Source organism: Hetaerina americana, unplaced genomic scaffold (assembly GCF_022747635.1).
Source record: "Hetaerina americana unplaced genomic scaffold, ioHetAmer1.1.p SCAF_7, whole genome shotgun sequence".
NCBI lineage: Eukaryota > Metazoa > Arthropoda > Insecta > Odonata > Calopterygidae > Hetaerina > Hetaerina americana.
This window is the reverse complement of record NW_027287316.1, coordinates 77980833-78125011: the sequence shown is the minus strand read 5'-3', so window position 1 is coordinate 78125011 and position 144179 is coordinate 77980833. Positions and strand designations below refer to the sequence as shown.

At 38.1% G+C, this 144179-nt stretch overlaps 4 protein-coding genes and 7 non-coding genes across 14 annotated transcripts; 9 read left to right on the top strand and 2 right to left on the bottom strand.

Moving 5' to 3' along the window:
* Nucleotides 1–10071: 10071 nt before the first annotated feature.
* Nucleotides 10072–10143, top strand: TRNAG-UCC (transfer RNA glycine (anticodon UCC)). The gene has a single exon. It is a non-coding gene; the product is annotated as a tRNA-Gly (tRNA).
* Nucleotides 10144–15422: 5279 nt separating this feature from the next.
* On the top strand, nt 15423–15494 carry TRNAG-UCC (transfer RNA glycine (anticodon UCC)). The gene has a single exon. It is a non-coding gene; the product is annotated as a tRNA-Gly (tRNA).
* A 3688-nt stretch (nt 15495–19182) lies between these two features.
* On the top strand, nt 19183–19254 carry TRNAV-UAC (transfer RNA valine (anticodon UAC)). Its single transcript has one exon. It is a non-coding gene; the product is annotated as a tRNA-Val (tRNA).
* Nucleotides 19255–47189: 27935 nt separating this feature from the next.
* TRNAG-UCC (transfer RNA glycine (anticodon UCC)) lies at nt 47190–47261 on the top strand. Its single transcript has one exon. It is a non-coding gene; the product is annotated as a tRNA-Gly (tRNA).
* Nucleotides 47262–51030: 3769 nt separating this feature from the next.
* TRNAV-UAC (transfer RNA valine (anticodon UAC)) lies at nt 51031–51102 on the top strand. Its single transcript has one exon. It is a non-coding gene; the product is annotated as a tRNA-Val (tRNA).
* Nucleotides 51103–58132: 7030 nt separating this feature from the next.
* On the top strand, nt 58133–58204 carry TRNAG-UCC (transfer RNA glycine (anticodon UCC)). Its single transcript has one exon. It is a non-coding gene; the product is annotated as a tRNA-Gly (tRNA).
* Nucleotides 58205–61840: 3636 nt separating this feature from the next.
* On the top strand, nt 61841–61912 carry TRNAG-UCC (transfer RNA glycine (anticodon UCC)). Its single transcript has one exon. It is a non-coding gene; the product is annotated as a tRNA-Gly (tRNA).
* A 10940-nt stretch (nt 61913–72852) lies between these two features.
* Nucleotides 72853–74946, bottom strand: Polr2D (RNA polymerase II subunit D). Of its 2 annotated transcripts, none has more exons than XM_071595305.1 (5): nt 74929–74946; nt 74155–74249; nt 73717–73897; nt 73443–73538; nt 72853–73127 (listed from the first exon to the last, which is right to left on the bottom strand). In XM_071595305.1, the coding sequence occupies exons 2-5, from the start codon at nt 74213–74215 to the stop codon at nt 73049–73051; spliced, it is 417 nt and encodes a 138-aa protein (XP_071451406.1). In that variant the 5' UTR covers nt 74216–74249; nt 74929–74946; the 3' UTR covers nt 72853–73048. The 2 variants fall into 2 exon arrangements, with proteins under 2 accessions (XP_071451406.1, XP_071451405.1); XM_071595304.1 differs by lacking the exon at nt 74929–74946 and adding an exon at nt 74419–74505.
* A 7866-nt stretch (nt 74947–82812) lies between these two features.
* Opa1 (Opa1 mitochondrial dynamin like GTPase) lies at nt 82813–119493 on the bottom strand. Of its 3 annotated transcripts, XM_071594888.1 has the most exons (23): nt 119386–119493; nt 119199–119297; nt 118785–119076; nt 118521–118656; nt 114968–115096; nt 114107–114148; nt 105931–106017; nt 104183–104340; nt 102136–102299; nt 99559–99697; nt 99340–99465; nt 97044–97179; nt 96822–96916; nt 96540–96685; nt 95498–95662; nt 92310–92497; nt 89681–89895; nt 87540–87659; nt 87251–87388; nt 86951–87154; nt 83761–83860; nt 83562–83672; nt 82813–83309 (listed from the first exon to the last, which is right to left on the bottom strand). In XM_071594888.1, the coding sequence occupies exons 2-23, from the start codon at nt 119225–119227 to the stop codon at nt 83242–83244; spliced, it is 2988 nt and encodes a 995-aa protein (XP_071450989.1). In that variant the 5' UTR covers nt 119228–119297; nt 119386–119493; the 3' UTR covers nt 82813–83241. The 3 variants fall into 3 exon arrangements, with proteins under 3 accessions (XP_071450989.1, XP_071450988.1, XP_071450990.1); XM_071594887.1 differs by having other exon boundaries at nt 119199–119420; XM_071594889.1 differs by lacking the exon at nt 105931–106017 and having other exon boundaries at nt 119199–119420.
* A 20-nt stretch (nt 119494–119513) lies between these two features.
* LOC139696221 (uncharacterized) lies at nt 119514–125850 on the top strand. The gene is made up of 6 exons (XM_071594890.1): nt 119514–119744; nt 119848–119962; nt 120079–120252; nt 120355–120502; nt 120653–120843; nt 124953–125850. Exons 3-6 carry the CDS (start codon nt 120082–120084, stop codon nt 125193–125195), a joined length of 753 nt encoding a protein of 250 aa, XP_071450991.1. The 5' UTR covers nt 119514–119744; nt 119848–119962; nt 120079–120081; the 3' UTR covers nt 125196–125850.
* A 1692-nt stretch (nt 125851–127542) lies between these two features.
* LOC139696939 (serine/threonine-protein kinase Pink1, mitochondrial-like) lies at nt 127543–143836 on the top strand. Its single transcript, XM_071595834.1, has 9 exons — nt 127543–128128; nt 128218–128362; nt 129218–129443; nt 129704–129883; nt 135661–135783; nt 137094–137265; nt 138544–138789; nt 140324–140416; nt 142844–143836. The coding sequence occupies exons 1-9, from the start codon at nt 127730–127732 to the stop codon at nt 143126–143128; spliced, it is 1869 nt and encodes a 622-aa protein (XP_071451935.1). The 5' UTR covers nt 127543–127729; the 3' UTR covers nt 143129–143836.
* Nucleotides 143837–144179: the final 343 nt, after the last annotated feature.

Here is a 144179-nt window from a genome sequence, read left to right as displayed (position 1 = left end):
TTTTTCCCCTCCTTCCGCATGGTTCCGATCGGGTAAATCTCTTCCTGGTTCTGTCTGGCCAATGGACATGAAGCGACGGACCTTGGTGAAGTGTGTTTCTGGAGAATCACTGAGACGGCTCCAGTTGTGACAAGAAATGAAAAGCGATTAAACTCCCTTGGCGACCCCTTTCGTCACTTTGCCGCTCGGTTCGTGCCGAGTTCCCGTGACTTGCCTCGCCCGTCGCTAATCTCGAAGAGGTTCTCCGCCCGAGATGCATGAACGCCATGCAGCATCGCCATACATCTCCTCATCACCATCATAGTCGATTATCTTCCAGAGAGTGGACTGCAAGCCCTCAAATCTTCCCTATTCACTTTTTACTCCGGCGCTCGCCACTGATAACTTCAAAATGGTCTTCCGTTCACAATTCCTCTTCACTGATCTTACACACTCGTGACTATTTTTTCCTATGCTCTTCCTCGTAATGTTAAGTTTTGGGGCGGGCACACAGAATAACTATCCCTAAGCCTTACCTAACACGACGTAACGTAACACCCTGCACTGCAGAAAAACATTCAGTTCCGTATCTTCTCTGCCTCCCTTCTTTCAGCTCAATCCTTTTCCTCCGCTTATTCCTTTGCCTCGCGTTCTCCCCTCGATCACGATCTTCAAAATCCATCGCGAGTCAAAATTCACTGGCTCCAATTTTCTTGTCCCCTTTTGATTTCTCCCACCACTTGTGTATACTTAATTTATATGTACATGTTATGCATGTATATATGGATGTACATATATGTATATATATATATATATATATATATATATATATACATATATATAAAATATCTTCGAAATGGAACGCTCTTCGGCGACACACAAATATATAAAAACACAGATGTAGATTTTTAGAATATAGAGACACAAAGAAAGGACACTCACAATTTGTTATTTTACGTTTCGACAGCACGGCTGTCGTCTTCAGAATGGCGTTCTCGGGGAAGAGCGGAGAGGATGTGCGGGGGAGAGGTGGGGGAAGGAGAGGTAAAGGGACCAATAGGAAATGAACAAGGGGGTGGGGGGGATATGTAGGCAGCCAATTGATGCATTCAGTGGGCTTGGTTCAGCCCGGGCGGTTTGAATGATTGGGCCACCCAGATATGCGCCATCTCGCGGGTACTCACCTCTATTATACTCGCAGATTTGGGAAGGATTTCAATCACCGAAACAGAGAAGCAGTCGTCAAAAGATTGGTTGTGGGAAGCGGTGTGAGTAGGGATGGGATAATTAAGAAAGGTGGGAGATTTGGTGGAATATCGGTGGTTATTCATGCGGAGGGAAAGTGCGGTCGTGCATTCGCCCACGTAGAAGGCAGGGCAGAAGTTACAGGAGAGGCGATATATAATATTTTTTGAGGTACAGGTGGCGAGTGGTTGGGAGTTGGTACTGAGTGAGGGGGAGGGTTTTAAAAGATGACAGCATTTGCAGCGTGGGCGGTTGCATGGTGCGGATAGGGGCGGGGGAGAGACGGGGGTACTTGAAGTTGGATTTGTGGACTTAAAGATGTCTCGCAGGTTCGACGGGCGTTTAAACGAAACAATAAGCAACAATATCTTCATTTCGACAGCTACCATCCTCCTCACACAAAGCGCTCCATCCCATTCTCACTCTCTATCCGTGGCTTCCGTCTCTGCAACAACACCCCCTTCCAACAGAAATACTTGGACCAGCTGCATGAATCCCTCAGAAAATGTGGGTACCCTGAAAAACTGCTAAACAGTAAAATCCTCAAACCGTCAACCCAATACACTCCCCTCCCCAAACCAAACCGCCCAAAATGCCCTAATCTTATCACCACTTTCTTCCCCGGAACACACAAAATTAAACATCTAATCCGTGACCTCTTCCCAATTATCAATAACACTCAGTCCACATCACTTTTATTCCCACACTGTCCCTCTGTTTCGTTTAAACGAGACGGAAGCCACGGATAGAGTCGAAACGTAAAATAACAAATTGTGAGTGTCCTTTCTTTGTGTCTCTATATTCTAAAAATCTACATCTGTGTTTATATATATATATATATATATATATATATATATATATATATATATAATATTTAATAAAAAATATAAAATTTATATATATATATATATAAATTTTATTTTTTTGTCGATGTGTAAATCTGTGCATAATGTATGACTTGCTATATGTAAATGTAATATCTATATTTTGTGCATGTAATTATAAATTGTATGGCTAATATAATATGTATACGACGATGGGTTGAATAGAAGAAGAGACCACTTGGACTCAATTTTACCCATATAAAGACCTCTACCTATCTACCTGACAGGCGCCTCTCCCCTAGCTTAGCAAGTCCCCGTTTGTTTTTCTTTCAGTCCACTTCTCCTTTTCCATCCTCCACGTCGACATTTCAAAAGTTTCAAATAAACCTATTATCACCTTGTCTCAATTACCAAGTTTCGGAGCCTTGCAAAAGTCAATTCTGCTTCAAGGTTCCCATTGGTCTATTCTTAACACCCGAACCCCTCCTGATGTTAAAATCTCGTCAGCTCTCTCTTCATAAAAACTTATTTGCCCAGCGTGAATACTTGAAATCGTTGCACTGTGCTTTGATCATCTCACTCCAAAACACATCCCAGACTATTGAACTCCTCTACCTGTTCTAGTTTATGCCCTCCAGTTCTAGTGTTCCACTTAGTCTTTCTTGGGTTCAGCAATGAGGGTAGCTCTTGGCTGACAGACTAAATTAAGTTTGATCATCGGCAAATCTTTCTGATATAAGGAGCACCTCGCCTACTTTCACTTTCCTGCCTTAGTTCCTACCCCGTCCCCTCATACCATTTTCCATATCATTTTCTTCGCGTCCACAAAGAAAAGCGCGCGTGATAACGGTCCCCGCCCTGTTTCACCGCCCTATCGATCACCGCCGCTCCAGTCTCTCCATCCTCCACACGCACCTGAGGTATCCGAGGCCTATTTCCCTTACAAATGCACAAAGTTTCAAGGTGTGAGCCCAATCAATCCAATCTTTTCCTTGTTTTGCTCCACATCACATTTACCTCCTCTGCTCTTCTATATAATTAATTTCTTATTCAATCTGTCAATATATTTTTCAGAATCCTCCTCCAACCTTCGGTTTTCGAAAATTCCCCTCTGGTCCGCTCTTCCGGTGTCCACTCATCCTATCATTAGAGTGCTTTGCACCAGGGCTTTAAAGTAATGTTTCCTTGTACGCAAACATATCTCCTTTGAGCATAGCAGTCGCACGTGTCTTCGTCTAATTGCGCTTTCTTATAGTACAAATACAATGTTACAATGTTACAATAATTGAACCTGCACTGTTGGCAATCACAAACAGTTTGTAATTACAGTTGACAATGGTTATAACGCTCCTACACAAAATTAAGCGCGTGAACTTTGTATTCATGATTTGATATTAATCGGTACCGGTATGGCATTATTGTAAGGGACAGTGCAATTTATTTTGCTATTTAATCAAAAATTCAATCAACAATTTAACCAAAAGCTTATCTTGGTAGTGTTCTCAACCAAAATGGTAAAAGCATTCGGGACATAAGCAGAATAATTTAGTTGGGCAAAGAAGATAACACTAGGAGGGAATTGATGAGAGGAACGCAGGGTAGGAAGGTTAAGAAACGGCTCGTCCTATCCTTAATATGGAGCGTGGTTTTGGACGGCGGGGACACATGGTCATTAAAGCAGGATATAGGCATAGATCGGAGGCTTTTGAAATGTGCGTTTGGAGAAGGATGGAAAAGGTAAAACGGAAAAAAAGGAAAACAAGCGAGGAAGTGCTAGGTATGGTGGGCGAGGAGAGGGATTGTTGGGAGAAATTATTAGGGGGCATAAAAAATAGATGAAGGGTGTATTGACTAAGAATGGAATGTTGAGGATTGTGATAGAGTGGAGAATGTTAGGCAAACGAGGAAAGGGAAGGAACAGGATAGGTATGTTGGAAGGGATGAAAGGAGGAAACAAATTGAAAAGGAACTTATGGTTTTAGGTTGTATTTTTGGATGGGAAAGGGATGAAAGGTATTTTTGTACAACTGTTCATGCAGTTTCTGCCCAAAAACTCCTTAACCGGCTGAACACTAAAATAATATTAATAATTCAATCAGGGTTATCGTTGAAAACGCCACGAGTAGGTGGTCATTCCGCACTGAAGGGCTGCTGGGAATTTAGTACGAGGGTTAACTGAAAACTAATGCACACGCGCTTGTAGACCACAAACAAAATGACCTTCAGAAGCACTCCTGGTGGCATGTGGAAATAACATTCCCCCTAAACACGCATTCGCAGGTTTGAGGTCTTTACATCCATCCAGTGTATTTTGAGAAATGGAGGAAGGAGACATGTTCTAGTGCTATGTCAACGCGGATGTATGATCTATGGATGTAACGACCTCAAACCTGTGCATGCGTATTGAGGGGGGATGTTACTTCCACATACCACCAGGAGTGCTTCTGAAGGTCGACATTTTGTTTGTGGTATACAAGAAGCATGTGTGCATTAGTTTTCAGCTTTCCCTCTTAATTTGACACAGAGATTACAGAAGAGCGGAAGAGTTGAGCGTAGCCATTTATCTCAGCTCCGGCTGGAACTGAAACCGGAGGCGCTGGGCCCGGAGCACACCCGTGGGGTGACAGAAGTATCATTTCCAATTCCAAAAGACCAGCACCGCGTGAGGAGGTCAAGACGCGAAATGACCGTAAACAAGAGTATCCTGCCGGTACCACATTCATCCGCCTGTCATCTGTATCCCTTTCGCGCAAGAAATTCGTCTTATAAGAGCGGGTCTTATAAGATTGTAGATATATTCAAATATGCATTCAAACTTGTTCTGATCGTTCGACTCCGGCAGTAAACTATATGTACTTCGGGCCGCTTCGGTTCTTTTGCTGAAATCATATTCGGAGTAATTCCATTGCACTACGTCATAGGAACGGGCGAGTTGGGAAAACAATGCCATGCCCTTCGGTTGCGTGTCATCGCAAAGGTTTTGTTTTTTTTGAAGTATTAATTCATTCATATTAAACGGCTCAAAGACGTCACCGCTGTATTTCCAAACGTGTGGTAGTACGTCAACTTTAAAATATTCGTCTGGGAATTCGGGTCGCCTGTTTATAATCATCCCTTCGCCGTGATTCTTATTCAGCGATCGTGGCCATGATGTCGGTCGAAAGTCATGTTTGCGGTCTTTACAAACGTGCGGTGGATTGCGACATCACCACCGGGAACCCACAGCTACAGGGAATCTTTGACTTTGAATGCTTCCGAGTGACTATTTTGTGCGGTGAAACGCTTCTATGGTGTAAATTTAATGAAGAACATATTAGCTATTAGATATAAGTATTATAATATTAATAAATAATGATAATGGTTTACCAGTTCCAAAGAAACTGCGGGAGATGTCGCAACAGTAACTTTTAACGGAGTCATCCGCTAATGTGCATTTCAATGCAACAATTTCAGAGTGTAAAAATCATTCGCCTTGACTGGGATTCGAACCCAGATCCCTCAATTTCCGGTCGAGTTCTTTAGCCACTTAAGCTACCGAGGCGTCCTCTTAAACTCTGAAATTTTGGGGCTTTTTTTAAAGGAACAAGATGTTGTGACGAAATACCGTACATACAATGTCACAGGCATTCGTAGTCGTGCGCGAGGCGCCACAGTTCACGAGGTTAAAGCCAACTTTAAACACTTATGGTGTTTTCCCTTTGACAAATTCCAAAGAAACTACGGGAGATGCCGCAACAGGAACTTTTAACGGAGTCATCCGCTTATGTGCATTTCAATGCAACAATTTCAGAGTGTATATGGTTTACCAGTATACACCTCCCATTCTCGTATGATATAAGTTGTGTATCTGCTCTTTGTGTTGGACGTAATTAAATGTTTATCTATACATTCAATGGCAGAATGATTAGGTGGATAATGTGTGTTGCATTTTTGGAAAAAAGCCAATGATTAAACAATCAGGCATGTTTTATACATTTGACCACAAAGATTTTTGTGGGAATAATTTAAGAATTTTTAACTAGAGTCCTTCGTCAACACAAACCCGCTGCAGAAAAAGTTTTCATCGGCATCTACATAATACCCCGCATGCCGCTGCAAGGACGCGTGGCCCTTGCGGCGGTCTGGGGCCAAGGACAAGGGGAGTGTTAGGTGTTAGGTTACCCGTAATTAAAAATAAAACCGCATGCAACACCCATAAATTCATGCCAATCTACGCAGACAAAATTGTATATAGTCATGCAAAAAACTTAACGTCTCACACACATGCAAATACATATATTATCATTTTTGATGAAGTTCTCTCGGGTCTTCCACCGGGTCAGGGGTTCCATATTGGCTGACGTATCCCGACCCGTGCATCATCCCTGAGGACGATGCACGAGTCGGGCATCGAAACGTCGGTCACTATGGAACCCTTCACCCGGTGAAAGATCCGAGAAAACTTCATCAAGCAGATACGCCGGGAAAGCACCAGATCTTACTTCACATATACAGGTTCGCACCCAAAAGTGGTAAGACTGATATTCTCTGGCCCGAACGGAGCGGTGGAGGGGGGTCTGCCTGGCAGGGTAAGGTGGAGGGGGCTCTTAGCAACAGACCAACTCCAACCTCAGTCGTCTGCGGGCTGTCGTTGAGTGAGGACACCGTTTTTAGTGAAGCAAGTTTTTTGTCCGCGTCGAAAAAAAAAATGAATCTCAATTTAGAGCAACGTTATTCCGTGAAGTTTTGTGCGAAACTCGGGAAGACGGCAACTGAGATCCTCGATATGATGTAGCAGGCTTATGGGGACACTGCCTTAAGCCGTTACACAGTATTTGAGTGGCACAAGTTGTTTAAAGAGGGTAGGGAGCTCGTTGAAGACGACCATCGCTCCGGACGGCCGTCGGACGGACGGCAAGAACCGACACGAATGTGGACAGAGTGAGGACACTGCGGAACACAGACCGACGCTTAACCAGTGAAGAAATTGCAGACCAGTTGGGTCTGTCTGCATCCAACGTCCAACGCATTATTTCACAGGATTTGGCCATGCGCAAGGTGTGCGCCAAGATGGCGATGGTCATCAACGGCATCCCCAAAGAAAATTTCCAGCGGGCGTACGGGGAATGGGAGCAGCGTTATACTAAGTGTGTAGCAGCTCAAGGAGCATACTTTGAAGATTATTAAGTCGATGTAAGTATATCGTCAATAAAATTCTTGTAAAAAAATCAGCCATCCACTTTTGGGTGCGACCCTGTATTATCAACTGACACACACACGCAACTTATGTCTACGCAACGTTTCATCTATTCCTGATTTTTACATTAAATGTCTTTAATATTTCTATTATAACTTTGGTTTTATTACTATTATGATTCATGTTTGTCCAATTGTCCATTGCGGGACCACAATAGATCCTTAGTGCCATTTTTATACTAGTTTCTTCGGAACCTTTCTAAAACTCTAAGTCTCGCTTCTTCTCTTCGTATTTCAAGTGGTTCCCAACCTAAATCCCTTTTGAGACCTGTGACACTTGTGTTCCTATCATAATAATTTTTCACGAATCTAGCGCATTTTCTCTGGACTTGATCAAAGTCTTTCTGCAAAATATTCTCCCAAGGGTTCCAAATACTTGAAGCATATTCCAAATGAGATCTAACTAGAGCGAAATAATACCTCTCTTTAACTTTTTCATTACATTTCCCCACCACCCGTTTTATGAAGCAGAGTTTCTTTAAAGCGGATCCGCATATTGTCCTGATAAGTGGTCCCCATGATAGACATGGTGTTAGAGCTAACCCCCCCCCCAATTTTTAATTTGATCGGCCGCAGTTAGTACTGAACCCTCCAGTTCGTAGTTTATATCCTGTTCGCCACTTCCTTTGTTCCAAAATTTCATAACTGCATATTTGCTTTTATAAGTAGTGATCCCCATTCCTTGGACCAATCCGATATTGTGTCCAAGCCCATGCAAAGTAGCTCGTAATCTGATGGTCCCCTAATTTACCTGTATACCACCGTGTCTTCAGCAAATAATCTGAGATTGCTACTAATGTGTGAGCTTAAGTCATTAATGTATGTTAAGAATGGAAGCGACCTACTTATCGCAATTGAGGGATTGCGTAATATAACTGCGAAAGCTATGTTTTGATTACAATTCCATGTACAAGCGGTACACATGTTTATTTTTTGAACTCCACCTTCATAAAAACACCTTGAAAGGATTTATGTCCTATAAGGAATAATAATAGTTCAAACATTTTGACGGTGGAGGCTTTTAAAAAAAATAATCATCTTATTCTCGTGCGTCAAATGAGTTCGCGGTCAATTTTGGAACCAATGTGGTGGATTTTCGTTTCGTGCTATTGCGTCCAAGGCTGTCTTATTGAAATTAATCGCCTCCATTGAACGCGAGGGAAGGAACGCCATTCAAAACATGACGACCGAAACACAATTACGAATTTTTGAATAATTCATGTCGGACGTTTATCGGAGCACTATTTTTAAATAGTCGACGGAGAATAAGGTTGGCGGGAATGAATTATGGATTTACCGATACACACTTTGCTTGACGGTCAGCATTCCGAAGAACAATGCGGGTAAGCATGCCGTGAGCTCCCCAATCATCTCCATATGCCACATTCAACGCCGTTTATTCTCTGTCACATTTGCGCTCGCGACGATTATAGACATACAATTCGTACACTGTTCCTTTTTGTCGTCCTCGGCAATTATCCATGAATTTCAAGGTAAATTCAATCAGTTAAGTCAAATTAGTGATGCCAAAATCATATTTTTTTAAAAGTAATAATTGCTCCTCTCGGAAATATCCCATTTCTAATGAGCATTTCTCAGAAAAATAGAAGTAGTGTGAATAAATATTGCCGTTTGATAATCATGAAAAACTCTATAACATGTAAATATGTTATAAACGTAACTACGGTCGTGAAGCAATGAAAAACGTAATAGCCGAGACTGTAAACTTGATTGGCACTAGGTTTGTAAAGGGGGGGAGGTAAAAGCAAAATTACAAGCAAAGGGAAAGATAGGGAACACGGACTAGGTCACTTGGGTGTGTTTGGGAAACAATGACCCACGTGTACCTCAATCACACGATGAAAGGTAAAATTAGTAAAAAATAGAAAAAACTTACAACCAAAAGCGGACGTCGTGAGGTGCCGAGAGAGACGAGACATGGAAGGTGAAGCTTGAAAGCAACAAAGCAGAGTAGGCAACATTATACATTCACCATTAGGCACTGGTGGCGCAGTGGCGAGCGGGTCGGCCCGGCATCAGCCGCTACAGCTGTTGCGGGTGAGAGTGAAGTTCACGGTATCGGCCGCAGTACTGAGATGTGGAAGGCAAAGGGAAACCTCCACATAATTCTCCATGGAATATGCAGCCTTGCATTCAAATATAATGTCAGTTGCAGTAAACCAATCCTAGGACTTAAATACTGATGATGACACCTAAAAGACGAAGTGCTGGTTACTTCAAGCACAATAAATACAGGCAAAGAACTGAATTTGTGCAACGAGGGGGCTTCATGGCTAAATATACTAAATCATATTTCATTGCACAGCATTCCGTTTAAAATAAATCTATTAGAGAAGAATATTTATGGCATCGTACTTAATTTCGTATTTCTATAAATTGAAGGTTTTTAAGGCGCCCCAATAATAGAATAATTCCAAAGTTAAAAGTAACATTTTCCTTTTTAATATCGTTGCGGCGTGAGAAATATTTTTCTCCCGAGTTACCGTATCGCGGCAACGGCAGTAAATTCAGAAAAATCAGGCCGGCCTTAGATCTCTGTGAACTACGTGGTGATGCTATTTGTTGCAGTTACATTGTCGCTTTAACTTCCGTGTGAAGGTGGTCGGCTATCTTAATGAATGGAGCAATCTGCCTTAATTAAACGCAGGAAGACACGCAAAATCGAGTTCCTGGAAGGTAAGTGCTTCTTTTGGAAGAAAAGCCTCCCTCGCAAAATATGATGGGCCGAGCATGGAATTAAGTAATTGAAACGACGATCGTATACATCGCGTCGGTGGTGTAATGGTGAGCATAGTTGCCTTCCAAGCAGTTGATCCGGGTTCGATTCCCGGCCGACGCACGTTTTTTGCCCGAGATTACTTTAGTTTCCACGCTCCGTCGTTTCGCATAGCATTTGCATCTTCCTCAGGCCTACGCGCGATCCATTATTTCCACTTAAAAGAATTTGATACTGCATAAACTTGTATCGTTATTACTCCGCCTTGTTATTCATATTTTGGTGCTTTTAGCTCGAAAGAGTACTCACATTTGTAATAATTATTAAATGAAATGGAGTGAAACCCTTATATCTAATGCAGAATATTTTATTAAATTTAGGAAAGAAGATGAAGTTAGAATGACGAAATATATATGTGTAGGCCGCTCTGTATTCGTTACCATCGTCAAAAGGTGTTTATATTTCTTAGTCTTCAATAATAAAATATTAAAAAACAAATGTGAAAATGCATACATGCTGGGAGAGACTCGATTGAAAACAAGAGGTAACTAACCTAATGAATTAGTTATTTGTTATACGAAAGAGGGGAATAAATATGAGCCACATCCATTTATACGACAGGCCTTCACCATATCAGGAATATTGCATTCAGAATTGAAAATTAAGAAGTGGAAATTCTACTATCCCATGGACATGGAACACACAGTCCCCGCCCCTAAAGTCGGGGAATTTGACACCGCTGTAGGTAGCGGAGGCCATAAGATGCAGAAAAAGACGAGGGATGGAAGGAGAACCTTGAATACAAACAAAACAGGGTAAGCAATACCGTAAAGAGCACTCCATTATTTAATGACATTCTGATGCCGTCAAGTGGGATGGATATTGATAAGAAAACACATGAGGTTAGTGGAAGCGAATGCATTTGAGTGAAACTAACTATCCCCAAGACGCTGAGGGTGGCAAGTGGAATTTTTTCTATCTATAACCCTACTGTCGATATCTTGTATTGTCCGTGGGAAGAAGGAATCCTTGAGTTGGCTAGTTCTGGCATCTATTTCCCGAATATTATATACGTGATCCAAGTGACCAATGCATGTTGGAGTGCGAATTAGTCCTCGGTGCTGAAACATGCGGATCTGAATTTATTTAATAATTTCAATCGTGCATTGAATCGTCTCTCTTCTAATTATTCCCACCCCAACTCCATAAGCATTTCGGTGACGCTTTTCGTTTCATCGCAAGAGTTTTTAACGAATCGGGCTGCCCGGCATTGAACCTTCTAAATTTCCCGAATGAGGCATGTTTCACTCGGATCCCATACGCTACATGCGTATTCTAAATGAGGCCTCACAAGAGCGTGGTAAGAGCATTCCTTGACCTTGTAGTCACTTCTACCAACAATGCGTCTCATAAATAGCAATTTTTATATGCTTGCCCGCATACTTTACGTATGTGGGTGCCCCAAGTTAAGTCCTTAGTGATTGTAACACCTAGGTACCGAATCAACTATTTCTAGGTCAACTGCAAGTAGTTTGTAAAAAAATCCCGTTGACCCCGCTTTAAAGAAATACACCACTGAACATTTATTATGGTTTAATGGCGATCCCCATTTTGCTCACTATTTCGAAATCAGATCAATATCCTTTACTACAGGGTTCGTCCGGAAAATAAGGGTACTGAGCTCAGGAAAAAAATGTATTACACTTTTACATATCTTAAGCTAATATTCCTCAAAATAGGACCCTTGTGAGTCGATACACTTGTTCCAGCGGCGTTCCCATTCCTGGAACGCTCCCGCGAAGGCATCATCGGGAACCTCTCGAAGACACGTCGTCACGGCCTCTTTGACGGCGTCCAAAGTCCCGTATCGCGTTCCTTTCAAACTCCTCTTTATCTTCGGGAACAGAAAGAAGTCCGGAAGAAGTCTCTAAAAAATGTGGATCATTTTTGCAGTGATCCGCAAGTTGTGTCGCGATTTCCAAACGATTGAGTCTTGGATCATCACTGAGCACTTTCGGCACCAACTTTGCACAAATTTTTCGCATCTGTAATTGCTCCCTAATAATCTCGTGCACTATTGTTTTTGGCACATTACACTGCTCTGCTATCATCCGAACATCCACTAAGACGACGATCAGAGTTCAGTACATCGCCAACTTTTCGCACATTTTCGTCGGTTAGTGTCGTTGATGGGCGTCCAGGCCGTGGTTCGTCGTCGACCTCTTCTTTGCCCTCCACGAACATCTTGTGCCACCGAAAGATCATGTTTCTGGACATGGTTGACTCCCCGTAAGCCTGGTTAATCATACCGACAGTTTCGGTAGACGATTTCCCAAGCTTTACCGCAAATTTGATGGAATAACGCTGCTCCAAAAACTTCGGCATCGCGTTCCGTGACGTGGGTCGAGCGTGGAGGTTCGCGTTAACAGAGCTCCTCACTACACCACAGCTCAGAGCCGACTGCCTTTTTCAGCGTCGCTTGCCAACATACCCCCCTCCAATCGCAGCCCGTCAGAGCGGTGCTGGGCGCGCCTGGTGCGGCGCGCCCAGCCCAGGAGTCAGTACACTTATTTTCCGGACGAAGCCTGTATTATTAAACGATCCGCATCCCCAGATATCTCCCCGTGAATCACCCTGTCATCCGTGAACATCATAATCTTACTTTTCACTTGTTACTGTTTAGCCAATCTGAAAATAACATTTTCCAAGGTCTACAAAATGTCAATTCGTTCTAGCAGTGTCATTGTAGCTTTGGATAATGATCATCCTTAAGTTCAGGTTTAATTACATTTCCATTTACAAAAGAGCAAGAAATGAAATAATTAGTTCTTTTCAACTCAAATAAATTCTGGTTGTGTTAAAGTAATGGCAACTTTCATGATTTAAAATAGATGATAAATACACATTACACAATTATATGTTCGGAGTGGAAACCAATAATAAATCGAAAGATAAAGAAGGAAGTTCTGGTATAATCCTTCCAGTCTTGCATTTCCTCATTGGCCTGACTTTCTTCCCTCACTTGCATTTTTTAGTAAACCTTGTATTTTTCCAATGATCGGCCTTTCTAGTGTTTATAACTGGTCTACATTTACAGTTTTGTGTGCTAGGGATTCGCTTAAATAGAGGAATTTAGTCTAACTGCTGAGTCTTTACGCTATCCCGTCGCACTTTTAGAAATATGGTCTTGTTGTAAATAACCTTTTTTTACCGTATGCCCTCTACATTTTATTGACAATTGTGTCTCCATCAGTTTCTTTTCTATATTTTTCTCTTTTAAATTATTTCAAATATAAAATTAAGTGATTTCAAAGAATTATTTACCACACCATCGTTTCAATGTTTTATCTTTCTTCAATTTCCCTTGTATTAAAAAATGTTCAATTTAAATTGAGGACCATTTGCAATTTAGTTATTGGATTCACTTTTTCCGCTGGAGTTCGTTAAAATATCCTTATGTTGCGTACTTTCCTTGACGATTAGATGGACCACAGATATAGCTTTGCATCCCTTATTTGTCGCATTTTCAGAAAGTATGGCAAATTATTAACCCGCAAATACTGGACGGGTCGTTTCAAAACATTTATTAATTCTTCTCAGCATTAGTGGTGAGATATTTTTTTGCCTTTAAGGTTCCAATCCAAATTCTAGTCATTTATGCCAAGACACAGCTGAAAAGGATTATTGATAAATCATCACCTAGCCTTACACCTTTGATTATTTTAAAGGTTTGCATAATGCGTCCTTGAATTGTAATTTTGATGTGGCGTACATTACAGTTTCACGGATTAGGGGTCCTAATTTAATTTTAACCGCAAACTCTCATGTTATTTTTGCCAATATTTTCAATTTCAACAAAATTAAACGCTTTTTTTTAATTCTAAATTTTTTTAGAAAAATAAAGGCTGGTCAATCAGCCTGTCTATTCATATCAGAGTAACAATTTAAATAAGTTTAGTGTATTACATACTATACTCGTCCACAGTGAAAAGATTCAGAAGCGTCAATGCTGCAACAAGATTATGCACAAAATTCGTTATGTTTTGTGTTTATTGTATTTTATGTATGTTGTTTACTTTTTTAACACGGTGTTCGTAGGTTTTAAACCCACCCTTATGCTTTGTAGGCGTTTTCCCACCTGGGTTTTTACTAGAGTCATCATATCTGAACTCACTGGGTTTAACCCACAAAATTACCTCTGGGTCCCATTTCTTTTACTATTTATTAGCACTTTATCATTGTTTCCTTTTTTTCTGATATCACCTTTAATTTTTCCACTGTTATTACTATTTTTATGTCCTTAACGAAGGGTGAACTTAAAAAATGGACCTTATTGTCTCAATTTCTCCCAAATAAAACTGTTTATTTATCTCTCTATATATTTTGATGTATTTCACTGTTTATTTCGATAAAAACTTTTGCATTCTTTAGTAAACCTTGTATTTTTCTAATTATCTGTCTTTCCAGTGTTTATCACTACAAAAAAAATTATTCTAGAGCGCTAGGCATTCGCTTAAATTAAGGCATTTAGTCTTTACTGCTGAATTTTTACGCTATCTTGTCGCACTTTTAGAAATATGCTCTTGTTGTAAATTACATTTTTTATAACGTTTTTTATTTATGGACAATTGTGTTTGAAGCAGTTTCTTCTCTATATTCTTCTCGTTCAACTTATCTGAATTATTATACGCAATTCGGATATCGGAAAAATGCCTCCCTCGTAATATACGATCAGCGGAGAATGGAATTTACTGATTGAAACAATGAATGAATATCAAGCGTCAGCAGTGTAACGGTCACCATGGTTGCTTTCCAAGCACTTGATCCGGGTTCTGTTCCCGGTCGACGTATTGGTTTTTTTTTCAGTTAGTTAGTTTTCACCGACTGTTTTCATCCGTCATTTAATGTCTACTTTAATTTGAATCTGCATAAAATTGTATGCTGTCTACGCCATCATGTAAGTTCGATTTTCGGCAGGGGCTCAATTTTACTCAACAAGCTAAGAAGTAATGCTCACCTTTTTAAACATGGCTAAATGGCCGTCATAGTTGCATTCCAAGTATATTCGGGTTCGATTCTCTGCCGACGCATTGAATTAAATGATTGATGCGATGTAGGTGTATAACCCGTCAATGGTGTAATTGTCAGCGTAATTGCCTCCCAAGCAGTTGATCCGGGTGGCGTGGCATTGCTATTTGTAGCATATGCATCGTCGCTTTCGTTTCCATGCAATGGTTCTCGACTATCATAATGAATGGAGCAGTCCGCCCTAATCAAACGCTGGAACCCACGCAAGATCGCTTTCCTGGAACGTCATAGCATTTGCAGAAGAAAAGCCTCTCTCGCAATGTATGATGCGCAGTTCGTGAAATGTAATGGTTGATGCGGATGTATTTTACATGGCGTCGGTGGTGTAATGGTCAGCATAGTTGCCTTCCAAGCAGTTGATCCGGGTTCGATTCCCGGCCGACGCACTCTTTTTTTCCTGTATAGTATATATAGTATTTTCCACGCTCCGTCGTTTCGCATAGCATTTGCATCTTCCTCAGACCTACGCGCGATCCATTATTTCCACTTAAAAGAATTTGATACTGCATAAACTTGTATCGTTATTACTCCGCCTTGTTATTCATATTTTGGTGCTTTTAGCTCGAAAGAGTACTCACATTTGTAATAATTATTAAATGAAATGGAGTGATACCCTTATATCTAATGCAGAATATTTTAGTAAATTTTGGAAAGAAAATGAAGTTAGAATGACGCATATAACATGTGTAGGCCGCTCTGTATTCGTTACCATCGTCAAAGGTGTTTCTATTTCTTAGTCTTCAATAATAAAATTTTAAATAACAAATGCGGACATGCATACATGCTTGGGGAGGACTCGATTGAAAATAAGAGGTAACTAACCTAATGAATTAGTTATTGGTTATGCGAAAGAGGGGAATAAATATAAGCCACAACCATTTATACGACAGGCCTTGACGATATCAGGAATATTGCATTCAGAATTGAAAAGGAATAAGGGGAAATTCTACTATCCCATGGACATGGAACACACAGTCCCCGCCCCAAAAGTCGGGGAATTCAACACCATTGTAGGTAGTGGAGGCCATAAGATGCAGAAAAAGACGAGGGATGGAAGGAGAACCTTGAAGGCAAACAAAAAAGGGTAAGGAATACCGTAATGAGCACTCCATTATTTAATGACATTCTGATGCCGTCAAGTGGGATGGATATTGATAAGAAAACACATGAGGTTAGTGGAAGCGAATGCATTTGAGTGAAACTAACTATCCCCAAGACGCTGAGGGTGGCAAGTGGAATTTTTTCTATCTATAACCCTACTGTCGATATCTTGTATTGTCCGTGGGAAGAAGGAATCCTTGAGTTGGCTAGTTCTGGCATCTATTTCCCGAATATTATATACGTGATCCAAGTGACCAATGCATGTTGGAGTGCGAATTAGTCCTCGGTGCTGAAACATGCGGATCTGAATTTATTTAATAATTTCAATCGTGCATTGAATCGTCTCTCTTCTAATTATTCCCACCCCAACTCCATAAGCATTTCGGTGACGCTTTGCGTTTCATCGCAAGAGTTTTTAACGAATCGGGCTGCCCGGCATTGAACCTTCTAAATTTCCCGAATGAGGCATGTTTCACTCGGATCCCATACGCTACATGCGTATTCTAAATGAGGCCTCACAAGAGCGTGGTAAGAGCATTCCTTGACCTTGTAGTCACTTCTACCAACAATGCGTCTCATAAATAGCAATTTTTATATGCTTGCCCGCATACTTTACGTATGTGGGTGCCCCAAGTTAAGTCCTTAGTGATTGTAACACCTAGGTACCGAATCAACTATTTCTAGGTCAACTGCAAGTAGTTTGTAAAAAAATCCCGTTGACCCCGCTTTAAAGAAATACACCACTGAACATTTATTATGGTTTAATGGCGATCCCCATTTTGCTCACTATTTCGAAATCAGATCAATATCCTTTACTACAGGGTTCGTCCGGAAAATAAGGGTACTGAGCTCAGGAAAAAAATGTATTACACTTTTACATATCTTAAGCTAATATTCCTCAAAATAGGACCCTTGTGAGTCGATACACTTGTTCCAGCGGCGTTCCCATTCCTGGAACGCTCCCGCGAAGGCATCATCGGGAACCTCTCGAAGACACGTCGTCACGGCCTCTTTGACGGCGTCCAAAGTCCCGTATCGCGTTCCTTTCAAACTCCTCTTTATCTTCGGGAACAGAAAGAAGTCCGGAAGAAGTCTCTAAAAAATGTGGATCATTTTTGCAGTGATCCGCAAGTTGTGTCGCGATTTCCAAACGATTGAGTCTTGGATCATCACTGAGCACTTTCGGCACCAACTTTGCACAAATTTTTCGCATCTGTAATTGCTCCCTAATAATCTCGTGCACTATTGTTTTTGGCACATTACACTGCTCTGCTATCATCCGAACATCCACTAAGACGACGATCAGAGTTCAGTACATCGCCAACTTTTCGCACATTTTCGTCGGTTAGTGTCGTTGATGGGCGTCCAGGCCGTGGTTCGTCGTCGACCTCTTCTTTGCCCTCCACGAACATCTTGTGCCACCGAAAGATCATGTTTCTGGACATGGTTGACTCCCCGTAAGCCTGGTTAATCATACCGACAGTTTCGGTAGACGATTTCCCAAGCTTTACCGCAAATTTGATGGAATAACGCTGCTCCAAAAACTTCGGCATCGCGTTCCGTGACGTGGGTCGAGCGTGGAGGTTCGCGTTAACAGAGCTCCTCACTACACCACAGCTCAGAGCCGACTGCCTTTTTCAGCGTCGCTTGCCAACATACCCCCCTCCAATCGCAGCCCGTCAGAGCGGTGCTGGGCGCGCCTGGTGCGGCGCGCCCAGCCCAGGAGTCAGTACACTTATTTTCCGGACGAAGCCTGTATTATTAAACGATCCGCATCCCCAGATATCTCCCCGTGAATCACCCTGTCATCCGTGAACATCATAATCTTACTTTTCACTTGGCGGGTGAAATAGTCGGCAAAATTAAAGACACTATAATTCCGCCCTTGGCCTTCCCCTTAGATTATTTTATCTACGATTCCTTCGATTGTGACCCCAATTGGGTTATTCTAGTTCTCCGGTTGCATATCTTGCCTCAGCTGATGTGCCCAAACTGTTTCCCCCTTCTACTTGTGTTTTTCCTTCTACATAGTTTAATGAGAAAGTTAATGAGAGGTGTTATTTTGCTCTAGTTAGACCTCATTTGGAAAATGCCGCAAGTATTTGGGATCCTTGAGAGAAAATTTGGCAAAAAGAATTAAATAAAGTGCATAGAAAGTCCCCTAGATTCGTTAAAAATTGTTATGATAAGAACGCAAGTGTGACAGGTCTCTTAGGGGATTTAGGCTGGGAACCACTTGGAGTATGGAGGGAACACACGAGACTTAGATTTTTAGAAAGGTTCAGAACAAACGAGTTTAACTGTGACACCGAAGGAATTATAATGGCCCCACACTATTTGGGTAGATCAGACCACAAAGATAAACTAAGGGAGATAGATTATAGATCGATACAAACAATTATTCTTTCCCCGAGCAATCGGGAATCGTAGTAGTAAGAAATCATTTTAAAAATATTTAAAACATATAATTTACAAAAACGCGTTTATCAAGATGCCATTATATTCCTCATCTTTCAGCGCTCATTTTCGTTAATAGTATGATATCAGAATTGTTTCTCGTATGCGTTGAATATCAAAATGTCACTTATAACTGGTACAGGGTACAGGGTGAGGAAAATTTCCAAAGCAATAGATTTCAATGATTTCATTCACGGCATTTCATCCCTTTCCTTTTTTTCTTCTTTAATTCTTTTAATTTTCTGCCTCTTGCCCTCGGAATCCTCTGTCCTATTATTAATATAAATTATTATACTGGTATATATATATATATATATATATATTTATATATATATACATATACAGTATATATGTATGTGTATGTATATATATATATATATATATATATATATATATATATATATATACATACACAGTAAATTATTATAATTTGAAAAAGGAATTTTATTGCGTTACTAGTGCCTCGTTTCCTCAGTAATATAATTTTTGTACGAATTTTCTTAAATAGGTCTATACGCGTCGGTGGTGTAATGGTCAGCATAGTTGCCTTACAAGCAGTTGATCCGGGATCGATTCCCGGCCGACGCAAGCTTTTTTTCCTGGATGTTATTATTTTCCACGCTCGCATGTTCCTATAGCATTGGCATCTTCCTCTGTGTATACACGCGTGATCCATAATTTGCCTCTTAAATAAATTTGATCCTGCATAATCTTGTATAGTGCCTTCTTCCCATTACTGGGCGATTTTTCATCCTTTCAGTATGAAAGCGGACTCAATTTTCAGCTGAATGGTGGGAAACAATAATATCAAACACGAAATATTAGACTAAACTTTGGAAATAAAATTAAGTCAGAACAACGCATAATATATGCATAGGCCGCTCTGTATTCGTTACCATCGTCTAATAGTGTTTCCATTTCTTAGTTTCAAAAGTGCTGTTCAAAATTTGCTGAAAGAAGAGAATTTAACATTTCCAAATAATAAAAAGCATCAATTTTCCTCATAAATAAGGTGAAATTTCATAAAAGGAAGGATGTTAATAATTGAAGGGGAAATTAACGTTCCAATCACTAAGAAACGCGAGCGTTCCAATGATATGAATCTTTATGCCCTCACATTACTTGAATACTTTCTCGTAAATGGAATCTCAAAAGAAATGGAAAGCCAATTTTGGTTCGTCCACAAATCCGGGCGTTAATGGCGGATTGCTTCGCGCGGAAGTCGCATTACCTGCAGGTAATATTCCTTATTTACCGTCCTACCCTATGGAAAGAATTCATGATGCACCACGCCCCTGCAATCGAAGAAAACTATAGGCCAAACATTCGACCGAGCTTGACGCCCTTTTTTCGGCCTTGGCTCGTGCTGCAGCTTCCATTGGGATGAATTTCTTTGAGCTCTGCCGCCTCAAAGTCATTGCAATGGTTATAAATTTCAGCATAAAATAATTCTAAGATTTCGTTTTTTATGTTTTTCTTTTTTCCCAGAGGTCATAAAATAGATGAAATGGAAGGGGAGAGTGCGTCGGCCAGTCTTTCTCGCGGATGATCCGGTGACCTAGCCATCTAGTGCTTTCGCTCTGGTGATCATTAGGAACCTAACGACATTCGAATGTTCATTGCTTCTAATATCAGTTATTTCCGGCGAGGCAAAAGTATTATTCATTCGCCCAGCACAGCTTCAATGATTGAGTGAAATTTCACCTTGGATACGTGCATTAATGCACTCGTATAAATGCCAACACGCCGACAATGCGAGCGCATTCAACACGTCCTGAATGCCGGCCAACCGGGCCTATTCGAATCGAGTCGTCTTGCCGATTGTTTCGGAATATTTTGCATGTAATGATTATATAAGCCTTTCGCAGTGATTTATACATTTGGCAGGCTATTTCCATTGGTGGGCAACTCTATTTTTGGGATTAGGTATGTAGACCAGACGTAGCAGCTGGTTGAGGAAATATGTGTTTATTGAGAGCTATCCCCCCTTGTACCTAGCGGTGACCTGTTGTGTTCTGCGCATGGACAGTACGATTTGAACATGTTTTGCTCCGGATCGAATGAGATGAGAAGGAGAGGGTGTTCATTGGTTGCCATTTCATTCCTTGTTACTTGGAATGCTTCCTCCTCGAATCTCAGTTAGGTTTATACGAATAATTGCCCGTGCCTATCTCGGGGTGTCTTGACCAGTGCTGCCGCTTCGTCTCGTCCGGCAATTTAAGAAAGCGTAACTACGATAAGTAGTGATTTAAATGGACAGGCTAGAGTTTCGATGGACACTTACAATACACATTTCGACACTCCTCTAAGTTCTGAATCTCAAAACAAAAAGTATCCCCAGGCTCAGGGAGTCACCCCTATGTTTGGTTAGATATGCTACGGGAGAGCTCACCCAATACTAACGGAGTGTGAAATTAATACATGAGGGCAATAAAGAGGCCAGCTCATTTCCCTCCGACGCCTTTGGTTTCCTAGAAATATAAATTTGGTTCCCAAAAATATCAACAACTTGAGTGAAGCAAATAGTGCCCAGAGGCGTCTCCTGCGATCGAACCCGGGCCCTGCCTTCAGTAGTCCAACCCTCAATAAATTGGAATGTTAATGTTTTGCAAAATAAAAAAATATACTTTGGATTTATTCATTTTTATGTGACTTTTATTGTATGTTTTCGGAATTTATAACAATGGGAACCAAGGTGCTACCGCAACAATACATACCAATAACATATGTGTAGTAACCGCTATTCACAAAGCTATTAGCGTTGAAGTTGTGAAGAGCAATTACCTTTTCGGTCCGCTTCATCACTTGAGATAACATATAGTACTTTACAATTGCAATTGCTGTAATGGCGACGAGAAATACAGGTGGCGTTCTTTACGAGAAGCAGCGTTCGGGAGAAGAAAAAAGGGCTTTTGAAGATTATTTCTACTGCTTGACGCATGCAGAAAGGTGTCTCGATAGGCTTCCCAAACCCCTGCGCAAACAAGCGGGGAAGTGGATCAAATTCTTGATTCGAACTAAACCCCGCAGCGTAAATGAGATGAGGACACGAAACACACACTTCAACAACTTACTTCTGGATATGTCTCAAGGGACACTGACGGGAATATACCTCACGAATCCCCCGAAAGCGCACCAGCCCCTCCCACCAGCACAGACCGGTACCCGCTTCAACTGGGAGGACACCCCGGTTGAGGAAAGTGAAGCCACCGAGGAATGCGCCTTTCAGATTCCTCAATGGGTGACGGAACTGATCGAAGGAGGCGAACCATCGCCTTCAGACCAGCCATGGGACCCCCAAGTGGGTCACACCTCCGGAGATGGGAGACTGTATGTTGCCACGAGAGCTCTTCCACAGCAGCCGGGAGCATATGGATTCGTGAGCATGTCAGGAGGTGACGCTGTTGACATGCGAAGAATAAGGGGTCCTTCGACAATCCAAGACAGAGGAGGAGAGGACCAGTGGAGATATGCCACGGGTCCAGAGCCATGCCGCAGAGAACAGAACCCGATTCACTGGCAGCAAGCGAGGGCTAGAGCGACACAACATCAATGCATCCCCAGTAGACGAGACATTATTGAAAGAGCAAAGGAAAGACTTCAGGCTGATTGCAACACTGAGATCAACCAGAGACTGGCCTACGTGAGAGAGAATATCGAGCAAGATTTGAGCCGTGCTCAAAGGAAGCATCAATTTGCGCGGTGGTCATTTGATATGGCGATGAGGGCAAGGGAACAGGCTATTGAAGAGAACGAAAGAGCACGGGCGAGAACTGTTGACGGACTTTTGATTAAGCTGGATGCACTTGAACGGCGAAATGTGTTCCTCTCACATTCAATTGAGCAAGGAATGCGACAATTGCACGAGACTAGAGAATACGTGAGGGACATTAAGATAATGCGCGCAAAACAATTGAAGGAACTCAATGATGAACTACGCATGAAGCAGATGTATCTCGCTGATTTGACAAAATACTACGAAGAGAATTACCTGGGTACTCTCGAATTCAAAGGCGATTATGCATATGAAGAACAATTCTAATTATCGATTAATTCTGTAAACAACTTGTATTTTGTTTATTTTATCAATATATATATTGAGCAATGTATTTCATTGTTAGTTATTAAGGTTGATTCTGATTGATTTGAATAAAAAATTCTTATAAATGAAATCATTTGAATTTTAATTTCAAAGTTGGAATTATAACAATTAGATTTCATATATTTAGCACCCTGCAAGCCATGGATAGGGTGGTTGGAGTAATTATTTTTTAACCAATGGAATGGTTGTACTATTAGTTATTTGTTATGTTCGATTCAATCATCATCACGCCTGAAAATACTCAACCACCAAATAACTTGGTTATAATGAATATAATTTCCGTTTATCTGGAATGTTGCCTTCCGTTCAACCAAGACCCCAGCTGCATTCGAGGAAGATAACTTTCAACAAATGAAATATGTAATCTTAAAAGGTTCTAGAAAAATTTAAAGAATATTGGCTAATCTTGGATGAAATATTAGCAATACGAATTCCTCCCCCAGTCATTATTATGATAAAAAAAACAACGATGGGTTGAATGCAAGCGGAAATTATTTATTTTTCAATATTGGTTAATGGGATCGTACATTTAATATGCCTCAAGTATGTAATGCGAAGGCAGAGAGCAATTCATCTTAATGTTAATTCTAAAGGAAAGTGTTCAACATTACAGAATAATATGTCTTAATTAATTCAATTACCTTGTGTTGATGTGAATTTGGCCATCCAACCACACTGCTACCTTATTTGAAACTATGTAGCATTCTGGTGAATATTACATGCTTTGGCATTTGTTTCATGTCACAAGTGGACATGCGTGCAGTTAGGCATACCTCAGGCATTTGTTACTGTTTAGCCAATCTGAAAATAACATTTTCCAAGGTCTACAAAATGTCAATTCGTTCTAGCAGTGTCATTGTAGCTTTGGATAATGATCATCCTTAAGTTCAGGTTTAATTACATTTCCATTTACAAAAGAGCAAGAAATGAAATAATTAGTTCTTTTCAACTCAAATAAATTCTGGTTGTGTTAAAGTTATGGCAACTTTCATGATTTAAAATAGATGATAAATACACATTACACAATTATATGTTCGGAGTGGAAACCAATAATAAATCGAAAGATAAAGAAGGAAGTTCTGGTATAATCCTTCCAGTCTTGCATTTCCTCATTGGCCTGACTTTCTTCCCTCACTTGCATTTTTTAGTAAACCTTGTATTTTTCCAATGATCGGCCTTTCTAATGTTTATAACTGGTCTACATTTACAGTTTTGTGTGCTAGGGATTCGCTTAAATAGTGGAATTTAGTCTAACTGCTGAGTCTTTACGCTATCCCGTCGCACTTTTAGAAATATGGTCTTGTTGTAAATAACCTTTTTTTACCGTATGCCCTCTACATTTTATTGACAATTGTGTCTCCATCAGTTTCTTCTCCATATTTTTCTCATTTAAATTATTTCAAATATTAGAATAAGGGATTTTAATGAATTATTTAAACACCATCGTTTCAATGTTTTATATTTCTTCAATTTCCCTTGTATTAAGAAAAGTCCCATTTAAATTGAGGACCATTTGCAATTTTTTTATTTGGTTCACTTTTTCCGCTGGAGTTCGTTAAAATATCCTTATGTTGCGTACTTTCCTTGACGATTAGATGGACCACAGATATAGCTTTGCATCCCTTATTTGTCGCATTTTCAGAAAGTATGGCAAATTATTAACCCGCAAATACTGGACGGGTCGTTTCAAAACATTTATTAATTCTTCTCAGCATTAGTGGTGAGATATTTTTTTGCCTTTAAGGTTCCAATCCAAATTCTAGTCATTTATGCCAAGAAACACAGCTGAAAAGGATTATTGATAAATCATCACCTAGCCTTACACCTTTGATTATTTTAAAGGTTTGCATAATGCGTCCTTGAATTGTAATTTTGATGTGGCGTACATTACAGTTTCACGGATTTGGGGTCCTAATTTAATTTTAACCGCAAACTCTCATGTTATTTTTGCCAATATTTTCAATTTCAACAAAATTAAACGCTTTTTTTTAATTCTAAATTTTTTTAGAAAAATAAAGGCTGGTCAATCAGCCTGTCTATTCATATCAGAGTAACAATTTAAATAAGTTTAGTGTATTACATACTATACTCGTCCACAGTGAAAAGATTCAGAAGCGTCAATGCTGCAACAAGATTATGCACAAAATTCGTTATGTTTTGTGTTTATTGTATTTTATGTATGTTGTTTACTTTTTTAACACGGTGTTCGTAGGTTTTAAACCCACCCTTATGCTTTGTAGGCGTTTTCCCACCTGGGTTTTTCCTAGAGTCATCATATCTGAACTCACTGGGTTTAACCCACAAAATTACCTCTGGGTCCCATTTCTTTTACTATTTATTAGCACTTTATCATTGTTTCCTTTTTTTCTGATATCACCTTTAATTTTTTCCACTGTTATTACTATTTTTATGTCCTTAACGAAGGGTGAACTTAAAAAATGGACCTTATTGTCTCAATTTCTCCCAAATAAAACTGTTCTACATCTCTACTACATCTACAGAATACCCCGCAAGCCGCCGCAAGGGCGTGTGGCGGGGGGTGTTTGGTCACCAACCGTAAAAGGAAAAATACCACATGCAAAAAAACAACACGGAAAATCACACCAACACAGCGCACACACTCATGCAAAAATCCCTTTATCCAATACTCATGTAAACACATATACCGCAAAACAACTAAAAAACTGCACCCCATGATGCAGCACGAAATTATGTTAGCAGCACGAGCATTGTTATTACTATTTTTATGTCCTTAACGAAGGGTGAACTGAAAAAATGGACCTTATTGTCTCATTTTCTCCCAAATAAAACTGTTTATTTATCTCTATTACGTTTGCGATTTATGGACAATTGTGTTTGAAGCAGTTTCCTCTCTTTTCTCTTCTCGTTCAACTTATCTGACATATTATACGCAATTCGGATATCGGAAAAATGCCTCCCTCGTGAAATACGATCAGCAGAGAATGGAATTTACTGATTGAAACAATGAATGAATATCAAGCGTCAGCAGTGTAACGGTCACCATGGTTGCTTTCCACGCAGTAGATCCGGGTTCTATTCCCGGTCGACGGATTGGTTTTTTTTCAGTTAGTTAGTTTTCACCGACTGTTTTCATCCGTCATTTATTGTCTACTTTAATTTGAATCTGCATAAAATTGTATGCTGTCTACGCCATCATGTAAGTTCGATTTTCGGCAGGGGCTCAATTTTCGAAAGTACTCTCATATTTAAACGTGATATGAAAATCGAAAATATTCCCTCCTGACGAACTCCGAGGATTTGGAGTGTCTTCGAATCTAAGCGAGAGGCACTTACGTACGTATTAGATACGAAGGGCTTCTTAAAAAGGAGTTAGATGTAGCAACTCGGATAAATAATAAGATCTGAGCAAAGGGCGGTTCAGTGTTCTACTGCTAGTCAACGGGAATTAAAAGAGGCTGGAAGTAACACTTCGTGGTTTGACACTACGAACGCGATAATTGTTAATGAAACAAGCAGCGGACGTCTGATTACTTGCACAGGCGATAAATATCGCTAACTCGTCGAAGAGATCATTGAAAATGCCCGGCAAATCACTCAAAAGAGCATCGAAAAATGTATTGGAATATCAAAGGAACGTATCGGCATCCTTATTGCACAATACGGCTCGGCCAATACTATTGCACCATGACAACGTTCGTCCACACACCTCGTGCGCAACTGGAGAGGCTCCGCGAATCCTGAAATTCAGAACGATTCCAATCCTTCCTTATTCCCTTGATTTTGAGCCTTGTTATCAATACTTCCCATCAAGAGACACCTCTTGGGTAATAATGACACCTCGGACGATAACAGCACACTGTGTAACTCGCATTGACATAATCCTAGAACACGTCTCCATACTTCCGCTTCTCAAAGTACACTGGATGAATTTGAGGAGGTCAAACATTCTCAAGGTTATTGATGGGGAATGTTACTTCCACATGCTCCCAAGAATGTTTCTGAAGGGTATCGTGTTGGTGGTATACACTCTGTGTGCCTTAGTTTTCAACGTACTTTTGTAGTACCAAATTAAGAAGTAATGCTCACCTTTTTAACCATGGCTAAATGGCCGTCATAGTTGCATTCCAAGTATATTCGGGTTCGATTCTCTGCCGACGCATGGAATTTAATGATTGATACGATGTAGGTGTATAACCCGTCAATGGTGTAATTGTCAGCGCAATTACCTCCCAAGCAGTTAATCTGGATGGCGTGGCGTTGTTATTTGTAGCATTTGCATTGTCGCTTTCGCTTCCATGCAATGGTTCTCGACTATCTTAATGAATGCAGCAGTCCGCCCCATTTAATCGCTGGAACCCACGCAAGATCGCTTTCCTGTAACGTCATAGCATTGGCAGAAGAAGAGCCTTTCTTGCAATATATGATGCGCAGTTCATGAAATTTGGTGGTTGATGCGGAGTCATTGTGCATGGCGTCCGTGGTGTAATGGTCAGCATTTGGTGCTTTTAGCTCGAAAGAGTACTCACGTCGGTAATAATTATTCAGTGGCATGAACTGATACCCTTATATCTAATGTAGAATATTTTAGTAAATTTTGGAAAGAAAATAAAGTTAGAATGACGCATATAACATGTTTAGGCCGCTCTGTATTCGTTACCATCGTCAAAAGGTGCCCATATTTCTTAGTCTTCAGTAATAAAATATTAAATAACAAATTTAAAAATGCATACATGCTGGGGGAAGACTCGATTGAAAACAAGAGGTCTCTAACCTAATGAATTAGTTATTTGTAATACGAAAGAGGGGAATAAATATGAGCCACTACCATTTATACGACAGGCCTTCACAATATCACGAATATTGCATTCAGAATTGAAAAGGAATAAGGGGAAATTCTACTATCCCATGGACATGGAACACAAAGTCCCCGCCCCTAAAGTCGGGGAATTTTACACCGTTGTAGGTAGCGGAGGCCATAAGCTGCAGAAAGAGGCGAGGGATGGAAGGAAAACCTTGAAGGCAAACAAAAAAGGGTAGGGAACACCATAAAGAGCACCACATTATTTAATGACATTCTGATGACGTCAAGCGGGATGGGTATTGATAAGAAAACACATGAGCTTAGTGGAAGAGCATGCATTTAAGTAGATCTATTTATTTTTAGACGCTGAGGGTGGCAAGTGGAGTTTTTGCTATCTATTACCCCACTGCAGATATCTTGGATTGTCCGTGGAAAGAAAGAATCCTTGAGTTGGGTAGCTCTGGCATTGTTTTCCGAAATTTTATTTGCAATTTTTATATGCTTGCCCGCATACTTTACCAATGTGGGTGCCCCAGGTTAAGTCCTTAGTGACTGTAACACCTAGGTATCGTATCGACTATTTCTAGGTCAACTGCAAGTAGCTTGTAACAAAATCCCGTTGACCCCGCTTTAAAGAAATATACCACCGAACATTTGTTATGGTTTAATGGCGATCCCCATTTTGTGCGCTATTTCGAAATCCGATCCAGATCCTTTACTATTATTAAACGATCCGCATCCCCAGATATCTCCCCGTGAATCACCCTGTCATCCGTGAACATCATAATCTTACTTTTCACTTGGCGGGTGAAATTGTTGGCAAAAATGAAGACATTATAATTCCGCCCTTGGCCTTCCCCTTAGATTATTTTATCTACTATTCCTCCGATTGTGGCACCAATTGGGTTATTCTAGTTCTCCGGTTGCATATCTTGCCTCAGCTGATGTTCCCAAACTGTTTCACTCTTCTACTTGTGTTTTTCCTTCGACATAATGTAACGAGAAAGTTAATGAGAGGTGTTATCTTGCTCTAGTTAGACCTCATTTGGAAAATGCCGCAAGTATTTGGGATCCTTGGGAGAAAATTTTGCAAAAAGAATTAGATAAAGTGCATAGGAAATCCCCTAGATTCGTTAAACATTGTTATGATAAGAACACAACTGTGACAGGTCTCTGGGGGGATTTAGGCTTGGGAACCATTTGGAGTATGGAGGGAACACCCGAGGCTTCAACTTTTAGAAAGGTTCAGAACAAACGAGTTCAACGATGACACCGAAGGAATTATAAAGGCCCAACACTACTTTTTATTATTTTATTCTTCCTCTATTTTGGACATTTTTCATATTAAGATCTTATATGAGCCTGATATTCCTTTTGCGGAAACGTATTCTTTGCATTATGAAGGAATCCTAGGCAAAGAAAATTTGAATTTGTATGGCTGATAATAAGTGAAATTCCTAAGCATACAATTACACTCACTAAATAAAAAAACCTATTTTACGAAAATATAACAGGCAATGTTTCGTAATTAGGGCTAATAGGTGGACATTCAAAACGCAGTTAACTATGGGCGTGGCAGTCATCGGAATACTGACGGCTGATAATTTCCTCAGCGGTGATTTGACATTTGGAAAATATGACTCCCATTCCAATAAAAAAGAACGATACATCTCCTCAATCCAAATTCAACGAATGCGAGGTGTTGACTTTGTTTGAACTCTACCGCCTCAAAGTCATTGCAATGGTTTTGAATTTCAGCATAAAATAATTCTAAGATTTTCTTTTTTCCCAGAGGTCATAAAATAGATGAAATGGAAGGGGAGAGTGCGTCGGATAGCCTTTCTCGCGGACGCTCCGGTGACCTAGCCAGTGACCCATCTAGTGCTGTCGCTCTGTGGACCATTAGGAACCTATCGACAATCCAATGTTTATTGCTTCGAATGTCAGTAACTCCGGCGAGGCAAAAAAATTATTCATTCGCCCAGCACAGCTTCAATGATTGAGTGAAATTTCACATTGGATACGTGCATTAACACATTCGCATAAATGCCAACACGACGGAATAAGTGCTATATAAATTTGGCAGGCTATTTAGATTGGTTGGCAACTCTTCTTTTGGGATTAGGTATATGGACCAGACGTAGCAGCTGGTTGAGGAAATATGTGTTTATTAAGAGATTGAGAGCCAATCCCCCCTTGTACCTAGCGGTGACCTGTTGTGTTCTGGGCATGGACAGCACGATTTGACCGCTTCTTGCTCCGCATCGAATGAGATGAGAGGGAGAGGTCGTTCATCGGTTGCCATTTCATTCCTTGTCATTTGGAATGCTTCCTCCTCGAATCTCAGTTTGGTTGATACGAATAATTTCCCGTGCCTACCTCGGGTAGAAAAAGAAAAACCCAAAGTGAATTTGAGGAAAATAATTTCCAACCAATATAACATGCAATATTAAATTGTTTTGAAAAATGTCCTCCGCATATTGCCATTCTATGCGTACTATCACCCATCGTTTACGCCTCGGTAGTTTTCTTAACATGTAGGAGAATTTATCAACCTCTTAATTTCTGAAATTCGTCCCTGTTACATCCAAAATCAGCGTCCAATATTCATGTGAATAGCATTGTGGTGGGTAATAAACAGCTTTAAATACAATCACCTCTAAAATTTTAATTTTTCATTTCTACAGCCATTGATAAATTAATATTTAAGGAGTACTATTTCTAATTTCAATTCGTAGTATCATTGAAGAAGGAACCTGGCCGGAAGACTGGGAAGAGATCAGTTTCCCAGAACTTCCCGTGAATCGGGAAATGAATGAATTTGGAAAAACTAATGATTAGATTGAAGAAAATAGGAATAGATTTGGGGGACAGGAGGCTAATCCGCAATTTATACATGTCTCAGACTGCTCAGGTACGAGTGGGGAACGGGGAGACCGGTTGGGCAGTGTTAGGAAGAGGTGTAAGGCGATGAATGTTGCCCATTAACACTGCTGATTTTCTACCTGAATGCAAAGGAAATGATCAAAGAGGCATGGGAAGCACTAGAGGTAGAAATGAGAGTGGGCGGGGATATCGTACAATCAGTAAGGTTCGCTGATGACTGAGTTTTAGTTTGTCAGTCAGCGAAAGGGTTGCAAGCATTGCTGGGTGAATTGGAAATTAAGGGCGAAAGGTATGGGATGAGAATCAATATTAATAAAACAAAGGTTATGCGATTTTCTAGAAAGAGAAAGGCTAAGATAAACATTTAAATGGGAAGGGAAAAACTAGAGCGGGTGGAACAGTTTCCGTATGTCTATGTTTTGGTCTCTTATAGTTAAAGAGACAAATGGTGGCATTTTAAACCTGTCGATTTCGGCCACTGATCTCCATCTTATTTCTCTCGTGGACTGGATACCCCTTGTCGCAGAGTATCCACCGGGGAGGAGGACTCGGTGCGCCTTCGTGTCACGTCACAGAAAGGACTCAACCCCGGATTTATAATTCGTTTCCCTTGGGATCATAGTCGCAACTTCCTTCTCATCCAAGAAGAAAATTCTATCAGACTAGAGAATATGTGAGGAAGATTAAGAAATTGCGTATAATTTTCCCTTTTCTTAAATGCAATGCTCCTCACGTAAGAGAGAAATTTTCAGATGATGCAGTTAAATCTGAAAGAATAATGACCTCAGAGTGAAGTACATATTAGACGTCAGCTAGAAAGGTCGATGAGCAATTACACTACGAATTAATAATGTTGACCTGGCCAAAGATGGAACGTTTTTAATGAAAAAGCAGCAATCTGGACATAAATGTGCGTTCGCATAAGGATTAAAAAAAAGAAAAAAAGGCTGTAGAGGCTCTATCCTGCTTAACAGCACGCGGCAGGGGGCGTTTGGACGCCAGGCTTGGAGAGGTTTTTTAATGTGAAAACTAATCCTGTATACTTTAACTGTTCCCCCACCACACGCCTTTGCGCGCCTTCCAGGGTATTGTGCAAATGGATTCTCGACAGCGCGTACTTATTACTCCCGTATTAGTGCTCCCACTTTTACTGTTAACACGAATAGTGCGCGGGAAAAATAAAATCACTTAATTTATTACTTCGAAAGTCTAACCCTCGTATCGTGTGACATTTTTTAGTCCTTCCAATGTAATTAGGGAGCCTGATTATTTCTCCAATTGTTGGCCTTGTCAATGAAACAGGGGGTATTATTATATCACCAACGCGGGATGGAGGAATGTTAATGTTTTGCAAAATAAAAAAATATACTTTGTATTTATTCATTTTTATGTGAATTTTATTGTATGTTTGTGGAATTTATAACAATGGGAACCAAGGAGCTACCGCAACAATGCTGCCAATAACACATGTGTAGTTACCGGTATTCACAAAGCTATTAGCGTTGAAGTTGTGAAGAGCAATTACCTTTTCGGTCCGCTTCATCACTTGAGATAACATATAGTACTTTACAATTGCAATTGCTGTAATGGCGACGAGAAATACAGGTGGCGCTCTTTACGAGAAGCAGCGTTCGGGAGAAGAAAAAAGGGCTTTTGAAGATTATTTCTACTGCTTGACGCATGCCGAAAGGTGTCTCGATAGGCTTCCCAAACCCCTGCGCAAACAAGCGGGGAAGTGGATCAAATTCTTGATTCGAACTAAACCCCGCAGCGTAAATGAGATGAGAGTACGAAACGCACACTTCAACAACTTACATCTGGATATGTCTCAAGGGACACTGACGGGAATATACCTCACGAATCCCCCGAAAGCGCACCAGCCCCTCCCACCAGCACAGACCGGTACCCGCTTCAACTGGGAGGACACCCCGGTTGAGGAAAGTGAAGCCACCGAGGAATGCGCCTTTCAGACTCCTCAATGGGTGACGGAACTGATCGAAGGAGGCGAACCATCGCCTTCAGACCAGCCATGGGACCCCCAAGTGGGTCACACCTCCGGAGATGGGAGACTGTATGTTGCCACGAGAGCTCTTCCACAGCAGCCGGGAGCATATGGATTCGTGAGCATGTCAGGAGGTGACGCTGTTGACATGCGAAGAATAAGGGGTCCTTCGACAATCCAAGACAGAGGAGGAGAGGACCAGTGGAGATATGCCACGGGTCGAGAGCCATGCCGCAGAGAACAGAACCCGATTCACTGGCAGCAAGCGAGGGCTAGAGCGACACAACATCAATGCATCCCCACTAGACGAGACATTATTCTACGAACAAAGGAAAGACTTCAGGCTGATTGCAACACTGAGATCAACCAGAGACTGGCCTACGTGAGAGAGAATATCGAGCAAGATTTGAGCCGTGCTCAAAGGAAGCATCAATTTGTTCGGTGGTCATTTGATATGGCGATGAGGGCAAGGGAACAGGCTATTGAAGAGAACGAAAGAGCACGGGCGAGAACTGTTGACGGACTTTTGATTAAGCTGGATGCACTTGAACGGCGAAATGTGTTCCTCTCACATTCAATTGAGCAAGGAATGCGACAATTGCACGAGACTAGAGAATACGTGAGGGACATTAAGATAATGCGCGCAAAACAATTGAAGGAACTCAATGATGAACTACGCATGAAGCAGATGTATCTCGCTGATTTGACAAAATACTACGAAGAGAATTACCTGGGTACTCTCGAATTCACTGGCGATTATGCATATGAAGAACAATTCTAATTATCGATTAATTCTGTAAATAATTTGTATTTTGTTTATTTTATCAATATATATTGAGCAATGTATTTCATTGTTAGTTATTAAGATTGATCCCGATTGATTTGAATAAAAAATTCTTATAAATGAAATCATTTGAATTTTAATTTCAAAGTTGGAATTATAACAATTAGATTTCATATATTTAGCACCCTGCAAGCCATGGATAGGGTGGTTGGAGTAATTATTTTTTAACCAATGGAATGGTTGTACTATTAGTTATTTGTTATGTTCGATTCAATCATCATCACGCCTGAAAATACTCAACCACCAAATAACTTGGTTATAATGAATATAATTTCCGTGCATCTGGAATGTTGCCTTCCGTTCAACCAAGACCCCAGCTGCATTCGAGGAAGATAACTTTCAACAAATGAAATATGTAATCTTAAAAGGTTCTAGAAAAATTTACTGATTATTGGCTAATCTTGGATGAAATATTAGCAATACGAATTCCTCCCCCAGTCATTATTATGATAAAAAAAACAACGATGGGTTGAATGCAAGCGGAAATTATTTATTTTTCAATATTGGTTAATGGGATCGTACATTTAATATGCCTCAAGTATGTAATGCGAAGGCAGAGAGCAATTCATCTTAATGTTAATTCTAAAGGAAAGTGTTCAACATTACAGAATAATATGTCTTAATTAATTCAATTACCTTGTGTTGATGTGAATTCGGCCATCCAACCACACTGCTACCTTATTTGAAACTATGTAGCATTCTGGTGAATATTACATGCTTTGGCATTTGTTTCATGTCACACGTGGACATGCCTGCAGTTAGGAATACCTCAGGCATTTGTTACTGTTTAGCCAATCTGAAAATAACATTTTCCAAGGTCTACAAAATGTCAATTCGTTCTAGCAGTGTCATTGTAGCTTTGGATAATGATCATCCTTAAGTTCAGGTTTAATTACATTTCCATTTACAAAAGAGCAAGAAATGAAATAATTAGTTCTTTTTAACTCAAATAAATTCTGGTTGTGTTAAAGTTATGGCAACTTTCATGATTTAAAATAGATGATAAATACACATTACACAATTATATGTTCGGAGTGGAAACCAATAATAAATCGAAAGATAAAGAAGGAAGTTCTGGTATAATCCTTCCAGTCTTGCATTTCCTCATTGGCCTGACTTTCTTCCCTCACTTGCATTTTTTAGTAAACCTTGTATTTTTCCAATGATCGGCCTTTCTAATGTTTATAACTGGTCTACAATTACAGTTGTGTGTGCTAGGGATTCGCTTAAATAGTGGAATTTAGTCTAACTGCTGAGTCTTTACGCTATCCCGTCGCACTTTTAGAAATATGGTCTTGTTGTGAATAACCTTTTTTTACCGTATGCCCTCTACATTTTATTGACAATTGTGTCTCCATCAGTTTCTTCTCCATATTTTTCTCATTTAAATTATTTCAAATATTAGAATAAGGGATTTTAATGAATTATTTAAACACCATCGTTTCAATGTTTTATATTTCTTCAATTTCCCTTGTATTAAGAAAAGTCCCATTTAAATTGAGGACCATTTGCAATTTTTTTATTTGGTTCACTTTTTCCGCTGGAGTTCGTTAAAATATCCTTATGTTGCGTACTTTCCTTGACGATTAGATGGACCACAGATATAGCTTTGCATCCCTTATTTGTCGCATTTTCAGAAAGTATGGCAAATTATTAACCCGCAAATACTGGACGGGTCGTTTCAAAACATTTATTAATTCTTCTCAGCATTAGTGGTGAGATATTTTTTTGCCTTTAAGGTTCCAATCCAAATTCTAGTCATTTATGCCAAGAAACACAGCTGAAAAGGATTATTGATAAATCATCACCTAGCCTTACACCTTTGATTATTTTAAAGGTTTGCATTATGCGTCTTTGAATTGTAATTTTGATGTGGCGTACATTACAGTTTCACGGATTAGGGGTCCTAATTTAATTTTAACCGCAAACTCTCATGTTATTTTTGCCAATATTTTCAATTTCAACAAAATTAAACGCTTTTTTTTAATTCTATATTTTTTTAGAAAAATAAAGGCTGGTCAATCAGCCTGTCTTTTCATATCAGAGTAACAATTTAAATAAGTTTAGTGTATTACATACTATACTCGTCCACAGTGAAAAGATTCAGAAGCGCCATTGATACAACAAGATAATGCACAAAATTCGTTTATTTTGTGTTTATTGTATTTTATGTATTTTGTCTACTTTTTTTACACGGTGTTTGCAGGTTTTAAACCCACCCTTATGCTTTGTAGGCGTTTTCCCACCTGGGTTTTAACTAGTCATCATATCTGAACTCACTGGGTTTAACCCACAAATTACCTCTTGTGCCCATTTCTTTTACTATTTATTAGCACTTTATCATTGTTTCCTTTTTTTCTGATATCACCTCATATTTTTTCCACTGTTATTACTATTTTTATGTCCTTAACGAAGGGTGAACTTAAAAAATGGACCTTATTGTCTCAATTTCTCCCAAATAAAACTGTTTATTTATCTCTCTATATATTTTGATGTATTTCACTGTTTATTTCGATAAAAACTTTTGCATTCTTTAGTAAACCTTGTATTTTTCTAATGATCTGTCTTTCTAGGGTTTCTCACTACAAAAAAAATATTCTTGAGCGCTGCTTCGCTTAAATAGAGGCATTTAGTCTTTACTGCTGAATTTTTACGCTATCTTGTCGCACTTTTAGAAATATGCTCTTGTTGTAAATAACATTTTGTGTAACGTTTTTGATTTATGGACAATTGTGTTTGAAGCAGCTTATTCTCTATATTCTTCTCGTTCAACTTATCTGAAATATTATACGCAATTCGGATATCGGAAAAATGCCTCCCTCGTAATATACGATCAGCGGAGAATGGAATTTACTGATTGAAACAATGAATGAATATCAAGCGTCAGCAGTGTAACGGTCACCATGGTTGCTTTCCAAGCACTTGATCCGGGTTCTGTTCCCGGTCGACGTATTGGTTTTTTTTCAGTTAGTTAGTTTTCACCGACTGTATTCATCCGTCATTTATTGTCTACTTTAATTTGAATCTGCATAAAATTGTATGCTGTCTACGCCATCATGTAAGTTCGATTTTCGGCAGGGGCTCAATTTTCGAAAGTACTCTCATATTTAAACGTGATATGAAAATCGAAAATATTCCCTCCTGACGAACTCCGAGGATTTGGAGTGTCTTCGAATCTAAGCGAGAGGCACTTACGTACGTATTAGATACGAAGGGCTTCTTAAAAAGGAGTTAGATGTAGCAACTCGGATAAATAATAAGATCTGAGCAAAGGGCGGTTCAGTGTTCTACTGCTAGTCAACGGGAATTAAAAGAGGCTGGAAGTAACACTTCGTGGTTTGACACTACGAACGCGATAATTGTTAATGAAACAAGCAGCGGACGTCTGATTACTTGCACAGGCGATAAATATCGCTAACTCGTCGAAGAGATCATTGAAAATGCCCGGCAAATCACTCAAAAGAGCATCGAAAAATGTATTGGAATATCAAAGGAACGTATCGGCATCCTTATTGCACAATACGGCTCGGCCAATACTATTGCACCATGACAACGTTCGTCCACACACCTCGTGCGCAACTGGAGAGGCTCCGCGAATCCTGAAATTCAGAACGATTCCAATCCTTCCTTATTCCCTTGATTTTGAGCCTTGTTATCAATACTTCCCATCAAGAGACACCTCTTGGGTAATAATGACACCTCGGACGATAACAGCACACTGTGTAACTCGCATTGACATAATCCTAGAACACGTCTCCATACTTCCGCTTCTCAAAGTACACTGGATGAATTTGAGGAGGTCAAACATTCTCAAGGTTATTGATGGGGAATGTTACTTCCACATGCTCCCAAGAATGTTTCTGAAGGGTATCGTGTTGGTGGTATACACTCTGTGTGCCTTAGTTTTCAACGTACTTTTGTAGTACCAAATTAAGAAGTAATGCTCACCTTTTTAACCATGGCTAAATGGCCGTCATAGTTGCATTCCAAGTATATTCGGGTTCGATTCTCTGCCGACGCATGGAATTTAATGATTGATACGATGTAGGTGTATAACCCGTCAATGGTGTAATTGTCAGCGCAATTACCTCCCAAGCAGTTAATCTGGATGGCGTGGCGTTGTTATTTGTAGCATTTGCATTGTCGCTTTCGCTTCCATGCAATGGTTCTCGACTATCTTAATGAATGCAGCAGTCCGCCCCATTTAATCGCTGGAACCCACGCAAGATCGCTTTCCTGTAACGTCATAGCATTGGCAGAAGAAGAGCCTTTCTTGCAATATATGATGCGCAGTTCATGAAATTTGGTGGTTGATGCGGAGTCATTGTGCATGGCGTCCGTGGTGTAATGGTCAGCATTTGGTGCTTTTAGCTCGAAAGAGTACTCACGTCGGTAATAATTATTCAGTGGCATGAACTGATACCCTTATATCTAATGTAGAATATTTTAGTAAATTTTGGAAAGAAAATAAAGTTAGAATGACGCATATAACATGTTTAGGCCGCTCTGTATTCGTTACCATCGTCAAAAGGTGCCCATATTTCTTAGTCTTCAGTAATAAAATATTAAATAACAAATTTAAAAATGCATACATGCTGGGGGAAGACTCGATTGAAAACAAGAGGTCTCTAACCTAATGAATTAGTTATTTGTAATACGAAAGAGGGGAATAAATATGAGCCACTACCATTTATACGACAGGCCTTCACAATATCACGAATATTGCATTCAGAATTGAAAAGGAATAAGGGGAAATTCTACTATCCCATGGACATGGAACACAAAGTCCCCGCCCCTAAAGTCGGGGAATTTTACACCGTTGTAGGTAGCGGAGGCCATAAGCTGCAGAAAGAGGCGAGGGATGGAAGGAAAACCTTGAAGGCAAACAAAAAAGGGTAGGGAACACCATAAAGAGCACCACATTATTTAATGACATTCTGATGACGTCAAGCGGGATGGGTATTGATAAGAAAACACATGAGCTTAGTGGAAGAGCATGCATTTAAGTAGATCTATTTATTTTTAGACGCTGAGGGTGGCAAGTGGAGTTTTTGCTATCTATTACCCCACTGCAGATATCTTGGATTGTCCGTGGAAAGAAAGAATCCTTGAGTTGGGTAGCTCTGGCATTGTTTTCCGAAATTTTATTTGCAATTTTTATATGCTTGCCCGCATACTTTACCAATGTGGGTGCCCCAGGTTAAGTCCTTAGTGACTGTAACACCTAGGTATCGTATCGACTATTTCTAGGTCAACTGCAAGTAGCTTGTAACAAAATCCCGTTGACCCCGCTTTAAAGAAATATACCACCGAACATTTGTTATGGTTTAATGGCGATCCCCATTTTGTGCGCTATTTCGAAATCCGATCCAGATCCTTTACTATTATTAAACGATCCGCATCCCCAGATATCTCCCCGTGAATCACCCTGTCATCCGTGAACATCATAATCTTACTTTTCACTTGGCGGGTGAAATTGTTGGCAAAAATGAAGACATTATAATTCCGCCCTTGGCCTTCCCCTTAGATTATTTTATCTACTATTCCTCCGATTGTGGCACCAATTGGGTTATTCTAGTTCTCCGGTTGCATATCTTGCCTCAGCTGATGTTCCCAAACTGTTTCACTCTTCTACTTGTGTTTTTCCTTCGACATAATGTAACGAGAAAGTTAATGAGAGGTGTTATCTTGCTCTAGTTAGACCTCATTTGGAAAATGCCGCAAGTATTTGGGATCCTTGGGAGAAAATTTTGCAAAAAGAATTAGATAAAGTGCATAGGAAATCCCCTAGATTCGTTAAACATTGTTATGATAAGAACACAACTGTGACAGGTCTCTGGGGGGATTTAGGCTTGGGAACCATTTGGAGTATGGAGGGAACACCCGAGGCTTCAACTTTTAGAAAGGTTCAGAACAAACGAGTTCAACGATGACACCGAAGGAATTATAAAGGCCCAACACTACTTTTTATTATTTTATTCTTCCTCTATTTTGGACATTTTTCATATTAAGATCTTATATGAGCCTGATATTCCTTTTGCGGAAACGTATTCTTTGCATTATGAAGGAATCCTAGGCAAAGAAAATTTGAATTTGTATGGCTGATAATAAGTGAAATTCCTAAGCATACAATTACACTCACTAAATAAAAAAACCTATTTTACGAAAATATAACAGGCAATGTTTCGTAATTAGGGCTAATAGGTGGACATTCAAAACGCAGTTAACTATGGGCGTGGCAGTCATCGGAATACTGACGGCTGATAATTTCCTCAGCGGTGATTTGACATTTGGAAAATATGACTCCCATTCCAATAAAAAAGAACGATACATCTCCTCAATCCAAATTCAACGAATGCGAGGTGTTGACTTTGTTTGAACTCTACCGCCTCAAAGTCATTGCAATGGTTTTGAATTTCAGCATAAAATAATTCTAAGATTTTCTTTTTTCCCAGAGGTCATAAAATAGATGAAATGGAAGGGGAGAGTGCGTCGGATAGCCTTTCTCGCGGACGCTCCGGTGACCTAGCCAGTGACCCATCTAGTGCTGTCGCTCTGTGGACCATTAGGAACCTATCGACAATCCAATGTTTATTGCTTCGAATGTCAGTAACTCCGGCGAGGCAAAAAAATTATTCATTCGCCCAGCACAGCTTCAATGATTGAGTGAAATTTCACATTGGATACGTGCATTAACACATTCGCATAAATGCCAACACGACGGAATAAGTGCTATATAAATTTGGCAGGCTATTTAGATTGGTTGGCAACTCTTCTTTTGGGATTAGGTATATGGACCAGACGTAGCAGCTGGTTGAGGAAATATGTGTTTATTAAGAGATTGAGAGCCAATCCCCCCTTGTACCTAGCGGTGACCTGTTGTGTTCTGGGCATGGACAGCACGATTTGACCGCTTCTTGCTCCGCATCGAATGAGATGAGAGGGAGAGGTCGTTCATCGGTTGCCATTTCATTCCTTGTCATTTGGAATGCTTCCTCCTCGAATCTCAGTTTGGTTGATACGAATAATTTCCCGTGCCTACCTCGGGTAGAAAAAGAAAAACCCAAAGTGAATTTGAGGAAAATAATTTCCAACCAATATAACATGCAATATTAAATTGTTTTGAAAAATGTCCTCCGCATATTGCCATTCTATGCGTACTATCACCCATCGTTTACGCCTCGGTAGTTTTCTTAACATGTAGGAGAATTTATCAACCTCTTAATTTCTGAAATTCGTCCCTGTTACATCCAAAATCAGCGTTCAATATTCATGTGAATAGCATTGTGGTGGGTAATAAACAGCTTTAAATACAATCACCTCTAAAATTTTAATTTTTCATTTCTACAGCCATTGATAAATTAATATTTAAGGAGTACTATTTCTAAGTTCAATTCGTAGTATCATTGAAGAAGGAACCTGGCCGGAAGACTTTGTGAGATCAGTTTCCCAGAACTTCCCGTGAATCGGGAAATGAATGAATTTGGAAAAACTAATGATTAGATTGAAGAAAATAGGAATAGATTTGAGGGACAGGAGGCTAATCCGCAATTTATACATGTCTCAGACTGCTCAGGTACGAGTGGGGAACGGGGAGACCGGTTGGGCAGTGTTAGGAAGAGGTGTAAGGCGATGAATGTTGCCCATTAACACTGCTGATTTTCTACCTGAATGCAAAGGAAATTATCAAAGAGGCATGGGAAGCACTAGAGGTAGAAATGAGAGTGGGCGGGGATTTCGTACAATCAGTAAGGTTCGCTGATGACTGAGTTTTAGTTTGTCAGTCAGCGAAAGGGTTGCAAGCATTGCTGGGTGAATTGGAAATTAAGGGCGAAAGGTATGAGATGAGAATCAATATTAATAAAACAAAGGTTATGCGATTTTCTAGAAAGAGAAAGGCTAAGATAAACATTTAAATGGGAAGGGAAAAACTAGAGCGGGTGGAACAGTTTCCGTATGTCTATGTTTTGGTCTCTTATAGTTAAAGAGACAAATGGTGGCATTTTAAACCTGTCGATTTCGGCCACTGATCTCCATCTTATTTCTCTCGTGGACTGGATACCCCTTGTCGCAGAGTATCCACCGGGGAGGAGGACTCGGTGCGCCTTCGTGTCACGTCACAGAAAGGACTCAACCCCGGATTTATAATTCGTTTCCCTTGGGATCATAGTCGCAACTTCCTTCTCATCCAAGAAGAAAATTCTATCAGACTAGAGAATATGTGAGGAAGATTAAGAAATTGCGTATAATTTTCCCTTTTCTTAAATGCAATGCTCCTCACGTAAGAGAGAAATTTTCAGATGATGCAGTTAAATCTGAAAGAATAATGACCTCAGAGTGAAGTACATATTAGACGTCAGCTAGAAAGGTCGATGAGCAATTACACTACGAATTAATAATGTTGACCTGGCCAAAGATGGAACGTTTTTAATGAAAAAGCAGCAATCTGGACATAAATGTGCGTTCGCATAAGGATTAAAAAAAAGAAAAAAAGGCTGTAGAGGCTCTATCCTGCTTAACAGCACGCGGCAGGGGGCGTTTGGACGCCAGGCTTGGAGAGGTTTTTTAATGTGAAAACTAATCCTGTATACTTTAACTGTTCCCCCACCACACGCCTTTGCGCGCCTTCCAGGGTATTGTGCAAATGGATTCTCGACAGCGCGTACTTATTACTCCCGTATTAGTGCTCCCACTTTTACTGTTAACACGAATAGTGCGCGGGAAAAATAAAATCACTTAATTTATTACTTCGAAAGTCTAACCCTCGTATCGTGTGACATTTTTTAGTCCTTCCAATGTAATTAGGGAGCCTGATTATTTCTCCAATTGTTGGCCTTGTCAATGAAACAGGGGGTATTATTATATCACCAACGCGGGATGGAGGAATGTTAATGTTTTGCAAAATAAAAAAATATACTTTGTATTTATTCATTTTTATGTGAATTTTATTGTATGTTTGTGGAATTTATAACAATGGGAACCAAGGAGCTACCGCAACAATGCTGCCAATAACACATGTGTAGTTACCGGTATTCACAAAGCTATTAGCGTTGAAGTTGTGAAGAGCAATTACCTTTTCGGTCCGCTTCATCACTTGAGATAACATATAGTACTTTACAATTGCAATTGCTGTAATGGCGACGAGAAATACAGGTGGCGCTCTTTACGAGAAGCAGCGTTCGGGAGAAGAAAAAAGGGCTTTTGAAGATTATTTCTACTGCTTGACGCATGCCGAAAGGTGTCTCGATAGGCTTCCCAAACCCCTGCGCAAACAAGCGGGGAAGTGGATCAAATTCTTGATTCGAACTAAACCCCGCAGCGTAAATGAGATGAGAGTACGAAACGCACACTTCAACAACTTACTTCTGGATATGTCTCAAGGGACACTGACGGGAATATACCTCACGAATCCCCCGAAAGCGCACCAGCCCCTCCCACCAGCACAGACCGGTACCCGCTTCAACTGGGAGGACACCCCGGTTGAGGAAAGTGAAGCCACCGAGGAATGCGCCTTTCAGACTCCTCAATGGGTGACGGAACTGATCGAAGGAGGCGAACCATCGCCTTCAGACCAGCCATGGGACCCCCAAGTGGGTCACACCTCCGGAGATGGGAGACTGTATGTTGCCACGAGAGCTCTTCCACAGCAGCCGGGAGCATATGGATTCGTGAGCATGTCAGGAGGTGACGCTGTTGACATGCGAAGAATAAGGGGTCCTTCGACAATCCAAGACAGAGGAGGAGAGGACCAGTGGAGATATGCCACGGGTCGAGAGCCATGCCGCAGAGAACAGAACCCGATTCACTGGCAGCAAGCGAGGGCTAGAGCGACACAACATCAATGCATCCCCACTAGACGAGACATTATTCTACGAACAAAGGAAAGACTTCAGGCTGATTGCAACACTGAGATCAACCAGAGACTGGCCTACGTGAGAGAGAATATCGAGCAAGATTTGAGCCGTGCTCAAAGGAAGCATCAATTTGCTCGGTGGTCATGTGACATGGCGATGAGGGCAAGGGAACAGGCGATTGAAGAGAACGAAAGAGCACGGGCGAGAACTGTTGACGGACTTTTGATTAAGCTGGATGCACTTGAACGGCGAAATGTGTTCCTCTCACATTCAATTGAGCAAGGAATGCGACAATTGCACGAGACTAGAGAATACGTGAGGGACATTAAGATAATGCGCGCAAAACAATTGAAGGAACTCAATGATGAACTACGCATGAAGCAGATGTATCTCGCTGATTTGACAAAATACTACGAAGAGAATTACCTGGGTACTCCCGAATTCACTGGCGATTATGCATATGAAGAACGATTCTAATTATCGATTAATTCTGTAAATAATTTGTATTTTGTTTATTTTATCAATATATATATTGAGCAATGTATTTCATTGTTAGTTATTAAGGTTGATCCCGATTGATTTGAATAAAAAATTCTTATAAATGAAATCATTTGAATTTTAATTTCAAAGTTGGAATTATAACAATTAGATTTCATATATTTAGCACCCTGCAAGCCATGGATAGGGTGGTTGGAGTAATTATTTTTTAACCAATGGAATGGTTGTACTATTAGTTATTTGTTATGTTCGATTCAATCATCATCACGCCTGAAAATACTCAACCACCAAATAACTTGGTTTTCATGAATATAATTTCCGTGCATCTGGAATGTTGCCTTCCGTTCAACCAAGACCCCAGCTGCATTCGAGGAAGATAACTTTCAACAAATGAAATATGTAATCTTAAAAGGTTCTAGAAAAATTTAATGAATATTGGCTAATCTTGGATGAAATATTAGCAATACGAATTCCTCCCCCAGTCATTATTATGATAAAAAAAACAACGATGGGTTGAATGCAAGCGGAAATTATTTATTTTTCAATATTGGTTAATGGGATCGTACATTTAATATGCCTCAAGTATGTAATGCGAAGGCAGAGAGCAATTCACCTTAATGTTAATTCTAAAGGAAAGTGTTCAACATTACAGAATAATATGTCTTAATTAATTCAATTACCTTGTGTTGATGTGAATTCGGCCATCCAACCACACTGCTACCTTATTTGAAACTATGTAGCATTCTGGTGAATATTACATGCTTTGGCATTTGTTTCATGTCACCCGTGGACATGCCTGCAGTTAGGAATACCTCAGGCATTTGTTACTGTTTAGCCAATCTGAAAATAACATTTTCCAAGGTCTACAAAATGTCAATTCGTTCTAGCAGTGTCATTGTAGCTTTGGATAATGATCATCCTTAAGTTCAGGTTTAATTACATTTCCATTTACAAAAGAGCAAGAAATGAAATAATTAGTTCTTTTCAACTCAAATAAATTCTGGTTGTGTTAAAGTAATGGCAACTTTCATGATTTAAAATAGATGATAAATACACATTACACAATTATATGTTCGGAGTGGAAACCAATAATAAATCGAAAGATAAAGAAGGAAGTTCTGGTATAATCCTTCCAGTCTTGCATTTCCTCATTGGCCTGACTTTCTTCCCTCACTTGCATTTTTTAGTAAACCTTGTATTTTTCCAATGATCGGCCTTTCTAGTGTTTATAACTGGTCTACATTTACAGTTTTGTGTGCTAGGGATTCGCTTAAATAGAGGAATTTAGTCTAACTGCTGAGTCTTTACGCTATCCCGTCGCACTTTTAGAAATATGGTCTTGTTGTAAATAACCTTTTTTTACCGTATGCCCTCTACATTTTATTGACAATTGTGTCTCCATCAGTTTCTTTTCTATATTTTTCTCTTTTAAATTATTTCAAATATAAAATTAAGTGATTTCAAAGAATTATTTACCACACCATCGTTTCAATGTTTTATCTTTCTTCAATTTCCCTTGTATTAAAAAATGTTCAATTTAAATTGAGGACCATTTGCAATTTAGTTATTGGATTCACTTTTTCCGCTGGAGTTCGTTAAAATATCCTTATGTTGCGTACTTTCCTTGACGATTAGATGGACCACAGATATAGCTTTGCATCCCTTATTTGTCGCATTTTCAGAAAGTATGGCAAATTATTAACCCGCAAATACTGGACGGGTCGTTTCAAAACATTTATTAATTCTTCTCAGCATTAGTGGTGAGATATTTTTTTGCCTTTAAGGTTCCAATCCAAATTCTAGTCATTTATGCCAAGACACAGCTGAAAAGGATTATTGATAAATCATCACCTAGCCTTACACCTTTGATTATTTTAAAGGTTTGCATAATGCGTCCTTGAATTGTAATTTTGATGTGGCGTACATTACAGTTTCACGGATTAGGGGTCCTAATTTAATTTTAACCGCAAACTCTCATGTTATTTTTGCCAATATTTTCAATTTCAACAAAATTAAACGCTTTTTTTTAATTCTAAATTTTTTTAGAAAAATAAAGGCTGGTCAATCAGCCTGTCTATTCATATCAGAGTAACAATTTAAATAAGTTTAGTGTATTACATACTATACTCGTCCACAGTGAAAAGATTCAGAAGCGTCAATGCTGCAACAAGATTATGCACAAAATTCGTTATGTTTTGTGTTTATTGTATTTTATGTATGTTGTTTACTTTTTTAACACGGTGTTCGTAGGTTTTAAACCCACCCTTATGCTTTGTAGGCGTTTTCCCACCTGGGTTTTTACTAGAGTCATCATATCTGAACTCACTGGGTTTAACCCACAAAATTACCTCTGGGTCCCATTTCTTTTACTATTTATTAGCACTTTATCATTGTTTCCTTTTTTTCTGATATCACCTTTAATTTTTCCACTGTTATTACTATTTTTATGTCCTTAACGAAGGGTGAACTTAAAAAATGGACCTTATTGTCTCAATTTCTCCCAAATAAAACTGTTTATTTATCTCTCTATATATTTTGATGTATTTCACTGTTTATTTCGATAAAAACTTTTGCATTGTTTAGTAAACCTTGTATTTTTCTAATTATCTGTCTTTCCAGTGTTTATCACTACAAAAAAAATTATTCTAGAGCGCTAGGCATTCGCTTAAATTAAGGCATTTAGTCTTTACTGCTGAATTTTTACGCTATCTTGTCGCACTTTTAGAAATATGCTCTTGTTGTAAATTACATTTTTTATAACGTTTTTTATTTATGGACAATTGTGTTTGAAGCAGTTTCTTCTCTATATTCTTCTCGTTCAACTTATCTGAATTATTATACGCAATTCGGATATCGGAAAAATGCCTCCCTCGTAATATACGATCAGCGGAGAATGGAATTTACTGATTGAAACAATGAATGAATATCAAGCGTCAGCAGTGTAACGGTCACCATGGTTGCTTTCCAAGCACTTGATCCGGGTTCTGTTCCCGGTCGACGTATTGGTTTTTTTTTCAGTTAGTTAGTTTTCACCGACTGTTTTCATCCGTCATTTAATGTCTACTTTAATTTGAATCTGCATAAAATTGTATGCTGTCTACGCCATCATGTAAGTTCGATTTTCGGCAGGGGCTCAATTTTACTCAACAAGCTAAGAAGTAATGCTCACCTTTTTAAACATGGCTAAATGGCCGTCATAGTTGCATTCCAAGTATATTCGGGTTCGATTCTCTGCCGACGCATTGAATTAAATGATTGATGCGATGTAGGTGTATAACCCGTCAATGGTGTAATTGTCAGCGTAATTGCCTCCCAAGCAGTTGATCCGGGTGGCGTGGCATTGCTATTTGTAGCATATGCATCGTCGCTTTCGTTTCCATGCAATGGTTCTCGACTATCATAATGAATGGAGCAGTCCGCCCTAATCAAACGCTGGAACCCACGCAAGATCGCTTTCCTGGAACGTCATAGCATTTGCAGAAGAAAAGCCTCTCTCGCAATGTATGATGCGCAGTTCGTGAAATGTAATGGTTGATGCGGATGTATTTTACATGGCGTCGGTGGTGTAATGGTCAGCATAGTTGCCTTCCAAGCAGTTGATCCGGGTTCGATTCCCGGCCGACGCACTCTTTTTTTCCTGTATAGTATATATAGTATTTTCCACGCTCCGTCGTTTCGCATAGCATTTGCATCTTCCTCAGACCTACGCGCGATCCATTATTTCCACTTAAAAGAATTTGATACTGCATAAACTTGTATCGTTATTACTCCGCCTTGTTATTCATATTTTGGTGCTTTTAGCTCGAAAGAGTACTCACATTTGTAATAATTATTAAATGAAATGGAGTGATACCCTTATATCTAATGCAGAATATTTTAGTAAATTTTGGAAAGAAAATGAAGTTAGAATGACGCATATAACATGTGTAGGCCGCTCTGTATTCGTTACCATCGTCAAAGGTGTTTCTATTTCTTAGTCTTCAATAATAAAATTTTAAATAACAAATGCGGACATGCATACATGCTTGGGGAGGACTCGATTGAAAATAAGAGGTAACTAACCTAATGAATTAGTTATTGGTTATGCGAAAGAGGGGAATAAATATAAGCCACAACCATTTATACGACAGGCCTTGACGATATCAGGAATATTGCATTCAGAATTGAAAAGGAATAAGGGGAAATTCTACTATCCCATGGACATGGAACACACAGTCCCCGCCCCAAAAGTCGGGGAATTCAACACCATTGTAGGTAGTGGAGGCCATAAGATGCAGAAAAAGACGAGGGATGGAAGGAGAACCTTGAAGGCAAACAAAAAAGGGTAAGGAATACCGTAATGAGCACTCCATTATTTAATGACATTCTGATGCCGTCAAGTGGGATGGATATTGATAAGAAAACACATGAGGTTAGTGGAAGCGAATGCATTTGAGTGAAACTAACTATCCCCAAGACGCTGAGGGTGGCAAGTGGAATTTTTTCTATCTATAACCCTACTGTCGATATCTTGTATTGTCCGTGGGAAGAAGGAATCCTTGAGTTGGCTAGTTCTGGCATCTATTTCCCGAATATTATATACGTGATCCAAGTGACCAATGCATGTTGGAGTGCGAATTAGTCCTCTGTGCTGAAACATGCGGATCTGAATTTATTTAATAATTTCAATCGTGCATTGAATCGTCTCTCTTCTAATTATTCCCACCCCAACTCCATAAGCATTTCGGTGACGCTTTGCGTTTCATCGCAAGAGTTTTTAACGAATCGGGCTGCCCGGCATTGAACCTTCTAAATTTCCCGAATGAGGCATGTTTCACTCGGATCCCATACGCTACATGCGTATTCTAAATGAGGCCTCACAAGAGCGTGGTAAGAGCATTCCTTGACCTTGTAGTCACTTCTACCAACAATGCGTCTCATAAATAGCAATTTTTATATGCTTGCCCGCATACTTTACGTATGTGGGTGCCCCAAGTTAAGTCCTTAGTGATTGTAACACCTAGGTACCGAATCAACTATTTCTAGGTCAACTGCAAGTAGTTTGTAAAAAAATCCCGTTGACCCCGCTTTAAAGAAATACACCACTGAACATTTATTATGGTTTAATGGCGATCCCCATTTTGCTCACTATTTCGAAATCAGATCAATATCCTTTACTACAGGGTTCGTCCGGAAAATAAGGGTACTGAGCTCAGGAAAAAAATGTATTACACTTTTACATATCTTAAGCTAATATTCCTCAAAATAGGACCCTTGTGAGTCGATACACTTGTTCCAGCGGCGTTCCCATTCCTGGAACGCTCCCGCGAAGGCATCATCGGGAACCTCTCGAAGACACGTCGTCACGGCCTCTTTGACGGCGTCCAAAGTCCCGTATCGCGTTCCTTTCAAACTCCTCTTTATCTTCGGGAACAGAAAGAAGTCCGGAAGAAGTCTCTAAAAAATGTGGATCATTTTTGCAGTGATCCGCAAGTTGTGTCGCGATTTCCAAACGATTGAGTCTTGGATCATCACTGAGCACTTTCGGCACCAACTTTGCACAAATTTTTCGCATCTGTAATTGCTCCCTAATAATCTCGTGCACTATTGTTTTTGGCACATTACACTGCTCTGCTATCATCCGAACATCCACTAAGACGACGATCAGAGTTCAGTACATCGCCAACTTTTCGCACATTTTCGTCGGTTAGTGTCGTTGATGGGCGTCCAGGCCGTGGTTCGTCGTCGACCTCTTCTTTGCCCTCCACGAACATCTTGTGCCACCGAAAGATCATGTTTCTGGACATGGTTGACTCCCCGTAAGCCTGGTTAATCATACCGACAGTTTCGGTAGACGATTTCCCAAGCTTTACCGCAAATTTGATGGAATAACGCTGCTCCAAAAACTTCGGCATCGCGTTCCGTGACGTGGGTCGAGCGTGGAGGTTCGCGTTAACAGAGCTCCTCACTACACCACAGCTCAGAGCCGACTGCCTTTTTCAGCGTCGCTTGCCAACATACCCCCCTCCAATCGCAGCCCGTCAGAGCGGTGCTGGGCGCGCCTGGTGCGGCGCGCCCAGCCCAGGAGTCAGTACACTTATTTTCCGGACGAAGCCTGTATTATTAAACGATCCGCATCCCCAGATATCTCCCCGTGAATCACCCTGTCATCCGTGAACATCATAATCTTACTTTTCACTTGGCGGGTGAAATAGTCGGCAAAATTAAAGACACTATAATTCCGCCCTTGGCCTTCCCCTTAGATTATTTTATCTACGATTCCTTCGATTGTGACCCCAATTGGGTTATTCTAGTTCTCCGGTTGCATATCTTGCCTCAGCTGATGTGCCCAAACTGTTTCCCCCTTCTACTTGTGTTTTTCCTTCTACATAGTTTAATGAGAAAGTTAATGAGAGGTGTTATTTTGCTCTAGTTAGACCTCATTTGGAAAATGCCGCAAGTATTTGGGATCCTTGAGAGAAAATTTGGCAAAAAGAATTAAATAAAGTGCATAGAAAGTCCCCTAGATTCGTTAAAAATTGTTATGATAAGAACGCAAGTGTGACAGGTCTCTTAGGGGATTTAGGCTGGGAACCACTTGGAGTATGGAGGGAACACACGAGACTTAGATTTTTAGAAAGGTTCAGAACAAACGAGTTTAACTGTGACACCGAAGGAATTATAATGGCCCCACACTATTTGGGTAGATCAGACCACAAAGATAAACTAAGGGAGATAGATTATAGATCGATACAAACAATTATTCTTTCCCCGAGCAATCGGGAATCGTAGTAGTAAGAAATCATTTTAAAAATATTTAAAACATATAATTTACAAAAACGCGTTTATCAAGATGCCATTATATTCCTCATCTTTCAGCGCTCATTTTCGTTAATAGTATGATATCAGAATTGTTTCTCGTATGCGTTGAATATCAAAATGTCACTTATAACTGGTACAGGGTACAGGGTGAGGAAAATTTCCAAAGCAATAGATTTCAATGATTTCATTCACGGCATTTCATCCCTTTCCTTTTTTTTCTTCTTTAATTCTTTTAATTTTCTGCCTCTTGCCCTCGGAATCCTCTGTCCTATTATTAATATAAATTATTATACTGGTATATATATATATATATATATATATATTTATATATATATATATACATATACAGTATATATGTATGTGTATGTATATATATATATATATATATATATATATATATTTATATATATATATATACATATACAGTATATATGTATGTGTATGTATATATATATATATATATATATATATATATATATATATACATACACAGTAAAATTATTATAATTTGAAAAAGGAATTTTATTGCGTTACTAGTGCCTCGTTTCCTCAGTAATATAATTTTTGTACGAATTTTCTTAAATAGGTCTATACGCGTCGGTGGTGTAATGGTCAGCATAGTTGCCTTACAAGCAGTTGATCCGGGATCGATTCCCGGCCGACGCAAGCTTTTTTTCCTGGATGTTATTATTTTCCACGCTCGCATGTTCCTATAGCATTGGCATCTTCCTCTGTGTATACACGCGTGATCCATAATTTGCCTCTTAAATAAATTTGATCCTGCATAATCTTGTATAGTGCCTTCTTCCCATTACTGGGCGATTTTTCATCCTTTCAGTATGAAAGCGGACTCAAGTTTCAGCTGAATGGTGGGAAACAATAATATCAAACACGAAATATTAGACTAAACTTTGGAAATGAAATTAAGTCAGAACAACGCATAATATATGCATAGGCCGCTCTGTATTCGTTACCATCGTCTAATAGTGTTTCCATTTCTTAGTTTCAAAAGTGCTGTTCAAAATTTGCTGAAAGAAGAGAATTTAACATTTCCAAATAATAAAAAGCATCAATTTTCCTCATAAATAAGGTGAAATTTCATAAAAGGAAGGATGTTAATAATTGAAGGGGAAATTAACGTTCCAATCACTAAGAAACGCGAGCGTTCCAATGATATGAATCTTTATGCCCTCACATTACTTGAATACTTTCTCGTAAATGGAATCTCAAAAGAAATGGAAAGCCAATTTTGGTTCGTCCACAAATCCGGGCGTTAATGGCGGATTGCTTCGCGCGGAAGTCGCATTACCTGCAGGTAATATTCCTTATTTACCGTCCTACCCTATGGAAAGAATTCATGATGCACCACGCCCCTGCAATCGAAGAAAACTATAGGCCAAACATTCGACCGAGCTTGACGCCCTTTTTTCGGCCTTGGCTCGTGCTGCAGCTTCCATTGGGATGAATTTCTTTGAGCTCTGCCGCCTCAAAGTCATTGCAATGGTTATAAATTTCAGCATAAAATAATTCTAAGATTTCGTTTTTTATGTTTTTCTTTTTTCCCAGAGGTCATAAAATAGATGAAATGGAAGGGGAGAGTGCGTCGGCCAGTCTTTCTCGCGGATGATCCGGTGACCTAGCCATCTAGTGCTTTCGCTCTGGTGATCATTAGGAACCTAACGACATTCGAATGTTCATTGCTTCTAATATCAGTTATTTCCGGCGAGGCAAAAGTATTATTCATTCGCCCAGCACAGCTTCAATGATTGAGTGAAATTTCACCTTGGATACGTGCATTAATGCACTCGTATAAATGCCAACACGCCGACAATGCGAGCGCATTCAACACGTCCTGAATGCCGGCCAACCGGGCCTATTCGAATCGAGTCGTCTTGCCGATTGTTTCGGAATATTTTGCATGTAATGATTATATAAGCCTTTCGCAGTGATTTATACATTTGGCAGGCTATTTCCATTGGTGGGCAACTCTATTTTTGGGATTAGGTATGTAGACCAGACGTAGCAGCTGGTTGAGGAAATATGTGTTTATTGAGAGCTATCCCCCCTTGTACCTAGCGGTGACCTGTTGTGTTCTGCGCATGGACAGTACGATTTGAACATGTTTTGCTCCGGATCGAATGAGATGAGAAGGAGAGGGTGTTCATTGGTTGCCATTTCATTCCTTGTTACTTGGAATGCTTCCTCCTCGAATCTCAGTTAGGTTTATACGAATAATTGCCCGTGCCTATCTCGGGGTGTCTTGACCAGTGCTGCCGCTTCGTCTCGTCCGGCAATTTAAGAAAGCGTAACTACGATAAGTAGTGATTTAAATGGACAGGCTAGAGTTTCGATGGACACTTACAATACACATTTCGACACTCCTCTAAGTTCTGAATCTCAAAACAAAAAGTATCCCCAGGCTCAGGGAGTCACCCCTATGTTTGGTTAGATATGCTACGGGAGAGCTCACCCAATACTAACGGAGTGTGAAATTAATACATGAGGGCAATAAAGAGGCCAGCTCATTTCCCTCCGACGCCTTTGGTTTCCTAGAAATATAAATTTGGTTCCCAAAAATATCAACAACTTGAGTGAAGCAAATAGTGCCCAGAGGCGTCTCCTGCGATCGAACCCGGGCCCTGCCTTCAGTAGTCCAACCCTCAATAAATTGGAATGTTAATGTTTTGCAAAATAAAAAAAATATACTTTGGATTTATTCATTTTTATGTGACTTTTATTGTATGTTTTCGGAATTTATAACAATGGGAACCAAGGTGCTACCGCAACAATACATACCAATAACATATGTGTAGTAACCGCTATTCACAAAGCTATTAGCGTTGAAGTTGTGAAGAGCAATTACCTTTTCGGTCCGCTTCATCACTTGAGATAACATATAGTACTTTACAATTGCAATTGCTGTAATGGCGACGAGAAATACAGGTGGCGTTCTTTACGAGAAGCAGCGTTCGGGAGAAGAAAAAAGGGCTTTTGAAGATTATTTCTACTGCTTGACGCATGCAGAAAGGTGTCTCGATAGGCTTCCCAAACCCCTGCGCAAACAAGCGGGGAAGTGGATCAAGTTTTTGATTCGAACTAAACCCCGCAGCGTAAATGAGATGAGGACACGAAACACACACTTCAAAAACTTACTTCTGGATATGTCTCAAGGGACACTAACGGGAATATACCTTACGAATCCCCCTAAAGCGCACCAGCCCCTCCCACCAGCACAGACCGGTACCCGCTTCAACTGGGAGGACACCCCGGTTGAGGAAAGTGAAGCCATCGAGGAATGCGCCTTTCAGACTCCTCAATGGGTGACGGAACTGATCGAAGGAGGTGAACCATCGCCCTCAGACCAGCCATGGGACCCCCAAGTGGGTCACACCTCCGGAGATGGGAGACTGTATGTTGCCACGAGAGCTCTTCCACAGCAGCCGGGAGCATATGGATTCGTGAGCATGTCAGGAGGTGACGCTGTTGACATGCGAAGAATAAGGGGTCCTTCGACAATCCAAGACAGAGGAGGAGAGGACCAGTGGAGATATGCCACGGGTCCAGAGCCATGCCGCAGAGAACAGAACCCGATTCACTGGCAGCAAGCGAGGGCTAGAGCGACACAACATCAATGCATCCCCACTAGACGAGACATTATTCTACGAACAAAGGAAAGACTTCAGGCTGATTGCAACACTGAGATCAACCAGAGACTGGCCTACGTGAGAGAGAATATCGAGCAAGATTTGAGCCGTGCTCAAAGGAAGCATCAATTTGCTCGGTGGTCATGTGACATGGCGATGAGGGCAAGGGAACAGGCGATTGAAGAGAACGAAAGAGCACGGGCGAGAACTGTTGACGGACTTTTGATTAAGCTGGATGCACTTGAACGGCGAAATGTGTTCCTCTCACATTCAATTGAGCAAGGAATGCGACAATTGCACGAGACTAGAGAATACGTGAGGGACATTAAGATAATGCGCGCAAAACAATTGAAGGAACTCAATGATGAACTACGCATGAAGCAGATGTATCTCGCTGATTTGACAAAATACTACGAAGAGAATTACCTGGGTACTCTCGAATTCACTGGCGATTATGCATATGAAGAACGATTCTAATTATCGATTAATTCTGTAAACAACTTGTATTTTGTTTATTTTATCAATATATATATTGAGCAATGTATTTCATTGTTAGTTATTAAGGTTGATCCCGATTGATTTGAATAAAAAATTCTTATAAATGAAATCATTTGAATTTTAATTTCAAAGTTGGAATTATAACAATTAGATTTCATATATTTAGCACCCTGCAAGCCATGGATAGGGTGGTTGGAGTAATTATTTTTTAACCAATGGAATGGTTGTACTATTAGTTATTTGTTATGTTCGATTCAATCATCATCACGCCTGAAAATACTCAACCACCAAATAACTTGGTTTTCATGAATATAATTTCCGTGCATCTGGAATGTTGCCTTCCGTTCAACCAAGACCCCAGCTGCATTCGAGGAAGATAACTTTCAACAAATGAAATATGTAATCTTAAAAGGTTCTAGAAAAATTTAATGAATATTGGCTAATCTTGGATGAAATATTAGCAATACGAATTCCTCCCCCAGTCATTATTATGATAAAAAAAACAACGATGGGTTGAATGCAAGCGGAAATTATTTATTTTTCAATATTGGTTAATGGGATCGTACATTTAATATGCCTCAAGTATGTAATGCGAAGGCAGAGAGCAATTCATCTTAATGTTAATTCTAAAGGAAAGTGTTCAACATTACAGAATAATATGTCTTAATTAATTCAATTACCTTGTGTTGATGTGAATTCGGCCATCCAACCACACTGCTACCTTATTTGAAACTATGTAGCATTCTGGTGAATATTACATGCTTTGGCATTTGTTTCATGTCACCCGTGGACATGCCTGCAGTTAGGAATACCTCAGGCATTTGTTACTGTTTAGCCAATCTGAAAATAACATTTTCCAAGGTCTACAAAATGTCAATTCGTTCTAGCAGTGTCATTGTAGCTTTGGATAATGATCATCCTTAAGTTCAGGTTTAATTACATTTCCATTTACAAAAGAGCAAGAAATGAAATAATTAGTTCTTTTCAACTCAAATAAATTCTGGTTGTGTTAAAGTAATGGCAACTTTCATGATTTAAAATAGATGATAAATACACATTACACAATTATATGTTCGGAGTGGAAACCAATAATAAATCGAAAGATAAAGAAGGAAGTTCTGGTATAATCCTTCCAGTCTTGCATTTCCTCATTGGCCTGACTTTCTTCCCTCACTTGCATTTTTTAGTAAACCTTGTATTTTTCCAATGATCGGCCTTTCTAGTGTTTATAACTGGTCTACATTTACAGTTTTGTGTGCTAGGGATTCGCTTAAATAGAGGAATTTAGTCTAACTGCTGAGTCTTTACGCTATCCCGTCGCACTTTTAGAAATATGGTCTTGTTGTAAATAACCTTTTTTTACCGTATGCCCTCTACATTTTATTGACAATTGTGTCTCCATCAGTTTCTTTTCTATATTTTTCTCTTTTAAATTATTTCAAATATAAAATTAAGTGATTTCAAAGAATTATTTACCACACCATCGTTTCAATGTTTTATCTTTCTTCAATTTCCCTTGTATTAAAAAATGTTCAATTTAAATTGAGGACCATTTGCAATTTAGTTATTGGATTCACTTTTTCCGCTGGAGTTCGTTAAAATATCCTTATGTTGCGTACTTTCCTTGACGATTAGATGGACCACAGATATAGCTTTGCGTCCCTTATTTGTCGCATTTTCAGAAAGTATGGCAAATTATTAACCCGCAAATACTGGACGGGTCGTTTCAAAACATTTATTAATTCTTCTCAGCATTAGTGGTGAGATATTTTTTTGCCTTTAAGGTTCCAATCCAAATTCTAGTCATTTATGCCAAGACACAGCTGAAAAGGATTATTGATAAATCATCACCTAGCCTTACACCTTTGATTATTTTAAAGGTTTGCATAATGCGTCCTTGAATTGTAATTTTGATGTGGCGTACATTACAGTTTCACGGATTAGGGGTCCTAATTTAATTTTAACCGCAAACTCTCATGTTATTTTTGCCAATATTTTCAATTTCAACAAAATTAAACGCTTTTTTTTAATTCTAAATTTTTTTAGAAAAATAAAGGCTGGTCAATCAGCCTGTCTATTCATATCAGAGTAACAATTTAAATAAGTTTAGTGTATTACATACTATACTCGTCCACAGTGAAAAGATTCAGAAGCGTCAATGCTGCAACAAGATTATGCACAAAATTCGTTATGTTTTGTGTTTATTGTATTTTATGTATGTTGTTTACTTTTTTAACACGGTGTTCGTAGGTTTTAAACCCACCCTTATGCTTTGTAGGCGTTTTCCCACCTGGGTTTTTACTAGAGTCATCATATCTGAACTCACTGGGTTTAACCCACAAAATTACCTCTGGGTCCCATTTCTTTTACTATTTATTAGCACTTTATCATTGTTTCCTTTTTTTCTGATATCACCTTTAATTTTTCCACTGTTATTACTATTTTTATGTCCTTAACGAAGGGTGAACTTAAAAAATGGACCTTATTGTCTCAATTTCTCCCAAATAAAACTGTTTATTTATCTCTCTATATATTTTGATGTATTTCACTGTTTATTTCGATAAAAACTTTTGCATTGTTTAGTAAACCTTGTATTTTTCTAATTATCTGTCTTTCCAGTGTTTATCACTACAAAAAAAATTATTCTAGAGCGCTAGGCATTCGCTTAAATTAAGGCATTTAGTCTTTACTGCTGAATTTTTACGCTATCTTGTCGCACTTTTAGAAATATGCTCTTGTTGTAAATTACATTTTTTATAACGTTTTTTATTTATGGACAATTGTGTTTGAAGCAGTTTCTTCTCTATATTCTTCTCGTTCAACTTATCTGAATTATTATACGCAATTCGGATATCGGAAAAATGCCTCCCTCGTAATATACGATCAGCGGAGAATGGAATTTACTGATTGAAACAATGAATGAATATCAAGCGTCAGCAGTGTAACGGTCACCATGGTTGCTTTCCAAGCACTTGATCCGGGTTCTGTTCCCGGTCGACGTATTGGTTTTTTTTTCAGTTAGTTAGTTTTCACCGACTGTTTTCATCCGTCATTTAATGTCTACTTTAATTTGAATCTGCATAAAATTGTATGCTGTCTACGCCATCATGTAAGTTCGATTTTCGGCAGGGGCTCAATTTTACTCAACAAGCTAAGAAGTAATGCTCACCTTTTTAAACATGGCTAAATGGCCGTCATAGTTGCATTCCAAGTATATTCGGGTTCGATTCTCTGCCGACGCATTGAATTAAATGATTGATGCGATGTAGGTGTATAACCCGTCAATGGTGTAATTGTCAGCGTAATTGCCTCCCAAGCAGTTGATCCGGGTGGCGTGGCATTGCTATTTGTAGCATATGCATCGTCGCTTTCGTTTCCATGCAATGGTTCTCGACTATCATAATGAATGGAGCAGTCCGCCCTAATCAAACGCTGGAACCCACGCAAGATCGCTTTCCTGGAACGTCATAGCATTTGCAGAAGAAAAGCCTCTCTCGCAATGTATGATGCGCAGTTCGTGAAATGTAATGGTTGATGCGGATGTATTTTACATGGCGTCGGTGGTGTAATGGTCAGCATAGTTGCCTTCCAAGCAGTTGATCCGGGTTCGATTCCCGGCCGACGCACTCTTTTTTTCCTGTATAGTATATATAGTATTTTCCACGCTCCGTCGTTTCGCATAGCATTTGCATCTTCCTCAGACCTACGCGCGATCCATTATTTCCACTTAAAAGAATTTGATACTGCATAAACTTGTATCGTTATTACTCCGCCTTGTTATTCATATTTTGGTGCTTTTAGCTCGAAAGAGTACTCACATTTGTAATAATTATTAAATGAAATGGAGTGATACCCTTATATCTAATGCAGAATATTTTAGTAAATTTTGGAAAGAAAATGAAGTTAGAATGACGCATATAACATGTGTAGGCCGCTCTGTATTCGTTACCATCGTCAAAGGTGTTTCTATTTCTTAGTCTTCAATAATAAAATTTTAAATAACAAATGCGGACATGCATACATGCTTGGGGAGGACTCGATTGAAAATAAGAGGTAACTAACCTAATGAATTAGTTATTGGTTATGCGAAAGAGGGGAATAAATATAAGCCACAACCATTTATACGACAGGCCTTGACGATATCAGGAATATTGCATTCAGAATTGAAAAGGAATAAGGGGAAATTCTACTATCCCATGGACATGGAACACACAGTCCCCGCCCCAAAAGTCGGGGAATTCAACACCATTGTAGGTAGTGGAGGCCATAAGATGCAGAAAAAGACGAGGGATGGAAGGAGAACCTTGAAGGCAAACAAAAAAGGGTAAGGAATACCGTAATGAGCACTCCATTATTTAATGACATTCTGATGCCGTCAAGTGGGATGGATATTGATAAGAAAACACATGAGGTTAGTGGAAGCGAATGCATTTGAGTGAAACTAACTATCCCCAAGACGCTGAGGGTGGCAAGTGGAATTTTTTCTATCTATAACCCTACTGTCGATATCTTGTATTGTCCGTGGGAAGAAGGAATCCTTGAGTTGGCTAGTTCTGGCATCTATTTCCCGAATATTATATACGTGATCCAAGTGACCAATGCATGTTGGAGTGCGAATTAGTCCTCTGTGCTGAAACATGCGGATCTGAATTTATTTAATAATTTCAATCGTGCATTGAATCGTCTCTCTTCTAATTATTCCCACCCCAACTCCATAAGCATTTCGGTGACGCTTTGCGTTTCATCGCAAGAGTTTTTAACGAATCGGGCTGCCCGGCATTGAACCTTCTAAATTTCCCGAATGAGGCATGTTTCACTCGGATCCCATACGCTACATGCGTATTCTAAATGAGGCCTCACAAGAGCGTGGTAAGAGCATTCCTTGACCTTGTAGTCACTTCTACCAACAATGCGTCTCATAAATAGCAATTTTTATATGCTTGCCCGCATACTTTACGTATGTGGGTGCCCCAAGTTAAGTCCTTAGTGATTGTAACACCTAGGTACCGAATCAACTATTTCTAGGTCAACTGCAAGTAGTTTGTAAAAAAATCCCGTTGACCCCGCTTTAAAGAAATACACCACTGAACATTTATTATGGTTTAATGGCGATCCCCATTTTGCTCACTATTTCGAAATCAGATCAATATCCTTTACTACAGGGTTCGTCCGGAAAATAAGGGTACTGAGCTCAGGAAAAAAATGTATTACACTTTTACATATCTTAAGCTAATATTCCTCAAAATAGGACCCTTGTGAGTCGATACACTTGTTCCAGCGGCGTTCCCATTCCTGGAACGCTCCCGCGAAGGCATCATCGGGAACCTCTCGAAGACACGTCGTCACGGCCTCTTTGACGGCGTCCAAAGTCCCGTATCGCGTTCCTTTCAAACTCCTCTTTATCTTCGGGAACAGAAAGAAGTCCGGAAGAAGTCTCTAAAAAATGTGGATCATTTTTGCAGTGATCCGCAAGTTGTGTCGCGATTTCCAAACGATTGAGTCTTGGATCATCACTGAGCACTTTCGGCACCAACTTTGCACAAATTTTTCGCATCTGTAATTGCTCCCTAATAATCTCGTGCACTATTGTTTTTGGCACATTACACTGCTCTGCTATCATCCGAACATCCACTAAGACGACGATCAGAGTTCAGTACATCGCCAACTTTTCGCACATTTTCGTCGGTTAGTGTCGTTGATGGGCGTCCAGGCCGTGGTTCGTCGTCGACCTCTTCTTTGCCCTCCACGAACATCTTGTGCCACCGAAAGATCATGTTTCTGGACATGGTTGACTCCCCGTAAGCCTGGTTAATCATACCGACAGTTTCGGTAGACGATTTCCCAAGCTTTACCGCAAATTTGATGGAATAACGCTGCTCCAAAAACTTCGGCATCGCGTTCCGTGACGTGGGTCGAGCGTGGAGGTTCGCGTTAACAGAGCTCCTCACTACACCACAGCTCAGAGCCGACTGCCTTTTTCAGCGTCGCTTGCCAACATACCCCCCTCCAATCGCAGCCCGTCAGAGCGGTGCTGGGCGCGCCTGGTGCGGCGCGCCCAGCCCAGGAGTCAGTACACTTATTTTCCGGACGAAGCCTGTATTATTAAACGATCCGCATCCCCAGATATCTCCCCGTGAATCACCCTGTCATCCGTGAACATCATAATCTTACTTTTCACTTGGCGGGTGAAATAGTCGGCAAAATTAAAGACACTATAATTCCGCCCTTGGCCTTCCCCTTAGATTATTTTATCTACGATTCCTTCGATTGTGACCCCAATTGGGTTATTCTAGTTCTCCGGTTGCATATCTTGCCTCAGCTGATGTGCCCAAACTGTTTCCCCCTTCTACTTGTGTTTTTCCTTCTACATAGTTTAATGAGAAAGTTAATGAGAGGTGTTATTTTGCTCTAGTTAGACCTCATTTGGAAAATGCCGCAAGTATTTGGGATCCTTGAGAGAAAATTTGGCAAAAAGAATTAAATAAAGTGCATAGAAAGTCCCCTAGATTCGTTAAAAATTGTTATGATAAGAACGCAAGTGTGACAGGTCTCTTAGGGGATTTAGGCTGGGAACCACTTGGAGTATGGAGGGAACACACGAGACTTAGATTTTTAGAAAGGTTCAGAACAAACGAGTTTAACTGTGACACCGAAGGAATTATAATGGCCCCACACTATTTGGGTAGATCAGACCACAAAGATAAACTAAGGGAGATAGATTATAGATCGATACAAACAATTATTCTTTCCCCGAGCAATCGGGAATCGTAGTAGTAAGAAATCATTTTAAAAATATTTAAAACATATAATTTACAAAAACGCGTTTATCAAGATGCCATTATATTCCTCATCTTTCAGCGCTCATTTTCGTTAATAGTATGATATCAGAATTGTTTCTCGTATGCGTTGAATATCAAAATGTCACTTATAACTGGTACAGGGTACAGGGTGAGGAAAATTTCCAAAGCAATAGATTTCAATGATTTCATTCACGGCATTTCATCCCTTTCCTTTTTTCTTCTTTAATTCTTTTAATTTTCTGCCTCTTGCCCTCGGAATCCTCTGTCCTATTATTAATATAAATTATTATACTGGTATATATATATATATATATATATATATATATATATATATATATATTTATATATATATACATACACAGTAAATTATTATAATTTGAAAAAGGAATTTTATTGCGTTACTAGTGCCTCGTTTCCTCAGTAATATAATTTTTGTACGAATTTTCTTAAAGAGGTCAATACGCGTCGGTGGTGTAATGGTCAGCATAGTTGCCTTCCAAGCAGTTGATCCGGTTTCGATTCCCGGCCGACGCACGCTTTTTTTCCTGATTACTATATTTTCCACGCTCCGTCGTTTCGCATAGCATTTGCATCTTCCTCTGGCCTACGCGTGATCCATAATTTACCACTTAAATAAATTTGATACTGCATAATCTTGTATCGTTAGTACTCCGCATTGCTATTCATACTTTGGTGCTTTTAGCACGAAAGAGTACTCACGTCAGTAATAATTATTCTGTGGCATGAACTGGTACACTTATAACTAATGCAGAATATTTTAGTAGATTTTGGAAAGAAAATGAAGTTAAAATGACGCATATAACATGTGTAGGCCGCTCTGTATTCGTTACCATCGTCAAAAGGTGTTTATATTTCTTAGTCTTCAGTTATAAAATATTAAATAACAAATGTGAAAATGCATACATGCTGGGGGAAGACGCGATTGAAAACAAGATGTAACTAACCTAATGAATTAGTTATTTGTTATACGAAAGAGGGGAATAAATATGAGCCGCAACCATTTATACGACAGGCCTTCACCATATCAGGAATATTGCACTCAGAATTGAAAAGGAATAAGGGGAAATTCTAATATCCCGTGGACATGGAACACAAAGTCCCCGCCGCTAAAGTCGGGGAATTTGACACCGCTGTAGGTAGCGGAGGCCATAAGATGCAGAAAGAGACGAGGGATGGAAGGAGAACCTTGAAGGCAAACAAAAAAGGGTAAGGAATACCGTAATGAGCACTCCATTATTTAATGACATTCTGATGACGTCAAGCGGGATGGGTATTGATAAGAAAACACATGAGCTTAGTGAAAGAGCATGCATATAAATAGAACTAATTATTTTTAGACGCTGAGGGTGGCAAGTGGAGTTTTTGCTATCTATTACCCAACTACCGATATCTTGGATTGTCCGTGGAAAGAAAGAATCCTTGAGTTGGGTAGCTCTGGCATTGTTTTCCGAAATTTTATTAGCAATTTTTATATGCTTGCCCGCATACTTTACGTATGTGGGTGCCCCAAGTTAAGTCCTTAGTGATTGTAACACCTAGGTACCGTATCAACTATTTCTAGGTCAACTGCAAGTAGTTTGTAAAAATATCCCGTTGACCCCACTTTAAAGAAATATACCACCGAACATTTGTTATGGTTTAATGGCGATCCCCATTTTGTGCGCTATTTTGAAATCCGATCCAGATCCTTTACTATTATTAAACGATCCGCATCCCCAGATATCTCCCCGTGAATCACCCTGTCATCCGTGAACATCATAATCTTACTTTTCACTTGGCGGGTGAAATTGGGCAAAAATGAAGACATTATAATTCCGCCCTTGGCCTTCCCCTTAGATTATTTTATCTACGATTCCTCCGATTGTGGCACCAATTGGGTTATTCTAGTTCTCCGGTTGCATATCTTGCCTCAGCTGATGTTCCCAAACTGTTTCACTCTTCTACTTGTGTTTTTCCTTCGACATAATGTAACGAGAAAGTTAATGAGAGGTGTTATTTTTCTCTGGTTGGACCTCATTTGGAAAATGCCGCAAGTATTTGGGATCCTTGGGAGAAAATTTGGCAAAAAGAATTAGATAAAGTGCATAGGAAATCCCCTAGATTCGTTAAACATTGTTATGATAAGAACACAACTGTGACAGGTCTCTGGGGGGATTTAGGCTTGGGAACCATTTGGAGTATGGAGGGAACACCCGAGGCTTCAACTTTTAGAAAGGTTCAGAACAAACGAGTTCAACGATGACACCGAAGGAATTATAAAGGCCCAACACTACTTTTTATTATTTTATTCTTCCTCTATTTTGGACATTTTTCATATTAAGATCTTATATGAGCCTGATATTCCTTTTGCGGAAACGTATTCTTTGCATTATGAAGGAATCCTAGGCAAAGAAAATTTGAATTTGTATGGCTGATAATAAGTGAAATTCCTAAGCATACAATTACACTCACTAAATAAAAAAACCTATTTTACGAAAATATAACAGGCAATGTTTCGTAATTAGGGCTAATAGGTGGACAATCAAAACGCAGTTAATTATGGGCGTGGCAGTCATCGGAATACTGACGGCTGATAATTTCCTCAGCGGTGATTTGACATTTGGAAAATATGACTCCCATTCCAATAAAAAAGAACGATACATCTCCTCAATCCAAATTCAACGAATGCGAGGTGTTGACTTTGTTTGAGCTCTCCCGCCTCAAAGTCATTGCGATGGTTATAAATTTCAGCATAAAATAATTCTAAGATTTTCTTTTTTCCCAGAGGTCATAAAATCGATGAAATGGAAGGGGAGAGTGCGTCGGATAGCCTTTCTCGCGGACGCCCCGGTGACCTAGCCAGTGACCCATCTACTGCTGTCGCTCTGTGGACCATTAGGAACCTATCGACATTCGAATGTTTATTGCTTCGAATGTCAGTAACTCCGGCGAGGCAAAAAAATTATTCATTCGCCCAGCACAGCTTCAATGATTGAGTGAAATTTCACATTGGATACGTGCATTAACACATTCGCATAAATGCCAACACGACGGAATAAGTGCTATATAAATTTGGCAGGCTATTTAGATTGGTTGGCAACTCTTCTTTTGGGATTAGGTATATGGACCAGACGTAGCAGCTGGTTGAGGAAATATGTGTTTATTAAGAGATTGAGAGCCAATCCCCCCTTGTACCTAGCGGTGACCTGTTGTGTTCTGTGCATGGACAGCACGATTTGACCGCTTCTTGCTCCGCATCGAATGAGATGAGAGGGAGAGGTCGTTCATCGGTTGCCATTTCATTCCTTGTCATTTGGAATGCTTCCTCCTCGAATCTCAGTTTGGTTGATAGGAATAATTTCCCGTGCCTACCTCGGGTAGAAAAAGAAAAACCCAAAGTGAATTTGAGGAAAATAATTTCCAACCAATATAACATGCAATATTAAATTGTTTTGAAAAATTTCCTCCGCATATTGGCATTCTATGCGTACTATCACCCATCGTTTACGCCTCGGTAGTTTTCTTAACATGTAGGAGAATTTATCAACCTCTTCATTTCTGAAATTCGTCCCTGTTACATCCAAAATCAGCGTTCAATAATCATGTGAATAGCATTGTGGTGGGTAATAAACAGCTTTAAATACAATCACCTCTAAAATTTTAATTTTTCATTTCTACAGCCATTGATAAATTAATATTTAAGGAGTACTATTTCTAATTTCAATTCGTAGTATCATTGAAGAAGGAACCTGGCCGGAAGACTGGGAAGAGATCAGTTTCCCAGAACTTCCCGTGAATCGGGAAATGAATGAATTTGGAAAAACTAATGATTAGATTGAAGAAAATAGGAATAGATTTGAGGGACAGGAGGCTAATCCGCAATTTATACATGTCTCAGACTGCTCAGGTACGAGTGGGGAACGGGGAGACCGGTTGGGCAGTGTTAGGAAGAGGTGTAAGGCGATGAATGTTGCCCATTAACACTGCTGATTTTCTACCTGAATGCAAAGGAAATGATCAAAGAGGCATGGGAAGCACTAGAGGTAGAAATGAGAGTGGGCGGGGATTTCGTACAATCAGTAAGGTTCGCTGATGACTGAGTTTTAGTTTGTCAGTCAGCGAAAGGGTTGCAAGCATTGCTGGGTGAATTGGAAATTAAGGGCGAAAGGTATGGGATGAGAATCAATATTAATAAAACAAAGGTTATGCGATTTTCTAGAAAGAGAAAGGCTAAGATAAACATTTAAATGGGAAGGGAAAAACTAGAGCGGGTGGAACAGTTTCCGTATGTCTATGTTTTGGTCTCTTATAGTTAAAGAGACAAATGGTGGCATTTTAAACCTGTCGATTTCGGCCACTGATCTCCATCTTATTTCTCTCGTGGACTGGATACCCCTTGTCGCAGAGTATCCACCGGGGAGGAGGACTCGGTGCGCCTTCGTGTCACGTCACAGAAAGGACTCAACCCCGGATTTATAATTCGTTTCCCTTGGGATCATAGTCGCAACTTCCTTCTCATCCAAGAAGAAAATTCTATCAGACTAGAGAATATGTGAGGAAGATTAAGAAATTGCGTATAATTTTCCCTTTTCTTAAATGCAATGCTCCTCACGTAAGAGAGAAATTTTCAGATGATACAGTTAAATCTGAAAGAATAATGACCTCAGAGTGAAGTACATATTAGACGTCAGCTAGAAAGGTCGATGAGCAATTACACTACGAATTAATAATGTTGACCTGGCCAAAGATGGAACGTTTTTAATGAAAAAGCAGCAATCTGGACATAAATGTGCGTTCGCATAAGGATTAAAAAAAAGAAAAAAAGGCTGTAGAGGCTCTATCCTGCTTAACAGCACGCGGCAGGGGGCGTTTGGACGCCAGGCTTGGAGAGGTTTTTTAATGTGAAAACTAATCCTGTATACTTTAACTGTTCCCCCACCACACGCCTTTGCGCGCCTTCCAGGGTATTGTGCAAATGGATTCTCGACAGCGCGTACTTATTACTCCCGTATTAGTGCTCCCACTTTTACTGTTAACACGAATAGTGCGCGGGGAAAATAAAATCACTTAATTTATTACTTCGAAAGTCTAACCCTCGTATCGTGTGACATTTTTTAGTCCTTCCAATGTAATTAGGGAGCCTGATTATTTCTCCAATTGTTGGCCTTGTCAATGAAACAGGGGGTATTATTATATCACCAACGCGGGATGGAGGAATGTTAATGTTTTGCAAAATAAAAAAATATACTTTGTATTTATTCATTTTTATGTGAATTTTATTGTATGTTTGTGGAATTTATAACAATGGGAACCAAGGAGCTACCGCAACAATGCTGCCAATAACACATGTGTAGTTACCGGTATTCACAAAGCTATTAGAGTTGAAGTTGTGAAGAGCAATTACCTTTTCGGTCCGCTTCATCAATTGAGATAACATATAGTACTTTACAAGTGCAATTGCTGAAATGGCGACGAGAAATACAGGTGGCGCTCTGTACGAGAAGCAGCGTTCGGGAGAAGAAGAAAGGGCTTTTGAAGATTATTTCTACTGCTTGACGCATGCAGAAAGGTGTCTCGATAGGCTTCCCAAACCCCTGCGCAAACAAGCGGGGAAGTGGATCAAATTCTTGATTCGAACTAAACCCCGCAGCGTAAATGAGATGAGAGTACGAAACGCACACTTCAACAACTTACTTCTGGATATGTCTCAAGGGACACTGACGGGAATATACCTCACGAATCCCCCGAAAGCGCACCAGCCCCTCCCACCAGCACAGACCGGTACCCGCTTCAACTGGGAGGACACCCCGGTTGAGGAAAGTGAAGCCACCGAGGAATGTGCCCTTCAGACTCCTCAATGGGTGACGGAACTGATCGAAGGAGGCGAACCATCGCCTTCAGACCAGCCATGGGACCCCCAATTGAGTCACACCTCCGGAGATGGGAGACTATGTTGCCACGAGAGCTCTTCCACTGCAGCCGGGAGCATATGGATTCGTGAGCATGTCAGGAGGTGACGCTGTTGACATGCGAAGAAGAAGGGGTCCTTCGACAATCCAAGACAGAGGTGGAGAGGATGATTGGAGATATGCCACGGGTCGAGAGCCATGCCGCAGTGAACAGAACCCTATTCACTGGCAGCAAGCGAGGGCTAGAGCGACACAACATCAATGCATCCCCACTAGACGAGACATTATTCAACGAGCGAAGGAAAGACTTCAGGCTGATTGCAACACTGAGATCAACCAGAGACTGGCCTACGTGAGAGAGAATATCGAGCAATATTTGAGCCGTGCTCAAAGGAAGCATCAATTTGCGCGGTGGTCATGTGACATGGCGATGAGGGCAAGGGAACAGGCGATTGAAGAGAACGAAAGAGCACGGGCGAGAACTGTTGACGGACTTTTGATTAAGCTGGATGCACTTGAACGCCGGAATGTGTTCCTCTCACATTCAATTGAGCAAGGAATGCGACAATTGCACGAGACTAGAGAATACGTGAGGGACATTAAGATAATGCGCGCAAAACAATTGAAGGAACTCAATGATGAACTACGCATGAAGCAGATGTATCTCGCTGATTTGACAAAATACTACGAAGAGAATTACCTGGGTCCTCCCGAATTCACTGGCGATTATGCATATGAAGAACGATTCTAATTATCGATTAATTCTGTAAATAATTTGTATTTTGTTTATTTTATCAATATATATTGAGCAATGTATTTCATTGTTAGTTATTAAGGTTGATTCTGATTGATTTGAATAAAAAAATGCTTCAAATTGAAATCATTTGAATTTTAAATTCTAGGTTTAAATTATAACAATCAGATTTCATATATTTAGCGGTGGGTTGATGCTTAAGGCTGACATTTTGAAGAATTTTAAGTCCATACGGTCATATCTTCAATTAACAATATTTTTTCAGAATGAATCTCATTACTCTTTGGACAAACGTCGCACGTCCCCACAAATAACAGTGTTTATGCCACCTTGGTGACAGCATAAGCGAAATTGTTTTTCTTAACTAATATACAGGTAAGAATGAATGTATATATGTAAAATCTGCTTTGCATATTTTTCATACCAAGTACACTGGCTGATCTTTATGTTCATCATAGTTTTTCATAAATGTGAGAAGAATTTATGTGAATAATTACCTATTTAGACAATGTATTTGAGCATATTTTATTGAATAAATAAAAAATTGAGAATCGCTTCAGGATCTAGTCATATATAATTGGAAGTAACCCAGATCAAGTTAAGATGCTACATCAACTAGAATTGATATCAGCTAGCTTTAAAAATGATAAAATTTAAGTTTTAACATACCTGGTAATATAAGATCCATCCAGGTAGGTGAAGAATTCTTATGATAATCCACCCCGGCCATCTTCAAGTAGAGAGATGCATGGTGGTTTCCTTCTTGACTTACCTTTGTTTATTGACCATTCCTCTTACATTGAATCTTTCAAGCTAACAGCAGGGCAGTCGAAAAATCAGTATTACATCGCATGGTAAGTATTTTATAAGCAGGTACCCGTGAGACAGGACACATAAAAACTAAGGACCTGTCTTTCATGAGTAAAACCAAAGTAGTCTCTCTTATTACGATTCCAGAGGGTTTTTAATTCAGGACTTCAGGGTGACACCTAAAACATCAATTTCAGAGCCCTCACTCCATTAAATGTTCCTGCATAGAGAGATTCTGTATGGTGTGTCAAATTTGAAAAGGTGGGCTTAAAATTTCACTTTTCTCTTAATAATGTCAGCCCCTTTATACTGAAATATATAAAAAGGACAGAAAAGGGCTTCCTTACAATAACAATTAAATCAAATCATGAAATCCACTGTTCAGACATTGAAAAAATGTTAAAATTAGTGATTACATTTTCGCGCTATTGTTATAAAAAGAGAAAATGACATTTCAATATCTTCAGGTTATTTTCTTCTTTTGAATATTTACCCTGAAGAAATACTAATACTATGCCCCGCAGAAAAATTTTGCTCCACCATATAAGCCAGGAAACAAATATTTACTAAGGTTTTGTGATTTAAAAAATTATTATTAGGTAATCTACCAATTAAGGTAGTTTTTGAAATGGACACAACTACCAAATAAATATTCTGCTACACTCAACAAAACACAACTCAACATCCTACTCTACAACAAGCCCCTCTTCATCTCTTCAGACTTCCTTCATTCCATTCAACATCCTGATCATATTCCTGCCCTTTCCTCATTTGCCCAAAATTCTCCCCTCTATTACAGTCTCCAACATCCCACTACCGATCAATACGCCCTTCATCCATATTTCCTGCCTCCTTATGATTTCTCCCAACAATCCCCTCTCCTCCCCCAACCTACTCAACACTTCCTCATTTGTTTTCCTTTCAGTACATTTCACCCTCTCCAAACCCACATTTCAAAAGCCTCCAATCTACGTCGATCCTCCTGCTTCAATGACCATGTTTCCACGCCTTACATAACTACGCTCCATACCAAAGTTTGGACAAGCCTATCTCAGTATCCTACATCAACTAATCCATCCTCCTTGTGAAACCTCTTTGCCTAGAGCAATTCTTCTCATTTCACGCCAACAACTTCGAACATTTTGGTCCAAAACACTTCCGAGATACGTAAACTGTTCCATCTGCTCCAGTTTTTGCACTCCTATTTTAATATTAAGCTTAGCCTTTGTCTTTCTGGAAAATCGCAAGACCTTTGCTATATTTATATTGATTATCATCCCATATATTTATTCTCATCTAATGCATTTGAATTTCCAATTCACTAAGCAATATTTGCAACCCCTTGGCTGACTGACAAACTAAAGCTTGGTCATCAGCAAACCTAACTGATTTTACGAATTCCCCGCCCACTTTCATTCCTACCTCCAGTTCTTCCCATGCCTCTTTAATCATTTCCTCCACATATATGTTGACCAGCACCGGTGACAATGGACAACCTTGCCTTATACCTCTTTTCTCCAATTCCTATTTTCTTATCCGTTTTCCCCAATTCAATCTATCAAATGTCTTTTCAAAATCTATGAAACATGCAAATACATCCCAATTGTATTCCATATTCCTCTCAATTAGTGATCTCATTACTGCAATGTCATCACGTGTACCTCTCCCCTTCCTAAACCCAAACTGATCATCCCCTAAGTAATCATCTGCCCTGCTCTCCACCATTTTGTTGCTGATTCTGATAACAACATTAGCTGCGTAGCAAATCAAACTTATTATTCTGTAGTCCTCACATGATGCAGCCTTCACCTTTTTTGGTATAGGAACTAACACATCTCACATTGTCTTCTGGCCAGCTTCCTTCCTCCAAAATGTTCCGAATTAGTCCACATTTTCCTAAACCTTTTAGTTATTCCGCAGAAATATTGTCTACCCCCATGGTCTTATTTGATTTCATCTCCCTTAATCCCTTTCTATTTCATCGTACAGTATACCTGCACCTAAGTATACCTTCATCTAGGTTATATTCTTTTTCTATTTCTAAGCTTATTGGCCTAAGTTCTTTACCATAGTTCTTCTTTCCTTCCATCTCTCTTGGATCTTTTCTGTTTAAAGTATCATCTAACCTGATTTATTTCTAACTGTTAGCGCAGATCTTCCCTTCTTACTTCCTGTGTCTTAACCTTCTTGTAAAGCACACAATTCCATTCTTCCTCTGCAAACTTTCAATATCCTCGCACTGCTTTATTTGTTGCCTGTGTCAATTTATTATGGAACTCTTTGCACTTTATTTTGCCTAACTCTGTGTTTACATTCTTCCATTTTCTTCCCTCATCCATCTTTGCAATCATCTCATCCGTGATCCATGGTTTCCTTGTCTTTTTCCCATTAACGGTTCATATAGCGTCTTTTACAGCTTTCGATATCCCTTTTTTTCATAAAGCTCCATTTTTTTATAGTACTTAGTGCTTAACCCTTATTTATGATTTTCTCTACAGCCTGCAGATACTCCTTCCAGGTCAATCCAGTTAATGCCTCTACACTCCATTTCCTAACCCACCACCCCTGCCTAATCTTTTTGAAATGGACGCTATTCTTCATAACAACTGAATTGTGACCAGAGTCCATGTCCGCTCCCAGGAAGCTGTGCAAATTGATCATAATATTCCTAAACCTGTGCCTAACCATAATGTAATCTAACTGTCATATTTCCAAGTCACCTGGCATTTTCCATATATACCTATGCCTTTTGCAGTGTCTAAACCAAGTATTTGTGATAACTAGCCTGTTTCCTGCAGAATTTTCCTGTCCTCAACATTGTCCTCACATTCCAAGTTCCTATTTTAAATAATATGGTCTTCTTCTTCAGCGTTTTCTGTTATGCTGCTGTCAGTTTTCTTTTGCAAAGGTTTTTTGAGATGACAATCGTGGAAGCACAATAGTGAAAGAGGCAATCTCCCACTGCCAGGCATGACACACGGCCAATTGGGCCGAGCCCCATAGTTGCCAGGAGTGATATTTTCTATACTGTCGATCACAAAAGTCTAGGGAATAATATTCGAGGTGGTTTCCCTTTGCCTTCCTCGATAGTGTTTTCACTATCGAGTGGCCGCCCCACTGGGGTCAGACACCATTGCAGCCGCCTCACTGAGGAACAGACACTGCACGGACTACCTTTCGTCTGGCTCCTAACCTTCGACCTATCTGGCATGGGTGACCCTACCAGGAGCAATGCTTTAGCCATCACAGATTTAGGTGTCATCGGAACGCACAAGCCAAGGTTATAGTCTTTATATACATTAGTTAGGTAATTAAAAGAGCTAATCATACATAGTTTTCATTTTTACACACATTCCCATGAGAAATATACAATTTTAAAAAGAAATATCAGGAAAAGGTGCATGGTAGTTCAGTCTGTAAAGAAATGCTAACGGGAGGCTCAGAGGGGTGTGCTCAGGTTCCATTCCTGGGTACACCCCTCTGTGCCCACCTCAGCTTCATCCAATCTGGGTGATTTCTATGGGTAACCGATCTTCCTAGGAAACCATAAGAAGTACAAAGGAAAGAAACTGGTCCACATACCCTGATGTGTGTATTCCACATGCCATAGCGGTTAGGCCCACTTTGGACAATCATGATATATTATCCAAAGATTAAACACAAGAATAATTCATACAGCATTGTATTAACTCAGCAAAACTAAGCTAAAGACCTCCATTAACCTTAGATGTGAATGAAAACAGCTTAGATGGTTATGACAACACCGCGTAATGTTGTAGAAGTGTTGGCCAATATTATTCCTCTTTTGAACTAAGAACTTGTCAGCCGAACTTGATGTAATGAATTCAGTTGCAGTGAATGCTGAACAATGATGTGATTGAAGGTAAGCAATTAACAGTAACAAATTCAAGACCTCAAACTTGTAATAACTCTGGCCACTTCAATGAAATGTTTGCTGATGCCTAGTTGCAGATGAAAAATTAATATCAAAGATACATAGCAAAAGAAAAATAATGCAGTTTATTACTTTGGTACAAATGAGAGTGTACGTTCAGTAATTAATACAAATGTAATTATTAATTTCCAAATTCAGTTATGGTTTTGTACATGATACATGTAAATGGATGCCTATATAAACAAAATAGGAATGATCTTATCATAAATACAATGATGTAAATGGATTCTATCAAATACTTTTCAATATTGTAAGCTTCTCTTGGTCTGAATATCATCAAGAATTTGTCGTAGTTCTTCGTCCTCAAAACGGCCCTCCAAGCTAGAAAATAGAAAAACCACTGATATAGCTCAAACTTGAGGAATACAACTCAAGAAGAATACTATTAAATGAATACAAAGCAACATGTTAAGTGTATAGGTTATACCGCATTTTATTTTTTTAAATCAATTAAGGAATGGCGTTTGAATTTAGACAGCTAAAAAATCCATCTAAAAACTTCTATTGCAATTTAGATCAAAACATTAATGACCCATATCATAAGCCATATAACTATATCATTTACTGTGAAGCAATTATCTTTTCAAAATCAACCGAGGGAGTTTCATCTCGAATAATTCAATGCTTACATCCTACCTTGGAATAAGTGACTTCGCTTCCTCCGGTGTTTCTGGACACAAATTGGCTAAGGAAGCTAGTTCAAACTTATGCAACTTTTTCTGCATCAATAGACTGCAAATGAAAAGCAATAAAATCAATCTAGTTGACGTAAATCACTTTGTTAAGCCATATGCTAAGAATACAAGTATTACATAAACTGTTGAAGACGGACCTGGATAACTATGATGACTTCCATCGAACACGATGAAAACCATGTTAATGCAAAAATGGTATCTTGTGTATTACTCACTTTCGAACAGATGAAATGGTTTCCTTATTCTTAAATTTTCTGAAGCGATCTGTGTACGTAGACGTTTTCATGAAAACTTCGGAGAGTTCTTGTTCCTCTTCGGCGCTTTCGTTTTGTGCTTTTCGATGTTCAAGAAGCATGTAGACTTCGGAAATTAGGAGTGTTTCAGCATTTTCAAATTCTGAAATATAAGCAATCAAAAATTAATTATTCGATAACAACATTGAAACGGAACTATTATGTTTCGACTTTATTAGGAGTACCATCAAGTTTAATGACTGTACTTAAACATTTATTTCACAGATGGTATGTGACGATGCGTAAATGGTTGAGTTAAGTCACTTTAACGACCAGAAAATAATATGCTGATATCAAAATTGAAGGAAAAGTATTTCCGCACTCCGGGAGTAGAATCTAAAAATAAGAACCGTAACATACCTTTGGGAAATTGTAAATCGGCCGCATCTTCTTCCGGCTGATCATTCGCAACCGCGGCCATTTCTGTTTACACTGACAACGATGCCATCTAGCCACTGACGATATACCGGGTGAAGTATAAATACATATGAATAACCAAATGCCAACCAAACATATATGAAATGAAAACAAGAATTATCAAAGTATTTTAAGGTACCAGTGTGGCGGCTATACCCCCAATAAAACATGGTAAATGTAATCCATTGTAAAATAATTGAATATTACTGTGTATATCCAGTTTTCAAAAGTGCAGTAAAGTTAGGTGTTCCAATTTTTGGCATGACCAACGCATTTGGTTTCTTGGAAAGCAAAGAAAAACAATTACATCATTCATAAAAAGCATTCCTTCACCAAGTTATTTCACCAACCCTCTCGTGTATAATGAAACCTAGCGATTGGGATTCTAATGAGTCGGTTTAATTTGCTTACGTCACTGTTCAATACTAGTAATGCAGGCACGTCTTGTGCAAGATGTCGTGCTTCCCAGCCACTAATTTACGTTGATAATTAGAAGTACGCCATTAGTAATGTGTATGAGCAGGAGGAATTAAAAATTCTAGTGTTGGTAGACAGCTTTTGCAAATTTTGTTTCAGGAATGCCAAATCAATGCAATGGTTCGCAAAGATCTCTACGGTCATTTCAAATTGAACGCTTTACCACGTCTTTTTTCAATGCCACTTGAATCATTACCCACTTTTTAAACACATCCTGCAACTGCAAGTGAGAGCTATTACCTTTCTTGGTTAATATTCTACCACGTGAACCTTGCCAATTTTTATGAGGTATGGAATCACATCTGAAAGTTAACCAGAAGCGGCCTTACTGGCGAGCTGGGCCTTTGCAGCCGCCACTGCGCGCGGTCTGACGTTGTGGTTATAATGTAGCGAGAGCAGTATCATTGTGATCAGCGGGAATTTTAATATTGATGTAAACTTCAAGTCACCGTTAGGATGTGTGGCAGGGGGTGATTACATACCAGAATAATTTTACCCTGACATGATCCTACCGCGGTCGAACAATGTCATTATGATCCCTAATCGTTCGTGGAAAAATGGCATCTTAAATCTATCTGTTCTACACTTGTTCTCTCTAATTTTATTGACATGATCTCTCCTATCATAGAGCCAGGGGCGTATTAACCCCATTTGCCGCCCTAAGCTATAGTCAATGTCTGCCGCCCCCTTAAGGAATTAATTTTCTACATTTTCGCGTTAATAAAAAGAGTGTGAGTCACAAAGACACACAATTCAAATCTTTTCACAATTCAGAGCTTTTGTTTAAATAATGAGAACCAAATTCAATGTGTCCACAAGGTCCTCGCGCCTAACCACAGGAACTAGCGAAAAAAGGAATAGCGTGATCATTCGTAAGACAATGACTAATGTAAACACAGGATTCACGCTCCTGGCGGCCTATGGTGGAACCTTTTTTCTAGAAAAAATTTAAAAAGTTGAAAAAACTGATGAAATAAAAATTCCGGGACTTGTGCCGCCCCCTGGGAGCTGCCGCCCTACGCCATGGCGTAGTTGGCGTACTGGTAAATACGCCCCTGCATAGAGCGATGGGGGTAATAACACATTTTCAACATTACTGCTAAAGAGACCTCATTCCAATTTATGTAAGGCCTTTAATCTGTAATTTAACCTTCGCTCCGTGGGTGATTCCCAGCCCAGCTGCCCTAATATATTAGATACGCTAATAAGTTTATCATAACAACGTTTTATAAATCTAGCTCCTCTACGCTGCACGCGATCCAATTCGGCAATTAATCCATCTTCGTAACGAGGCCTACTGCTTGCAGCATATTCCAAATGAGGCCTTATCAGCGAAAGATAACATTTATCCTCTTCGACCTTTTCATTACATTTACCCGGAACTTTTCTAATAAATCCTAATTTTTTGTTAGCTTGTCCACATATTCCCCGAATGCGTTTCACTCAGGAGATATCGTGAGTTAGGGTAACTCCTAAGTATTTAATTGAGTCTACACTCTCCATTTCGATGTTCCCGATGTAGTAGGCGTTCAGGAGGAAATTACTCTTTTTCCAAAAAGTTGTGACTACGCACTTTTTTAAGTTAAATTCTAATTGCCAAGTGTCGCACCAGCGTTTTATAGCAATAAGGTGATCTCATAAAGCCGCTGTGTCCTCAGTATCACGGTAAACCATTGTATCGTCGGCAAATAAACGTATCTTACTATTGGCTACGGTGTCAATGTCGTTAACGTAAAGTAGGAATAAAAGAGGTCCGATAACACTTCCCTGGGGAACACCTTGTAGTAACTTCTACTGCATTTGAGCTAACTCCATCTATCACTACTCATTGTACCCGACCATTCAGTCTTTTATTCAATCCCGGATATTTTTATCCATGCCATATGCTCCTAGCTTTTTCAGTAGTTGACTATGCGGTACTCTGTCGAAGGCTTTCTTACAATCTAGAAAAATCGCGTCCCCAGGAACATTACTCTTTCCCGAAGTACGAATATAATGGACAATAGGCGCAAGTTATGTCTGACAGGATCTACCTTTTCGGAAACCGTTCTGATTTTTCATTATTAAGTCCTGATTATCGAGGTGTCTTACGATTGAACTATCAACTATATGCTCCATAACCTAGCATGAAACGAATGAGAGGGATATTCAATTTTGGGCATCGGTTGACCGGCACGATTTGGTAAGCTATCGGAGGTATTCTGCGAGATATTGGTGAAGACGCTTTGAAAGAAGGAATTTTATAAGTAGTAGCCTTTTTCAAACTGCTGGCCAATCTTCCACCTTTATCATTTTTGAGTGAATTAACAGTTGACTTATTTCCCTGAACTTCCCCGACGTATGACCAAAACGCCTTTGGATCCTCTTTCATATTTTCCGCCAACCTTTTCCTCTTGAATTCGCTTAACGCTTTCCGAAATTCGTTCTTGCCATTCGCTCTAGATAAGTGATCTCAATTCTTTTTCGCTGGAGATATCATCCCTAATATTTTTCATTTTGGCACGAGGCAGCCTTTGACGTCGCAATGCCTTTCTAACATCCGCGTTGTACCATCGGGGTTCCCTGGTATATTTTATAAATTAGCTGGGAATGAACTTGTTGACTACTGAGCACGTGATCTCAAGAAAGTGATTCCACGTATCCTCAGTATTTCGGTGATTAATATCTTTCTCAAAGTGATTGCAAACCTTGCAAAGTGATTATGTAGCACGCAATTTAGGCCATTGTAGTCTATTCCTTTAAAAAAGTAAATTTTCCTGCAAGGTTTCTTTCGCACACCATGTTGCGAATACTTAGCATTTACTGCCCTGTGTTCACTAATTCCTTTTTATAGTTTCTATAGTTAAGACTTTTTCGGGAATATTCGCTTCTAATAAATCAAGAATATTATCGCCCGTAGTTGGTGAAGTGACTAATTGATGCAATGAGTTCAACGTAAAAGAATCCAATAGCGATTCGCAAATATCTTTACCACCCGTTTTAAAACTCCAGTGCTTCAGGCAATGGATGGGACATTGAAAACTCCACCGATTACAACGTCGCAATCATTGTGTTGGGATAAGAAAACTTTGATTTGCTGATCTAGTTCTAGTACTGAATTATCTCTGTCGACTTGCGGTCTGTAAAATGCACATACATTAATTCTTTTGGATTGAGGAGTTTTAGTTGAGCACCTAACCCTTTTCAAACCATTACCTGGAATTACCTCGGCCCCGCTGACGCCAACATTTTCGATTGCGATCAAGACATCACCCCCGATTCTCTTTGCTCGATCATTTCTATAAAAGGAAAAGTATTTTGGGAAAATTTCACCCACGGCGATATCAGTGGATAATCAGCTTACCATCCCATTAATTATATCTCCGCCTGTGCTTTGAATAAGGTGATCCTCGCCTACCAGCCCAGAGGTCGCGGGTTCGAGTCCCGCCTAGGTGGATATTCCTCCATCTAAGGCTTGGTTGTATGTGATTGTCTTCAATGTAATGGCTGTAATACACTTCTGACATTATACAGAATTTCGTTAGAATCCCTCCATTCCCACTCTGACGGTTCCTAGTAGTTTTTTATGGGAGGCGACCGACGGCTAAGGTCATTTGCGCCATTAGGGGTGGATGAGAAAGGTAGGGCAGAGAGAAACCCGGCATCGGCATTTTCCTACTCCTAACGAAAGGCGCCAAGGGGACAAACAATTTAACGTCCCATCCGACGGACGTCGAACTCACTCTAAGTGCTCTCCACAAAGCACCTCAAGTAGGGATCGGGATACTGCTGAAAAATATTTGCTCCCTCCAGGATTTGAACTCGGGCCCCATCGGTGGGAAGCCTGTACGTTAACCAATGCACTATCCCACTCCCCCTGACTGTTCCCTCTGGGTGGTGCTCTCACAGGGGCGGAGGTAGGGGCTGCAGATACTGCTGGGCTCTCCTTCGATAGCACCTGATACCTGTTGGAGATGGGGTTGAGGTTTGAAATTATGGTTTCGACAAGACAGCAAATAATAATCACGCAACGACGACGGGTGCTGCAAGCTTTCTATCACTTATAAGTTATTCGTACATTCCATGGCTTTTCCCGTGGGGCCCTCACAAAGTCACAAAATCTATTGCGTGACCGTAATTCATAACATATTTGTAATGGACATCCGTGGGGTCTCGGCAGGGGCCTGTAAGTGCGGGGCCCGTCGCACCACTTGCCACCCCCAAAGGCCGGCAGTGAAGTTAATCTAGAAATATATCAATTAAGATCTCCATGACTGCGCCATTTGGGTTGAAGTGAACAAGATTACTAATTATTGTAGACTATCTTCAACTTACAACTCATTTCGTTGTGTGAACATCAGTGTGTATAACTGGCTGCCAATTCAGTTAAAATCGGACTGTATCCTGAATTTTAAGAACATATACAGCATATAACGTACATACGGCAGATACCGTATATAGGTTACCTCCTAGCACAAATTATTCACCCGATGATTTTTATGACAATCTTCATCACATTTAAGAACTTGCTTATATATATGGTGTACTATTTATATTGACATTTAATATTGCTCTACCATTTATGAAAATTAATTAATTATGGTATAAGAAATCACAATATTTGTTTGGTAGTTGTGTCCATCCAAAAACCTACCTTAACCGGTAGATTACCTTAAAAAAAAATAAGAAATCACATGATATGACTATTGAGGACCAGCATAATATAGCAGCCAGAGAAGAGATGAAATTGGATGATTGGTGATGAAAGTGGGTCTTATTATTAGACAAATTAAACTTAGAACAGATATTTGAATTTATTGAGGATAACAGAGAAATGCTGACACTAGTGATAAGGGCTGACCAATTGCATGTTAGAAGGGCCTAATAGCAGAGTGGAAACAGCTGTACAAAACGGCAATGGCTTGGAAACAATACAGAAAGAAGTCAAAATTGGACATACTACAAATAATTAGACCCAGCTACCAAAACTCACAGCTTATGGCCACAATTTAGCTCCAAATTGTCAGATTAATGAATTCAAGCTTTTAAACTTCATTCCCAACTAGTGAATCATCTATTTTTACTCCTTTTCCAGACTCAATTAATTGTAAGAGGGTCTGAGAGTACTTTTTGCAATTTAAGCATGTCAAATATGACCATAGAAAAGGTTCATATGATTGGTAGAACTGTACCTAAATAAATCACCATAATAACAAGGTATAGTTTAATTACTAGTTTTCCCAATACAAAATAATTCCCGATTGGTAGAAGAGGTTTTCTAACACAGAGCATGAAGAATGAATTGAGGTAGCTACAAATGAGATAACTGTCATGATAAATTTGGAAATATTTAAATGTGTATATATAAGGTTTGAATTAAATGTACATATATATATATATATATATATATATATATATATATATATATATATATATATATATATATATATATATATATATATATATATATATATATATATATATAAAGTCTCAAACAAGTTATCAAAATTCAGTCACATTTCATTGGAAACTTTCCAACAATCTCGATGGCCCATTTGTGTTCGCATTCCCACCAAGGGCAGAAAGGGGGGATTCACAACCACATCATGAAACACCAAGCTATGGCAACAACGTCTGCCACTCTCACATTCTTTTTAAAAGATATGTATTGCTTATTTTATCTCAACTAATATTAAGAACAATTCACAGTTGTAACGACACCATAAAAAGTTATAAACTTGGCAATGTAAAATGACATTCTACACACATGCGAAATTCATGTCAAGGTCTTCATACCAGAAGGGTGTAAACGGAAAAATTCTGCAAATATTTCTCTTGCCGACAAGATTTTCATAAGAGAATTATCCCAAGAATATTAACGGGGGAGAAAACACACCCCAGGGTGGATTGAAATCTTGTGACAAATGAAAATGGCTTACGTTTGGGACTCGGGACCTTTACCGTAATTTAGGCCAATCAATGTGTCATGTGATTCTACATTAAAAAATGAAAAAAATGAGCTGCCCTGGGAGTCTCATAGTCATACTGGGTGTGAGACACGAATTTTTGAAAATTGTCACCCCACGTCACCAGAATATGGTGAAAAAAATAGTATTACTGTTCTAGGGTTATTTATCTTATGTTTCTCCCAATTACAATTCTCACATATCTTCATCTGCAAGGTTTGATGGTGATTTTTTAGCTTATTCGCTCCGCCTCAACTCTTAAAAATACCTTTCTTTAAGGACATCCCTTTTGCCTTGAAGGAATAATTATCCTTCTTATATTTCCTTTTTTGGAGTGACTGATGTTTTTTGGGTTCATTATACTGTAGAGTAATGAAATGTCTTACAATGAATAAAATAAAATACATTCATTATTAATATACTCGTATAGGATCCACTAAAACCAGTACGTCAACAATTCAAACTAAATTTTCAAATGCACAGAGAATTATACTTACCATTCATGAATGCATAATGAAATAAGTGATTACACTATTCCTATTACAAACATCAATAAGTCCATAACAATGGCAGTGAAAGAGGCAAAAAGAATTTTTACTGGGATGAGTGGGAACAATATGGGTTACAATATGAAGTGAAAATAGGAATTCCTTAGTTAATAATCATGTTTTCTTTTGATTGTAATGAAACACAAAAATAAAACAAATCATAAACTGAATAAACTTACACAAAATAAATGAGGAATTGGTTAAATTGACAAAAACTGTAAGTGGAAGTTAATATAGAAATGAATTCAATAAAAGGCATTAGGGCACAAAAACATTACTTAGTCGTGGAAATCCTGGTACACACCACATTAGATATGAGGACATTTTTAGTGAATTCACTTCATTATTTTTACAATAAGGATACTCACAGTATAGCATATCTAGTAATTTTTGATATTTTTTTCATCTTTACACCGGTCCATCAAGACAATACAACATATGGAGATGATGAAGTCAGTCAGTTTTGAGAATGATCAAGCTTTGGCAAGCAAAAGGATTGTAATCATTGCAGACACAGTTTGAGAAGTATGGAAGACAAAACAAACGTAAACAGTGGAAATGAGCATCTTAAGACATAGAAAGTTTGAAAATTGAAGTAGGCGGGTATATCACATAAAACACTGTACTTGTTTGGGAAGTATTTAACACGAAAATGTGTGAATATCAAATGAATTAAATTAGAACGGATATTAGCTGAAGAAACATTTACAAATAGGAATTGGGGCTGATGGCATCAGTGAAGTAAAAAGAAAAGGTCTGTTTAAACTTTGATATGTCATTGCATTATTACAATACTTCGTCTTCTAGGAAAGAAGATTTGAGAAGCTAAGGAGATTTGAGCGGCAGGTACTGGGAGGAATGACAAAAATAAATTGGATGGAAAGGAGGAAAAATGATAGTGTTATGCATGGCTGGTAGGTTGTTGGGAGAAATTCAAAATCAGCAGGAAAAGGGAGTGGAAGAGTTTAGAGTGGCGACGGAATTTTGAAGGCTGACCTGAGGGGAGAATGCTGGGTCGGTGTAGTAAAGGGAGGAAAACTACGGATGCTGGGTGGAGGGGGGAATAAATATGGATTTGAAGATGTACAGGGTGTGGTGACATAAATTCTTTTTTTCAAATAAATTTGCGTAGGAAAAAAAGGCAGTTATGTTGCTGCACCTTCTACTTAGTGTAGCACATATAGTTTTTTCATGCACATAAGTCCCTTAGAAGCCTGAGGCCAAACTATTTTCAGGATCCATAAAATACACCTTTGACCAGCAGACTCCAACATATGATAATAATAACTGTGTAATATTAACTAGGTAGGAAGCATTATTGGCTGAGGAGTTCCCATTTTAACTTAAGATTTGCTAAAGTCCATCTCTGCTCATCACTCCTAAGTGACCAATTCACAGAAGATAATGTTTTACTATTAAGATAGCTAGGTCTCACGGACTATTGCTCACAGATTAAAATTCATGGTCACCTACAAGCTAATACTATACCCATAATTACTTCAACTGCCACCTATTCTTTTGCTGTGTAGTAACAATTACACATTTGTTACTCAAGTATGGAATGAATGAGATGAAGAATAGAGTTGATGACTAGAGAGGAAAAAGGGGTGTGAAATGATAGAAATATAATATAGTTATCACAGTTTTAATCAATTATTCCATCAGAATTTTACTTCCGTTGATTTCATTGGCAATGATAAAATGACAAAGCATAGGTGACCTATGAGCATGCAAAGTGAAAATATTTTGAAAACAAACCAATAAAATGTTGTGCCATAAGAACACCATCACATGACACACTTCCATTGATCTTTCTTAAAATTGATCACTGCATTAACTAATATTTACAAACATCAAACATGAGAAAAGATTGACAGAGCTTGTGGCTTTCAAAAATTTATTTTGCCCAACCACAGATGGATTTTGACAATGGTAACAAAGCAATATTAATAAACAACACAAAAAATAAAATATTTTCTAGTTTTAAATAACTTATATACAAAATGCTTCTTAATCAGTCCCCGAAATTGAGTTCTAAATCTGCTGCTGTTGGCTATTATTTATTCACTATTTTTATTCAGAGCTTGTATAAACTCCTCCAGCTTCTCTTGTATCTGCCTGACTCGTTCTGTGAATGAACAAAAAAAAACAGGAATCTAATATATTTCAGCAAAAATAAGCAGTCAATAAAGATTTAACATTAAAACTGAATAGAACACAAATAATTGCCTTCCAGCATAGACTCCCGGGCCAATATTCTCCAAATTCAACAAAGAGTATACTAGGTAGTACTATTTTTGAAATTTTGTGGTGCTGGAAGGCTTTGATTAAGCATGACTTTGGCAACATTAGAGGCAGCTAATTCTTAGGAAAACCTTACTCAGTTCCTCAGCAAGAATAACTCTTCGACCAGTCAACAAAGTCTCCATTTTTTTCTTATCTTGACTGTAGTCTTCCAGAACCTCTTTGATTTCCTTATTTAACCTCCGAGCTAAAAAAAAGACATCAGTGTCAGTACCTTCAATTCATAAACCAGTAAAAGAAGCTAAACAAGCAACATCCAGGAAGAAACCAAATACCTTCTCTGTTCATAACTTGCTGCCGTAGTGCATTGGATGTCACCCGTAACATTTGTTGAATCCTCCAGAACAATACGACCTGATTACAGTCAGTCTCAAACTGAAATGATAAATTTTTATTCACAAGTGATTACAAAAGTTGAAAACTTTAAAATAAAACTATTCTTCATAGCATTTTTATTATTGATAGAAATGAGCTCTTACGGCTAATAATATTTAATGAATGTGAAACTCCAATAACCGTAAACAGTTTACCTTTCTAAGCAAAGTAAAAATGAAATTAGTTGGCTGGCGCCACAAGTCAAGAAGGGGTAAAAGGTAAAAAAGGAGAGGATAAGAAAGGTGAATACAAATACGCGTATTAGAAAGGTGAATACAAATACGCGTATTTGTATTCACCTTTCTTATCCTCTCCTTTTTTACCTTTTACCCCTTCTTGACTTGTGGCGCTAGCCAACTAATTTCATTTTTACTTTGCTTAGAAAGGTAAACTGTTTACGGCTATTGGAGTTTCACATTCATTAAAAGCATTTTTATTGCATGAAAAATTGCACTTATTTTTCCTTGCTGTGCTGTTTTTGTAAGTGGAGGAGTTTTTCAATTTTGATCACTTTAAGATTACTTAATGCTCAAACAAAACATCTTAATGCAAGTGAATTGATCTACCAATATCCTTCTATTTATACTGAAGGTATTACATGACCATGCAGTCAACTTGTAGTGTTGTAAAATCCTACTTATGTAAACCACCAGCACCTGCACTAGTAAGCTAGATTTCCCTTAATCCTCATATTTCAAGTATGCAATGCTGACCAACTCCCAACCAAATATACCACCAGCCTATTACACCGGCCAAGGATGGATTAATTCCATATCAAACGGACTAAATGAATACAGAACGGAATAAAAAAAATATAAAGCGCTGTTGATGAACTAAACAAAAAATTCATATTTTACTTCCCTCACTAACAATAGGTGTAAAACATTGGATAAATCCAAACGGAAAATACTCTTTTCAATGAAAAAATGTATCTTATATGTACATAACCTTACACACGTACTGTTAGGAGGGATGAATAAAACTAAATTTCCACAGTAGTACAATATCGCTTCATGAGAAAGAATAAATGCATGTATTTTGCTACTTGAAACAATATAAAATGATTGCCACTAAAATATAAACTAATCTGCTTCTATTCTGTAACACCACCAAAGACCATTTTCTAATACAGCATCATACAAAGTAAACCCAAAATATTAAAGCACCTATTATGCTATCCCTTGGAACAAATTTAAAAATTGCCCTTCTTATATTTCCCTTCCACGGCAGGAATAAATTACATACATTTGCAGATACTTATTTTGGCTACCAAAGGGAAGCATTGTCCAAATATTGTCACACTTTGCAGAAGCATTAATGTGAGGAAAGGATATGGACAAGAGAGGAACAAAACGTTTGCCCCAGCAGGTAGAGCTGGGTTCGGGTGGGAAGCAGCTGATGCAACTGCAACCTTAAAGTCAACCGAGAGCCAAAAATCAGAAGATGCCATTATGCCATGAATAGCGATATTATTTATCTTAAAATACGAGGGGCAATTATCTCAAATGGCGGATTGGGAAACTAAAGGTGATTTGATGGATGAAGGGTACGTTGAAAACTAATGCGCACATGCTGCTTGTAGACCACAAACAAAATGACCTTAAGAAGCACTCCTGGTGGCATGTGGAAGTAACATTCCCCCTCAACATGCATGCGCAAGCTTGAGGTCATTACATTCATCTGGTGTATTTTGACAAGCGGAAGTATGGAGACGTTCTCTAGTGCTATGCCAACGTGAGTTTAACAGTTGCAGAGTTGCTGCATAGTAAAACTATGTATTTGCTCAACTGAAGGGAGAATATGGAATTGTCAGGGTTAATAAATGCAAGGGTAACGACTATAGGAAAATAACGATAGTAAAAAAATGATTAAAGTAAAAAATTGAACACCACTGACAACTCTTGATTTTGTGAAATTAAAAACTTCTAAGAAAACCCAGGCATGTTAAACTTGTACTTTTTTAAAAAGCTAATAAAAGTTCCAAAGCATTGAATTATCTTTGCAATTATAATTTTATTCATTTTTAATTGAAAATGCCAGGAAGAGAATACCATGGATTATCCATAAAATCTACACATGGATAATCAAGAGTTTACTCTACATAGTTTTCTCCTCGAGTAGATGAGCTTTGGGCGATAGGATTTGTAGTAATCCACTGGATTCCAGCCGCCAATTCTGGTGCATGGTCATGTTTTCGACCATAATTCCTACAGCTCTTTACTCCAATCGAATATACACTTTAATTATACCTAAATGATTGGTGGAGTAATATAATATAGAAATGGCATTATTTCAATTAGTTAAAAGCATTTATGAAGAACTTTTAAAATGTTTTTTATTTGCACACAAATAGTTTCAACGCCTTAGCATTGAAACTGGTTGTACGTAAATATTGTAAAGACTTGATCTGGGGTACCAGAAGAATCGAACTATTTCGAAACATAACGCCCATCGCAAACACTTTCAACAAAAGCGGCTCTTTGATTGTACTCCGCACTTGCACATAACATCTCAGCCATTTTGAGATTATGACTGTTTACCAGATGCCTATAGATTTCAAAATCGCTAATTTCAACCTTAAGTGAAACTACGATATGGCGGGAAATTCAAATTGAAATTTGTCTGGATTTAAGCGCTGCACCCTGTAGAGGGATAATGCTATGTTCTGCCATTTCACCGCTGAGTGCACCGAGTTCCAAATTACTCTGAAATTATGCACATTGACATTTTCAAATCAAGAACATATCGCAATAACTTTGCACATTTTTGAGGGAGTGAGGCGTAAAACATAAAATTGTCTTAGCACTGAATATGTCGTAGGTTTGGATGCAAAATGAACATTTTCAAGTGGATGAGTCTCATACTCCAAATGAATCATAGTTTTTGACCAAACGAATGCACATATAGACGTGGTAAAATGAACGATAATCCCATAAAGTGAAATCAATACGTGATAGGTGAACAGCAGGGCAAACTTAATTTTCTCTGAAATTTCTACAGGTGCAAAACGGACACTCCTAAGATTTCAGGAGAGTGCCATTCATTTGCTGCACAGCATCCAATGCGTCACACATTAGGAGCACCACCTACCTCTTTCTGGAGCCCTTGGTGATAGAGATAAAATCCCTTTCGGCATTCGTAACTTTTAGATAAACTGCACCTGAGGAAATGCCTTCTGAACACAGGATGCCAAGTTTGGCGAACATATTCATTGTCAACTTCAAATCCGAGAGACTGCTGTACATTTTTCCTTATCGTTGTTAATTCTTCATACGTCAAGGAAGGCGGATGCGACTGAAGAAAAAATTGATGAACTTAATGAACAGGAATGATGCGTTAAAAAAATGTAAGCGGCATAAATAAAATGTGCGATCTAAAAAAAATACTTACAGGCATGGAATAGAGAATCTTATCCAATTCCTTCTTGACGGAACATCTTATTTTTTGATCATCAGATTTATATTTCCAATAAAACCACTGTTCTTTGGTAGTTGGACCAAACAAATCCTTCATTAAATCTTCAGTAGTCTGAATGAAAAATAATATGGTTAACTATTGATTAAAGTAGAGAATGGTGTATACACCAATTGACAAGAGAGGCCAATTTGGGCAGAACTTAAAACATGCCAAAATAAAATCATCATAATTAACCATCTTACGGAGCCAATGACATACACACCTCAAGTTTATCATTAAGACTCTTTTCCAAGAATTTCACTGCCGAGTCCCACTGCTGCTTGTCATGCACAGACCTATCTTCCAAGGTGTTGAGTTGGAGCACTCTAAGCATCTCAATTGCCTGAGGGCAAAAATCAATCCAATTCATGAGATACTTCTTCATTATCAATTCTGATTCAAGACAAAGTAAGAGCAACAAAGACAAAAGACTCAAAATTATACACCCATCAATTTCTTCACTCTGAATGCATATTACTGGGCATAAAATAAATAGCTAACGGCTTCACAATCTTAAATAACACTACAAACACCACCCACTTGATTGCACTCATTGATTTCACTAGCTATGACCAGCACAAGTGATATAACTTCACCTCAGACCTCCACTTTAATTCTGTTTCCCCAAAAGGTGATGTCCTTTGCCCAAAACAAAGTCACTGACTTAGGTTTGAGGTCTTATCTCATCAGCTCTCAATTTTCCATCGTTGAACAGAAGTTAGCACAAATGAAGTTGTTTAAAAATATGTTACTCATGAAATCTGACACAATGGTTAGGAAAGGAGAATTCTACATGTGGCAAACCTTACAGGGTCAGGCTTCACTCTGTAAGTTTTGCATATCTATCAAATGAAAGAGAGAACATACTTTTCTACAGAATTTATTTGGGTTGGTAAAATGCATTTCACTGTGATATGTTATCATCCAGGCACGAATTTGTAATAATTTACACGTGGTGTATATATGGACACACTGATGGGTGGGAGTGAGTTGTAGCTCAAAAGGAATTGGATATTTCATGAGAACCAATTACCAGTAGGAAGTAAAATTGCAATTCCGAAAGAGGGGTGGGCGATCAGGGGACAATGACACATTAGGGAGACAATAAAATGTGGGGAAGTGGGTGGTGGCCAATGAGGGGTGGTGGAATAATGAGATGATTGTGGTGGAGAAGTGAGGGAAAGGTAGGAGTGGAGTACGTGATTATTTATTGGATTCAAATGTGCAGAGAGTACTTAGGTAAGGAAAATTTTGTTCAATGCAGAGTGTTATACTAGAGTTGGATGAAGCTCTTACCATTGCCAACTGTTCGAGCAATTAGAAATTTTAAAATGTGTCCACTACAAGGATGAGCTTTTTAACAAAATTTTGTATCCCACCTACTCCCCACTCCTACATCTATCAGTCTTTCAAATCCAAAGCTCCCCACGGGAGGTATCCCCTTCCTGAACAAACCCCCATGAACAGCCAAAGATTGACACAGAAAGCTGTAATTCCCTTGCCCTGAAATTTACACTATAACCTTTTCACCCCTCAACCCTCCCTTCCCCTCCCACTCTGACCAACCCCCCCACCTCCCCTGCTCTGGAGGAACATATGTGAAGTTGTTTTCTGAGAGGTCCACCTGATGATGATGTTCAGGGTCAAAACCTTGGTCGCATTCTAAATTAGGTGTGTGTGGAATTACAAAGTTACTCATTCCATTTCAATAAATTACATCTTATTACATATTTGTACCTGATGATGCCACATCACTACGAAACATGTTACACCATACCAAATAAATTCTGTGGAAGAGTATGCTCTCTCTTTCATTTAATGTATCTACATGAGGTAAAAATAAATCAGTTTTAATCATCAGACAATGACTTTTAAGTTATTCCAAGTAGATGAAGACAAGTCAGCATATTTTTGCCATCAATTGGAGCCAGTACGATGGAAAATATGAGCTGTAGGTCTATCTCCATAATAGCAATGATCATTTAATTTTTGCCTCTTTTAAAAATGACACTGAATAATTCATTTTGCAACAAAATTATTTGTTTGTAACATATTCAAGCAATGTAGTAGCATTTAACAGTCTGATTTAAGTTTAAATGATTATTTACAACGTGCCATTGTCTTCATTTTTGTGTTACCACTCTTACCACCACAAACACACAAACAATCAAAGCAAGAATGACAAGAATCAAAGCTAATAAACCTAGCAATAAAGGACTAATCTATTAATGTTTTTGGTAAGATTTCTATCCCATAGCTCACTCTTTCCCCTGTCTCTAATATTTCCCTCCATCAACAAATAAACCTCTTCCACCAATTTCATCCCCACATTAGCTTATTGCCTTATTTTACATAATTACCAACCTTATCCTCCCACAAATGTCTTCTCATCGCTTCTTCGACAACAGATGATTTCAGCTGGTCGAAAATTGGATCATGGTCCTTTGACTGTTTCGCCTTCTCCAGGAACTGAGTGAACACAAGCTGGAGGCCTTCCCAACCGGTTTCCACTGACCTGGCAGGCAACTGCTGTTCGGCCCACTGCCTAAGTTTTATGTCCACTGTAGTGTTGAAATTGCCTTAAAGTGCATAAGAAAGCATAAAAAAATATCAGAAAGGCATTAATTTGCAAGAAAGTGTCTTGTACATAAGAAATTAAGTAATGCAGCATGCCGTAAGTTGGCAATCTAGGTGTCACTAGAAAAAACATTGCAATAAATCAGTCAAAAAACTTGATTAAAGGAGCAAACTGTCCAATTAGATGTGTACATACATATAATTGTGTCAGACATAGACATCAAATACTCTTTACTGGATATAATTTAAATAGCAGAAGAGTGCAAGTTAAAATTTTTATACCATATAGGTGAAGTACCAAGTCATTTATTTTCTGCACAGAAAGTGATTATAGGAGAACCCTTCTTTACATCATATTTGTTCAAAAGTTCATCATAAGGATTATGTTTGACAAACATCTGCTTGATGGTATTTGCTTCAAAACAATTTTCAAACATTGAACTCCAGCTTATTTGCATAACAAATTTACAACAAGACCCCATTAGCCGATGAAGGCATAGGTATACGTTCACAGTCATTCCTCTGGAATAGCAAAAACGTTTCTGCATTGTACATCAAAATTACTACATGGTTAAGTAAGCATTCATCAACAACAAATGCACAACATTACATTATACGTAAAGTTAATCATTAACCAGAGAAAAATATAATTTAAAGTAGCAATGCTACAAAATTGGAGTAAAATGCTTACTTGAATAGGACCTAGGCAAAGGGAGATCGGCAGGAATCAAGGATTCTTGGGAAGCCAGGTGATTAAAGAGAAGTGGGTGGGTTAAGAATCGAACTGAGGCTTGATATTTAGCTGGATGGGGAAAAAGAGGTCAGCACACATTTTAATGAGATAGTAGACATGGAAAAAAGATAAGAGCCAATAAATTAAACAATGTACTTCCCAGCCCATAAGACCAACTTTTTTAACCCCAAAATGCACTTAAAAATCAATCTGCATGTTATGGGCCAAGGGTATGACTTTGACCTCTGAGACAGAAGCCGATTCACCAGAAAAATACTTACTATTAAGTATTTTTTAGTTCAGTAGGTATTGAAAATTGGTGCCTTTATTATAAATGTCAATAATATCACTGTAATTCACCACAGACTGCATAGTCTGTGGTGAATTATAGTGATTCCCATTTTTTTTTTTTTTTTAAGGTAATCTACCGGTTAAGGTAGGTTTTTGGATGGACACAACTACCAAACAAATATTTTATTACTCCTAACAAAACACAAAATCCATCATCCTACTCTATATCAGGTCCCTCTTCATCTTCGAGTACTTTCTTCCTCCCTTCATCCCGTCCAACATCCCTATCCTGTTCCTTCCCTTTCCTCTTTTGCCCAACATTCTACCCTCTATCACAGTCTTCAACATCCCACTGCCGGTCAACACCCCCTTCATCCACTTTTCCTGCCTCCATAGGATTGCTCCCAACAAACCCCTCTCTTCGCCCACCATACCAAGTACTTCCTCATTTGTTTTCTTCTCTGTCCATTTCACCTTCTCCATTCTTCTCCACACCCACATTTCAAAAGCCTCCAATCTACGTCTATCCTCCCGCTTCAATGACCACGTTTCCGCACCGTACATAGCTACGCTCCATATCAAAGTTTTTACGAGTCTTTTCTTAACATCCTTACTCAAAGTCCCTGTCATCAACTCTCTCCTCCTTGTGAAAGCCTCTTTGCCTAGCGCAATTCTTCTCCTTACGTCCTTACTACTTTGACCTTGTTGGTCCAAAACACTACCGAGATACGTAAACTGTTCTACCTGCTCTATTTTTTGCCCATGTTAAGCTTGGCCTTTTTCTTTCTAGAAAATCGCATAACCTTTGTTTTATTAATATTGATTCTCATGCCATACCTGTCGCACTGAATTTCCAATCCACTAAGCAATGCTTGCAGCCCATTGGCTGATTGGCATATATTGGCTGATTCCCATATATTGATTCAAAATACAGATTGTCGTTTCAAATGAGGCATAATCAATCATTGCACACTGGGAGGTTAACAACATTAGTTTCTAATTTTCCTGATACTCCTGGCGTACCATAACAATTTTCTTAAGCAATCAAACTTTTTTCTTTAATTTTACGTTTTGATGCAAGAAGACAAAAGGACACCCCAGCAAGAAGAATGGTGCATACTTTTTAAGGTATTTAAATAGGAGTTATTAATGCAATATTTTGATTAAGAATCACATAAATGGAAAATAAAGAGTGACTTTTGATAAACTAATTGTGAATTACCATGAAATTAACCCACACTCCTTTGGATGCGATTAAGAAACATGGCCTAGGAAAATAGATTGAGTGCATAAAAATTTTATTTTCCAAACCATGAATCAAAAAATATGTCAATGGGGTTGACTTGTATGCGCTGAATATAAAATGAATCACATAATAAGGTCATTCATTACCTGGAGAATCTGAAAGAGCTGCCGGCATGTATATTGTTTCAAACACATGGGTTTTAACCTTATCCCAGAGCATCTTCAACATTATTTCTTCCCACTCTTTCGGAGATACTTGACTCAAGTTCACCACCTCGTCAAGAATTTCAGAGCGTGCTTTCTCGTAGAGTTCATCTCGATCAAGTTCACGAATCCTGAGGATAAAAAATTGGTCAAAAATATAGTGTAGCAGTATGAATTACTAACATGCCATTTGTAGGAAAACATATGTAACTATTAATATACAACTGGCAAAAAATCCTTGGGCTGGCATTACTCCGCAAACACGCAACAACATCCTGCAAACTGCATGCCATTGTTTATAGCAATACAAGGCCAAAATCAAACAAATTTTGAACAGAGATAACCATTAGGCAGCAAGATATGTACTCGAAAGGTACAAAAGAACAGATAGTGTCACGGTAATGTTGGATATACTGAAGTGGGGGAGTTTGAAAAATAGAAAAAAAAGGAGTGAGGTAGCCGCGATGTATAAAATTGTTAAAAATGACAAAGAATGGGAAGATTTATGGAAAGAGATAGAAAAGCCAACCTTCAGGGTAAAAAACGACCACAGTTTTAAAATAAAAATTAGAATGCAAAAAACAAATAAGAAAAATACTCTTTTTTAAATAAAACTATAATTGATTGGAACCAGCTGCCTGGAGGTTTGTTTGAGCCCTTTCCATCCAATTTTAGGAGTTTTAAGAATAAGTGTAAAGCAGCCACCGGGTGATAAAACTTCATTGACTATTGATTATTATACTAAATATACTACAACACTGTACTTATTAAAATATTGTTTGCATGTGATGTGGACGGCGTTAGAATTTGTATTGCAAAGTAGATTGATGTGTTGACGGTGCGTGATTTTTAAGGGTATATGAAATTGAAGAGTGCGTGATTATGGACGGAGTGCGGCAATGGACGGAGCATTGTCGGTATGGTGGTGGGCCTAGCGTATGGGTGATGGTTAAGGTGCCGTTTGATAATCTTAAAGTGTCATTCTATTGTTTCAGGCTTCACTTCGTGGAAGTATTTAATATCTATACTAATAGGAAAGACTTGTACTTTTCCACAGATTTTATTATATGGTACACCGTGTTTCACAGACTTGCGGCATTATCGGGTAACTGGAAAATACCTTCTAATGACATACCTTTTGGAATGGATATTTTAGTGTCATTGTATATAAGAGCATTTTGTCGCATATCTGTTCTTCTTGTGTATGCATGTATGTAAGTAGGAGCATTGTAAGGGCAACCATTGACCAGACTTGACCGTTACCACCAGGACAATTGCCTAATTTCAACGAGATTTATATAATAATGATAATGGACATATGATCAAAGCATTTCTAAAACATTAGGGTTTTGCAGTTTAAAGGTTGTTCTATGATTAACACATTCAGAGATTTCAATTTTTATCTTCTGCATCATCCATATGAGTCTGTATGCAAAATTGAATTTTGAATATACTGACCATCACATAATATTACTAAAATGTGAAACTACATTTTCCAGAAATATTTAGGTAATTCATGCAAGACCTTCCATAGACATTGTAAATATAAAGTTACATATAATACAAAATAATTCCATATCGTGATGCCTATAATCATAGATTTACAGGTTCACTTTAAATTATCAATGATTTTTATTCACTGTCTAATTATTCAACCTGATCATATTGCAGAAGAGTATGAGCACCTATCACGCATTCGGTTTGCTTGAATTATTCATATTTTAATCTGGTTCTATTATTTCTTCTGCTGCTATTAATTGCCATGTATGTAACTTACAACAAATTTGTAATTGTTGCATTCCATTACAAATGACATTATGATTACAAAACATTTTACAAAATCACAATACAGGGTGCAGCGGTTATCTCCGGACAAATTTAATTTGAATTTCCCTCACATTGTAGTTCCACTGGAGGTCGCCATTGGCGTTTTTAAAAGCTATAGGCATCTAGTAAACAGCCATTACCTAAAAATGGCCGAGATGTTACGTACAAGTGCGGAGTACAATTGAAGTGCTGCCATTATCGAAAGTGTTTACGCTGGGCCTTATATTTCGAAATTGTTTGATTCTTTGGGTACCCCAGAACAACTGTTTACGATAATGTAGCTAAGTATAATGCTTCAGAGAAGTCTGGGGAAGGTTTCGCTAACCTGCCGGAGAAACCTCATTCGAGGAAATGCTCAGGTGCTGATTTCAGAGGAATTTTGCAAAATGTTGCGATTTTGTAAAATTTGAAGAATGTTGTGAAACCATGGATGGTAACTGTGGCCTCAGGGAAACAATATGTCTTCCAACAGGATGGTGCACCAGCTCATACAAGTCATTTAGTCCAAAACTGGCCCTCAGATGGCATTGGCATGTTCTGATCAAAGGAGTTCTGGCCTCCGAATAGCCCAGGCTTGAACCCCTTTGACTATTATGTTTGGAGGGTAGTCGAAAGAAATAGCAATAAGATGAGGCACCCTAATGTTGCATTTCTATGCACAGCTATCGTAGCAACATTCACGAATATGGACAGTGGTGATTTGAAGAACGGGTGCGAATGATTCAGGACAAGATTGGAGGTGGTCATTGCAGCTGAAGGGGGTTACATTGAGCTATCTTACTCTTGACAGATACCACTCCTTGCATGTCAAAGGATTTTCATTTTCATTTTTATTTTTTTAAATACATTTGCTTTTAAAAAAAGTTTCACTGGTCCAGATTAAACTGCCGTACCCTGTACATAGTACTTGAATCATTCGAGACCCAGGTTTAATGATGATGTCAATGCATTGAATGCGGAGTCATGATTGATTAACTTTTGTGGCTTCATTAAAGTTTTTAACAATAATAATACTAAGCAAAGTTACCATACGTTTAACACCATATAATTGAGAAACTTAGCCCTGTCATGGCGTGAAGCAAATTTACATAACATAGGATTGGAAACATTTTTGGTTGGTTTCATGGAATTTCCCAACTTTTCTGGGGTTAATTCTGCTTTCACTGCTTTCCAAGTTGGTAGTAACCACGGTATGGCGTAATGTTGATAAATGTTAGTTTCGGATAGCACACAAACTTGCGAGGAATGAGGGCTTCAAACCCCTCCAGAAACCCTTCAAAAATAAACATTCTGTTGATACTTACCTGGGAAAGTTGTTCTTCCACTCTGTCTCCAGGTTGAACCTCGTGGCCTTGAAGGCATCTGCCTGCTGCTCCACCGTCTCCCGCACCATCTTCCAGAAGCATTCGGATATGGCCATACTTAGATTTCTAGTGGTGACTTGGCCAGAAACAAAGACGCCATCACGACTGAAAGAACGGGAAGGCTGATGGTAAATTTAAATCAACACAGAATTTTTGAGTCCTAAAAAATGTATACTCTTCCTAGTAGTAGTTTTAGGGGAGGCAACTGACAGCCAAGGTCATATTGCGCCATTAGGTATGGATGGGAAAGGAAGAAGGGTGGAGAGAAATCTGGCATCGGCATCAGCCTACTCTTATTGAAAGACATCAAGGAGCCCGCAGTTTAAAATACCATCCAAGGGACGGCACACTCACTCAAAGTGCTCTCCAAATAGTACCTCAAATAGGGAAAGGGATAGTACCGAAAAATCTCTGCAGCCTCCGGGCCCTCCGGGGGGGGGGGGGGGGGAGCCGAGCCAAGAATAACTGAGGTGGTTTCCGATAGCCTACCTCAATAGAGTTTTTGGTGTGACAAGTTCTATGCGTGATGGGGGAAGAGAGGGAATTGTTGGGAGAAATCCAAAGGAGGTAGGTATGATGGATGCAGAGCACATTGATCTGCAGTGGGATGTTGAAGACTGATATAGTAGATAGAATGTTAGGCAGATGAGGAGAAATGGGCAGGAATAGGATAGGGATGTTAGATGATATGAAGGTAGGAAGGAAGTATGAGGAATTGAAGAGGGGCCTATTGTGAGGCTGGATGTCCAATGGTGTTTTGTTAGGAAGGGCAAAGGTATTGTCATTGTACCATTCATTATCCTTTGCCCATCCAAAATCTAAATTAACTGGTAGATTATCAATAAAATAATAACAAGAACACACTTCATTTCCACCTCTTGATAGGTTGATAATCATATCTTGTGTGTCTGCTCTTATTGAAATGTAAAATTCGTACAGAAGAAATATTTCTTAGCAACAGTAAAACCCATTTCCAACTTACTTGAACAGTTTTGATTTCCTAAAGAATTGGTCCTCGTAGTCCTTGATGGCTTGGATGGAATCGTCATGTCGCCCACGCCCAGTCACCACGGCAAAGTAGCCGAGGGCCTTCATGGGGAAGAGCTGCCCTGCTAGGATCTTGCGGATCTGAAGGAGACAATTCCTGTGATTTTCCAAAAGACCAGGCGATTGATGAAAGCGGATACGCAAACCTAAATAATCAACAACACGTCTCTCCAGACTAAAAAAAAACACCAACCTCACTTCCATCAAAATTACTTACCCTGTCAGGATTGGTCAAATTTTCTTCAGCCATGTCGACTTTGGTGAGCACAAATATTGTGCGTTTTCCTTGGGGGTCCATTTGACTTACAAGATCTGAAATGCAATTTTATACATTAATTTTTCATTGCATTAACTGGCTAAATCTTCCTAACCATAAATAAGTGGCATTGGAACTTGGGGGTGGGTTCAGTCGATTTTGCAAGAATCACCATCGACTTGCCTGTCACATTGCTCCTCTCTGCGTCCACGGAGCCATCTTGAATGCAGAGGATGATTGCATTTGGATTGGACATGTAAAATTTTGTCATCTGACGGATAGCTTCACGCGTGTCTTCATGCATATCTACAGTAACAGTCTGAGAGTGAAATAAGGCCATCAGTAAAAATTTTATTTTTTTCATTTTTAAAAATTAAGACAATTCATTAGCAGAAAATAAAGTCAAGAATAAGACATTCAAGGGTAGTCAGCAAACATTCAAAACAGTAGGGAAAAAAAGCCATCACCGTGCTGAGTAATTGCTACACTCAATAGCTTTCAAGTTTTGTGAGCAACTACAGTTCCACCCAGTCTCAAACTGACTTCCTCTATTTTCATTTCCATTTATTTTCATCCCAGTGATGCTCTTTCAGTTCTATGAGCATGGAAAATAATTTCTCTAGTACAGTAATTTTTATATCAGTGTTGATTACAAGATTAAAATTACTGACAGCACTGTCACATCATCCTTTAACTAACATTCCCATTACGACTCAGCTAAATGAATTTTCCTGCAGGTGATTAAAGTTGAAAGACTTAACTCATTTCAAATTAAATTGACCCTTTCCCCCATTCCTGACACTGTAGCAAATCTTGCACCAGAGATTTCTGTTAGACCCTCCCCTTTCTCACAGAAGCCCCACACAAATGTTACTCAGGATCGAGATGGTACAGTGGATAACGTACTGGCTTCCCACCCAGAGGGCCCAGGTTCAACTCCTGAAGATAGCAAATAGTTTTCAGTAATATCCCGATCCCTATTTGAGGTGCTTTGTGAGCACCTTGAGTGAGTACGCCATCCGTCCCATGGGACGCTAAACTGTGGATCCCTAGGAATCTTTCATTATGAGTAGGCTAAAGCCAATGCCAGGCTTCTCTGCACCCTTCCTCCTTCCCCATCAATCTCTAATGGCAAAAATGACCTCAGCTGTTGGTCGCCTTCCCTAAAACATCTACTCCTACTACCTATGTTCCTTCTATGATACTCATAAAGCCATGGCTACCCCCCTCTAGTTCCTTAACACACCCCCTACCCCTCCTTCAGTCTCTGGTTTTTCTTCCTGAGAAGGGATACACTACAAACTGCTCAGCGCAATGGGATAGAATATACAATCAGCTAGAAAATTATGAGTAGTGCTATGAGATTTCTCTTGGAAATTTTAATGTAAATTAAAACTGAATTATTATGAATAGCATGGAAGGGGAATGACTGTTTTTCACTGGTATACATATTAAGAAGGAGGTCTTAGAAAGGGAATTTTCTTTCACTTTCCCTTCTACCCTCACCCAGGCCATAAGATATTTTTCTAAAAATTTCCCAATATTTCTCAACGTTTAAATTTATGCAATGAATTGCGATGCATCAAATGTAAAAAAAACACTACTGTAAACGGCATAGATTCATTGTTTCTTATGAAAGCAAAAATCAGTGATGCAAAAAGGTATCTCTCATTTCAAAGGACGTGTGTGATCAGGATCAGGTGCAATATGCCACTGTCGGCTTGCTCTGTTTTGGAAGGATTACACATTTGCTAATGCTAAAACAGGCTTAGCATTTTCAGATACAAGAAGGCATGTTGTGCTAATTTTGAGGAACCATGGCTCCTTAAAATAATAGATTAACTTTTTATTCCATGTCCATTTTCAACATGCCATTGCCATATACTGGTAGATGACAATGCTAAGCTGAAAGTGGGTCATGGAATAAAGAGTTATCAGTAGAAATTGATAAAAAGTTAATTTTACCCTATTAATACTCCAAGGTTAAAATTAAGTGGCAACAAATACAACATCACTGCAACTGTTTGTTTATACAAAAGAGCTAAATAAATTCATTCCAACATAATCCAGCATTAATTGTCAAGTTTTCTACCGGGTCATGGGTTCCATATTGGCCGTCCAATATGGATCCCCTGACATGGTGGAAGACCCAAGAAAACTTTATCAAGCAAATATGCTGGGAAAGCACCAGATCTTACTTCAGTAATTGTCACATTTAAAAAATATAAAACAGTATTGCAACAGCAAAGAATCCAAGATCAATTCATTACAATATTTCAGAGGACAAGACATAAAAAAAATATTCAAAAAATGCTTACATTTGCTGACTTGTTGAAAAATTCAATATTAGACTGAAGGTATGTGATGAGAATTGAATTTAATAATTTTAATACTGATATATTATCATGGATTATAAGAAATAATCAAGAGCTATGTGCTCTAAAAATATAAAAAGTAAAAATACAAAAGGAGAGAGTACACTTATGATTCCAGGCAGGTCAACCAAAACCATCCTCTGCAGTCCTGGGCCTTTGACAGTCATCGATATCACATCACTGCTCACAGTTTTTCCATCTCTAATACTGTTTTTCATTCGAAGTTCCACCTGAAGACAATGTATTCACATGAAATCTGTTCCCAATGTTCTGTAATCCAATATGTAACCTACATGCCATCATCGAAATAGTCATGCATATACCTCCCGACGAAGATCAGCAAGTTCCGACTCCTTTGTTAGATCAAACTCCCTTGAGCTGTCTTTGAACTGTGCAATATGATATGGCCCTTCACTAAGTGTGACTTTGACTGGCGACCTTGTCATCATCTCTCCTGCACCCCTGCGCGAAAGAATCAGTAATAATTGATCAGCAAATTAAATATGTAATATTACAACTGCTCATGAATGAAAAATCAATAATTTTTATACACTAACGATGGATATTTCAAAATGATTTTCGGTTTGATAACTGTGGTTGGTGGTGGTGGATAATTGAATTAAATAAAATGTTCAAAGATAAAAAGGAAATGAAATGGTGCAAGAGACACACTTCAAAGCATAACCGAAGCCAAGCACACCAACTATCACACAGCTATAGTTCTATAACTATATTATTCAGAATTATCCTCTCAGCTGAGATACAGCAATAAATGCCAGAGTACACCCGATGAAGTATTCCCTAGAGTTTTCTGCAGTAATTAGTTAGAAACAAAAAATACTTCAAATGAGAAAAAAAGAGTAATTTATCATACCCTAGTGCCTGAGGTATCTGAAAGTTTTTCCTCCAGTCATAGCATTTTGAGGAGCGAGGAAAATCACATTATTACTTTCCTCGAACCAAATTAAAGTACCAGTAAAGGGTTCCTAGGGTGAGTTCATCATAAATATGTGATATATTTTGTGATCTCAGCCAATTTTCAAAATTTCAACAGAAACATCAACAATATACGAGGGTGGCCCCAAAAATAACAGGAAAGCTGTTATAGATTCTTTAGTTCTCAATATATTTACATTAAATTTTGTTCGCCTTCCAAGTATTCCCCATTGACCACAATGCACTTCTCCAAACGATGCTTCCATTGTTCGAAACATTTCTGGAAATCATTTATCGGGATATCCTTGAGGCCTTCTAGTGATTTCAGTTTTACCTCCTCCACAGTGTCAAAACACTTTCCTTTCATGTTCCTTTTGAGTCTGGGGAACAAACAGAAGTCACAGGGAGATAATCCGGTGAGTAGGGGGGGTGGACAATTGATGTCATGCCATTTTTTGCCAAAAACTGCATCACGGAGAGGGCGGTATGAGCTGATGGATGGTGGCCGGCGGTCATGATGGAAGAACCAGTCGCTTGTTGCCAAAGATCTTCTCTAGAATCCTCTGAATTGAACTCCATAACACTCCAGACATCTCACGGAGTTGATGGATGGTTCTACGACAGTCTTCATGAATGAGGGCATTGATTTTATCAACGTTTTCGTCAGTTCTTGATGCTGAAGGGCGGCCTGAATGGAGTTGGTCTTTAATTGACATTTCACCATTTTTAAAACGTGTAAACCACTCGTAGACTCTGGTTTTGCCCCATAAGCAGTCTTCAGCATTACAATAGTTTCTGCAGCCGATTTCCCTAACAGGAAGTGCATTGCTCTTGATAATCCACCATCACGTTTTTCGCCGAAATGAAAAAAGTTGTTTCACTGAAACAGCTCTCATGGACGGACCGATCCAGTCACAGCGATGGCACTGCGCATACTGATGCAGGTGGCGTGAGCCTGACATACGACAGGCCCAACAAAGGCTTTCCCCACTCTCGTGCCCCACCGCAGCAAAATTTCTGTTACTTTTGGGTCCCCCCTCGTATGATCAAAATCACAACATTAACGGTGAAGGAAGTGCAATGCACCAGCTGATGTGCAATTGTAACTGGTTTAAGTACATCAAATTCCAGTAGAAACGCATTTCTGATTTCACTGAAGAAGTACATTATGCACACTGATAATGGATTGGCCAAATTGATCAACGGTGAAATGCAGCTGTTGCCAAGCCCTAAGGGCCCTGCCCTAGTCCTACATGAGGTATGGATGTGGCGAAACTCTGGTGGTTCCACCCATGGAAAACCCAACGTCAAGAGAACTCTGATCAGGCTCTCGGGGAAATAAACAGGCGAATACAGTAATTATTTGAGGCTGCCAAAAAAACAGCATACTTGGTTCATAGAATGATCATTTTTATTTTGCCCAAAATCAATTGTTCCCAGAAGGAATCAATTTACTCAATTGAGATTACCATCTATCTTGAGTTAACTCTTTCTTTGGCCTCCTGGAAAGTCTCATTGTCAGCAAAAAGCCATTTATCATAATCCCACGAAATATGGACCACCAAAAGGACCCATGAGCCAAAAAAATCAAATCATCAACATTTTCTCTTGATTGAAAACAAAACTAGGCTCTAAAAGGCCACATAAGGATAATATTTAACGACATTCATCAATACAGATAATATGAGGACCCACAACGTAATAAAGTGAGAAAATTTAATTTGAAAGCAAGTGGAAAAATGGGTTTCACAAACAGGAAAATGCCATATGCTACTGCATGGAAAAATACAGTTTTAGGCTTCACTTCGTGGAAGTATTTGATAACCTTATTAAAAGATTTTGTACTTTTCCACAGACTTTATTTTTTGAATTAAAATAAAGTCTATGGAAAAGTGCAACATCTTTTAATATGGATCCATGGCGAAATATCACATTTTATAAATAAAATTTAGGGTAAAACATACCGAGGAAAAATACGGGCCTGAGCTATCATTTCCAGCACTGATGTCTTTCCGGAACTTTGATCACCGACTACAACCACCCTTGGCAGCTGGTCTTGGACACTTATACCACTGTCATAGCCGCTCAGTTCATCCAAAACGTCCGAGTACATGTCTATGAGCGATTTCTGCAAAGGATCAATGACAAGAAAAATCTTCAATGACTGATTGGAAGTAAGGACTCAGGTCACTGAATGCAATCTTTATATCCTATTTCACTAGTATTTGCCAATTCATGCAGAATCAATCGTCAACTTAAGAGGACCTGGATTTGATAGGATGTTTGTCCATATATCCAATGAACACAGATGGAATATGCATTTCCAACAAATTATCCATGTTAATAGCTTGAAAGCATCATGGGGTGGAGGGCTTGATTGGTTACGTCAGTTTCAAGACTTACACAATGGCTACATGAAATACAAAATGGCTATTATTTTTCTCTGGCTGGATAAATCCTCAGTGGCTTGAATCAATCGTTCAACTCAGCACAGCGATGCTATCTATCAATCAAACCCAGCCATCAATATCAACTAGGTATTAGCAATTCAAAGCATTTAATTTAATTTTGAATTGAGAACATCTATCCAAAATCAATGACTGTCATATGCTGGGTGCCACAGTGAAAACACTGAACTTAGCTGAGTGATGCTGAATATTTTGAACTCCTATCAAGCTCCACCCCAAGGGTAAACACATAAGGGAGGGAGGGGAATTACATGACACTCGAGGAGCTCAAAGATGTAAAAGATGAAAAATGCAAGCTTCATTACAAATTATTATTGTTCCCCACTTGTTCAAGTCCATGAGAGAGATGAGCAAAATATCACAAAATGAACTGTAACTCTATTCAAACCATAACTCACTCATGATCTCTGTGTTTCAGCATTCCCAATTGGAAGAGTTCTTTCGTGATCCCACATGGCTCTAAAAACATTAATTTCTTCAAGATATAATTTTCATCTTCAGTGCTACTCATTTAAACTTTTTGACATGCCATTATTTATTAGAATCAAATTTTGTTGCAAATTATATTAGCAAAATTGTCATGCTTAATTACATTAAAATACTCACTGATTTTGGTGCACCAGTGAGACACATGAATCATGAATATGAATAACAGTATTACTCTTATTAAAATATATTAAGCATTTTCATTTTAAATTTCATTCTTTAAACAAAATAAACCAAAGATCAATGCAATGGTTTGCTTACATATATTTTGACAGATTGCTAATTCTATTTCAATTTTCAGGGCACCCATTTCCCCTTGGGAGTTCCATAATCTCACCCAGGTAGTCTAATCCAATCTTGTGACAAGCACAGCCAATAAACCCCCCAAATGAGAAAAACACCGAAACATTAAATTTACTTCATTCATGCATGCACAGGTTATGAATATCATTCATCCTCCTCTCAATCTTGAAGTTCATACCTTTGGATAGCATTTTGTAGATACAATCATACATGCACTGCATTTGATTTTTCCCTTAAAAACACATTTTACACATCCCTCTCCCTGTGGAATGTCACTCAGAACTACAGAAGCATTGACAGAATAGGAAATAAATTTTCCAATGTTTACCCATTTATTAACATTAGACTTAAAAGGGTTAATATTTTAACTATTAACATCCTATTCCAACATGAATCTTACAAAAACATAAAAACAAGCTATTTTGGAGTTAAGTTTCACCTCTGTGAAAACCCCATTCAATCTACTTTTTTCAATTCAAACTAGTTTTTATTTGTGAGAGGGGAGGTGTCTTTTTCACATGAGGATCAAAATATAACAACCTTAGGAAACTGTTTTGTCAATCACCAAACAAACATAGTGCGCACATTATAATTAAGTAAAAGTAAAAGAAAATTGGTGAGGGAATCTGCACGGTTTTATTTTATCAGCAGCATCAATGGATTTTTTTTAGCTGAAGTAACTTCGATTTTGATGAATGAATAACCAATTAATAAAAAAATCACTTTTAAATAGGTCGACCAAATTTATAAGTACCTTAACTTTCTTGATTGAAGCAACTTTGCTTCCTTTAAGCAGCAACTGCTTTCGCAACTCTTTGTTTTCACGTTCTAACCGTTCCAACTCCTTTTGGTATTTAAGTTGGACTTTGATCACCTCCTCTTGGAGAGAATCCAAACGTGCCTGGCTGCTCTCTGAATGTGAAGCCAAGGAAACCAGTTTAGAAAATACCCACCACTTCTTATTTTACTTGTTAGCAGAGTTAAATCCTAAAAACTATAAATATGACAATTTAGTCAAACTATGCTATATAAACCAATGCTAATGACTATCACCATGCAGACTATGGATGCAGGAAATTAGAACCTCAACGAAGAGCTTTTTTTAAGTTTGCTTTTCAGCATTTGAATGCTAAAATCATTCACCAGATAAAAATAATGATTTTTACAGATTATTTTAAAGTTTATTGATGAGTCATTATTGGTTAAAATAAATTATAACAACCTTATTATACAAATGATGACATTAATGGCATTGATAACAGATTTGACATACAAAAGAGTTTTATCCCAAAAGAATACTCAAATAATAAAAATATTTTAAAGTTTACTCAAAAATGATTTGCCATAAATGACATGCAAGGAAAATGTTATACCAAAAAGGTAAGAACTATGGGAATATAGGGAAAAGCTAACCAGGTGGATGAAATGGTAAAATAAGCCTTAAATTCAGGGGAGTTCTAAATATCAAATCTGACTTTCAAAGGGGTTAAATTTGGGGTGAGTGAAATCTATTGCAGCACACCATGCCCATTAAAATCCTATTGACTAACATCCACAAAACTGCCTTTGATAAGCGCAAAATTAGTCTGCCTGCAGATTAAATTTAAAAATAATTAAGCAACCAAAATGAGAAAAGCTCATTAGTGAGTCCACAAATCCTATAGAAGCACAGCATTGTAGCACACAAGAAACAATCATATGTTGGGTAAGCAATACTTTTATGGCTTCTTGGCTGATCATTATATTTTGTTCCTTTGCTTTAATTCTACCCACATTGAAAGGATAATTATGTTTCGACCAATCACACAAAAAGGAATATTTTTTTTATTTCAATAATTGAGTCTCAAAACTATTTCCTTTAAGTTCAGAAATAAGATTCACTGTTAACAGAAACTCAAATAATACTTTGGTATTGTTTAATCATTTGTTTAATCATTCCCTTTACTCTTACATAGGCACATCATTCCAAGGTTCTACCTGAAGACCTAAACCAACTTGACAGTGATAGCAATACAGATAGTGAAAATAACATAGATGGTGAAAGCAAGAAAGTTTTGGTTGAATCTCAAAGTAAATAAAGGAGTTTGTAGTTGAGATTAAAATAAAACCCTCTCAATGGTTCAAATCTTTCCTTGTGCATTTTTACCTTGCCTTTTACATTCTATGATTTTTCTCAAGGCCTGCCATGAAGCATGAAGAATCATTTCCCAGTTCACCTGAGCCCAATGCCCAGGAAAGCACAACTCAGGTGGTGCAATACCTGGCAATTAACTAAGAAAAATATCTTTATGCTTCTAGGGGAACCTATCAGAATTCTTGGGAGAAGCTTTGTAATATTTCACCTCCAAACAAAATATACGGTGGCACATAATGAGTGTCAACAATGCATAAAATGCCATTTTATTTGCCCTTGTGGATGCATTTGCATTAATTTTCACTGGAATACTTTTTTCTATTGTTTTCATGAGTATGTTAATGAAGATGTTATCTGTTTGAACTCACCAAACCTCTTCCTTTCTTCCTCAATCTTTTCAGACCCCAATGGCCTGGAAAATGCGATTGCATTCATTCTCAGCTCAGGAGTCCCTTCTATAAAAGTAGTAAAGAGATACTTATGTAAAGGACTAAACATTTTCCCTCATTAACACTACTAAATTCCTGGTTCATTAGTAAAAAGAAACTTAAATTTTGAAACTAATTATCATGCCTTGCTACATCACTAACAAACTTGAATATCTTTTCTGTAAAATCCAATGAGGAGGATGATGATTTGTTTAGTGAATTGTTTCATTACAAGTACATAATTTCATTTGCATTGTCCATTTCTTCCTGGGTCATGTTTTATTTGCAAAGAAGACAGAATCTCAAGGGGCTGAGAATGTGCAAAACATCATCCAGGAATGATTCAATGGTATATCACAGAAGCACAGAATTAAATTGGTGAATTTTTATTGAAGCATTAATCAAGCACACGTGAAGGTGACACTTTGATTAGCATAGACCAACATGTGTATTTGGATGAACACCTGGAACAGGCTGTGACACTTCTCCCTTCCTATCCCCAAACTGAATCCCCTCTGCCTACGCAGTGCTCCAATGTATCTTTGTTGGGCTACCTTAAGTCAAAGAGAGCATTATTTTGTTCGAATTAGGTGCTTTACCTGAGGGACAGGTTAAGTCAGGCTTCAGACGTACAAATAGATTCTTGACCTACTTCAATGGAGATTGCTCAATTTGCATTACTGATGGAAACTTCCGAAGAGGCAGACAGTAAATAATATTGCTCTTCATATAGCAATACATGACTATTAAAATGCATTATGTAACATTGTAGCATCTTGAGGAATGTAAAATGCTTAAGTAATACAAGGTTGCCAAAGTTCCAACTTCATAGTTACTCCTAACCTTTTTAGGCTTGGATTTCCAATTATCCTGAAGACAATTTCAGTGAACAAGATCTGCCAACATCAAAATTTGCTAAACTCCAATTTTTTGCTAATTAAGACTGGAGGTCAGCTGCCAGCCGGGATCCTAATTAACATGTACTTGACTTGTCATCAGGTTTTTCAGCAATTGTCCAAATGGAATTTCAACAACAGTCTACCTGTGGCAAGTGATGAAACTGTGACCTTTCGGTTAGTAGGTGGGCACACATGACCCACACGTCTCACCCATTAGATAAATTTAAAAATATAAGACTTGGACCGATGCAAAAACAGTACCATCACACTATTTAAAAACAGACATGCAATATTAGTTATGGCTGCATACTGCTGTGTACATATTTAAGTTTTATTCAAATATCTAAGAAATTGAACTCATAATATTGTCAATGTATTAGTTGAGGGTTCTCAAATCATAAAACTTGCATATTTTAGGGCATTTTGATTAAATGAAACTTTGGCCATCTGTATAAATGCCAAGGCATGAAATAAAAATCGTCTATTACACATCAAGAGACTGGATGGAAAAGAAAAGTCAATGCAAAGACAAAGTGTCGGCTTTGCAAGAGCCCTTTGCCATCCTTTCGTTCATCTCGGCCTAATTGTTCGGTTCGTTTGAATCCACATTCACACACACACACTAACAGCAGACTAAAAATTGGAAATCCCATTATTTTATGCTGTACACACTGAGCAATTTACTGTGAAATAAAGGGAAGATAGAATTGTTAAAAGTCACGAAGCATGGGAAGATTTATGGAAAGAGATATAAACCCCAAACTTTAAGGGTAAAAACGACCACAGTTTTAAAATAAAAATAAGAACAACAAAAACAAACAATAAAAAAATTCCCTTTTTTTAAACAGAATTATATTTGAATGCAACCAACTGCCTGGAGGTTTGTTTGAGCCCTTTCCATCCCATTTTAGGAGTTTTAAGAATAAGTGTAAGGCAACCCACTGGGTGATAAACTTCATTGATCAGTGATTATTATACTATTGTTCTTATTAAAACATTGCATGTACGCCGTGTAGATGGCGTTAGAAGTTGTATTGCAAAAGTGAATGATGGGTTATTTTGAACGATATATGAAATTGAAGAGTGCGTGAAAATGGACGGAGTGTAGTATGTACTCGTATGGTGTGAACCTAGCCTATGGGTGATGGTAAAGGTGCAGTTGGTGATCTTTTAGTGTCATTGTATGTAAGAATATTTTGTCTCAAGTGATCATTGATCAGACTTGAGCATTGCCACCAGGACAACTGCCTAATTGCAACAATAGATTCTTAAAATAAAAATATAAGAAAGGGTTTGACTGATATCTGTGCCAAAAACATCCACAACATAGATTCTAAGCATTAAGCGAATATCTTTTCCTCAAAATGAATAGAAATGAGTTACATAGTCAGAAACAGGGCAGTACATGTAACATAGCTCCCAAAGATGCTAAGGAGTGCACAAGAATACTCTGAGAAAAATCTCTGAATCCATGTTTGCACCCTCTAAAAACATTAAGGAAAGGATATGGTATCATACTTGATGGCAACATAAGTTTTGTTTTTAATTCTATTTAAATTCTTAACTGACAATGATTGGTGGCAATCAACTGCACAACATTTTCTGGGAAGAAATTACTTCCCCAAATTTCTTTTAGAATTTTTAGCATTATCATTCATCCATTCAATTGTAAGACAAACGAATACATTAAACAATGCAATAGTATAGTTTTGTGCATAATTAGTCTGGATATATTCTATGAAGTTATAAAAAATACATTGCACTAAAAAAAATGAACCTATACCCTAAAGTGACTTAATTTAAAAAGAAATTCTGTCTCTCTAAATTCAAACTAAATATGAATTTAATAAATGTGCTCGGGCCAAGTTGACGAATACAATGGTTTTATTGGGCCATGGTAGCACCTTTGATAACTTCTACTAATGACTATTGGTTCATTCTATGAAGATGTATTTATACACTGCAGAACTTAATCAATAAGGTAATTTATTTAAGGTTTAGTATTTAAATTGTAATTAAAGACAAAATAATTAGGGCATTTAAAAATTCTTAGCATGCTGAGCCAAGCCTGTAGAAATAACTGACAACAGGACTTTTATTAAAATCTGGTATGATTTACAATAGGATGAGAGGACTTCATCACATGACGTAGTATTCCAGTGTAGCTTACCATAAAGTTCATCACAAAGGAAACTCACAAAAATAGAACAGAACAAAACCCTCACTTGTGTTAACTTCAGTAATTTCAAAAAGAAGAAAACATGTGATGTACTGAACTCTCTGCATCCCAAACTCCTCTCTCCACATTCTCCTCTATCATAACTCCAAAACAGACCTCCCTCCTATAAAATGCAACCACAAAAGTAACGGGTGCTCCCTGATTGAGGAATATGCCATACAGTGAATTAGCTGTACCATGAAATATTTAAGATTTTTCTTCAAATTCAACCAAAAACACTCCTAAAACCTTAGAATGTAGGAAGGGAGGAGATGTGATTAGCAGCCAATCAAACATGTGAAGATCCTGAACACAAAGAAAGTGAATCAGTACCAAAAACTAGGGCTGATTCAGAGCGGCTTTTAATGAGGAAAAATAATATGAAGGCATATAACAAAAGTATCTAAGGCTGACTTTGACTTTGCTTGGCATGATATTACAGCCAGAAAAGATGAAGGTGACCTTAGTCGGCTTTCAGTATCAACTTCTTTCCAGCCTATTAAAATAAATTTTATCTTTGAAGACAGAAAAAAGCTGCAGAAAGAGATGCCTGAACCCTGCCTCATACATAAAAGATACAATAAATCTTTACGCCCAAATCATGAGGAAGGACATACTGCCTGGCATTGAAACCATAAGAAAGCTAAAATATGTACCGAATTCTATCAGTGAACAACAAGCCATTCCATTCCCTCCATTGACAGGAAGACAGGAGAATGAGTTGCTATGAAACTCCAGTGGGAGTTAGTCTGATAGAACAGTGAAAGTCATGATCCTAGAACAGGAGGCAAAAATGAATTGCAACAGCAGTGCACATTAACCATTTTGGAGGAGATTCCTTGGAAACTGGGACAAGCAAAATTATGAAATGATAAAGATTTTTGCAAAAGGATTCTATTCAGTATGCCTTATCCAGTGGTCAACTGAAACATGAAATGGCCACACTATTTCATTCCAGAGGATTTATTCTCTTTGTCTAGTGCAAAGCAAACAGCACTAAAGATGCCATAAAGGCAAACGATGGACAAGCAAGGATAAGTGATGGGATGTAAAGCATTACCATAAAAACAATGGCTAGAGCCAAGAATAAAAAATGATAAAGGATCAAGGGGCATGGAAAAAGCAGCAAAAATTGCTTCACTCCTGAAATTTCACGCTTGACCTCGAGAGAAGTACTGTACAACAAAATACTTCATAGATGGCAAAAATAAAAATTCAGCTTAACATCAAGAAATAACAACATTTAATAGGAAGAGAGTGTGTGACATAGAGCTTAGACACAGAAGTGTTAAACAAACCTTTTAGTGCCAGCCTCAATTACATGGCATGTGCAAAAAATTGCTTTTTTCACGTCAGGCATTTTTCAAATGAAAATATATGTTTTCAAGTATAAATTTGTACAGAATTTAATACTCAGCAGCTATTTTTTATGTACACTATTTCAAATAACGAGATATGTAATACAATTGACTTGTGTTGTTTCCACTTAACTTGAATTTAAGAAAGGACAGAGACCAGAGATTCAGAGTGTAAATAAATGACTGAATGATCATCCTCATTGAATTTTTTCACTCCACCCACTAAAACTATAAGGGTTCAAGCTATGCTGACACCAAAGTAGAAAGCCAGGTTTGAATATGTAACTGAGGAGGGCAAAATAAAAAGCAACAAAGTAGAAAAAAATAATAGAAAATATGTCATTTAAGATTATAGAGACAACTTCGGTAATCATAACCAGCAAACCACAGACAATGCCTTTAAGTATTGAATTGGTACCTATTATTAATGGCAGGAACATGATATATTTTCATTATGATATATTTACAAAACAAACTCATTTTCAGAGGCATTTAAATATACATTTTAAAACCTTCTTAGGTATGTGAGTTTTTAGACATACATTGGTAGAAACTTTTCAAAAAGAGTTAATATATCAAGTGAAATCATCTTTTAATAATTTTTTGGAGACAAGTCTCCGGCTATCTCATGCAAATATATGTGTACTAATTCAGGTCTTAATTAAGATTTGTCCCACATCAACAGAGGACTTCTATGAATGAGTAGAGAATAATGGGAATTAAACACAAATTACTTTAAAATGCACAACTAAACCTACAGTTGAGTCAATTTAGGTTCAAATGACTATAAGATAACTGGCATAATGTATGAATTAAATAATTCATTAAAACTTAACAGGCTTAGAGGGAAATCACATTATTGTTGCAGTCTATCAATACCATGAGTTATCACCGAGGAAAATTTGGCCTCAAAATAATAATCCTCAATTGCTTCCACTGGGACTTATTTAAATGTACACGCATACACAAACTGTAACAAGAGAGCAAAGTTATGTTGAAGGTAGTCAAGTAATAGAAACCTATTTTCACAATATATACATGAGCTGCAATGAGCCACTATAAGCCTGTGATGTTTCATTTTTAGGTTGAAACTCATAATGCACAGGAATGAGTTGACTTAACTATAAACAATATATACTGTCAATGAACATACACTGACACCAAACTGCTTCAACGCAATGCCTAACAGCTTATTCAGTATAGGTGCAGAAAACAGTATGTACTTTAATACAAAGAATTTCTCACCCTTTGCATTAGTCAACCTGATTACTCTTAGCATGCATATAAAATTATGATAATTGATCACTCTTTAGAAAAATAACCATAAACTGACACCCATGCACTTAACCTTATGACTGATACCATTTTTTACCAAATAAGCCCTTCCAAATAAAATTAGGGATAATTACAACAATTTAGGGGGCAGTACATTGCTATTCTGTGAAATAATTAAAATGTACAGAATGACAAGACAAGAAAATTAGATGTGAATGAAATTATATATCAAACTACATGAAACACTTAAAAATTTTTAAACCATTGAACAATTAAAATTTATCTTTAAGAGTTCTCCACCATGTATGTGGAAGGATGGAACAAAGAATTAAATTCAAGAAGAGACTAATTCTCTTTTAACGTGACTAGAACAAAAACCAATCATGAAATTTCAATATTTGTGGTATTCCTTGCCAGAAATTTACTATGAGAGAAATAGATTTATATAGATCCACTTTCTAGGAAATACTTTCTATGTGATAATTTCACACATATTAATTATACACATTTATAGCTTATCTCAAATTCTGGTTTTCAGAGTTGGCTTCTAAAGTAGTTACATCAATAGCAACTGAAAGATCCAAAAAGGAAATTAAATGGCTCTGTCTGTCTAAAGTGAAGTTTCTACCTTGGTAATTATTATATTTCGCCCCTTTACTCTCCCACTGCACATTTTGTCCTTGCCTCATGTTAAGGGGGAGTTCACTTAAAGTGATTTCAATTCAATAAATGAAAAAGAAAAACTTTGTTCCAATCCACCAGTTTATTTCAGGTACGACTAGTTTCGACGCTACGGCGTCATCCTCAGGTACAAAGTTTAAAGTCACAATCATTGTATATATACCCTCTTCAAGAAAGGGTGGGGGAGTTGTGGGAAGAACCTCTAATCCCTTCCCCCTAACTCCCATTGACTCCTAACCGTACCTTTATCCCCATTAGCCATTGACTCAAATTATACCGACCAACGAAATTTTCCCCTTTCTTAACCCACCTTCCAATCCCCCCCGCTCACTAATGCTTTTCCTGGTTTTTCCTACCCTCTCCCACATTCCTTCGTACCTACCCCCGTACTCCCCTCCCCACCCCCTCTTCCCACAACTCCCCCACCCTTTCTTGAAGAGGGTATATATACAATGATTGTGACTTTAAACTTTGTACCTGAGGATGACGCCGTAGCGTCCAAACTAGTCGTACCTGAAATAAAGTGGTGGATTGGAACAAAGTTTTTCTTTTTCATTTATTCAAATGAACTTCCACAAAGTTGAGGCTGAAACTATTGAGATGATTTCAATTCTTTTATTTTAAACTCCTTAAAATTCCCCCTGGAGAGACAAGTACTTAAGTAAATGATTTTTTTTTAACTCTAGTTTTTTTAGGATTGTGACTACATCTCTTTGTCATTTACACTAACATGGATTTCAGTCCATTTCGTGCATCAAAGAATAACATACAATTTGGTAAATTCTAAAAAATAAGGATGAAGTATGAAAGAGAGTCAATATCCACTTTTGCCATCACATGCACAGAGGCAATTTTCTCTTTAAGCCAAAGATTTGGGATTTTATTTTAGGCACAGAAATACTGAACTGACAACTTCAAATATGGGCTGCAACAATTGACCAGATTGCAGTATGTCCTATGAAGGGAAAAAGAAAAGGTGAGCTCAATTCCTTGAATATAAAAACAAAATGAATGGAATACTCACAATGACAATAATGCTCATTCCCTGACTGATAAGACAATTCACATAGCTGGTGCAGGAATAGTGTCAGCCATTTAATTTCTATGCATGCCCATAAACTTGCATCAATTCTATACTTATCATTCTCCTTTGGCACAATTTTGACTTTCTTCTTGAGGTATTAACCTAATCAACAAGCAGTGTCTCTGATCTGATATCATCATCTTCTTAGCCAAATGTTTTATAGAGGTAACCCTGGCATTAACATGCATTTGGTTACCTTTAAGACCTACAAACAACTTGGTATTGGATTAGCACTTGCTTGTTGGCATCAGGGCAGCAGTATTTACCTAGATAATATACTTCATGTCAATGCTTAATAACTTGAGCATGAACCCTATAATATCATAGTTTCCTATTTATTTGATATAATTACTATGCTGACACCTATAGAGACAATGCCTCATTCTCTGCTTCCAGAATTTGAGTCAAGTTGCAAACACCACGGAAAAATGTACAGCTGTTATCGTGATGATCAGAGGCCTGAATGAATTTCAGCGTAGAATTACCCTTAGTTTTCAGAGCCAAATATCAAGAACGCTAGGAAAGCATTAGGCTTGTGGTATGGACTATCTATCAAATTTCCATGAGAGTGAAAATTTCAGGAATACTTAAACTTACATACCTGAATAAAGATTTTCCGCAATCCTTGAAAGATCTAGGTAATCTACAAGATTAACAGAAATAAATAAATATACATTAGTTCATAAAATTAACTGATAATAAAACTATATTTAATTAAATGTTGTACTTTTAAATGAACATTACTGAATATCTCTGTACAGCGTGCAGAAAAGTGTATCAAAACAACATTTTAATGCCATACCACAGATAACACAACGCAACTGGATTAGGGTCAGCACAATACAATCACAGCACGCTATTTTTATGGAACCCATCCACCAACTAGCTTCCTTGAATCATTAAATCAATGATATATTTTCCAAGATTTTACTCAACTATTCTTAAAGGAATGCCAATGAATTTTCATGTTTTCTCAAACAAATATTTACTTCCCCAGACAATCTGAGGTTTAGAACATTTAAACAGTCTGCAATAATAGTCATTTGTGCATTATTAATAAATGTTCTTGAGATGTTAGGGCAGAAAAGATTTTATTCATTATGCCTGTTTGAAATAATATGCGAGGTAAATATACTCAGGCACATGCACAGCTGTTATAAGTATCAATACAGGACACCAAGACATCAAAAAACTGAAACAAGTTAGCAGAGATAACAAAGATATTGTGATTGAAAGAAGTAAGCCAGGCAGTAGGCTTTATGGGAACTACTAATTAATACGATCTTATTTGACTCTTAAGCAATACTTGATGTAAAAAAAGAGGTACAAAAACTTCATCCCAACAATGCACAGGGGATAAGACCGTAATGATCAACATGCTAAAAAGAGACAAGATTTGACAAAAATTGTCAAAAAACCACAATGAATAATGCAAAAACGTTTACAAATTGGAACAACTTACTTGTTTGGAATGAAGCTTCTGGATCTCCATTTGGCGTTTCTGCAGCTTGTATGGCATCATCCAATCTTCGATCAAACCACTCCCGAAAACCCCTATATTTAGCTTCACCGAGACTTTTCAACCGGGGATCTAGACACAAATTATTTGCAAGAACTTTTGATTAGGTCATAAATTTCACTCCACCCTAAATAAAAAAAAAATCTGATCACATAGAACAACACCTTGATCTGATATGCATCAATGGCATTTACTTATGCAGATCCACAGATAAAAATGAGAATCTCATAATTATTCTTTTATTCCTTGGGAGAGTTTGCACAAAAGAAATTTACGCAACAGACATAAAACGAAGTTTTCAATCCAGCTGCTGATTTGGGAGATGAGGGCATATTTCACTCTCTACTTAACCCAGTTAAACATATGAAATTTGCAAGTTTAAGGTTATGAAGTCAGTCCCTTTGCTTGCATTGCCGGTGATTTCCCAAAATAAGTAAGTTCCATGGTCCAGAAAATCACATGGTTCAGAATTATCTGGGATCATGAAGGTCAGACTCTCCTGTCAGGATGTCAGTGGCAAGCCAAGAGGTAAGTAAGTACACCAAGTCATCAGATATGACAGGTGAATGCAACCTAAACTGAATAGATTTCATGCTGCTTCCGGGAATTACCATCGCGTAGGTTGGTTCATTGGACAACAGTTGCCCCCCAAACCTGGAGACTGGGGACACAACTATAGTCTTCAGGTCGAAGTGATCTTTGTTGCATTTTGGTCGCTATATACATATAGGAGACACTGGCTGGCCCCTAGTCTGCTGATTGGTTGTTCTTTGGCGGTAGATGGTGGAATTAGCCTTTTCCAGGTCAAAATCAGGGTGGTGCCATCCTCATTGTTGAAATTATTTGGATTGTTCATTATTTCTACCGTTTCTCTGATGAGTCTCGGGAAATGGTATTTTTCTCTGACCAGCACTTTAGTTTGGTTGAAGATAAGAAACAGTTGGCAATCGCTGAACATCCATGGACGGAACCAGGAGACACAATTGAGTTCGATCCCTTCCGGCCGGGCAGCATCTCATATACATAGCAGCCAAAATGCAACAAAGATCACTTCGACTGGAAGACGCCTCTATGACTGGAGACAAAACTCCTCCAACAACCCAACCTACATAACATTAATTAGCAAAAGAAGCATGGAACATTCATCAGAAAGACATCGCGGAAGCCTTCAGATTAATCAAAACTCAATTAAAGCACTAAAAAACAGTTAAAAAGTGCTAAAAGGAGTTTTTATGGCATCAATAACAGCAATTAAGTCCACTTCTGCACAGTTTAAAAATGTACGTACATATTATGAGAGAAGAACAGGCTGTGGTGAAAAGATATGGGCGACTTTAGCCTTAATAAACCATGCCTACCACAAGGTCATAGGCATGATTAAGACAAAAAAATTTTGAAGAACCTCCATGATATGAAGAAAAAGAACAAATAAAGGGAGACGCATGGATTATCAGAGACCGCATTCTATTAATAAAGAAAACCCACAAGAGGGCAGCAGTTGAAAATGTAGTAAGAATTATGGAGATGACATCTGGTTCAGAGTATTGAGGAATGTTCAAGTTTGTGAAATTTGGGAGTGGAAGTAGAGGGCAGGTGAGGGTACAAAGAAACGTTTTTCCATTTCAAACAGTCATTCAGCTAAAGAGTACGATACGCATAATACAACTTACCTCTAATTATACAATTTATGTGGATCTCAAAACTTTCTAAGTAGCATAAATAACTAGCTTATCACTCGGACACAAAACCCTCGCACCAAACCACTTTTTCCTCCGCCGAAGGATTTGAAACTAAGAATTTCCTTTCAACAAGCATATCATGCGTTTCCAAAAATTAAAATGAAATTTTCCTGTAGATGTTTTGGCAAAATAAGTTGAAAAATTACAAAAGAACTAATGCATTAATACAAAATTATTTCGCAGCATCATCACTAGCTTTAGCAACCATGCCTCAGTATTTGATATCCTTAGGGATACCTCAACACATATACAAGTTAACCTCATCAGCCTAAGGCACAGCCCATCTCATCTTAGTCTGAACAAAATCACCTGTTAAGATGCAAGATTCTCTCTAAAGAGGCTATGGATACACACTAATTCAAATTTAACAGAAAGGTTTGAATGCTTATTATAATTAAACAATCATACTTTTCCGCAAAATATTTTAAGGTGCAATGCATTTCACCATTTAACCTTTGCCTTTCTCAGGAATAAATATTAAGAATTTACATTCACAAAGCTACTGTGAGGAGGGAACACAGATATGTTGATAGCTGACTTTATCTGCCTAGAGTGATCTATACCATCCTAATATGTAATTTGAAACAACAGAGATAACAAAAAGCATTCAAATCTCACGTGGCGCTTAATGGGGAAGCTGAATTCACCCCAGGGATTTACTAATGCCAAACACAGGCACACAAAAATCACCCAGCACCAATTCAATATCCTTTAATGTTCAAGGGTTGGTTTTTGTCTGTTAATTACTTTCCGCCCTCTACCCTCATCCATCTCCTGTAGGAATCCACAGGTCCATTTTCCACTTCATTTTAATGCTTTACTGTCTCCAAGGACTTTCAAGGTGTCTCAATATTCATAATAGCGCAATACCATTTGTTATATGCTCATGTTTTTCCCTATTCTGTTCCAGAAACCTGCCTTCAATTCTTGCTTTGGCACTTCAGATATGTTATGAGCAGCTAACAAGTTATTAATGTAATAAAAATTGCAAAATAAAGTAAATATTCATAAATATGAATCAAACTAATTTTTTGCTGATCACCTAGTAATTTCACAAATAACATCCCACTACATAAACAATTACTCACAAATAATGTTGCCCTTAAGGTAAACACAGAGTCATACTACAAATGCAAAAACCAACCAATCACAGTTATCAACCCAAAGGTCTGTTTGACAGATGACGGTATAACACACACTAAGCCTTATACAGCCTTAGAAATTCACACATCAGGGTACGAGTGCCAGTATTTTTCCCTTGGCCGCCTATGATTTCCTAGGAGGATCTCGTACCCGGAAAATCACACGGCTGGAGTGAAGATGAGGGTGCACAGGGTCGTCCCCGAGAATTGAACCCGGGCTCCCTAGACAGCAATCCAAAGCTATACTACTATTGCTACTACAATTACTAGACTACCACATCCCCCAATTCCAATTATCATCTAATAGATAGTAACAGAGGTGGTCGGCAAAAACAAAAACATTTATTTTTTCTACTTAAATTAAGCCCGGTGCCATCCAGAGTTTAAGTGGTATTTAACTGGAGATAAATGGCTTGCAACACACACTATTTTCAGCCCTAGTTATATCAATAATTCAATACAAATGAAGAAAGTATGACGAACTTTTCTGAAAATCAACTGGCAGGTGCTATTCATGTGAGTAACTTGCTAATTGAAGAAATTCTTCAGAGAACATTGTTACTGTCGTAAGTGCTGATGTAACACAATATTATAAAAGTTAAGGATTTCCTTTACCTAACTCGAAGCTATCCTTCATTTTGTTCTGTAGTGATACTAATGATTCTCTGAAAGCTTCGAATTTCTCTGGCGGGGGAAGATAGTCATCCAGCCAGGTCATGTCGGGCAGGGAGTCTTTCCAGCTTTCGTAGGACTATAATAGAATACATGGGAATTATCAACTTTGAAAATTAAAGAAAAAATAAACTTCATATTCGTATTTAACATACGTTTTCAGAATGTAGAAGCATATTATGGCTAGAACTTAAAAGGTAAACATACATTTTTTAAAGTCATCCCTCCTCCAACAGCACCCCCCAATATCAGGTACCTCACTTTGAGGACACCCCTTAAAATTCTAACCACAACCATTGCAACACCTCGATATGGTACACTGTTCAATGGTTTTATCCTCAAGAGGTTATATCTACTTATTTTGGTTGAGTTGGAAAATGTTGAGTGTCCATGTTTTTGAACATGAACGAAAACTCCATTGATTTGATACACTCCAGAAACCCTCTTGTTACTCAGAGATTGGCGACGAAAAGTCTCAGAAATAACCCATATTGCGTTTCTGAAAACAAGAACACCAGCTATGACTATTATCAAACTTTATTCTCAAAATATCTTCAAAATACACATACTGCATAACACGAGTCGCCCACAAAGACTATTAACTCAAAATTCATCACTTACCCAATTTTCTTCCCATTGACGCTTTTCATATCAAAGGATGATTTAAAAGTTACAAATTTGTAGCAACACCCAAATGCATTGATCTACTAATCAATCCAACTGCAGGGTATGAGAATGCTATCATAAATACGGACAAAATGGTTAAAGAATCTTATGAGCGGAACTTTAATATTAAAGGTATAATTACAAATAATTATGCAACTGTTTAGTAGGATTCTATTTTTATTAAAGGTAACTTTCATTAACGTTACTATCGTTTCTATCTTCTTAGCCGGCTGCTTTGAGCACCCTACAGGCGCATTGGTTAACTAAGTTTAAAAACAATGCAGCTACGAAAAAAATCATATGAAACGAGATAAATGAGTTATTAAGGCATGAAGCCAATTATATTCTACTGAGAAGTGGAATTCAGATAAAGAAATAACATAAGGAATACTCGGAGATCAATTATTCCTTGTATCATGCTGTCACCAGGAAATGTTCCAATTGGTACACCAATGATAGGAATCAGAATTAAATAAAATGGATATTTTGTTCACTCCAAATGTAATTTAAAATGTTATAAATAACGCCAATATGTGCATCATAACCTTCATGTTTAATTTGATAAGATTCGACTATTTTTTTCATTATAATGCTACGAGACAAGGCTGCCATCTTTGAGATACAAAATGATTTAATAACGACCGTTGAACAAATGACTACTTCCGTCACCATTTAAATTCAAGAAACCGAGGTTTGCGGCTGAATACAGCATACGTTGAGTAAGTTTTCTGTGATTTATATGGTTTTGCTATTTGCTTATTATAATCAAAGGGGATGATTTCATTTAGCAACTGTCTGAGAAATTACTGCATTATCAAATCATGTTTATTAACAGGATATGGGTAACTTTTTAAGTCGCCATGCAGCATATACCACAAAAGAGGACGAGAGTTATCAAACTCCAGAACCTAAGTACGAAGAGAGAGCACACCGAATCCTGAGTTTTGACCCACGATCTCCCACAGCAGAAATAGTTCGAACTCCGATACAAATTATTGCCACTGAAAAAGTAATCATTCTGGATTCTGTGCTAGTTTTTTGTATCAAAATATATTATTGGGTAATACCTGATCTGTTGGACCCTCTTCTTAACCTTAGTTTCATTTTACAGCAGGATGATCTCGGAACACCGGCATCTTCCCCAAGCACAAAACCGAGCGAATTGGATACACCTGTAAGCATATACTCGACTAAGGCCATGAGATCTTCGGAAGTTGACCTACCATCGTTAAATGACTTGACCGCTACCGAGGACACATGTACGTTGTGAATTTTGCCTTGTTTCGCGATATAATTATGCTTTTGATCCTGCTTGTGGTCACTAATAATGCTATTACTTTCATTAAAATAATGCTATTATTTTATTTCATTAAGGTTTTGTTGCAAACCTGTACTTTGATATTTTTTAGGTATCGATGCGTTTGATAATATGCTGGAGAGCATCGAAGCTGAATTAATTGAAATAGAAAGGAGCTATAATCCGGCCGTCTCCACTAGTACCAAATTAAACAAAGAAAAGGTGAAAGAAGTGAGAAAAATATCCCAGAAATTGGAGTTTTCACCCGAGATCCGAAGTGCTTCGAAAACGTTGCCGAAAAAGGTAATATGCATATTGGTAGAAGATAGTGTTTCCTTAGATTTTCAACTCACTCTTTTTAATTTCTAATGGTAAGTCATTGATATCGGTTACCTACTAACTTAAAGTAATATTCATGCATTGGTAGTGTTGCTTGTCATTCCCATTACAAATCGGGCTACTACCACAACTGTCTGGTGACCGACCAATTTTCGTTTTTTTACTATGGTGGTTCACATCCATGAGAAAATGATTATCCCAAAAGAATAATTGGGAAAACGTTTATACCACATAACGGCCCCTTGAAAGTCTTAGGAAACTGCCACCTTTTACAAAACGGAACCTTTTGGAAATTTAATTCATCTATATTTATCGAAATTGTTAGTGCCAAATCTTTTTTTTTTTAACTACAATGAAATTCTATTATCATTTTTAGATTAAACCAAAAATTATGGAATGAACTGAATGTCTTTGCAAACTTTTTGTTACATTTTAATCTTTAAATGAATTGTTGAATCAGTCGAGAAACTATGGCATTCTTACTCCAGTCCCATTAGTTTTGCTATTAATTTTCCCTCACCTGTAGCACATACAGCTTCAGAAGCATAATTGAAATTTGGGGATAATGCGAAAATGAAACATTATTCATAGACAACATGTCTAAATAAAACCCTCATCAAATTCTTTTTCAATCTAGTAATTTAATTAATCATACTCAATAGACTTAGTGTGTGTGCTGCCAGAACTATCACAATTAATTTTTGAAAGTTCCTTATTTTAAGTTTTTGTTAATTAAGCCTATGTTTTATAAGTGCAATTTTCTAGATGTTAAATAGTAAAACTCTAAGAATAAATTACAATTTTTATAACCAAATTAAACTACTATAAATCGAGTAATGGTCGTAAATGAGTTTGTGGTTATGTATCAGTTATTTACTGTCTAATCCAGAGCATTGTCATAATTACGATGCATCTGGTTGATGCAAGTCATTTTGTCTTTATCATCTTCAAAGCCAGTTATTTAGTTTTGCACTGTCGTTATTATGCTCTGTTTATTTTTATATTTCTTCCACATGTTTTTAATTTTTAAAAAATGCTATCAGGATTTTGTTGTCCTCAGGGTCATCAATAGAAGGATAGAGGGTAGGGCAAATGGTTACTTAGGGGATGATCAGTTTGGGTTTAGGAAGGGCAGTGGCATGGGTGATGCCGTTGCATTAATGAGATCACTAATTGAGAGGAATATAGAATACAATCAGGGCGTATTTGCCTGTTTCACAGATTTCGAAAAGGGTTTGATAAGAGTGCATTGTGAAAAAATAATGTGTGTATTGAAGAAAATAGGAATAGATTGGAGGGACAGGAGGCTAATCCGCAACCTGTACATGTCTCAGACTACTCAGGTGCGAGTGGGGAATGGAGAGTCGGAAGGGTTGTAAGGCAGGGTTGCCCATTATCACCGTTGCTGTTAAACGTATATTTGGAGGAAATGGTTGAAGAGGCATGAGAAGAACTGGAGGTGGGAATGAAAGTTGGCGGGGAATTTGTAAAATCAGTTTGGTTTGCGGATGACCAAGCTTTAGTTTGTCAGTCAGCCAAGGGGTTGCAAGCATTGCTGAGTGAATTGGAAATTCAGCGCATTAGCTATGGGATGAGAATCAGAATCAATGTAAATATAGTAAAGGTTAAGCGATTTTCTAGAAAGAAAAAGGCTAAGCTAAACATTAAATTAAGAGGGCAAAAACTAGAGCAGGTAGAACAGTTTACATATCTCGGAAGTGTTTCGGACCAACACAGTCAAAGTAGTAAGGACAAAAGGAGAAGAATTACGATAGGCAAAGAGGCTTTCACAAGGAGGAGGGAGTTGATGACGGGGATGTTGAGTAAGGACATTAAGAAAAGACTTGTAAAAACTTTGGTATGGAGCGTAGCTATGTACGTAGCGGAAACGTGGTCATTGAAGCAGGAGGATAGACGTAGACTGGAGGCTTTTGAAATGTGGGTGTGGAGAAGAATGGAGAAGGTGAAATGGACAGAGAAGAAAACAAATGAGGAAGTACTTGGTATTGTGGGCGAAGAGAGGAGTTTGCTGGGAGAAGTCCTATGGAGGCAGGAAATATGGATGAAGGGCATATTGATCGGCAGTAAGATGCTGAAAACTGTAATAAAGGGGAGAATGTTAGGCAAACAAGGAAAGGGCAGGAACAGGGTAGGGATATTGGATGGGATGAAGGGAGGAAGTACTCAGAGATGAAGAGCGACTTATTGTAGAGTAGGTTGCTGGGCTGTTTTGTTAGGGGTGTCAAAATATTTATTTGGTAGTTTTGTCCATCCAAAACCTACCTTAACTGGTAGATTACTTAATATAAAAGTAATGAGGATTTCACAGTTCATATGGCATTTTTGTTTTGTCAGTGTTTTGATTATGTCAAATTGACCTGAGACCTTGTGCATTGATTGCTCGAGCATGAAATGTATGTACCTTTGATAAGAAAAATACTCAGAAAATGAATAGCAGCCCTGGAGATGAAAAAGTTAGCTGAGACACTTGATCGTTCCTTTACTGCTGGTTTTGTTGGCTATTTTGAATCAATGAATATCTTGTGTTAATTTACTGCAATGGTGCAACAGGAAAACGCAATGCTTCTCCACTCACCATAGTTATTCTTAAAACTCGCCATGTCATTGAGTCACTACACCCAAACTGATCTGGTGTGCATGGTTGCCCCACTTCTTCTGTGGACTGTGGTTATTACAACCAGTTGAAAAGAGAGACCAGAGTTTATAGTGTGCAATTGAATCCGGAGAATGCAACTCTTTGAAAAGTCTGCATTTCAATGCATATTAGTGGATGAATCCCCTAAAAGTGACTGTGGTGGCATCTCCCGCTGTTCATTGAATTTGTATTCAGCAGGATGGTTGTTTATGTCTGTCTCAATCATGGTAATTAAATGTAATATTTACACACTATTGGTCTCCTTTAAATGAAAGCTCTAATTTTTCTCATAGTGTTTAGAAAACTAGAAATGGAATATAATGAGGTTGCTACAGGTAGGGAGAGCCAGAAAGAGTATGGGATTCTTAAAGATTGTCATGTATAGTTTCCAATCGCCATCATGTTTGTGTGATTTTCGACACTAGGAAATACAAATAATAAGGCAAGGAAAGTGTTATTTTGTGCAGAAAATCTTCTGTACAAGATTTCAATCTTCTTCAGACATCTTGATTGTTGGTTTTGGTATTTTAACAAATATCATTCATTTCTGGTGTCACAGAGCATTTTACCACCAAGTGAAGTCATGGAATTTTAAGCATTCATATTCTTGTAGTCCTGTTGTAATTATAGTTTTACTGATGAAACATGCTATTTAGCAACCTATTTGCTTTTAATGTGAACATTTTATGTTTTAAATCCTAATATTTCTACTTATCATACAAGTGCATAGAGTAATTAATGCCTGTTTGTCAAATTCCAATTAGCCCCCTTTTTCTGAAATTGTGATGATCAAGGATACTCACAGAGTAGCCATTAGCCGCATATGCTTGTTGCATTACACTGAGAATTCTCTTTCCGCAACAATGTGATGCATGAAGGAATGATGGCAACACCCTGCCATCTTGCTGGATCACCATGGATATTAATTTATGATAATCATAATATGTTGTACATAATGATGTAGGTTATCTTCAGCTTCACTCGGTAATGTATTTCATTTTTTGGAAGAAATCGGCATGATACAGTTATAAATATTAGCCGTGACATTGTATTATATTCCCAAATCAACTACCATGTGATGGCCATTGCTGTGCCTTGTTTTTTTTTAAATTGTTCGCTTGTTCATTGTAAAATATTGCAAATGTAATGTGGTCAATTCCGGGTGGTGGCAAAATATTTCAACTTTTCAAAATGCAATATCCATATCTTGCACATATTATCGCATTATATCATTAAAAAAAAGTACTCAATTACAATTTTTTCTTAAAATCTGCAGGATGTTTATTTAATCAATTGACTTTTTTTGTATTATTATTAGAAACTGGCTCAGAGCTCATGTTGAAATTGCCAAATTCAAGAGAGAACTGTTGCAAAAGAGATCCTATAATATTATAACCAGTTCTATTTTTTTCTCCAGGCAAGAACACCGCTTGGCATTCGTTCCTCCAATGCACCCGCTGATGTGATGTCTCCGTCAACGTTTCTACGTCTGAAACAGCAACGTTCTGTGTATGACAATGCATTCCAGAAGTTCCCCCTAAGCCAGCAGAGTGCCTTCAACTGTGAAAACACTCCCCCGCATGCCGTGGCCAAGGCTGCCACTTTGCCCAGGAAGAGGGCCTCAGTCGAGTGGGATAAAGATGCAACTATGATCATCTAACGTACCGAGAGGATCATGGCTGTTTGTTAAGCATTTGTGATAGTTATCCTAAATAAACGCCTATGTTTATTCAGTGACCTCAGCACATTCTTGTTTTTAATAAATTTTGATTGATCGATTTTTTATTGAAATGTCATGAACAGGTTTTTTGAAGTCAAGATTTTCTCTGTAATTGTCTTGTCAGATCTTCCTTTTTAATTTTGGACTGGAATAGAATTCGGCTGAGGAGAGCAATTTTCTATATTTTCTTTCCTTGGCATTGTGATACCTATTTGTGTTCAAAGCTGTAAGACCCACCTTACAATTATTTAGAATATTTTCTGATTTTCTTCTCATTAGCATGCAATTATGTTAAAGTTATTTAAATGAGTATATTTGCATCCTGAGAGAGGATGTTTTTTTGTATCATTGTAAATTTAAACCTTTACCTTGCATCTCATTATCATGCCTTATGTACTCCTTTTCATGTGAGATTTTTGAGGGTTTAGTATTTAACACTTTTATATGAGCTTGTAAAAATGGTATTGATAATGGACAGGTAATTAAGATATTCAGTGCTCAAATGACAATGTTTTATCAAAGGCATTTATAAATCCAATGAGAGGGATTTCTAATGTGCCTCATTGGTTAATTTAAATTTATGTATTAAGTCAGTCTGGATGGCAATGTGATTTTTGTACAGAATAAAGTAACCTCAGTTTTGAACATCTATGTATTTCAATTTTCTAGAATATGGTAATGGAATATATTGCATTTTTGCTTGTTATTTAAAAGTTTTAATGCTCGTCTATTAAAACTAGTAATACCTGTTTTAAGAAGCTTAGAATGTTTCTCAGGTTTACACCATATTTATTGCTTAAGTAAAGTTATTCCAGCTGGTGACTTAAGGTCTAAGGTCATCAGTTATCCTCAACCTGAAGGTGAGAGAGCTGAAGCTAGTGAAACTCTTTATTCAGCACATCGTCAAATACCGAGAAACAGAGTGCATTGAAGCCCTAAGCAAAAATCTCAGACTGAATGTACATAATATGAGGTAATTTTTAAAAGCTGTTATGTATTTAAAGTTCCTGGAACTAGTGCAGCAAGTGTCTTTTTCTTGGGTCTCTTAAAGGGGTGCTATGTTAAAAACCCTTCTGGATTTTGTGGTCGAATTGAGTGTTGCTTGGTATCATGTGGTACAGGGGAGCAAATGTCCCGAGTATATGGCAAGGAAATGAATCCCTGTTGTGAGAAGTAAATGTTTCTATTTGTTCAAAGATGGTTGATACTGCTGCCAGTCCCATCATTACACTGACCACCCCTAATCCATACCTAATGAGTGCCCACTTTCCCTAGTCATTCATCTCAGTAGGGTAAGTTTTGAATTGGAGGCATTTTCAGTTAACACAATCAGCAAAAAGCATAGTTTCTTGAATTATTGTAAGTGGTCCTTACTGCTGTATCATCGGAATTGAGATATTTCCATGTCTGTTATTTAGGTGTGGGTGTCCAGTGGGTAGAACACTGGGCTGCTGACATCTTTGATGCTTCTGGGCGACCTCGGTTTCATCCAAGTGGTGTGATTTTTCAGATATCATATCCTGAGAAACCACAGGGGAAAGAAATGCCCCCACTCAGTAATATCATGTGTTGAATAAATCCCAAAAAAATTCCTTTCAATCTGTTCTTTCCATTTGGATTGGAAAAATCAGTTTACATGAATGGAACGTACTTCATATACTGCCTTGGCAGTGAAACTAGAAATGTAAAAATAAAGAATAATCAGAAGTTTTTAATTCAGCTCCTATGTTTTCTATAGAATGTCTTGTTTGTTTAGCACAATTTGCTTATTCTTATTTATCCAATCAGTTCAACTCAAATGTAAAAGATAGTATCACCATTTGTGTGATAAACGAAAGGAAGTTTTTATTAGAATGAAGTATTTCGCAATTGTAATCACTATCGTGAAAGTCTCCGATAGTAATTTCTGCGCAAAGTTATATTCGTCAGAGCCACCAAGTTTCTAAGATTTCTGGATTAGAAAAGTTTGATCGATATCAACCTAAAAATAAAGATAGCCTCAATTCATTATTTTAATATGCTCATGATTTTTAGACGTTTTTATTCGGAAAAAGATGACTAAGATAAAGCTTTGTCTTGACTTAAAAATGTTTAAAACCCCGCCCAATTCATCCTATGGATACCAATTATTTTCGGCAATTAGTCAAACGTTTTGTATTGTTGAAGGAATAATGATCCGTATTTGTTTTAAATTTTAGAATCATAATATAAATATATATTTTTAGTAGTTATCCCTGGAAAATTGCCTCCATTATGTTTCAAAAGATTTTCACAGCTGCTGATATATCACGTAGTGACATTGAGCCGCACGAAAGCAATTGCGATGTTGGCTTAGGAAAGGTCGTGAGTGTCGTTTAATCACACAGACGAGTGAAAGTTTCTATTTTTACTGGAAGTAAATCAGCTTTAACAAAGTGAAGGCCCCCAAATTAACGTTTGCCCCTTTGTGGGCTCTTTATGCCCAAGATTGCGAAATGTCGATCCGTACTGTAGCCCATCGACTTATTCAGAATGGACGGTTATTGTTCAGATATATCAAACCTCAAGAGCCATACAGAACCGTAGTGGATAGTGTCAAAATCAATGCCCACGAGGGTAAAGCGGTAGAATCTAACTTACGGGCTTCTTTGGGAAGGTCTACTTTTCAAAATGTTGGTTACCAAGTTCACTATCATGCCCGACGAATTTTTGTCGAAAATATCCTCAATCGAGTAACGAATTCATTAGCGAGCGATCTGCGTAAAAGAGCTACCAGGCGACTGTTTTTTGGCGATTCCGGTCCATTTTTTGCATTAGTTGGAGTCAGTCTTGCGTCAGGAACTGGTATCCTGACGAAAGATGACGAGCTTGAAGGAATTTGCTGGGAGATTAGGGTAAGTAATTACCAGTGTGTACACTTAAATCGTCAATAGTTTATGCATACGGCCGGAATAACAAGTTTCTGATTTAAAACATGGTATAGGAGGCTGTGTCCAAAATGAAATGGGCTGCGAGAACTGGCTTGGATGATTCTGTCAAGACTGATATTGGGCTGAAGGATTTAAATCTTGGGTCTGCAATTGCTAAAGGTTGCAGTGCGGTTGTTTATGCAGCAAGGTGGAAAGAAGGTAAGGAATAAATAATTGCTGTTGGTGCTTATATTAAACTCTGTATTGGTGTGTGGCATCAATTTGTGAAACTGGCTGTCATTTGTGGCACTCGAATGAAGCCATTAATGTTAAATTCATACAGTTTTGACCATTGCTTCAAGAACCTTTGAGCTGTCATAATTATATTGATGAATGGAAAAGAGAATAATGAATCAATTAGGGGTTGTCATTTTATATACCCTACGCTCACAGCTCAAGCCTATCCATTGCGTGTTTATAAATATGTATGTATGCACATATGTGCCGGTATGTATACGTATAATTGCATATAGTTTGTATATCCTCAATGGATGTACACATTTTATTTGTCATCATTCAGTGAATGTCCCAATAATATCCAAAAATGGAAAAAGGTACCCATAGATAAAGTGTTCTTCTTACATGATGCCTTCTAAATTAGTAATTTCAAATAGTTAGTATACTCTGTGTGTATGCACTTTTGGTCATGATTGTAATTTCCTGAAGCACCTGACTCTCGTGGCCCCATCTCACCTGTTTCCTGCATATGCATTAAAATGTTGATATATATCCAGAAATGGTCATTTCACACACACACACACACACATATATATATATATATATATATATATATATATATATATATATATATTCTGATCGTTCTTGTACATCCATTGAGTATATTGTCCTGTGTGGATTTGAACATGTCATAGACTAGAGGTGATGTGATGGTAATTTGTAGGAAGAGGCGCAACAATGAAATGTGTTGAGCTAAAATGGTCTGGAATTGATTTGCTCCTTTTAGTCACTTCAAACAAATGTTACAGTGTTTGAAACAGTCATTTGAAATTTCAGATCCTGGTGGAACAGCAATGAAAGATGAGGAGATGCCTGCTGCTTCAGAAAGTATTCCATCCATCTCTCTTGGCGACCCTTTGACATCTTTCCCTCTTGCTTTAAAGATGATGTTCAACTATGATGCAGAATCAAATGCTTTATCAATATTAAGGGCAATGCACAGAGAAACAGTTCCAGCACAGTACTACATTGCCCACGAAGAGCTTTCAGGTTGGGAGAAGAGGTGAGAAGGCATTATAAATATTAACCTGACCTTTAAGAATATATAAGTTATTGTGTAGATTTGAAAGTTTCAATTTTTATGAATAAATAGATACTAGTTAGATCATTAATGAAGTGAAAAGGGTATTTATTACCCTTGGAATACTCCAATTGAAAGCACTATCTAAGTCAGTAGTCACAGGGTGATGGTTAATTAAGAGAGTTTGCAACTAGCCCAGCTTTGAATGTTTGCTCCTCATTAATTATTATGCTCCATTTCAGCATGCAGGATCGCACAAAGGCCCTTCCTCCACATCCAAATGTGGTCGACATGCAGTATGTGTTTGCTGATCAAGTCCCCCAACTGCCCGGTTCATTTTCTCTCTACCCTGATGCCCTGCCTTCTAGAATCAACCCCAATGGATCTGGTCGGAATATGAGCCTGTTTTTGCTGATGAAGAGGTATGTTATACACCCTATTATCATTAGATGTAATCTAAAGTAATAGGGTAGGTAATCAAATCCAAAATGCTTATTCTTTTGCTCACTCTCCTATGAATCTCACCTCTTTAAAATTCTTCAGCATCCCATTCTTTGCCTTTCTCAGTATCTTTCCTACATCCACTTGTCCTACCTACCCTGATTTTCTAGCTACTGCTATCTTCCCTTCCCCTACCATGCCTAGAAATTGGTTGTTAGTTTTCTTTCCCATTCATTATATTTTCTCCATTTTTCTCCCCACCCACATCTCTAAAGTCTCCAAGTTACCGTCCTATTACCAGAACAACCAAGTTTCCAAACCGTAAAAAACTATTCTCCGTATTAAAGTTGTCACTATTCTTCTATTAACATATTTATTTTTCGACCCCGTCGTCAGCCACCACCTCTTCTTACTACCATTACTACTTAGCCAATTTTCTTCAGATAAACAGTGCACCCTAGAGTAATCAACCCAAAGGATGGTTTGGTCGGTGAGGTGAAGCTAACGGAATACATTTGAAATATGAGGGTAGGGTGGCCAATTGTTTTCCCTGTGCCCAATTTAGTTTTAGAGGAAGATTTGGTTCCCAGAAAATCATGCAGCTTGGGTGAAAATGCCTACAGGCATCGCCTGGAATCGAACCAAGACCCTTTGGCCAGTAGCCAAGTGATCTACCCCTGGACTATGATACCCTATTACAAAATAAATGAAAATTAAATGTATATACATGTAGTATACAAATATTAAACCTTTGCACAGTGTCCGATATCTCTTGCCGGTCATTATTTAATCTAATGTTAGTTATTTGTGAGATTTGAAGTGAAATTGTAGAATACTTTGGTTTTTTTGTGGGATGATAATATAGTGAATTATGGATCTCTTGATTGCATTATTCATTTAAATAGAAAATCAATCACAGAGATTTAACTAACTCAGTGGCCATTTATCCAAGCTCGATACTTGCTCATGAGTGCATGATGTCCCAGCACTGATGAGTTTTTTCTTTAAATATATGTATTTTGTTTCGATTATGTCAATGACATGTAAAATTTTCACTGTTCAAAACTGCATGGCATTGTTAACAATTTGATTGAAATGCATATCTTTTTTAATTTTCCATTACTCTGCTCTGAAAGCACTACAATACGATGTTGACCAATCAGAATGCACGATAAACAAGCATATACATGCATTTATATTTTTACCACAGATGTGGTGTGCGTAGATCAATTCAACAATTTGGCAGTGGTGGAAAAGAGATTAGCTAATAAAGGTGTGTGTGAGGCCATCAGTCAGCCTCACTATGTTCATTTCACAAAACTGGAAGTGCTAATACAACAAGCCACCATAATTGGCCTGAGAATTATTTACTTTCATCAATGCATTTTATTTTATTCCATAAGTCTTATCACTTGCATCAATTATGATTTTAAAATGTCAGTGTCTTATTAATTTGTCACAGCCTATTTACTTGAACTATTAGACATCATAAGCTTAAGAGTGTGTATTAGGTCGAATCATTAATTTTTAATTTATTCTTGATGAACTTATAAATGACCATTAATTCCTAGATCATTTAATATGAGGTGCCTAATGTTTTGTTGCCGGCATTTCATCTCATAATAATTACTTCCTCCAGATCTCTCTACAGTCATAAAGGGAATTATTCTTAGGAGTGGGAGGTAGTTTCTGTCCTGTAACGTCCACGAGAATAGAGTGAAACTGAATTTACAAAATTTTTACTTTGCGTTTTAAGTGAAATTTAATCCCTTAAATCCTATATACCCTGTGGTTTCTTGCCTGTGGTTTTGTGCTGTTTTTTTCAATATAAACCACTTGGTTAATTAGGGATATATGTGCCTTTGTATTAAATTTTTCCTTTAAAGATTGTACACAAATAAGGATATGAGCATTGTACCAAATTGCATGGTTTCTTGTAAACCCCTTTGGAGTCGACAGCTTATTGTTTAGTTATTCATTATTATAAATGCACCCCCATAGTTTTAAATGTGTTGCATTAATGTTAACCCTTGGTGGGAGTGAGAAGTGCTTTGCCTTTGTATAAATTGAATGCAACTTTGACATGCATTGAGACTTTTGGGTTAGTGCAGATTGTGCTAAACAACACAGTAATGACTTGCATTATGGAAGATGTGAAGGCGGAGATTAGATAGGGTAATTAAGAGGGAAGCTCGATGAGACTTATCTCAGAATGTTTGTCTGGTAATGATAATGATGTGTGAGATTAAAGCAAAACTAAGGCCATCTGACAATTGAATGCATGAGTAGTTTTGAGAGCAGAATTCTCTTTTGAATTCTGGTCGCCAGTTGAGAACAAAACTTTTTAGAAATATTTTTAAAATGCTGAATGTATTGCAGCACTTTTGGTTGGAAAACGATATGTTTATTCTTAAACGTATTGAAGTTTTATGCTAAATTGCACAAGGTCTGAAATGTTGATGGAATGTGTCATTCTTTGAATTATATTCCGCCTCAATTGAATTCTTATTCCCATGGAGAAGGAAATGATCTCGGTTGTGACTCGCTTAAAGTGAAAGCAATGAAGAATGTGCAAAAGTAAAGTACAGTAACCTCTCTATTATCCATCTTGTGGATTATCTGTGCCACTCTCTTCCCTGTGCTCTTTGAAATTTTAATAAAAATACATTCGTTAAGAAAGGCAATTGCTTTGAATATTTGATACACTTTAAAAAATACAAGTATTAAATACCTCTGCTTTCCTGAAAGTTTTAAATTTCACAAAATCAACAGTTGTCAATAGTATTTAATGTTTAAATTTAAACACTTATGTATGATCTGTATTTTCCCATTATTGTTTCCCTCACATTCGCTAACCCTCAGAATTCCATGTTCTCCTTTAAGGAGAGAAAATATATAGTCTTACTATGCAACAAATGAGTCATGAACTATTTACACTGCATTAATTTTATCAGTATATTAATTGAAGAATATGAATCGGTGTCAGGGATTCTTTTTTAAAATTCCTTCGTCTTTCGCCTTTTATTTGTTGTTTTTGTGGCCATATGATTGGTTTAGCTCTCTGAGGAAACTACGTCTCCTATTCACTTTATGGTAGTTGTATGTTCCATATATTTGGCTTATTTCTGTTATCCTTGTTTTTCGATTATCTCTTCTTCATCATGCATCCATTGGCACATGGATAATCCAGAGGTTACTGTAATAGATTTGGTGCAAAATATACCAAAATATGCAAAATATAAGTAAGTCTTCTTGGATATTTGAAAAAATTATAAATGCACATTATTATGCCTGAGTTGCAAGTATAAAATCTTTTAATAATAATGACACAAAATGTTTTGTCTTAAAAATTTTATGTTGTTTCCGACTCCAGGAATCGGAATCTCATGAATACCTGGAATGAAAGGTTTATGGTTACAATTTCTAATTGAGGTAGACTAATAATGACTTATTTCCTTGATAGACATTGTTTTGCTATCATGTATTTAATTGGATGGAAATTGAATTAATTATTAGAGGGTTACTTCGCTAGGTGAGGGTAGAACTCACATAAGCATAATTGAATGTGTACAATGATGCATTCATTACTTAAACTCAGATTTGCTTCCTGTTAATTAAATTCCCTGATAATTAAAATAATGCCAAGGATTCTGAAATTTATAAAAAATATATGGAGCAAAATAACAGTTTGGGATACTCCTAAGTGTACAACATGAACTTAAACCTCACATTAGAGACCAATTGCTCACCCTCCTTCATTATCACACAACATTCTTATTTATAAACTCTCCATTTTCCAATCAACATTGTTTGTTAGAAGCTTATCCAAGGATTGGTTTGTTATACCTCTCAAGGATATCTTGTTTCCTGCTAGTGTCTCTTCATTTCTTCATATTTGTGTGTGTGATGGGTTCCATTTCCTGCATCTCATGATTTGTCCTCAAGCTTCATCCGTATTTCCCTAATTGATGCTTTTTTTTGTCTCAAGTAAACTGTACAAGGGGGACCCAAAAATAACAGGAATGTTGTTATAGATTCCTTAGTTCTCAATATACTTGCATTAAATTTTGTTCAACTTCAAAGTATTCCCCATTTACCACAATGCACTTCTCCAAACGATGCTTCCTTTGAATCCATGCTGATTTCCAGGAATTACCGTCGCGTAGTTTAGTTGGATGACAACTGTTTCGCCCCCAGTCCTGGAGGCGTCTTCAGGTCGAAGTGATGTACGTTGCATTTTGGCCGCTATATATAGGAGACGCTGGCTGGCCGGGAGCTCTCTGATTGGCTCTTTCTTGACGGCGAGTACATTTATCAAGATGTCCTTTAGGCCTTCTAGCGATTTTTGTTTTATCTCCTCCACAGTGTCAAAACGCTTTCCTTTTATGTCCATTTTGAGTCTGAGGAACAAAAAGAAGTCACAGGGACCTAAATCCGGTGAGAATGGGTGGGATGGATATTGATGTTATGCTGTTTTTTGTCAAAAACTTGCATCACGGAGAGGGTGGTATGAGCTGGTGGATGGTGGCCGGCGGTCATGATGGAAGAACCAGTCGCTTGTTGCCAAAGATCTTCTCTAGAATCCTCTGAATTGAACTCCATAACACTCCAGACATCTCACGGAGTTGATGGATGGTTCTACGACAGTCTTCATGAATGAGGGCATTCATTTTGTCGACGTTTTCGTCAGTTCGTGATGTTGAAGGGCGGCCTGAATGGGGTTGTCTTCAATTGGTATTTCACCATTTTTAAAACGTGGAAACCACTTTTAGACTCTGGTTTTGCTTAGGGCAGCTTCCCCATAAGCAGTCTTGAACATTACAATAGTTTCCGCGGCCAATTTCCCCAACAGGAAACAAAATTTCACCGCAGCGCATTGCTCTTGATAATCCGCCATCACGTTTTTCGCCTAAATGAAAAAAGTTGTTTCACTGAAATGGCTCTCACGGACGGACCGATCCAGTCACAGCGACGGTGGTGTGCATACTGATGCAACAGGCGGGTGGCCTGACCGGCCGGACAAAGGCTTCCCCCACTCTCGCTCCCCACCGCAGCAAAATTTCGGTTACTTTTGGGTCCCCCCTCGTATGTAGGGCATCAAGAAGTGCTCTGCAGTTTCATACTTTTCACTGAAAGTGTTTTCGTAGGTTTCTCTCTTCACCTAATCATTGAAGTCATATATTATTCACTCTATCCATTTTATTTTCATCATTCTTATTCATCAAGTCTTTTTAATTACTTAAGTCTTCACTGAAGTAAAAATACACTGTGTATCTTTCCGCTAAATTTATTAGGTGCGACTTTTTCATTGCATCTGCTTCATCCTCGGGTACCACTGGGAGGATAATGCCTATGTGCTGAAACGTCTTGTGTGATAAAATTGGTGTAAAGATGTATTTTTTTTTAATTCGGTGATAATGGATTTCCACAAATTAAGTCTGAAAACATCAAATATGTTAGAGTATTCTTTTCTCTTCTACTGCAATCATTCATATATAATATATTACCAGAATTATTTACCAGGACATAATCATAGCATTGGAGTAGCCGTATCAGGCAGTATTCAAGCGGAAGAATTGTAGATTAATGTATTTATGCAGAGATTTTTCATATGATCTCTGGATAATTTTTTCTCAATACAGATGCATATTAAATTATCCTTCAAGAAGTATATCAAATATGTGTTTGTAGAACTTTACAGTATTTTATTTTATAATAGTGATATTTGTTTTAATGAGAGAATATACTTTTTCTGAAGGTATGACTGCAGCCTCAGTGAATATCTCCAAGGTCGAGAGCTATCTCCGAGGGTCTCTCTTCTTCTCCTCACTCAACTTCTTGAGGGTGTTGCACACATCAATATGCATGGAGTGGCTCACAGGTTGGAAATGGTTAATTTAATCGATAATGCACTGGAAATATTCAGTGTGTTCATGAAACATTTTGACTTAAGAAGTTCTTGCTGTGAAATGTAACAAACATTTTTCATTGCAGCTATGGCTGGGCTATTTTCCAATTACCTTTATAGTTTCAATATTGTGTATGTGCTTCAGAAATGCTCACATCTGTCATAAGGTACTAAGCGTGTTAATTTTTTCATCATAAAATTCATTTTAGCTTTGGTGAATATCTGCAGAAAATTTTATCCACATTTTAAATAAAAACTAGTGTTACAATTTGAATATTTATATTGAAAACTGATTAACTAGTTTGATAATTTGATATTATTAAAAAATATGTTTGAATTGTGTGGTTTATCCCCCCCACAAATCTGCTCATATTATCATTTCTCAAGAATCTTCTTCATCATCTGTTTAGGAACACTACAAATACTGTAATGTCAGCTACTGATGTTTATGAAGTTATTTGGCATGATGTTAAAGGAGTAAAGATGAAAGTAGGAGCATAATAGTCAGCATTATAATGTATTTTTAACTTATCTGTTGGAATAAGATATTGTTAGTTGTATGAATACCAATTAGCATTTTAATAATCTGTGAAATATTTAATAGATGTTAATACTTAGGTATAAAAAAATATATATCAGGAGAAATTGAATTTGACAGGCTTTATATGTGTTGACATGACAATTATTACTGCATAATATCAGGTAACAGTGACATAACAAATTAATCGCCTGAAAATTTGGTCTTAAAAACACAAACTATGCACAAAAATACTCATATGGCACGAAATCCGCTTATAATATTTCTTAAATTTTATAATCACATCATTGTAATGATTTCCGTCAATGAAAACTCACTCTAACATTCTAAAAGGTCTAAATGAAATACCCAGTAATTCTGAAAGTTTTATTGATATGACCCAAAACCAACTTTTTTAATTGGTCAATTTTGATTATCAATATTTTTATTCTCAGTGCACTGCAAGACATATAATGTAAAATACAGCATTTGGTCCTTGTAATGAATTTGGCATATAACTTTGATGGGTGACATTTATGGTATAATTGTTAATTCCAGTTTTAGGCATTGGTTGGGTTAACTGCAGGTCCAAGATAATTGCCTCGACTTTGTGTTTTCTGAGCAATTAGAAGTATTTGTGTAATCTGCATGAACACAAGCCATTGATGATGAGATCAAAAGTGTGAACTCAACTGTTTACTACCAGAAATGATATCTACTTTCAATTCCTTTAAATGAAATCTCTCATCATATTTGATTTTTTCAGAGATCTGAAATCTGATAACCTACTAATTGACCTCTCTGAGGGAGAGGATTGGCCCATATTAGTGGTGTCAGATTTTGGTTGCTGTTTGGCAGATCGGAAACTTGGTATGCGCCTTCCATACCACACTCCTGACACTGATAAAGGAGGAAATGCTGCATTAATGGCTCCTGAGGTCAGTTTCTCAATTACCATCCCAAATAGCGTACGTGTGTCTGATATCTCAGCCTTGCCTCAAATGTCTCTAATGTGTAGGTGTGAGACACATTGTGCCCTGTCAGATGTGGACCATGATGGTTGTTGTTTGGTGAAAATCATGTAAGAGTTTGTCTGTCTGTTTTCTTATGTGAAAACTTTAACTCAGGAATGTATTTTAGGCACTGTTTGGAACTAAGAAAAATGTTTAAAGAAATACCTTTTTTTAAGCATTCATTTTCTCCTTAAATTAAATAGATATTTAAATGAAAAGGAAGTACCAACTCTCGTCCGGAAGTACCAATGCTCGTCTGTAATCTTATTTTGGATCCAGCCAACTACATACTTCATTCAGTTTTGGTGGTTCATTAAATAAAGGCATCGCAGACAGGAGTGCATGAGATGATGTCATTGCCATTCTACTTCACAATCCTTAGAACTTCCTAGTGAGAGGCAAAATACTGTGTAATATCATGTACTATAGAGAAAATACCTTGTCTTCTTGAGTGTAAACTGTTTTTTGTCATAATACTCAATGAAAAAATTTAACCATCACTTTTAATTGAAGTCTCAGAAAAAAATACCTTCATTTTTAAGAACTATGCAATGGATCACATAGAAACTACATGGTATTGATTTTAATTGACTACTTATTGTTGAGAAAAATGTTCCCAATTCAAAAGATCTATTGAAATTGAATATATTAGCAACTCAATTAGAGGCGTAGTGATTAATGTAATGGCTCAACTGTTTGAGTTATGATTGCATAATTATTGCAGGTTTGAACATGTAGGTGAATTGCAAAACATCTGACTAGGGACTGAAAATACACGTAAAATGCTAACGGATAATTGCAGGTATGCAGGATGCAGGGTATTTGAAAAGTGATAACAAACTGATTTTGAAATAGTAAAGAATAGATTTTGAAATGACATTGATAATGTGATTGTTTTACTGTTTGGACCTAGAAGAGAACCCATAAAGTTACCCTCTCCAATAAAATAGTAATTTTTGGGCATCCAGCCGAGAGTTGATCATCCATTTTAAGTCATTTATTACATTGCAAAGGGTTAAGAATGGTGGATTTGTAAGCACACAAAAAAGTAAAATTCATCTTGCCTTTTGAGACATCTAATCAATGAAGAAATCTGATTTTACATTTAGGGGCTTCTTAACTGTTGAGTGTTTGACCTTCAAAACCACGCCATCAAGGTCAAGATAGCATGCATATAATTCCTATTGATTTTGTCCCCCACAGGTTGTCACTGTAGTGCCTGGTCCATTCACTACCATTAATTATGCCAAGTCGGATGCATGGGCCGTGGGTGCGGTTGCCTATGAACTCTTTGGATCCATCAACCCCTTCTACTTGAAGGCCGATGGGCAGCGTCCGCTGCTGCGTAGTTCCACCTATGATGAGGACAAACTCCCCACGTTGCCATCTACCGTGCCGAGTGTCATCTGTGCCCTAATTAAAAACCTCTTGCACCGTGATCCTTCCAAGGTATGGGATCGACCATGTTTTGGAAACAGCCACTCATGGTTCTGTTGGAAGTGATTGCTTGGCAAAGTGATGGAAAGAGATTTGGAGACCCTTCGAGCCTTGATTTGTGCTAGAAATTTGGTGCTATTAGACAAGACATTAGTTAATTCATATCAATGTCGTATACGAGGGTAGGCTGGAAAGTAATAGACCCATGCCTGTAGACCACAAACTAAAACAAATGGCAAGATTGGGCATTAAGTACATCAAAGTACAATTCTTCAGTTTTAAAATCATATATTTATTTTTCAACATAGTCTCCATTAAGGGTAGCCCTATTCTCCCAATGTGTTACAAGTTTTTTCATTCCGTCATTGAAAAACACTTCCCACTTTTCTCGAATCCAGGACTTGACAGCTGCCTTCACTTCATTGTCCGAGGTGTAATGATTACCCTTGAGGCGCCTCTTGAGTGGATGACAAAAATTAAAATCGTAAGGTGCAAGATCGGAGGAATGAGGAGGGTGTGGAATCTGTTCAAATTTCAGGTTTAGCAGAGCCTCTCCAGTTGCGCATGGGGTGTGTGGACGAGCATTGTCATGTTTCAAGATTATTGGCACCGGGCTGCCTTGAAAGTTGGAGGTGTATTGTATGCTTTTGAGTCATTTTGAATTAAATCTTCTGTCTGCTGCGTGTTTCATCAACATTTATGGCTTTTCCAGGCTCGCAACCACGAAATTTTACTACCCATCGATTTACAGTAGAGCTATTAACAGCATTGTCACCATAAACAGCTTTTAGGAGTCACTTTTTCTGCAGTTTATTATTCGATAACAGCACGCTGTTTAACTTGCGTTGGCATAGCACTAGAGCACGTCTCAATACTTCCTCTTCTCAAAGTACACTGGATGAATGTAATGACCTCAAACCTGCCCATACAAGTTGAGGGGGAATGTTACTTCCACATGCCCCTGGGGGTGCTTCTGAAGGTCATTTTGTTTGTGGTCTACAAGCAGCATGTGTGCGTTATTGTTCAGCCCACTCTCGTAATTATATGCTGTTGCATCTCATCATCACAATTAGGCCATAATATCTGTAGTTGATGAATTAGTGTTAAATAGGAAGGTTAATGCAATATATTCCCAGCCAATCAACATAATTGTTAATTGGCTGAGAATGTGGGAGAAATCATGACCCACTCACTTAACTCTAGTTGGTTGTAAATTCTTTTGCTCTCAAATTTTCTTGATTGTTCTATTATAATTTGCATTTTTAGTTTTAAAATAAGCCATACTATTCTCCACTAGAGTATTTCATTAACCATCTGTGTTGTAATATAAACTCATTGTATGCTGAGGAGACACTGCTAAGATTGATTTGGCCAGATTAATTGGCTGCTGGTTATGGAATCAGTGCATTATTACATAATTTAATTTGTGAACCTGATAATTTGGACAAACTAATTGCATTCAGACTTGAATTTTAAACCTTTTGTTGCATTCAATTCCCAATGCAATTTCAAGAGTCCTCCTGTCTTTTTTTTTTAATTATACTAGCGAATGAGTGCAGACATGGCTGCCAATGTGTGTCAGCTGTTCCTTTGGGCACCAAAATCCTGGATGGAAGGCAACAGCCCATCAAGCAATGAGGTATGTGTTTACCTTCAATTATACTTAAGATTCCCTCATTAAAAGGTTTATATTTCTGTTCATAAACTGTAAGTACCATTTCAATTGTGGTTAATGTGCTTACCTGTTAACCGAAAGGTATCAGTATGTAGTTGTGCCCTGTGTGGAATCTGTAACTCCACCAGCTAATCTCCTGGGAAACCTGATGATTAGTTAACCTTATTCAATGCTGGAGGGAGGGGCAAACATTTTTGCAACATGTGAAATGGTGTGAAATTCTGGTGTATTTGCAAAATCTGTGACTTTCCTTTCCATATAATCTGTGACAGTAACTGATTTATTAGGTTTTTTGATGAATTTTGTGAAATGGCAAGTTTGTTGAAAACTCAAAATCTGGTTCATCTTTGCTCGTCTAGATAAAGTAAAAAAAATATTTATTACCATGTGATCAAAATGAAGGGACGTGGTAGCCCAGTGAGTAGAGTGCTCGGCTGGAGAGCCGGAGTTAATATTCCAAGGATACCTCAGGGTGCCCTCTGTGATTTTTTGTGTGCCAAATCTTTCATGGGGAACCCAAAGGTGGCACAGGGAAAGGAACTGGTTTCTGTTACTTTCCAGATGTGTGAATTTCACGCCCTCTTGGACTAAATACCGAGTGATTTCTGCCCTCGCCTATCAAACGTCAGGTTGATGACAGTGGTAGTGGAGGATCAAAATTAATTTCATTATACTGGCTTTGTCCATCCAAAACTTAGCTTAACCGGTTGAATACCAATGTTGGTAATAATAATAATTTTATTTTAAGTCAATGGTGATGGTGAGAAATAAGTGCATATAATGGAAAAGGTTGAATTAATGAATGTCATAATTAATTGCATGTAAACCTTGAAATTTTAATGCCTCTTGCAACATTCAATTAACGTGTTTAGGATTGAAGGGGTAACTGTGTTTGATTTTACAGCCATATTTGGTTTGTACAGTGACAAATTGTGGGATGCATGTACTGTATTTGTCCGTCGATAACGTGCGCCCAGAACTTTGTAGTTATCATGAATTTGTATGGATACAGCGTGCTCAGAGCTTCATAGTTATCTTGAATGGCTAGAGATGCTGCATCTCTGTGTGTACATATATATGCACATAAATATTATATATGCATGTAAAAATTATATATATTGTGTTTAAAAATACGTCTATATCCATACACTAATAAATGGTAACAACCAAATAATAAATAAAACCATAATTGTCTGTGGCTATATCTACCGTAAGTGTATAGAAGATTAGAGCCAGGTGATTAAAATTAATTCCAATCAACAGAAGGATAAAAAAATAAACAATATTTACAAGCCAACACAATATGCCGCCTTATTGCTTTTTCGCTATGATTCGTAAGTCATAAACGAGACATAGGTTTGTGTGCCCTTATTTTTGTTGTGCATAGTAACCTACAGCAAATCAAATATAAAAAAAGAAGAGAATAAATGAAATAGAATTTTCTTGTTTTGTTTGCTTTACTACGCTGTGTTAGTATTGTTTTTAGAATTTTCTCCAGAAAATTACCCTTGGAGAAGAGAATCGTATACAGCGATATTTAAGCAAGAAGTCATAAATTTCACAGAAGAAAAAGGAAATCGCGAGGCTGCCAGGATTTATCCATTATAAATCTTTTAAATTTAAGTTGCATTCTAGTTGGAAAAGTGGATGATGTCTGGTGCGAAAGATTATACAGAATCAGGAAGGATTAAAAGAGTGTCTTATGAAGAAATATGTAACACGGTGGATCCTGGGAAGTTGGCAGTGTGTCAGAGTGACTTGTGTAAAAAATGGATTTGAAAAAGCTTTAGATAATATTTCAACACCAGTGCTAGAAGATGAGGAAGAGTTAACTTTGGAGAGTGAACTCGGTTATGTGCCTCAAGAGATAATAAATGTGCCCAATTCATTTAATTGTGATTCAGGTGACGAATTTTTTGGATTTGAGTGATATTCCTCTCCTATCATATATTTATACGTATGTATATTTAATACGATGTACTCTATGTACACGTGAAGTACTATGGATTAGAATAAAGAACTACATATTAGAGTAAATGAAGTACAGAAATTATATGTTTTTCTTTTTCTCGTGGATTTATGAGATGAAATAACTGTAACAGTAGCAGATCTGTATAAAATAGAATGCAATGAGAAAGGCATGCTTACACACTATTTTTTTTGTAAGACTCTTCTTAAAAATATTGTGTTCATAGGTATGTAAATGTTTGGAGTTTTTTCAATTTTCATTACATTGCGCACATCATCATTTTTTTGATATGGTGAACATTTTTGTATTGATAATGCACGTGTTATCGATGGGAAAATATGGTATTTTGGCAATGATAACTTCTGGATTCTGCTTCTGCATCCTGTTATGATTATTCATTTGGAATATTTCTCATTTTATAGGTTCTCCAGTGGCTCCTGTTTCTCACGTCCAAGTTGGTCTGTGAGAGAGGCCTTTCTTTGGGTTCATACTCTCAGCGCCGTACATTTCCTGAATATCAGCTTATTTCAACTTTCTTGGCCCGCGTCCAACTGAGGAAAGTTCGCGAAGCAGTGATGTGGATGAGACGGCATTGGCCAGAGAGCAGTATTCCGACCACTTGCAGTTCACTCTCACAGATGGTTTCCCTGGATAAGCAGTCATGCTCACTGTTGCAAAGTATCCCAATTTCCACTGTTGACCCTTGAAAGACTGATGCTTTTTTCGATTGTAAATATTTTAGGGCTAAAAATCACTGGGGCTTGCTACATGAAATGGCAAAATTTGGTAAATAAATCTTCAGTTTCAGCTTAAAGTTGCCTCATTTTGTTAGTCCCCTAGTCACTGATATGCAAGTCTGCTCGTGATGTTTCAAATGGGTGTAGATTGAGACTGCAACTTTCTAAAATGAACCCATATTTTTTTACAATGTCATTCAATCATTAGGCTTTAATTGCTTAAGGTCACTTATTGGTTTGAATTTTTGAATAGGTTTGAATATTATGTACATATATTTTTCTATGTCATTAGCTGTTCACCTCTATTTACCTTCCTATTCCTTTCCATTCATGCTTTTCTAATGGCAGGAAATTTGTTTATTCAATAGAATATTTTTATTTGCATGAAATAAAATGAAAATAACTCACGAGTATTACATGGAATATGGTGGCATCTGATCTCATGCTGTACTTAAATGTCTTGAGTTAATGGATTAGATATTTCACTAAGCATACAAAAAATCCCTTTCCATGTTTATACACATGTGAATGAATAATTTAATGACTTTTTGTGAGGTTTTTAACTTGTACCTTCTTAGTTCCATAGGTTGACTCTTTAATTTCCTTTTTAGATCCATGTAAACTCTAATAAGGGGAACAATTTGTAGTAACCTAAATAAATGAAGGGGATTATATTTCTTTGATGTTTTATTTTGTATTGTGCATGCATTTTTTGCAAGGTCTGCCCTTTAGGTCAACCCTTGGAGTGCCATGAGTTGCTTAATTGCAGGGCTATATAAAGAGAAATGCAGAATCAATGAGAAATGTTCTTACAAATGGTATTATTTTCAAAATTTGGTGATAGTTGATAAAAAACCATTAATTGAGGTAAAGAAGAAGAGAATAAAGGGCTAAAAACAAGAATTATTTGATTGTTATTTACATTAATGGCCAAAGAGAAAAAGAGTCACCGAGAGCATTGCTGGCATTTTTGGGCAAATTTGTCGGTGTTGTTCCCAGCAACTTTGACACTTGAAGGGTC

Coding starts and splice junctions, on each gene's coding strand:
- Polr2D (XM_071595305.1), bottom strand. CDS start 74,215: ATGGCCGCGGTTGCGAATGATCAGCCGGAAGAAGATGCGGCCGATTTA. Junction 73,898..74,154: donor CGATTTACAATTTCCCAAAG/GTATGTTACGGT, acceptor CTTATATTTCAG/AATTTGAAAATGCTGAAACA. Junction 73,128..73,442: donor GCGAAGTCACTTATTCCAAG/GTAGGATGTAAG, acceptor TCTATTTTCTAG/CTTGGAGGGCCGTTTTGAGG.
- Opa1 (XM_071594888.1), bottom strand. CDS start 119,227: ATGAAAAGCGTCAATGGGAAGAAAATTGG. Junction 102,300..104,182: donor CTTCAATCAAGAAAGTTAAG/GTACTTATAAAT, acceptor GATCCTTTGCAG/AAATCGCTCATAGACATGTA. Junction 99,698..102,135: donor CAGGCCCGTATTTTTCCTCG/GTATGTTTTACC, acceptor TCTTTCGCGCAG/GGGTGCAGGAGAGATGATGA.
- LOC139696221 (XM_071594890.1), top strand. CDS start 120,082: ATGGGTAACTTTTTAAGTCGCCATGCAGCATATACCACAAAAGAGGAC. Junction 120,253..120,354: donor AAATTATTGCCACTGAAAAA/GTAATCATTCTG, acceptor TTCATTTTACAG/CAGGATGATCTCGGAACACC. Junction 120,844..124,952: donor CGAAAACGTTGCCGAAAAAG/GTAATATGCATA, acceptor TTTTTTCTCCAG/GCAAGAACACCGCTTGGCAT.
- LOC139696939 (XM_071595834.1), top strand. CDS start 127,730: ATGTCGATCCGTACTGTAGCCCATCGACTTATTCAGAATGGACGGTTA. Junction 135,784..137,093: donor ATGCATGGAGTGGCTCACAG/GTTGGAAATGGT, acceptor TGATTTTTTCAG/AGATCTGAAATCTGATAACC. Junction 137,266..138,543: donor CTGCATTAATGGCTCCTGAG/GTCAGTTTCTCA, acceptor TGTCCCCCACAG/GTTGTCACTGTAGTGCCTGG.